The 144,179-nt window shown below is 38.0% G+C and overlaps 10 protein-coding genes across 13 annotated transcripts; 4 read left to right on the forward strand and 6 right to left on the reverse strand.

The window, feature by feature from the left end:
• Positions 1 to 8,051: 8,051 nt before the first annotated feature.
• Positions 8,052 to 10,326, forward strand: LOC103704398 (36.4 kDa proline-rich protein-like). Of its 2 annotated transcripts, XR_005513902.1 has the most exons (3): positions 8,052 to 9,351; positions 9,780 to 9,978; positions 10,110 to 10,326. XR_005513902.1 is itself a non-coding variant. In XM_039131638.1 (2 exons), the coding sequence occupies exon 1, from the start codon at positions 8,098 to 8,100 to the stop codon at positions 9,331 to 9,333; it is 1,236 nt and encodes a 411-aa protein (XP_038987566.1). In that variant the 5' UTR covers positions 8,053 to 8,097; the 3' UTR covers positions 9,334 to 9,351; positions 10,110 to 10,326. The 2 variants fall into 2 exon arrangements, 1 of the variants encoding a protein (XP_038987566.1); XM_039131638.1 differs by lacking the exon at positions 9,780 to 9,978 and having other exon boundaries at positions 8,053 to 9,351.
• Positions 10,327 to 19,916: 9,590 nt separating this feature from the next.
• On the forward strand, positions 19,917 to 47,623 carry LOC103704322 (TBC1 domain family member 15). Of its 2 annotated transcripts, XR_005513903.1 has the most exons (16): positions 19,917 to 20,110; positions 20,264 to 20,431; positions 20,882 to 20,960; positions 21,063 to 21,170; positions 21,932 to 22,016; positions 23,081 to 23,135; positions 25,047 to 25,451; positions 29,736 to 29,795; positions 31,270 to 31,368; positions 31,462 to 31,572; positions 32,357 to 32,428; positions 32,560 to 32,676; positions 37,940 to 38,089; positions 43,143 to 43,243; positions 46,528 to 46,633; positions 46,797 to 47,081. XR_005513903.1 is itself a non-coding variant. In XM_008787558.4 (15 exons), the coding sequence occupies exons 1-15, from the start codon at positions 20,048 to 20,050 to the stop codon at positions 47,122 to 47,124; spliced, it is 2,001 nt and encodes a 666-aa protein (XP_008785780.1). In that variant the 5' UTR covers positions 19,920 to 20,047; the 3' UTR covers positions 47,125 to 47,623. The 2 variants fall into 2 exon arrangements, 1 of the variants encoding a protein (XP_008785780.1); XM_008787558.4 differs by lacking the exon at positions 46,528 to 46,633 and having other exon boundaries at positions 19,920 to 20,110; positions 46,797 to 47,623.
• A 9,810-nt stretch (positions 47,624 to 57,433) lies between these two features.
• LOC103704323 (cytosolic sulfotransferase 7-like) lies at positions 57,434 to 58,806 on the reverse strand. The gene has a single exon (XM_008787559.4). It carries the CDS (start codon positions 58,729 to 58,731, stop codon positions 57,709 to 57,711), a length of 1,023 nt encoding a protein of 340 aa, XP_008785781.2. The 5' UTR covers positions 58,732 to 58,806; the 3' UTR covers positions 57,434 to 57,708.
• Positions 58,807 to 62,425: 3,619 nt separating this feature from the next.
• LOC103699830 (flavonol 3-sulfotransferase-like) lies at positions 62,426 to 62,872 on the reverse strand. The gene has a single exon (XM_008781831.2). It carries the CDS (start codon positions 62,870 to 62,872, stop codon positions 62,426 to 62,428), a length of 447 nt encoding a protein of 148 aa, XP_008780053.2.
• A 1,731-nt stretch (positions 62,873 to 64,603) lies between these two features.
• Positions 64,604 to 74,013, reverse strand: LOC103704324 (UDP-N-acetylglucosamine transporter UGNT1-like). Of its 2 annotated transcripts, none has more exons than XR_603595.4 (10): positions 73,721 to 74,013; positions 70,166 to 70,242; positions 67,838 to 67,996; positions 67,592 to 67,725; positions 66,997 to 67,127; positions 66,854 to 66,911; positions 66,651 to 66,748; positions 65,178 to 65,285; positions 65,024 to 65,080; positions 64,604 to 64,930 (listed from the first exon to the last, which is right to left on the reverse strand). XR_603595.4 is itself a non-coding variant. In XM_008787560.4 (10 exons), the coding sequence occupies exons 1-10, from the start codon at positions 73,866 to 73,868 to the stop codon at positions 64,850 to 64,852; spliced, it is 1,038 nt and encodes a 345-aa protein (XP_008785782.1). In that variant the 5' UTR covers positions 73,869 to 74,007; the 3' UTR covers positions 64,604 to 64,849. The 2 variants fall into 2 exon arrangements, 1 of the variants encoding a protein (XP_008785782.1); XM_008787560.4 differs by having other exon boundaries at positions 66,867 to 66,911; positions 73,721 to 74,007.
• A 2,552-nt stretch (positions 74,014 to 76,565) lies between these two features.
• LOC103704325 (PTI1-like tyrosine-protein kinase At3g15890) lies at positions 76,566 to 80,557 on the reverse strand. Its single transcript, XM_039131657.1, has 4 exons — positions 80,009 to 80,557; positions 79,629 to 79,779; positions 77,599 to 77,861; positions 76,566 to 77,518 (listed from the first exon to the last, which is right to left on the reverse strand). Exons 1-4 carry the CDS (start codon positions 80,050 to 80,052, stop codon positions 76,849 to 76,851), a joined length of 1,128 nt encoding a protein of 375 aa, XP_038987585.1. The 5' UTR covers positions 80,053 to 80,557; the 3' UTR covers positions 76,566 to 76,848.
• A 15,700-nt stretch (positions 80,558 to 96,257) lies between these two features.
• LOC103704399 lies at positions 96,258 to 100,430 on the reverse strand. The gene is made up of 3 exons (XM_039131666.1): positions 100,269 to 100,430; positions 100,063 to 100,136; positions 96,258 to 97,175 (listed from the first exon to the last, which is right to left on the reverse strand). Exons 1-3 carry the CDS (start codon positions 100,286 to 100,288, stop codon positions 96,487 to 96,489), a joined length of 783 nt encoding a protein of 260 aa, XP_038987594.1. The 5' UTR covers positions 100,289 to 100,430; the 3' UTR covers positions 96,258 to 96,486.
• Positions 100,431 to 116,301: 15,871 nt separating this feature from the next.
• LOC103704400 (aluminum-activated malate transporter 1-like) lies at positions 116,302 to 120,630 on the forward strand. The gene is made up of 6 exons (XM_008787669.2): positions 116,302 to 116,584; positions 116,718 to 116,858; positions 117,152 to 117,433; positions 119,193 to 119,305; positions 119,736 to 119,885; positions 120,191 to 120,630. Exons 1-6 carry the CDS (start codon positions 116,302 to 116,304, stop codon positions 120,578 to 120,580), a joined length of 1,359 nt encoding a protein of 452 aa, XP_008785891.2. The 3' UTR covers positions 120,581 to 120,630.
• A 1,833-nt stretch (positions 120,631 to 122,463) lies between these two features.
• On the forward strand, positions 122,464 to 126,701 carry LOC103704326 (histone deacetylase 8). The gene is made up of 4 exons (XM_008787563.4): positions 122,464 to 122,844; positions 123,704 to 124,284; positions 124,755 to 125,061; positions 126,054 to 126,701. Exons 1-4 carry the CDS (start codon positions 122,580 to 122,582, stop codon positions 126,056 to 126,058), a joined length of 1,158 nt encoding a protein of 385 aa, XP_008785785.2. The 5' UTR covers positions 122,464 to 122,579; the 3' UTR covers positions 126,059 to 126,701.
• An 8,983-nt stretch (positions 126,702 to 135,684) lies between these two features.
• LOC103704327 (E3 ubiquitin-protein ligase PUB23-like) lies at positions 135,685 to 137,339 on the reverse strand. The gene has a single exon (XM_039131669.1). It carries the CDS (start codon positions 137,086 to 137,088, stop codon positions 135,841 to 135,843), a length of 1,248 nt encoding a protein of 415 aa, XP_038987597.1. The 5' UTR covers positions 137,089 to 137,339; the 3' UTR covers positions 135,685 to 135,840.
• Between the last annotated feature and the right edge of the window lie 6,840 nt (positions 137,340 to 144,179).

Below are 144,179 nucleotides of genomic sequence, written 5' to 3' on the forward strand. Positions count from 1 at the left end.
TGCATCATGCCAGTCACCACATCTCCTTCACATAGGCTCCAAATGCTTGTCTCGATGACTGGTCCATAGGAGAGAGATGAGGTGATTGGCGTGGTGCATGTAACGAAGGATATAACTTCTTCTCCTCGACATGTAACCATTGTTGTCCATGCCTATGGACCCAGTGCCAAAATACTATTGTTAGAGGTGGATCTGCACAACATTTTCTTTCCTTCCCTATAAATTAAGTAGTCTTGATCAAAGCAGGCTTTTTCTAAGGTGAAGTTAGCACCCATCATAGCAAATCCTTTGTAGAGGGTATTCTGCTAAGTGAATTCAAATTATAAATTGAGTTCCACCGACATCCACCTTTCAAAGTTCAGCGATAGAAACTCACCTCATATATTTTATCTTTTGAGTCGTAATCAAAATCTTGAAATTGTGGACTTGAGGAGTGGAGGATTGCCTAATATCTTTATCACGTAACACTTTTCGATAAATTTAAGTGTGACAGCCTAACAAGCCCACTACAAGCACAAAGTGGCATTACATGATTGATCTGCAGCATTAAAAACCAACCTGCTACTCCTAAATCTGGCCCACCCGTTAATTATGGTTTGTCTCTTTAATTAGCTGCTTCTGCATGACCAATTGGTCAATCAGTTCATACGGGACCACAACATATGTTGGCTAAAGAATCTAAATGCAAGTTTTTTTTCTTTACTTTTGAATAGAAACCTAGCGGCAATCATTTTCCTAATCCCATAACATATCTTTGTGGGGTTCAATATTGGACAGTAGCATATCAATATTTAACTTGTAAGTTAATTTAGACAAATAAGTGAAAAGCAAAGAATTGAATATCTAATATTATTCAGCTGCTCTAAGTTTTTAAAATTTTGATGGCTATCGATAGGTATGTGGCGGGGATAACAGCAGGATGATGAATGGAATGTGGTACAAATGATGCAATTATGCATGCAGTAAGCCACCGAATAGTTGGAATATTGTCAAAGGCTAGAGAAGATTTTAGGGCTCGTGCTAGTGGACTGTGGAGTCTACTTCCTAAAGCACATAAGGGCTCTTTTAGTCGACTCGATATTGACTCATCGTTTCTTGCTGTAATTTTAGATCATGTTAAATGTCATGGTATCATGGTGATCTTGCCTTACTTATTTGGATTCCACCCCTCCAAGATGCTTGAATCTTGGGTTTGAGGCAGAGCCAGTTGCATGGATGTTTTTGAGCCAAAGTGAGAATCAAAATTAAGCAAATCAAGGAGTGTTAAGCACAACTTGAAATGCTCACCCAAGATTAGTTTCTCTTTCCCTTTTCTCTTTTGTTTCTTTCGAGAAAGGAAAAGGGAGGAAGACTGCAACACATTATAATCATTCAGGTTCAAAGATTTTAGAATGACTATGCAATGGCTTCTTTCACGTGCATTGATGCTCCTTTCGCATCTCATCATAGCTTGTTAGGTTTGTCAGCAAACCTAACACACATCTTTGCAGCAAAGATTTATTATATAGCAGGGATAATGAGAGCTACGTAAGAGAACCTTGCCTCAAAAGTGCAGACAAATGCTAGAACCCTTGCAATGGGCCTACGTACGTACTTACGTAAATCTAGTGCACTATATAGCTAGAAATTTTATTCTTATATATATAGAGTGCTTTACAAGCAATGGTTATCATAATGCAGAAACAGACATCATATTAATAATGATATTAATTATCTCTGTTCTTATAGTGGGAACAGTCCAATTAGTCCATATATTGACATCGGAACATTTGTCTCTACTCGTACCATGAGCAGAAGAAAAGTTCATAAGCATGCTCCCATGCATCTTTATGAGGGCGTTTAGATGTCTTGGTCTCTGGACGTGACGAAACGGATGACTGCAACAAAATCTCTGTGAGTCAGCAATAATCTTGTTTGATATTGGCTGTTCATATAAATATTACACCAAAAGGTCTTCCAACGTTGCATGGCCCATGCACGTACGGTTCTCTATAATGCACCTTTTGCTTTCGATTTAGAAAATATCAAGTAATTATGAAGGAATCATAGAAAGGAAACATCACGTCGGTAGTGTTCGTTTCGTGAGATGTGCTTTCAGTTTAGAAAACATCAAAGTCATTACAATGGAATCATAGAAAGGAAACATCACTTGGGTAGTGTTGTTTTGGTGAGATGGTGGAATCAAACCTCTTTTAATCCCTTTGCAAATCCTATCAATTTCTATGCATGGCACCAGTCTTCTCTAGCCACGTGGTAAGAGAAACACTTTGTATGAGTGCACTCACTTTACTCAATAAAAATAATTAATTAGTACAAGTCATGACTACGTTTTTAAGAAAATAGTTTCGGTTGAAACTAATTGCGATTGTGAAAAATTAATTACAAGATGATAAATAAGGGATGATGCATGGATGAATTTGATGTACTCAAGTAAATTACACGTACGATTTGCATGTGATCGACATGGTGCGATTCTATACCAGACATCAACCATGTGCATTGCATGGCTAGTACACAGCATGCTTATTCTAACCAAGCAGCTTCATATTGCTGCCAAAACAAAAAAAAACCCTAATACACAGTTTCTTATGTCCTATAGTATTGATAACATGATTGTCAAACAACCTTATAATGGAACATCAGGTAAAATCTCGTAGCCATTTTGATTATATATTTTAATATATTATTTTGTAAATCTAATTTGAATTTTAATGATTTATATAAATTACTGCCATACAACAGAGGTAATTAGGTAAGAATACAAAAGCAGATACTGGCTGATTCATAGTCCAATTTTAGGTTGATCGTGAAATATTGATGCTTCTTCTACGTGACAGATGTATTAGTTATCTCCATGCCATAATATAGTTTTGCTCCTTTCACGTCTCATAGCTTGTTCCACATGGTGTGGAATTTTGCAATAAAAATAAATAGTGGTGTGCAAAAAAATCAGCTGAATCGTTTTTCTTTTCGGTTCAGTTTATATTATTTTTTTTAAAAAAAATTGGTTTGGTGTTAGTTTAAAAAAGTTTTAAATACCCAAAAAATTTGATTTAATTTTAGTTTGAGTTTTTAGAAAATCCGGCTAGACTCTGATATATATATATTCAAATCAATCTGGTCCGATTCGATCCGTCCGATAGTATGTGTATATATATACATATTAATTTTTTATTTTTTATATATTCAGACTTAGTTTAACCTATGCAGTCCAATTCATTGAACGCCAACCAGATAAATTGAACTAAATGGAACCGTATTTTTCTGATTAATTTTAACCAATTTTTTTTAATAAATCGGTTCAATATCAACTTTCATTTTAAAAAATCCGCATAAATCGGTTTGGTTCTACAAATAATCTTAAGGTGAATGGGTCCCAACCGTACGTGATCAGCAAACCTAACACATATCCTTTCAGCAAAGATTTATTACATTGCAGGAATGACAAGAGGTAGGAGAATCGTACCTCATAGCACGTACGGATCCCGTATGCTAGAATATTTACAATGGGCTTCCGTAAACCTAGTGCCATAGCTAGGTCCGCTATTCTTTTATACATTGCAGTGCTTCACAAACAATGGGTATCATTGTGCATAAACAGACATCATATCAATACTACTAATTTGCCTACATCTATTCTTATAGTGGGAACAGTCCAATTGTGTCCATTGATGTCGGTGCAATAGTGTCCACAGCTCATACTATGAACAGTAGAATAAAAGAAGTCGATAAACACGCTCCCATCTTTACGAGATGTTTAGATATCTTGCTTTCTGGACTTGTTGATGTTGAGAAAAATGTGTCTCGAAACTCGAAACGACTGCAAATTGAATTCGGCTCAAGTTTGCTTGAAAAAGTCTGTGCCAACTGAATGGAGTCGACTCCTGCAGAGCTGGAGTCGACTCCTATGAAGCTTGAGTCGACCCCAGGGATGAGAGGGTCGACTCGCATCTGCCACAGTGAAGAAACAGAGAGCAGTTTTCTGGGTTGCTTGCAGGAGTCGACTCCAGTCCTGCAGGAGTCGACTCCAGTCCTGCAGGAGTCGACTCCAGCTTTGCAGGAGTCGACTCCAGTCATGCAGGAGTCGACTCCAGCTTTGCAGGAGTCGACTCCAGTCCTGCAGGAGTCGACTCCAGCTCTGCAGGAGTCGACTCTCTCAGAAAGACAGAACGTGCCAGTTTCGGTGCTGATACTTGGAGTCGACCCGAGGATGTCCGAGTCGACTCGAACTTATCAGGAGTCGACCCCTGAAAGTGAGGAGTCGACTCCTGATCATGGGATTGATTGAAACGGTGGCAAGATCAATTTTTTTTGACTTAGGGTTTTGTAGGGAAGTTTCCTTATGTGTTGAAAACCTATAAATAGGTTTTTTTGTGAACCCTAGGAAGGATGAGAGCGGCTGTAGTGAGTTTTCTTTTGGAGTTCTATCTCTCTTGTAAGCCCTAGGTGTGCAATCTCCAACAGGAAGAGAGATCATTGTAACCCTTGCTGAATATATTGAAATCTGTGTGTGTGGCCTCCGTGGACGTAACCCGTATTGGGTGAACCACGTAAAATTATTGTCTTTGCAAAAGATTTGATTTTATTCTCTACTACTTCTTCTTCTCGATTCGTCTTTCCGCAGTTTGGACGCAGGAAAGGGAACAGTACGATCGAGGGTGAGTCCTTTCATCGCGCAACAGTTGAAGACCAAAGGTAGGCAAGACACAACAGATGCACTAGAGGAATAAGTAGGAAAGGTGATCGAATATTACCAGCACTAGAAAGATGCATCGACAATATTCCGATGCTAGAAGTGTTACGCTGAATTTAGCTACCGATGGGTTCAATCCATTTCGAATGATGAGTTCTACATATAATATTTGGTCGGTTGTTTTGACTCCATATAATTTGCCGTCATGGATGTATATGAAACAATTTTTACTTATTCTGTCAATAGTTATTTCGGATGATCAGAGTTCAGATAATGATATTGATATTTTTTTACGGCCTAGAAGAATTGAAATAGTTATGGAAAGTTATCGATGCATTTGATGCTTTTACTTATCAAACATTCAAATTGTAGACAATTCTTATCCGGACCAAGATATGATTTTGTAATATAATCTCTGCCCGCCGACAATAATGTATGTTGGCTTTTCATATAAAGCACATGCTCTATCCTAATCTGTCCTAAATATTGCACGAAAAGCCCTTCCAATGTATGGCCCACAGTTGTTTATAATGCACTTTGGACGCTTTATTCAGAAAATATCAAATAATTACAAGGGGAACATCATATGGGCAGTGTTCTTTTGTTGAGATGGTAGAGTAAAACCTCTTTTAATAAAAAGAAGCTGCCAATCTCACATGAATCCCTCCCTTTGCAAATCCTATCAATTCCTATGCATTGCACCAATCTTCTCAAGCCAACATATACCCTCTCGCATTACTCAATAAAAAAAATTAACTAGTGCAAGTCATGACTACAATTTGAAGAAAATAGTTTAGGTCAAAACTAATTACGGTCATGAAAATTACAAGACGATACATATGGAAAGAAGCATGGATGGCATTTGATATACTAACAGTGTGATTCTACTAGACAACAGCCATGTACATTGCATGCTAATATTAATACACATGCTCGTTTTAACCATACAACTTCACATTGCAAAAAAAATACTATAACAAAAATTATAATTGCTGACGTTGGATAGAATCATCGGTAATTTTTTTCTACATTAAAAAAATATCGGTGCTTTTTAAATAAAAAAGTAAATCTAATCCACAGTAAATCTAATCACTCCTCATCACTAACAAGGAAATAGAAGTTCAGTGGCGCGTCAGACATGGGCCAACCCAAGTGACTCCCATCCCATCCTGTCATCTTTCTTAATGCTGCGGTGACTCGACCGCGACCCGAGACTCTCACCGGTGGCCCCCATCCTTTTGAGTTTGTTTTATTTCATGGTCCAGGGGAGTTAGGTTTGCCGACACCCAAGTTTTCCTCCCTTCTATTGGCCTCATACTACGGTAATCTTTGCCCATTTCCCGCCACCCAGGCTACGTGAAGACAGCAGGATCGCCTTCACCCTTGGTGTCGTTATCCTCCCTCTTCCTCGTGCTGCAATAGCGTGGTCTCCACTCAATTATTAGTTTATCGGCTAAAGGATGGAGGTGATCCCATGCATAGCTTCGGCCGGAATTAATGGTGTTTTGGATGGGTCGAGAAAGAGAGAAGCTCCAGTCCGAAAAGATGATAGGGTCAAAGCCAGCTCTTCTTTTCTTGGAGTCACGGGTGGCACATAACTCTGTACTCTATGGGTTGTGAAGACAGTGCTCTTGTCCTTGGAATGGCCCCCCTCACTTCCCTGCCTGAGCACCAAAACAATACCTTCGGACCCCACATCTCTGAGTTGTGGCCAGAGATTCACCGGGAATGGACTCAGAATCAGAGATATGCTGTCAATTCCATGCACAGTTCATTACGTGGCTCGTTCTCGAGTCTGAAGATGAGCACAAAAATGCGAGGTGGAAATGAGTTGGATGGCAAATGTAATTCTCAGGCCTTGATTGGGATTCCTTTACACAAGCCCACTAACTAGCCATGAATTGAGCAGTTGTTTGTGTATCTCAAAAGGTCGCTTGTATGATGTTTTGTCATTGCACCATTTGAATCGGCATTGTGAATCGTGACATACGATGGAGCAAAGTGAATGATTGAGGACAGGAACAATGACTTGTTTTAAGTAATTTATACGAGTTACCAGCAGACACTGTAGTTACTCTTACGTGCTCTACAGGGGCAGTATATTTTTTTATTTTTTTTCATAAACATCCTTCTAGAAATTCAAATTTAAGTGAATATCTTTCTAAAAATTTAAATTTACGTACATGTCCTTTTAAAATTTATATTTATTTTTCTACTCTTCTAAGATATTATTTTTCTACAAATGCCTTTAATATAACGGTTCTTCTAACACCATTAATAAAAACTATATTTATTTTAATTAAAAATAAAATAGAATTTTAAAATTATTTTGTTCTTCTATCGTCTTTTTTACATCTACTCATTAAGAGTATTTTAGTCATTTTAATTTGAAACCGTTATTTTTTTAACGACGTTAGATGACATGGATATATATGCAAAAATAAAGATAAAAAAGAATAGAATAGCAAAACAAGTTTTTTATGAGGTTGTATATATATATATATATATATATATGTATGTATATGCGCGCGTGCAAATATTAATTTTGGAAGGGTATTCATGAACAATTCAATATTTATGCAAAAATATCCATATTTTTTTATCACTTAAATTTTAAAAAATAATTGTTAGGTATATTAGATCGATAGTATACACCAATCTTAACGTGGGTTGCCTAGATTGAGCTGTAGCCTATCAATTCTACCTGACCCAATCCGACTGATTTTTCTTGATTTTGCATTTCTAGCTAACTTATTGCACCTTGGATTTGAGAAGTACGTAACAATAGTTCCATCAGGAAAAATATTAGTGACCATGTGTTATATCAACGCCTAAGTTACCAGTCCTACATGGGAGTTAATAATTAGTTAATTAAGTGGAATTCGAGCCCTAAGTGACACTATCTACAACCCGTCTATCTCAATAATCCTTGATTACCGCATCGAACTGGTGAATCGAGCAGAATGAATGATCACTTGCTCTACTTTTCTATCATTTTTAGAGCAACTTCATTTGATCCAAACTAATTCTATTAAATTCAACCTTATGATTTAAGTTAAATCAAAACTCCAACATGCACTTGATTTTTTTTATTTTTTTATTTTTATTTTGGTGAATATGCACTCGATTTGTTTAAACACCATTTGAAGAATTTGATACAAACTTTGACCCCAAAAAAGTTACTATCCATTCATACTGAATTCAAACAGGCTCGAGTCGGTGCAGGTCATCGGTTTGGGTCGGTTTTCCCCGCACACCTACTAACACTAAAAGACCAAGACAAATCCACAAGTTGAAAACGCATGCGAAATCATCACCAGCCCACTCCTGGGCTTCTATAAAAAGGACCATATACCTCCACCTCAACTGCACTCATCTCCCACTCCCACTGCCTCCTGTCCGCCATGGCGAGGCTCAAGCTCAGGCTCACTGTAGCCACCCTCTTCCTCCTTCTCATAGAGCTCTCCTCCCTCCTTCCCTCCTCCCTCGCCTGCCCCTACTGCAAGTTCCCACCCAAGCACCCCCCTAAGGTCAAGCCCTCCCCCCACCCCCACCCGCACCCCAAACCCAAACCCCATCTCAAACCCCCGCCGGTAGTCCAGCCTCCACTGCCACCCATCGTAGGACCCAAACCTCCACCCCATGTCATACCTCCAATGCCTCCAATCGTGAAGCCTCCTCCCTACATCAAACCCCCTCCAGTAGTCCGGCCTCCACTGCCACCCATCGTCAAACGCCCACCCCATGCCAAGCCGCCCCATGTCAAGCCACCCCATCTCAAGCCGCCCCATGTCAAGCCGCCGATGCCTCCTATCGTGAAGCCTCCACCCGTCGTCAAGCCGCCGCCAGTCGTCTTGCCGCCCGTCGTGAAGCCACCACCGGTGGTCAAGCCCCCGCCCGTCGTGAAGCCACCACCCATGGTCAAGCCGCCGCCCGTCGTGAAGCCACCACCCGTGGTCAAGCCCCCGCCCGTCGTCAAGCCGCCGCCAGTCGTCTTGCCGCCTGTCGTGAAGCCACCACCCATGGTCAAGCCACCACCCGTGGTCAAGCCGCCACCCGTCGTGAAGCCGCCACCCGTCGTGAAGCCACCACCCGTGGTCAAGCCCCCGCCCGTCGTGAAGCCACCACCCGTGGTCAAGCCCCCGCCCGTCGTGAAGCCACCACCCGTCGTCATGCCGCCTGTCGTGAAGCCACCACCCGTGGTCAAGCCCCCGCCCGTCGTCACGCCGCCGGTGCCACCTGTCGTGAAGCCGCCACCCGTCGTCACGCCGCCGGTGCCGCCCGTCGTGACGCCACCACCTGTGGTCAGCCGGCCACCGAAAGGCAAGGTGCCGTGCCCACCGCCACCGCCGTCGCCGACGCCGCCGGCGACGAAGACGTGCCCAGTGGACACGCTGAAGCTGGGGGCGTGCGTGGACTTGCTAGGGGGTTTGGTGCACGTTGGCATCGGGAAGAAGGCCAAGGCGACGTGCTGCCCGCTGCTTGAAGGGCTGGCGGATCTGGACGCAGCCCTCTGTCTGTGCACGACCATCAGAGCCAAGCTTCTCAACATCAACATCGTGCTGCCGATTGCGTTGGAGCTGATGATTGGGTGTGGGAAGCACCCGCCATCCGGTTATCAGTGTCCTGCACCTGCCTAAATATATATCTACTATCTGGTAACCCAAACCTTTTCTTGGTTTTTGGTTTTTGATTTCTCTGTATGTTCTTGCTTTTTGGTTTTCGGTCAAGACTTGATCAAATGTATTAGATTTTATTTTATAAATAAAAATTATCTGTGGCCTATCATTTCCTAAAAATTATAAGCATTGTAGAAAAAATTATTGCCTACGTGCATGGTACATATTTGATGAATGGGGTCTATAAAAACGAGTGCTCGGCCGTGATTGGCTGCATGTACGGCTATGTGGTGTATATAATGTAAATAATAATTTTTTAATTTGAAGCTATAAATTATTTTAAAATTATGTTTATTTTAGTGGTCTATCATCACTTTTTTTTTTAGAATATTTTTTTCTGAAAAATAGCGGTTATAAATTTACAACAGTTTTTTTTTTTTTTCGTGGGTGCACCGTCTGGCTCACAGGGGACCGGTTAGTGTGGTCTAGATTAAATCTGCACGAGGCCTGTCAAAGTGTTGAGAGATGGGCAGTGATGAGAGGTTTGACAGTAGACACAAACTTTGGGGTCTAGCTCGACCAGCTGACTGGTATTCATTTAGGCTTGGTTTCAACACCAGGCATGCATGTTTCCAGTCAAATTTGGCCTGACTAAAGCTACGATTTGTAAGTTAGGGGCCCCTGGCCGTGTTCGTGTCCAATTTCGTGCTTTAACCTTGATTTCTCACAAATTTTTGGATTTATTTCTATTTCTGATTTATTTGGACAAGAAAATTTGACTTCCTAATTTTTGGCAGGTTATTTGGATCTTGGAAGAGAATAAATCACGGGCTGCTTGGAAAGAAAGCAGGGAGTGGTCAGAGCGTGTTCAGTTTCTTGCTTTATCTACTTTTTGTGAGATTAAATAGTGGAATGTGCTGTAGACTTGGCTGTGGTGCGGTTGTTCAAAAAAGTGATGGAGTTCTTTATGCAAAAGTGACCAACAAGCTCTTCAGTCCTTTTCATGCATTAAAAGTTCTTTTGCATCTTGGTAAGATAAGAAAGGATAAAATCAGCCAATCACACAGCTCATTCCTGTAGGCCCAATCAAATGTTCATCTCGGTGCACCGCTATAGAAATATCTATATGCTCGGCCACATGATGCATGCAGTGTAGGGTATAATTTCTTCGAGGCTAGACCAGATTCTCATCAAAGAGTGAAAAGATACGGCAAATGATTGATAAATGCATCTTCGCTAAACAATACATATATCTTTTCTGAATACCAAATGACTAGCACCTTAAATCAACTAGATATTAAAATTTATTATCAATTTGATCTATGAAGACTGGGCAAGCTCTCAAGATATTGATTATTAAAAATAAAATGCCAACAGCATGGTTTTAGATGCAGCTGACATGATCTGCGCTGATGCAGCTAGTAGGAGTCGTCTCATTAGAGGACCTCAGACCATTCCATCCTAATTAACCATCCCCCTCTTTGTGTTAGTTAGCAAGCAAAGGCAGGAATTTTCTTTTTTTTTTTTTCTGTTTTACTTTTTATTGCTAAAATTAGCTTTCTTTCTAGGACTAAAATGATTGGAGGCAGGTGTTCATGATTGGCCTAGTTAGTGTAAAATTTGTATTTGTTTTATCAAAAAAATTGCATTTGTGTTTATTTGACAAATAGAATGGAAGAAAGCTTGGCCAAGGGCAGGATTTATCCAATTTCTAATGATTGCAGGACCTATCCAGTTTTTTTAATAATTTTATCAATTATATTTGTTAACACTTAACACTTATATGCATTTATATATTGTATTTTAAGTTGAGGGAACGAGTTGGCAGCTACTCCCTCGCGCTCCATAATCCATGGTTTTGCGGCCGCTCCCTTGTACCCTTAAGATTAGGGGCCGTTTGGTTCGCGAGAAAAATTTTCTCTCATAGAAATATGATTCATAAAAAGCAGATTTATAAAAAGAGGGCATCTGAAAAAGTACTTTGGGCATATTTGGTTGATCATGGAAAAGTGACAGATTTCTAGAGTGCTTATGTTTGGTTGACCATCCACTTTTTTGAAAAAGTTATGTGTAATTCCTATGATACCCTTAATAAAAATTAGGTTTTTAATGCTTTGGATCAAATAAGGATAGCTGAAGGGCCTTTTTAGAAAAAAATAAAAATGTTTCAATTTCCGGCTCACGGAAAAGTAACTTTTTCATGTTTCTCATGGAAAAGACTTTCTCATTAAATGTGGAAATTATATTTCTATGGAAATACAACTTTCTTATCTCTCTTCTTTAAAAACTCCAACCAAATAAGATGCATCTTTTTTACTTTCCTATTGACCACAATTTCTCCCCTTCTTTTTCCACTAACCAAACGAGCTCTAAGCGCGAGTACTTCATTACCTACAGTACCATGTTAGCGGGTTGTGATTATATCTTTGGCATGAAAAAAGGATTCACCTTTCTTCGTGCGAATCCATTTTTTTTCATGCGAATCCACTGTTGTATCATCGATCAATCATAGATCCATGCAAGCAGTTGAATTGCAGAGTTCATAGCACTTTGAGATATGTGTGATGGGCGATCAATGGTGTTGCATGCAAAGGAAGATGAATTCTTCTCTTATAGAAAAGATGCAACCCCTATCCTCGGTAAGCATAGCAAAACTGTCCGCATACAAAAAAGTTTTATTCGGAAATTTTGAGAAATTATACCTTACATCATGTGCACTATATAGCGGTGTACCACACCGGTCATAAATGCTTGCACTTGTAGGCTTCATTCATCAAGCGCTCGTTTTCGGTGATTGGATTATATGAACAAATGTCTATAATTGGTGTAGTCCCCATCATGTGATGCATGCAGTGTACAATATAGTTTCTGTCTCGAGCGCTCATTGATGGATCTGATCATTTGAGTACTATTTTTTTTTTGGGTAAAACGATTTTTTGGGGGGGGGGGGGGGGGGGGGGGGGGGGGGGGAGGAGAAGGTGAAACTCCGTCCGCGTAGCAGCCCCTACTGGGCCCCCCTTCCACTAGAAAATGTTCGATGCGGGTAGACGGGATGGCTATCCTTTACTCATACACTCCTCGACCCGTAGGTTGCCCCACATATGAGTACGTCACCCCAGCACCACTTCAGTATCGGCGGACCAGATGGCGGCTCCACCGGATAGATCAGGCGGGGGGCATCCGATCTCCACATTTAATCGATGTCCGCGCGTTTCGAACCTAAGCCACTCTGGTGAAATTTTAACCCCGTTCCAACCGTACCACCACCTTGGTGGCAAGGCGCTACCTCATAAAGGAAACTGGGAATCCATGCATGCACCGGGAAAGGTCATGTAAATGCGTGACTTTGATCTCCGTTAGCGTGTGTTAAGAGACTGGCTTACCGAGTTTAATTTTTATATAGAATATGTTTTCTTTCTTTTCTTGTGTGTGCTTTTCCTCAGTCCGTTTTCTTTTTTGCATTCGATATGACAAGTTGTTTTATAATCTCACAGGCCAATACAGTGAGTGGTACAATTTTCGGCATCCTAAACATAACATAAACTCAAAAAGAACATCCGCAATATTTATGAATATTCAAATTGACCACATGATGTAGATCACAATCAAAGACAATAAATCCAGAATTTTGAGTTTTCTGTTCTTGCTTCCTGCTTCTTGTTTTTTTTTGAGATAATGTTCTTGCCTTCTTTTTTTTTTAATGGGTAAGTATAGCCCTAAAGTATTCAACAGAGAAGTACACTATACATGGAGTTATGAGTTTGTGTTAAGTTTTCTTAGAGAATATGAGCCCAAATAAGTGAAAGCAAAAGAGTAATTTTTGAGGAAAAATAACATGAGTAATCTATATCTAATAAGAGCAATACTTATTTTGAGATAAGAATTAGGTAGCCTTAACTCGTTATATTATTAAACTTGAACCTTCTACTAAATGAGATAATCGCCGTATTACATCCTCAAGTAAATATAAGAATGATGAGCAACAAAAGTTTAACCAATTCCGTCATCATTTTTATTAATTGCCGATATAATCTATACTCTATGTAGAATAGTGAGAGAGAAATTTTCTTCCATTTGCCTACTACTTTTGGATAATAATTATTATAATAGGTTATTAGTGTTACATAGCCACAAATAACATGTGTTATTTGCTATTTGCAATGATTCTATAATAAAATATTTTCAAATTTTATTTTTAAATATTTTCCTTTTAACATTTATATGAAATGTGAACAATTATTTTTTATTAATAAGTAACTTCTGAAAATAGTTATTGCAGCTTTGGCCCCACAATTCCTTTAGTAAAGTAACATTTTCAAAATTTTGCTCAAAAAGTGTTTGTGTTGTTCAAAAAATATTTTTTATTAAGCAGTGATTTAGACAATAATATGATCTTTATTTATTATCAAAATATCCATTATAATACTTATTACTAATTTTAATTTAATAATTCCAAGTCACATCACATGGGGCAAATATTGGCCATTATAATTGATATAATGGCCAATAACAGTTTCACTAGGGGTCATTTTGTTATTTATTGGAATGTTTCATTTGAAGTTATCGAAGACTGTTACAATAATTGTTATACTATTATAATAAAAAATAAAAAAATTCTAGTGAGATTACTATATACTTATAACTTTTAGATGGTACAAATTATTTTGAAAGAACAATTGGTAAAAGAATTTTGATTTTAGGAACTAAATAATATCTCACAAAGGAAACAATACAAATATCAAATAATATTTTGATCTTGTTGTTGGGAATTGTGTCCCAAAGCCAATTTTTATTGTAAGAATAATGTATATGTTTTATTTAATGAATAATAAAATTTATTCTGGCATTCCTTTCATCACAAGTGTTGCATCTTCAAATAGGAACTCCTGTGTATTGTGATGAAGTCCTTAGGACTAATTTAGTGGATAAAGGAGGTTTTATCATTTAGTCCTTAAATTGGTTCGCGACCGATTGACAAGCTATTAATTGGACAATAGCTATGTCAAGTATAGGTCGTTGTATGCCATTTAGTTGGTTGTCCTCTTAACCAAGGAGTGTGGAGACACTGGTATGGCATATAGGTGAGATGTAGGAGTACATCGTCACTGAACAGTGACTCACCTGTTGAGCACTCCACTGTCAGGAGTTAGCTCACAAAGCATATGGGCATAAGTATCCCTTAGACCTGAGACTATCACGGTGACTTGCAAGCAACTCACTGTACTTTGGCACTGAACGATCTGAATTTCTAATTCAGATATTGAAAAGTTGCTAGGTGCAGTCAAGTACTCGCGAAGTCTGTGTATGAGTCAAGAAGGGATTGACCGCTCCAGATTATAGGAGTTGATGTTTCGCTGTGTTTCAATTTAGTAAAACCTTGGCCAGGGTAAACCAAGTGATTGGTCACTTGAATTTAATTAATTGAAATACAATATGGATGACCGGACCAAAGTGTGACAGTTCACTTTAGGTCATCTTGAGCATCGTTGGTCAAAAGGATGAATTATGCGGTAACCATATGAATGGGTTCTTGAATGTTGCTTTGCATATTCGACCTATCCGGACATCGGGTATCATTGCTAGATGGTCACCTCGATTAGTGCATGGAGTGGTTCATGTACTACCGGCTTAGTGTTCGAACCTATCGGAGTCACGCACATAAGTCAAGTTAAGTAGGAAGGACTTGATCCAATTTAATTGAGAATTAAATTGTGGGTCATTTGAGATTTGGTTTTGTCTATGTTCAGCTAGCACTGAACATGAGGTACATACTGAATTTCATGGATGTGTATTTAATTATGTCTGTATTTTGGCTTAATCAAGTTTCAATTAATGTAATTGAAATTGATTTGGACTCATTTGTTGAGTTTGTTTTTGAATTGGATTCAAATGAATGTAATTGGGCTTAATGATGATTTTATTAGAATTTATTCCATATTTATTCTAGTCCAAGTGTGACTCGGATTGATCTGAAAATTGAACTAATTGGAGTTCACATGAATCAGATTCATGTGGAATTTTTTCGGATCCAAAATCTTTCAAATTGGTCTTCAATTTGGTTTAGAATCAATAATGGACCCAAGCCCATTTGATTCAGCCCATTTGAATTAACCCATTTACTAGTTTGCCCCTCTATTTGAATGACACGTTCTGGTTTCTTCCTCGGTCCATGGACCAATTTTCTGCAAACTTTCTCCCGTGGACCGCATTCTTCTTCTTCTTCCGAACACATCGAAGGCCGCTTGATCTTCCCTCTTCCCTCTTTATTGAATTTTATTTATAGACACGTCTCTTCGGATTTGAAACCTCTTTAATATAGGACTGATTTAATTGAAATCAAACGGTTCAAAAAATTCAATAAAATCATGAAACGTTTGGCGTTCACTCTTCCCTTTTGGCGTTTTCTCTTCCCTGGTTCAGCCTTGTCTTTGCCTATAAATAGGCTAGCTTTTTCTTCATTCTTTGCTAGAGATTTTATCTGGGGAGAGGGGAGATTCATGATCTTTTGAGTAGCTTGAAAAGAGAGGAAAAGGAAACGAGAAGAAAGAGAAAAAGAAAGAAAAGAAAAAGGGAAGAAGGAATTTTTGAAATTCTTTTCTTCCAGGGGTTTATTTGCAAAAGGATTTTTGCACTATACAGACATCATCCTACCTTCCTGCATTTCTTGGCGTGCGTGTGAAGTAGAGGGTCCGTACATCCGGGCCTCGCATAGCACCAGATCCATCAGTACCAGATCCGACACCAGATCCAGTTCTAGATCCAGTTCCCGATCCAGTACCAGATCTAGCATCTGATCCAGTATCTGATCCAGCACTTGGCCCTGTACCAGATTCTGTTCCTGAGTACCTTGACCATCTTCCGCTGCAGGATCGAGGTATGGTAAACATAATATAGTTATGTTATTTATTTATACCTGTTATAAATAAATAGATAAAATTTTAAAACTGATTTTCTGACCTGGCATCCGATTTTATCGGATTTTGCGGGATAATTTCCCTTCACTTGTAGCACCAAATAATCCAATTAACAATTAGATTAAATTACAAAAAATCTCTAAGATTAGTGGTAAATTATACTTATACCTAATAGTTTGAAAATCCTATGGTTACCCACCTGAGTTTTATTTTAATCCAATACTTTATCTATAACTTAATAGAAACTTAGTCAACCCGTTAACCTTAAATGGGATCTAAATATCATATCAGAAAAAAATTCAAAAATAACCAAAATAATCTTAAGTGACACACTAGCCATGCAAGAATGTAAGAAAACGTGTGCATCTTCCTCCCTACCAAAGGATAATTTTAACTTTTTACATGAGGCAAACGGTTTCACTAAGACCATTAATTTAAATAGGTGTATGTGTAGATTTCGCAAACTATTGGGTATAAGTATAGAAAAGGTAAATCTAAAAAAAATTATGTAATTTACTTATTATATTATTATTATCTAAATATATTAATAATTTTCTTTCCAATGGAATTAGACTTTGTGTTTATTGAGCCTAAGACTCAACTAACATAAACCAACACTTCTATTAGCTTTAAAAAGTATCTAATTAATGCTTTAGGAGTTTGTGATGGCTTATCAACTCCATGCTAACAACACTGAGCTTGCCACACAAAGCTTTAAACTACGTGACTACCAATCTTTTGGAAAAAAAAAAAGGGCAAAGCTTTGTCCTTGTATGAAACATCGGATTTCTTACTAATCAATTAGCACTCTCATTATCACAATAAATAGAAACAATATAATCAATGTCTTGACCTAAATCACTAAACAATCTTGTGAGCCAAGTCTACACTTGAACTACGATCATGGTAGCATCATAGACAATACAATAATAAAATACCTCTTGTCATAGACAATACAATAGTAGAATACCTCTTGTTGCACCTAGAAACAATAAGATATAACAAGTTAAAGAATAAGCAGGTAAACCTTTATGTACACACATCACTAGCATAGTGTATATCTGCAAAGCTTGCTAACTTAACTAAAGAATTATTATTATATACAATACCATAAGCATTAGTCTTAGCAATATACCTTAGGGTTTATAAAATTGCATCAAGATGTGGCTGATTAGGACTTTATATATATTGGCTAACAATAACTGCATAACCAATATCTAATCTTATAATGGTCAAATGAATCAAACTGCTATAACCTATCTATACATGGTAGGATCATCAAGAATCTGGTTTTACTCTTTGCTCAACTTTAATATGCACATATGCTTGCAATTAGGTGATCCATAATTATTCAATAAATGAATAACATATTTTCTTGATAAACAATACCCATCTTTTAGTTTAGCTATTTTAATACCAATAAACTCAATTCACCAAGTTTTTTTATTAAAAAACTTAAAGATAGCTGTTTAGAAAACTAGGACCTCATCAATGTCATCACTGATAATTATCAAGCTATCAGTGTAAAAGCAAAATATCATCACACCCTTTCTAGCGTGCTTCACAAATAAACTTAAAATATACAGATGATAAAGAATAACGACAAAATTATAAATATTCTACAACTTCTCTCTACCATGTTCGGGTGCATGCTTGAGACCATACAAATTTTTTCTAAGATTGCAAACAAACTTAGGATGAGAGAAATTAACAAATCTTGGTGATTTCTATATATAAATTTTCTTGTCAAGTTAACCATATAAGAAACCATTCTTTCCATCTATCTACCACCATAAAGGCCAACCCTTACTACCTAGTTGTAAAAGAAACAGGCATTTTGACTATAGTTAACTTTGCAACTAGGCTACAGGCCTCATCAAAATTAACTATAGACTGTTGTGAGGATCCCATTGCTACAAGCCCATTTTTGTAGTGTTGAGTAGAGCCATTACTCTTTGTTTTCACCTTATGCACCTTTTTGTATAAGATCCTAAGTCTCATTCTTTTTAATATCTGAAATCTCATCTTTCTTGGCATCTTTTCAAACACCAATGTCATCGGCCTCATCTTATAAAGTGAGTTCTACCAATCAATAACAGTGAAGTATATAAATAAATAATTAAATAGTAATCCTAAAATCTACCACCTGCGCACCGACCCCATAAATTAATTGCCTTAATCTTTAATCGTCGACCATCGAGAGTCCTGATTCAATAGTCGAAAATTGATGATGATCTTCTAGGTATCACTGACAAGTCTATTATTCTATATACTTAAAGGAATATTAAATTATCAATACTAAAAATTAAATCTGGGACATGGACAAACTAGCAACTATTTCATCTAGAATGCATGGTTGACCGTTGACTTTTAAAATAATCACATTGTAATCTTCATTAAACTTTTTTTAAACTAGTATAGCACGCATGCTATGCACGTGAAGAATCCTTCAATCCATATCCTATTTTATAAAAAAATAAGTAGATTGAGACATATATCTATTAGGTATCCAAATCAATTTTTATGAGAACAATCTTCTATATTACGCACTATCTGGATGAGCATGGGTATTATGTTCCCCTTTGAAATGAATTCCTTTTGTTGATTTTACACTTCTAAAAACTAGTGAATAAAATTATTTATTTTGTTTTATTTTTAATTGCATGTTGAAATGTCTCATGCTAGAATTGTAGACCTGACTCTTTTTCTTGCATAGCTTCATTGGAGTATTAATGTTGTAGGGTGTATTATAGTATATCTCTTGGCTCTTGTTTTTTGGGAATCTGTATTTTATATCAGTGAAAGGTTTTTTGGCTCAAAGTTTCCCATGTAAACAAATCCTCTTTTGATGGAATGCGGCTCCATATTGTGATAGTTAACATGAATTATGTTTTTATTATGATACTACATGTTTTAGGAATGCTGATGCTATTCTAGGATATAATATTGCATTGTGTTACCTAAAATAGTACATACAATACTAATTAGCATAATTATAATTATAATCATCTGTCTTTTTGATTATTTGGAGTTGGCTGCATGAATCCTTGTTCGCCAAATATTACTATCTAGAACTCCCTCTGATATTACTTCTAGTGTCTCGATAATCTTATTTCCAACCATATTAGGCGGCTTTAGAGTAAAAGTTAATGTGACCATATGATTACACTTCTCCTTCTCTTTTCTCTTTATTGCTTGCACCCTAATTCTAATTATATATACATTTGTATATTTTAGCATCCTAGGCATGATAGTGTATACATTTGTCTTGAAGATTTTTTGATCTCAATAAATGAATTTATCGAGACTCTTGATTTATTGAGATACTTATTCATTTGTTTTTTCTCCATTTTTAGTTTTTTTGTTGACTATTTTTTTTCTTCCATCTTAATTACCTTATTCCTCCATCAAAAGCATTATTAGCGAGATATGTATAGTTTTTTATGCATCGCGCACTCTTTTGCACATAATCCTGGACACATTGCCGTTTCCTCGTGCGGCTGGGAGTTGCACCGCGGGCGTTGGCGCCACGCGTTGCTTAGGGCCGAAGGCGGTCCGCGGCATAGAGCGATCGGAAACATCGACTGGTTCAAGATACACGAATCATAATGCTCCACATGTAAGGCAGCCGATCCTTCATTTACGCTGGCCCACGGACCCAAAGAAACCGTACCCAAGAAACCAACGTCCCCATCCTGGCGGTGGCTCTCTCTGGATTCCCCTTTCCTCTCTACCGAAGCTCTCTCTTCGGTCCCCCCTTCCTCTATTCTCTCCCCCGTCTCTCGACTTGTCCTCGTCCCTCCCGTCGGCGTTCGTTCGCGATGCACGAGGCGGAGCTCCACGATCTCTCCGACGACTCCGACTACGCCGCGTCCCAGCAGCAGGTGATCGATTTGAATCTGATGCGGTAACCGACTCGATTTGGATAAGGATGCGGTCATTGATTGGTTTCTGATTGTTTTCTTGCCGCAAATCCCTCAACGAATTGTGTGAATTGGATCTGGTGATTGATACCGGTTTCTTGATCTTGTTTCAAGGCGTCCGGGAGCGTTATGCGATGTGATTCGGGAAAGAGTGCGGTCAGCGAGCCCAATGGGTCGGAGGTGGTCTACTCGAAGGACAACGTCACGATCCACCCTACGCAATACGCGTCGGAAAGGATCAGCGGCCGATTGCTCCTCGTCAAACAAGGTTCTTTGTTCATGGTAATTCCCCTCTTGGCAAGTGGAACGAGTTCAAGAATTTAAATTCTGCAACACATGTTCTCTAATTTCTGGTTATATTATGTTTCTGAATCCCATTTCTGGGAAACTTTTGATTTTCAGAGGTTTTCTTGCTTGTTATGTATTCGGATCCTTCGATAATGGTGATTGCTTTCAAAGATCCCGTACTATTCTTGAATAAATTTAGTGGATAGATCTTTTTACCCTTTTTCTGATAAATTAGGAGTTATTTTGTTTTACTTTTATTGATGATGATTAGGTCTTGATTCTTTCTTTCTTTCCCTTAATATCACTCATCTTACATGTCCTATGTCATGCTTTATTTAGTTAATTTCGTGCTTGTTCCGTTCATTTTTATAATAGTGGTTTGGTTTCTTAATGGATAAATCTCAATTTTCTTTATCTTTCTTATTTTTTGGATATGTCTTTCAGTCATGGATACCTTATAAAGCCAGTACCGATGGAGTAGGTTGTGTGGGTCGCAGTTCAAACTCAGGTCTGACGGAAAAAGGTCAGTCTAGATTTCGTTTTTGTGGGAAATGTCATGGATGCATGCAAGCTTTTATGGCTTTGACAACCAATCTTATGCTTATTGTTTTCTAATGCTATACAGATAGAAGCCTATACACCATCAAAAGTGTGCCTTTAAGTGATGTCCGTTCTATACGTAGGCATACCCCTACACTTGGCTGGCAATACATAATTGTTGTCCTATCATCAGGTAAATAGTTGAGCTATGTTTTGCAACTAGAAGGAGGTGTTTTACATCATTTCATGATCCTACATCACAAATGTTTTAGTGCTTTTCTTCTGATAGAATAAATATTTGTCTGAAATTTCTACTAATCTTGTCTGTAGTTTTTCATGTTCTTCTGCAAAATTATTGCATGTAAACAAGAGGTTTGTTAGATTTATGATTTACACTTTCTTGGGATCATTATTCTGGGTAATGTTGTGGACTCCTACCATTGTCACCTCTCATTATAGTGTTTTTTTGGGGTAAAAGTCATTATAGTTTTTTGACAAAATGTGAAATGAATATTTAAATTAGTCTTGTTTAGCTTGGATGAACTGGCCTATGCATTGAATTTGAAGATATTGTTTGCTACACACAGAAGGGTTTAAATCTCAGTACTGTGCGCTGTCCCGGTTTGCTTTTGGGATGGTATGCCATGAGGTCAGGACTAACTGAAACAGCCAACAATGACACACAAAAAAGGCTTTTTTTTTTTTACTGCATCTGGTCAGTCCTGACTATCCGAGTGTATCCTGGGTATTGGGATGCAACCAAGGTGGTTGGGATGTTCTAGTTCAAGATAACTGATGTCCCATGTCCCAATTTCTTGTTGGATCAGTATAGTACTGATGGTACAATCCAGTTCCGGCAGGATTTAAATCCTTGCATGCGGGCGCATGCACACACACACACACACTTATATGTATATTTCAGTTATCAACTGATTTCATGAGATACATATGCAGGTCTTGCATTTCCTCCTCTTTACTTCTATAGTGGTGGGGTTCGTGAATTTCTTGCTACTTTGAAGCAACACATTTTTATAATGAGGTAGTCCCTTACTGCCTTTTTTACTATTCTTCATTTTTACTACTATTGGTTGCCAAACATTAACATGATGACGACAACAACAACTGTAGTGATGCCTGCTCATCAACATGAGATCAACTATGGTACCCAACTTAAAATATGGAATGTTGAATTAGGATTTTATAACGTGTCTTGACCTAATGTGTTGCATCATGTAGATTCTGCCAACATTCCTGTTTTTACACTAGTTGGTGGGCAGGGCAGGAATGAACTGACAAACATAGAAATAAATAATTTATGAAAGAAAATTTCAAATGGTGAAGGCACTGTAAGCGTATAAATAGAAGTTACACCAATTAAACTCGCTGTCTGATTTAATATTTCCATTGCTGATATGATCTCATGTCTTTATACTACGCTTATAGCACATCTGCATTCGTAGTATCCAAAATTCCCAGCTACCTGGGTTTTGGCCTCAAGATTCTTTTCTTCCATTTATTCTTTTGATGTCTAAGTTAATCACTAGAACAAATCTCTTCCTTCTGTATACTTTTTATCCAAGTAATCTCTGGTATGTTCCTTCTCTTTTCTCCTTGCTCCTTCTACTGATTTTTGTGCTCCCCATTCTAATAGCAGCTTCCTTTGAACAAATTATCTTAGTTTCCTTGTCCAGATCTCCTCCTTTACTTGTGCAGTGTTTAGACTTACTACAAGCACTCCTTAACATCTAACTATATCCTTCCTAGTTTTGTTGCATTGACCAAGGCATCCTTATCTCTGCTACATTTTTCATTTGTATGTTCACTTTTTTTGATTTGTACAACACACTTGGCCTGATTATCGCCATGTATAATATTCCCTATAGGTATGTTTATCCATCCAGTCTTAATCTTATTGTAATGTTATGATCATGGCGAACTGGCTATCAATTCTAAGAAGCATCTATATATTTATAGCATACATGAATGCGCATGCATACAATCATTCACATTTAGCTTGTCACACATGATAGTGTTCTGCTAGTTATCATAGGGATGACCAAGCTTATAATTCAAGTTTCTTATTAAAGAGATTAATATTTTCAGGTCTGCAGATGATGCAAATGTCTTTCTTGTGAATGATTTCGAGGACCCTCTTCAGGTGTGCTTTTCTGCTTATCTCTGATGGTTTTCTAGTATAATCAAGAGTTTACAGTGATTTTATATGATAAAGAGCTTCATTTGTTTTGACACAAAATCATGGTCATCTTTAACAGTCAAGTCAGTAATGTCAAAAATTTCATAATCACATTATGAAGAAACTGGCATTCTTATTTTGGCCGAATGCTTGGTGGCATATGATTTGTTTACTCTTATTTTTTATATAGTGGTTCTGGATTTCATACACCAGCCTCTGTTGAGAGTCCTTCCATGTTCACTCCCTAAAAGAGTGTGGTGTCTTACCCCTGTGTTAGCTTGCCGTTTTGAGATTTTTTTTATGTTACGTTTTATGCTTTGTTTTGAAAGATCAATATCATTCTCATCAAAATTGATATTGTACTCATTCTCGATCACTTGGTTTTTTATTTGGATGTATCCTGTATGGTCTTTCTTTCCTCTATTTTTTATGTTTAGGAATACAAAGACATTACAAAGGTAATTAAATTAATCTTATTGTCTATAATAGTGCAATCTTATTTAGTTAATAAAAAAAAGGTTCCAGTTCAATCAGTATCATGCAGGCAGGATTGACAGGAAATTGCTCAAATTTATTCATTAATTGTGCTTTGAAATCCCCATTCAACTATGCTGTTTTAATTGCATAGGCTAAATTTGTAAGCACATTCTGTTAAAACGGTGAATGATGGGAATTATTAAAAAAAATTGCAAAATGATTTTCACTAGGTCTAGGTTCTTACAGTTACCATGCTTCTGGCAAGTTATACTTACTCAGTGCATGATGTTGTGTGACTAATGAAACTATTTTTTGGGAAGCGTTGAAGACAAATCATGCTGCAGGTTTGTTGGTAGATTATCTTGGTTTAAAACTGCAAGCAGTCAATACTCTGTTATAAAATAGAAGAGAATAACACATAGGCTAATTTGGGTAGTGCAAAAACTTGTTTAGGCCTATGATTTTGTACTTGTGGGAACTTTTGTGAAGAAAACTTTACAGATCACCTTCATAGATTTTCTAGGAATTATTAAAATAAGCAAAGATATGTTAGGAAAATCATCTATAATTTTTTTTTCTTTTCAATGTATGAGAAGGTCACATTATTTCACAGGTAGCGCTGTAGCATGTAGCTAAAAAATTTCAGCAACAGTACCATACGAAATATAATTGAATACTGAAATTCACATAGCATCAAAGTATAGTCATGCTTATATTAGTGTTTGATATAAAATTGCATTCTGTCATTTCTGCTCCTGCTGCAAGTCCTAAGATATATATGGTTGCTTCCTGACTTAGGTTTTTAGATTGTCCTGCATCTAGAATAACCTAATTCCATAGTTCTCTTGTTTGCAGTTTGTTGCTGGACAAATACAGCATTTTCTGCATTCTGTTTTTAACTGAATGTGCATCTTTGAGATTCTGTAGTTTGATTTTACACTGATGAAATTTTTTAAGAAGCAGCATATGTTCTGCGTTTTGAAATTTTAGGTAGAATCCCCTAATGCTTGTGTAGCATCAATAGAATGACCGCTTTTCTTAGACCAAAAGAAAAAAGAACTACTGCTTTGGATAAAGATATGCTCTTATGGCATTAAGTGACGTGGTCATGCAGCAAATTTTTTTTTCGCAATATGATCTTTTTGTCATACATAAAACTGCTTTTCCCATCGTCTCATAATGAAGCATACTTATGTTTTTAAACAGCCAGCTGCAAGACAATATGTGTAATATCTGAGTGATATAACCTGTTCATCTTAGTCTTAAATATTGGAAAGGCTTGTGGTCTATTAGGATTATCATTTGTCTTGCGGTATACTTTTGTTTCTTCAGTGAAACTCCTGCAACTCGGTTTTCCAATCTATGTTATTCATTCATTCGTTCATTCATTGGTTGCAGAAAAGCCTATCATCCCTAGAATTGCCAGGGGTTGTTTCTGTTGCAAACCGAGCATCTCTACGTGACTCACTGAGTTCAGTTTCTTCAGCTGATAATTCTGAGAGAGGGAATCAGGAAACATATGATGGGTCTGCTAGCACTTCTGAATATAGTGTGAGGCATAAGCACAAGGCTTATGACCCTGCTCGTGATCTCTCAATTCAAGTCTTGGAGAAATTTTCACTTGTTACAAAGTTTGCCCGCGAAACGACCTCACAACTATTTCGTGAGAGTCACAATAATGGCTTTAGCCCCTATGAGAAAAGGCAGCAAAATAATTATGACTCACCTAATTCGGTGGGTGGTAGGCCTACTGATGTGCCAAAAAATGCAGATGTAATTTCAGTGGCCTCAGATCCATTGGAGGTAATTATTTATGCTCCTGGACCTAGTTTTTAGATGTAATTATTTATGCTCCTGGACCTAGTTTTTAGATGTAATTATTTATGCTCCAGGACCTAGTTTATATTATATATATATGTAAAGCATTTTTGAAGAAGTCACTGTCTTTTATGCAATAACAGATTCTGTATTTCTGTGTTTTTGTTTTTCCACTATATTTTGGAAAACTTATATATCCTTCCTATTGACTTTTCAACATGTTTTTGAAAGCATGTAAGTTACTAGAGTCTGGAATAAACCCAAATTTTATGGTAATCTTTTTATTCTTTTGGATTTGGCTGATATGTTAACTGTAAGTAGCTTTTTCTGTCATTCTATCCACAAATGGCTTCTGATTTTTGCAGTTTGTAATATACAATTATATTCAGGCTTCTCCTGTATGATGTCTAGACAGTATCAACTTTCAGTCTGTGTATAGTATGTTATGCTAACCTGCTCTTAGAACTGGATATTTCTATTTTGCAAGATCAGGATTTTTGATATTCTTTCTGAATTGTTTCTCTTTGAATCTTATTACTATTGTTATTATTATTTATGGAAGGGGGGCTAACCTCATATTTTATTCCATGACAGTACCAGGATCACTTTTAAGTTGCTTTGTACTACACTACTTTTGCCATACTTCACATTCAGATACTTGATAATCTTTGATTTAATCATTAGCGATCTTAATACAATAAATCATGGGCATTTGCTCGTTTCCTCTTGCTTCTCTCTACACTTTATAAACAACTTCACATGTACACTAGTGAAACTGGGTGGGTACTGTTACTAATTGAAGTTAAGTTTCTTACTACATATAATATGTTTTGTAAGTTCTAATAGGATTTATCCGATTAGAAAACTAAACAATGTTTATGTGGCCTGTAGTTGCATAGGTTGGAGTAGACAATCACTCATTCTCTAGGATGTACACCTTGCTGTCATGGCTTAAATGGTTTTTTTTGATATGCTGGGGTCCTTGGCTGTTGTTACTAATAGGATCAACTGCTGTTTTGCATTAGTTGATGACTGTTCATAAGAGAAGATTTAAAGTATTGCAGATTGTTTCTGTGGATTAGTGTTCAACATAGTGTAACACACCATGCTATCTAGACACTTGGCAGTAGCAAAATAAAATGTCAGACAACCTTGTTGGTTAACACACAATGTGAACCAGTGGGCATGTGTTTTGGATCTTTTGAATATTTTTCGGATCTTATAAACACATTGGATATGATATGAGCACTGCTGCTACTGATAGATATCACTAGAAATACTTATCCTATGAAGAATTATGTTATGTAGGGAATTTGACCTTATGCAATTTTCATAATTTGGGTATACAATTCTCAAAACTATTTAGAACTATCATTACATTATCACATTTGAGGGTATTTTAGAATTGATTTATAACTATCAATACTAGAATGCTGCATACGAAGTGATAAACATGCTAGTGAGGGCTCATCATAATGTGTTGTACAATATATAGGATGAGCTGATGCTTGTGATCTTGCTTTGGAATAGGTTTTATTCAGCTAGAATACTAAAATGAAGAATAAATTGTTCTTATAGTGGACCGAGATGGAGTACCTAGCATGGATCCATAGTACTTTGGATTAAATGCTGTTTTCTATGATACAAATGATCCTGGACACATTATGGTATAATTTTGTTGCTAAATGAGGGAAAAAGAAATGAGATCTTGCAACCTCAAGAAATTTACTATTGCATTTTTGGCATCTTTGCACCCAATTAGACAGGCAACATGTGTATTCAGGGGAACAATGCCTGCACGGGAAGGGCCCTTCAACTCTCTTTGCTATTATGAATATGAGATGTTGTGCATCATATGGGACTTCTTGTAATCAAATTATGGGATTATGGTTTCTTAGAGATAATTACCAGATGACCAGCAAGCTCATCCCATGCTTTGGGTTAATGATACAATGGGACTTGTACTTTGTTGGCCATGAATGAGGGGTTTTACGTGCCTTATCACTTCTTGGGCTGTCCTTGCACTGGGACTGGATGAAGGGTTCTGACTGGCGTAGTTGTAGACGTGGGGGGTATCATTACATACCTATTCAGAAATGCAGGTGCAATTTGATTGTAAAGGTGCTTTTAATCAAATTAATTTTCCTACACGAATTATGGATGTTCCTATAGTATCATCACAGGGTATCAGAATAATGAACTTGTTCAACATAATGAACCAAAAAGTTCTAACATAGCTTGACTTGCAGGGCCAACCCACAAATGTATCTAAATAATCCTTATCTTTTGGGTGTCAACTTCTACTTTTTTCCTTACTAAAACTGTGACATGATCTACCAGTCAAAAGGTAACTCACTATCTGAAAAGTGGACCAGCAAGGGTTTGATTCTGAGTTTTTGATGCTTCAAACTATGGCACCACCTGAAATTACTCTACAGTAAGGCTCATAACGAGTTCCTTACCTTAATAAGATGAAAAATGGGTCAGCAGGAGGGTTTTTGGAATTGTGGATCTTTGGGCTGTCAGACTATGGGCTTGTTGATTTGGGATTGAGCCTGATCTTCAGCCTGTATTGTGAGCATCCTGTTGGACTTGATGTTAGATGGTGCAATAGTTTGCTTAAGTCGTAGGAGTCGGGGTATATGCAGCACATATGTTTACACATCTTCTAAATTGCATGTCATATTATTTGCAATTCTGTTGCAATGGACCTATTGCACTAGTCCCTATGAATGTGTTCATGTCCTAGGATAAGAATCTGTAGTATACAAAGGATGTCTAGTTCACATTCTAATCTGAATTAAGAACTCTGCATGATTAGTTGTTTTATATATTCTATAAATGAGTGCAAACAAATGAAGGTCATTGAGAGCATAAATTAGCTCCAGTCACAAGTTTGGTATTTGGGAGAAATGTAGCTAGAGGCAAAAATTTGGCATTTGAAAAAAGTGAAAAGAACACTTGTCAAGTTTGGAAAGAATCTGGATGACTAAAATATTGACATATTTTCTTATACTTGTTTTTATATTTATCCTTTTAAGTCAAGCATTGGAGCAGCAACAAGAATAAAATGATAGTGACGGCATGGCCAACAGCAAAATAGATTGCTTTACGTATTTCTAATCCATGAGCTCTCCTTGTATAAATCATACATAATGGCAGAACATGTGATTCATTAGAAATTCTAGATTAATTTGATTTTAAAGTATAGTTTAGACTTTAGAGACATTTGGTCAATGAGGAATATTATGAATGATTTTTGTGAAAATTGCTATTATGATTGGTACAGCCAAGCATGCTAAAGCTTTATTAGATATTTATCTAAAATTAGTAACTGCTTAGGGTTAAACCCGGCCCCTGTCTTTGTCCTTATGGTATCATCTCAGTTGCCCTATGTTCAAATGTTACTGGAGAATATTTTCTCTTATTTTCCCTTATTTTTTCTCCCACCTCCTCCCTGGAGAACTAACTTTGTTATTGATCAATCAATTAGGTGAATGAAATAGAAAGCTGATAGCTGGTACAATCATCAAAAACTCAATTTGTAATGCTGTACTTATGTGGATAATGGATAATATGATTGTTTAGCATTAATTGATTAAAGAAGATATGATAATGAAAAGAAAATATGTTGTACATAAGAAATACTTAAAAGGCACAGATATAATCAAATTACCAAACTTTTAATTTGTCAATCATGTTTGGAGCAAAAAGATGGTAGCAGAAATAGGCACATTTTATCCCAGGTTGTTGAGTTTTGGTTATGTAGTGTAGTCACTTGATTAGTTAATTGGAAAAGTAAAAATAAAAAATATATTCAAGTTCAGAACACTTTAATATCCCCAGCAAGCTTTGATGACCTTGTATGGTACTCCCAAAGTCTTCTGCAGCTGCTGTGTGCAATGCATGATTATGCGAGTGCTTTATCTTGTGCCTCAGTAACTCAAGTTAAAATTTTCTTGACTCTTAAGATCTTGAATAATGATTGACCTTTCTATTTCGAAAAGAATAAGCTTGGTGAACAATTGTCAATGTTTTTTTAAGTGGTGGATTAATTATATTTATTCACGTTCAGTAATGAATGATGAGAATACCAGTTCTTTGATATGGATAATTAAGTTATACCTCTATGTGCATTATTATTATTATTATTATTATTATTATAATTGTTATTATTATCTATTACATCATTAGTGATGATAGTTTGCTGTTGGATAAAAATTAGTTTTAGTTCAATGTGGTAATTCATTTTTTATTTTTTTTTGGCAGTTTGATAAGTTACCTCTGGTATGGGGAAAACAAAGAGAACCTCCATTATGCCTTGAAGAGGTATATCCTTTCAGTAGTTCTTTATAATTGCAAATGGCAAATTCTTAAAACATTGAATGCTAGATTAATTTTTGAGTAACTATTTTAGTTCAATGTGATGATGATTTTGTGTTTCTGACTCTATATTGTTCACATAATGTTGGGTGTTCCCTCGAACAGAATAATGCCCATGACACTTGTGGGATCAGGCTATGTATGAGTTGACGTAGCAGTGCAAAGGGGGGCTTCAAGGGTGAGGCAGTACATCAATGCTTGAACATGTGGTGGAGATGGATCATGGAATAATGTTGGGCCAGAAGTTGGAGGTGAGGAGTGGCTGAGAGGGGGAAGAGAAGGGGATGGAAAAGAGTACTGCTATAGGCCACTGCTCCATTCACCATTCTCATGTGGCAGTTGGTGATCAGTGCAGTACACAGGGATTTGGCAGTGTCACGTGGGGTGCCTGTGCTCAATTTGCTCAGTCACTATCATGTAGGATCAGTGAACTGAGTGTGACAAGAAGGTGGCCTTTAGCATCTTTGGATGGGAAATGGAGGAGGAGAGCTAAGAAAGGGGCATCCAACAAAAATGGGAGAGGATGGAAGATGAAAGGAAGAGAAGGTAGTAGAGGAGAGGAGAGGAGTTGAGTGAAGAAGAGGAAAATTGGGGCTAACTGGTTGCATGATGAGAGGAGACACTATATGGTTTGAGGTCAAGGTTCTTTTCATGGTTCGCCGTACCGACTCTAATCGGGCGGTACGGGGCATACTGTACCATACCGGTTCGGTACCAATATCCGGTACAGGAGGTGTACTGATATTCGGTACGTCAAAAGGATTCCATACCATATCGCATCGACATAGTGCCAGTGAGGCACCAGTATGGGGTCCGGTACTGAGATTGCGAATCTTGGTTCTTTTTATATCTAATGTGGAACATGACATATAAGATTATATATATGTTAAAATATTATGTTGAAACTATACATGTTAATAATGGTCATGACTAAACAGGTTAGAACCCTCCTACTTTCACCCAAGTATGGGTTGGCTTAGAGGGGCCAGGTCAGATTAGGTTAGGTCAACAGGTTTGGGTCTGAATTGCCACAGGTAGTTGGTGTTCTCATATTTTGGTAATTCTAGTGTGCCACACATGCCTTGTATGTGCTATCATCAAGACTAGGGGGAAATGTATCTAGGCTCCAAACAGGAAGGCCTTAAAGTCACCTTGGGACTTTCCCATTATTTTTAGAGCAAATTATGATTTCACACTCCTATCATACTAGATTTCCTTGCTGGAGATATTAATTGATTGGGACAAATCATGTTAATCATATTTTTGCTCACATTGCCATTGTTAGATATTTTCTTTAGTCATTTCCTTTGAATTGAAGAATGTGGATTTCTTGGCAATTCTATTCATTAGTGTTTCAGAAAAATGTTATACAAGGGCTTTGTATAATTTAGTGTTGCTTACTCCTAAATTCCTGTGATAGTGGGCTGCTTTCTTGGACTCTGAAGGACGAGTCATGGATTCAAAGGCATTTAGGAAAAGAATATTCTATGGAGGGGTTGAACACAATCTCCGAAAAGAGGTTAATAGCTTACAATAATAACTGGTTGCATGATGGATACCTGATATTAGTCACAAATTTCTGGACATTGCATTGGTCATTGTGATCCTGCAGGTTTGGAAATATCTGTTGGGATACCATGAGTATGATTCGACATATGCTGAGAGGGAGTATCTTGCAGCGGTCAAGAGATCAGAGTACGAAATCATAAAATCCCAGTGGCAGGTCTGTAATTGCTTGATGTAATTTCTTTTCCTTCAAATGATATAGCTATTATCAAACATGCTAGCTAATTTGCTTATTTACATGCCTACACAGTACCAGGCAAATGATTTAGTACACTTCCATGTTGTAAATAAATCAGGTACTATAGGCAGAGCGTTGAAATATCTGAAATTAACCCACGCAAGTTGTTTATTTTGGTTCATGTGATTTGCGGAGGTCTGTGATCTAGATATAAATCCACGATGCAACAAATGGTAGCAGAACTTACCAGCGAACTAATTTAGCACATCCGATCAGTATCATTTTGTTGATTGATGTTATTGTAGGCATGATTGTGAATGCCAACCATCATAGTACCATGCCAGGCCAGTACAGACACTTGGCACAGGTTGGCAGGCTACTTATTAAATCTGTCTTTTTAATATTTTTAATCAAAAGTTTTTCTTTAATAAATTTCTTGCTTCGGCACAGAATGACATATGCCAGCACAACATGGCAGATGCTATGTCGTCGGCTGAGTGCATGGGTACTGACACTGATACCCAAGTCCTGGATTGTGGGACAGGTTCTGTGATTTTTCTGTTAACAGAAACAAGTAAATTGCCTATTTCATGTGAAACTTAAGTACTAGTAAAAGTAATTCTTCTTCTATTACTTTTTTTTTTTTGTGAATTGACCATGTTCTGTATGTGGTTAAAATTCTTAAAGTAACTGAGTTGGTCATTCACTCTTCAATCTATATTTATGTGCTAGCTTTTTAGGAAATCTATTCATACGTGTGCAGAGTATATCAGCCACACAAGCTAAAAGATTTACGAAGTTCAGAGAACGGAAAGGCCTGATTGAAAAGGATGTGGTAAAAATTTTATTGCCTTGTTTGAACCTGCAAAGCTTCTATTAGACTATAGAAACATGGAAATAGAAGAGCATTGATGCTTCACTAGCTTATATTGTATTCTGTTAATTTTTCTGTTTAACATTGTTAAGGTGAGAACAGACAGATCTGTCTCTTACTATGAAGGAGAGGACAATCCGAATGTGGCAGTTCTACGTGATATACTGTTGACATATTCGTTTTACAATTTTGACCTTGGTTACTGTCAGGTAAGAGTACACTTGGAAATTTTGCAAATGCTAAGAGTTTCTTTTGCTTGTGTTACAAAACAGTATTCAGATCCTACGGTTTTTAATTCATACCCTATTTATTGCTTCTGGTCACTGAAGCAGTTTAAAGTTTAAACAATCATATATACATAAGCTATGTCATTTTGCTGTATCTAGTAATTCTGGACCTTATTTCAGATCATAACTACCATCTGCTATAGCTTATATAGTTGCATTTTCGTGCAAGTTCTAGTTGCATTTTCATGTAAGTTCTATCTTTTATCTTTGGTATGCCCATGTGTATTCTTTCTGGCACTGTTAGGTAAATTAGGCATGTTTATCCTACTTTACATGCCTGCATGTGTTGCTTCTGTATTTCATATATCATGTTGTTGTAAGTAATGAATGCTTTGTTAGTCAATGACCTTTGATAGCCCTTCTTACTTATGCTAGAAAATTGATATTTGGGATGAAATACCTTCATATAATGGGGACGTCGTGTTATATTATGCCATTACTTCTGTTTATGGTTGCAGTTATCAGTTTATTATTATTTTTCCACTGATTGCGCTTGCACATACTATGTCTCTCTTTATGGCTCAACTAGAGTAATGCTTGTTAAGGTACATTCACTTCAGTAAACATAACCTTAACCTGCGAGGCTTGTTTTAAGGTACATTCATTTGCGAAGGATTCCCATTTTGGGGTTACAGGGTGTTTTTAACTTTCAGGGATTCCTTGAAGTTTTTACTTTCATTTCTAAAAAGTTATTTTTGTTCTTATATCATCTTTTTTGTAGGTATTTTAATGAGGAAGAAAATGGGAAAGAATGGATGACTAAACTTGTCAAGTTGAAAAGGAATTTCAAAAAGAAAAGAGTTGGTTAAAAGGTTTGAAGCAACTAAGCATAGTTATAGATGATATATCAAACATAAGAAGGCAGAGTTTATCTTGGAAGCAGATTTTTGGTCTTATGGAAAATGTGGATTTATCTTAATCTGTTAACTATTCTAAGTTGGTGACATATGTTGGAGGTCATAAATTTTTACTTTGGCAACAGTAAATGGAAATGAATGACAAGTCTGTTAATGCTGCTGTAACATCTAGGAGAACTCTAAGTATGAGTGTCCCCAAATAAATGTCTATAGAGATGGAGAAGATATGAAGGCCTTTGTCTTATAGGGGTTGAAATTTGTCTAGTTTAAGGTGAGGAAATGAGAATTAAATTGTGATTGATAGTGTTCACAAATAAGAGTGGGAAAAACTTCAGTTCATAAGAGGGATTGTGAGAGATGTTTAACTTTATCAATATTGGTGCAACACCTTTGGTGCTTCGCATGTGAAATGAGCAAAGCTTACCCAACTTACATGGAGTTGTAAGAGCCCTATTTGTTTGAAGAGTGGAAGAAAAAAGGGGTATGATGGTCATGGGCATTATATACTACTATGACTCCTCCAGTGGTCAAGTTATGCTGGTAGTCAATTTTCATGATATAAGATGGGGAATTATATGAGTCCAGTATTAGATGATTTTGGTTGGTTCTGTCAAGAGAATTTTTTAAGTTCCTTGGATGCAGCCAACTTGCCCTGTGGGCAATCAAGTGACCCCTTGGCCCTGGGCAACCTAGGTAGGTCTAGTTTTGGACTACGTTTTAGGTGGCTTGGGTTGGTCAGGCGGGGTGGTTATTAGGCAGGCTTGGTGGAAGGTTATGACCCTCTTCCTGCCTCCATGGTCTCTCTTGTTTGTGCCCTAACAACATAGTTATAGCATACAAGTTTCATTGTTTCTTGACTGATTATTTTCTTTCCAACTTTATATTGATTACTTATTATTCGGTACAATCAAGGTTTTATGTACTGGTTTGTAAAGGGTGAACCGTACTGTACCACAAGGAAATTGGTACAGTACAAGGGCTCGATATGGCACTGCACCAATACATAGTGTGGATGTTTTTCTGACAGCCCTTTTCCATGTATCTATAGAAGGTCATACTATAACATGCCATACTGTACCAGTAAGGTACTGTTAGAGGACCTGGTACTGAGACATTAAAACTTGGGTACAGTTTATTAACATTATTAAGCAATTTATATAGATAGCCCTGTAATTTTATTGTACCATTTCTAAAGTGACATTGCCATTTCTAATTTTCTAATTACTTTGCAGTTCCCTGACAGCTTTTCTGGAATCTCCTTGCATATTTTTCTGGGTTTTATAGTTCTATGTCTTCTATCTGCCAGTTGTGGAACCTTGCGCTTTAGTCTTAACCAAGGATTCAAATTTCGCCGGAATGGGATGTTACGAATGGTACCATACGGTTCCTGCAGTTTTCTGGCACCAGTACATAGTGTGCTGGTATGGGAATGCAGTCCTGTACCTTGTCAGTACCTGGTACCTACCGTTCCTCCAAAATACTAGCATGAGATCCGGTATTGGTATTTGAAACCTTGGTCATAATATTCAAGTACTGATACCTCAGATTTTTTTTTCTCTGAGTCAAGGTTGTCTTAAGGTTTTATCATTTTTTTAAATTAATTTGATTTACAACCTTTCCTTGAATGACAATGTGGGAATTTCACTACTTAAATGACAAAACAACATATATTGAATCATTAATTAAAGCAAAGTCCGCCGAACCAGTACCGGGATCTGTATAGGTCGGCATCTGGTACAGTTCGGTACCGTACCGAATCAGTACGGATAAGGCATGCCGGTTCACGGACCAACACATCCATTTTTTTAGAATTTTTAAGAATATTTAATTAGTAATCACTCTTTTTGAACTTTTTCAATGATTTTAAGTCTAATTTGATATTTTTTGATGTTTTCTTGATATTTTTTTGATGTTTGTATGATCCTGGCTTAACCTAGATGATGCATCTTATTGCTTTAAAATGATACAAATCATAAAATAATTAGTGAGATATTGCATTCTACAATGAACGACATAAAATATCCTCAAATCAAGTAGTGACATGAATATTAAAAAATAATACAATCAATTACATACATTTAAAGTCCAACATACATATCGATATCTAAAATCGGATCGAGTGGCGCTGTCTCTCATAGATATCTGGATCATCATCATAGTCAGGAGGCATATCAGCCCACCCCTCTAATCAAGTGACATTGTACTCTTGTACGTTCATCTTATAAGCAACATGCGCCAGATTATAAGCACTCTCGGATCTCTCGCTGAAGCTTTGGCTTTGAGAGGTGTTCTCTGGCTGATAATACAACTGTGGAGGGGCCCATCCGAATATGTTGGTAGCAAAATTCGATCCGTAAGATGCTCCGGGCTGCATAGGGTAGTAGTCATCGGAAAGATGCTTCAGAAGAACTATATCCATATTTATATCCGTATGGGTCATAGGTTGTTTGTGGTTGCGGATAATAGGATCTAGTATATGACTCGAAACTTGATACATCTATGGATCTTACTCCACGTGCGAGGTCATCTGCAGCTGTAACGTATCCTGAATGACCTCGACGAGCCCGTCTTCTATATGCAATCATATCCTCGTGGGCTCTACCAGATCGTGCATCTTGGCGGTCCACCTCTATCTTCTTGAAAATCCTCTCCTTCGTTGCTCTGAAATTAGTGAAGTGTTTCTTCATCAGTCGCCGAACCTCCTGTGGGCTAAGTGCTGCTTCAACTTAGTTACCCTTCCTTGTACTTTGTGTTGCATCAGTTGCACCTCTAATGGTGCTGGCCCGAGAGCATTTGCCCATGATCTCATGCTTTGGCTCCTTTTTTCTTGATGCTCTGGCTCCATTTCTTCAGGTTATCAAGTACATCAGTTTATCAATTATTTAAAAATAGCAAAATTTCGTTACGATGAAGATATTTTTTTACCTCAAAAAATACATCTGATTTATCTAATACATAATGCTAATTTTTTATATTTTTTATTTATTTATATATTTTTAATAATTTTTAAATTTAAAAATATGTTTAAATATCATAAATTCAAAAAAATATGATTTCTACCTCCGAAATTACTCCGGAATTATGTAATATGTACTACTAATTTTTCATATTTTTTGATATTATTTACATATTTTTAATTTTTTTTGAATTTTAAATAATTTTTAAATTTGAATATTTAAAAAAAATATTTTAGCTCAGATCCATGTGAATACAACAATGAATGCTACATATATTTTTCTAGGCCCTCGGATATGCATCAAAACTTAAACGAATAAACACCAAATTTTTATAGAGAGCAACTTACATACCCCCAAATACATTTCTGATTTTATATATTTTTTTAATTTTTAATTTTTAATACAAAAATATATTTTTAATTTTTAAAAATTTTATATAATCCAAAAATTAAAAAGTTTTATATCAGCATGTAGATCATCCATATATCTACAAATATAAAAAAATCAAGTCCATATCGAAAATTTTGGCATGATCTCTTCTTATTTTGCAATTTTTGAGCTATTTTTTCAAGCCCCCCCCCCCCCCAAAAAAAAAAAGAAAAAATTAGATAGGGAGAGGAAGGACACCTGATTTAGGCTTGGATCTTCCTTCTGAGCTGCTGAATCGACAATTTTTTTGATTGTTTAGGAAGAAAAAGCTGCGGATAGAGCCGCCGCAAAATATCTGCTGTTAGGAAGTTCTTCTCGGGTCTTCCCAACAGCCACCTAATGCTTTAAAAGCATCAGGTGGCTCCACAGTAATAACCCAATTTGAAACCAGGTTGACTCGGTGCGAGTCGGCCGATTCGCATCGAGTCGGCACCGAATCGACCGGTTCCGGTCAGTTTGGAACTTACCGGTCGGTAAGGGACCGGTTCTGGCTTGCTCGATAGGGGTTCAGGCCAGTATGTGGCTGGAACCGATTTTCTCTGGAGAGCTGACCCGGTTTCACATTGGGTCGGCTCAGCACTGCCCGAACTGGGTGGTTTGGCTCGGTTCGGTAGATATTGAATTAAAGTTTTAATAACATAGTACTTTTGTCATATGATGTCTTTTTGTATTTCCTCTTAAATTGCAGTTTCGATGATATTTGTTTAGCTTTCTCAATTTGCTTAATTCTGTGTCAAGTTCCTATTGCTTTCATCTTTAGCAAATCTAATCTTTATGTATGTTTTACATATTCTTGTAAGACCTGATAATCCGAAGCACTAAAAATTTGTCAATTTAACATGTCCTTTTTTTTCCTTTAATGGAAGTTATGATATTGGTTATTGAGTTATAATGTATCTGGTTGATATAGTTGTATCACTAACCTGGTATTTCGGCTTTCAGGGCATGAGTGATCTTTTATCACCGATACTTTATGTCATGAAAGACGAATCTGAGTCCTTTTGGTGCTTTGTAGCATTAATGGAACGCCTGGGACCCAACTTTAACCGTGATCAAAATGGCATGCATTCCCAACTTCTTGCTTTGTCTAAGGTACCTTTTTTTTGCTTCAACATTGGCACACACACTGTCTTGCAGGTCTGTGCTCAAGTACGCTACTTCTTTTCAGTAAGCAGTTATTTCAGTGCTATATAAATCACATGTAAGACGTCAAGACAACTCTGTTACCATGATAATATGAATGTTTCTATAACTATTATTCTCATTTGTTTTGAATTCGGATGATCTCTAAACATTATGTGATATAAAGGGGAAGTACTTTCAAAAATAAAGTATTATATAAATCACATGTAATGTGTTAAGACAACTGTCACCATGATAATATGAATGGTTCTCTAAATCTTTTTCTCATTTGTTTCAAATTAATATGATCTCTAAAAATTATGTGATAGAAAGGGGCAGTACTTTTATAATTGCAAGAAAGCATAGTTTCCTTTTGTTCTGGGATTTGCACAGGCAATGGTATCAGTATTCTGTATATATGTATACACGTAATTATGAATATGTGGGCATGTATATATGTCTGTGGCACATGTATATGTCTGCTTGTTTACTGAAGAAAAGTATGATTCATGAATAGCAATACCCGAAATAGACGATATCAAATAAAAAGCATTGAAATAATTTTATTTAAATTGCCACTAATAAAATTGTTAATTTGGTTTTAAACTATCTAAAACTACAAAGCAAAAAAATTTTCAATATGATGTTAAAAAAATGGAAAACTCTCTCAATTCTGCTCCACCTTACCCTTTTTAAAGTTTGTGCTTCTTCATTGTTGACAGTATACTTTTGTATGGGATGTATGGACTCACCAAAAGGAATCACATAGTCGATGAAAGGAGTTGGTACGAAGGATGATGTATTTTTTCTTGATGGTGAAAAGTCTAAATCTGAAAGGAAATGACTTATGCATTAGAACACTTGATGCCTTCATGCTAGACCTAATTTTCCTGGGATACTGGGAACTAAAGTTGCAACTCACACATAATAGCTATGAGTTAGTAGTTTGGCTTGTGAGTAGCTGGTGGTGGAGTTTGTTTGGAGATGATGAGTGAGGAAGGGGTAGTGCAATTTTTTGTTTATAAATAGGAGTGATAGAATTTAAAGAATACACGTGCTTTGAAAATAAAGAGCAAGTTTTGATTGATACTTAAATTGTATACATGACATCCATGGAACGGGACATGCTGTGTCCTGAAACTTGGTATGATGGATGCCTTATCCTATCCTGGTCCTATCTTGACATTTGGGACCATAGTTATAAAAATTGGACCATTCTAGCCGGTGTAATAGGTAAACCGGCGAATTGGATCACTAGCCGGTCCAGTTTTCGTACAGGACAAGAAATGCAGCTGAACCACATGAAAATTGCTGACCCTATAGTTTTTGGAGAAAAATGATGAATTGGGTGGGTGTAAAGTGGGTGAATTGGTCTGCAAAATTTTTGAAAAAAATGCTTGGATAGAGATTCAAACCAATGACCATGGGTTTATGAAGGAACCTCTCAACCATCAGGACAATAATTGATTGTTGAAAACTTATCAAGTGAAATTATATCTATGTTATTCAAAAGATGTCATTTACTCACTGTTTTATTAATCAAATTTATCCAATAAAAAACTAAACAACTCCTATCATGGGTCACCATCTCGGTACTGGACCCTATACCGATACAATCTTCTTACAATGTCGGTATACGGAACGGTACGAGACAACGAGACTTACCAAATATCGGTACGCTACGGAATTGCATTACCAGTTTGGTATCGATATGGTACGGTATGCTCGAGACTGTACGGTACCGACCGGTATGGCAAATCTTGAGTCCTATTCTTTTAAAAATTTACTATTTAAAAATAAAATTCAATAAATTTTATACATTTTCCTACATTATATACAACTTATACTTTTTAAAAATCAAATAAATAATAAATTTTCTATTTATGTTGTAATTAGAGAGCAATATAGAATGTAGATAAATGTGTTTTAAAGAGTAATATTTAATCTAAAAAATATAAATAATTTTCATCAAAAATAGAAAAAGTTGTGAATACTTTACATATTTTGTATTATATTTATTTATATTTTAATACCTTAATATTTTAACTAGGTTCGACCTATTGACTTGGCAATTGGACCAATAATCTGATGACTTGGCCCCATGGCTGGGGTGGTCATCGGTTTAGTTTTCATAGCTATGGTCGGGAAAGTGGGACACCTTGACTGTCCCACCAGGACTTGAATCTTTTCTTGGACTCTTTTAAGAATTGAGGTATTCTTGATACTATGGTGTAAAAGTTTGAAATAGTTCCAGTTTTTTATAGTTGTTGGCAAGTTTTTATGTCTTACTACCAAGTCCCTACTAGTGCCTTACTGGTATGCTATAGCACAGTATGGTACGACATTGTACTCTCACATAGTGATGGTACTAGGCTGAAAATGCACCCATACCATATATTGGTGCAAGCCCTTGTACCGTATAGGTTACCAAAGGTATAGCTCCATGTGCCTAGTATGGATGCATACGTAAAATTTTGGTTGTTAGGATATTAATATATGTTTATCTATGTAAAATACATGTGCATATTTATGTAGATGTCTGTGTGTACATGCAAGTGTGTGTTTTGACTTCATATATAGCTGTCTTTTTCTTGTCCTATTTTGGGTAGATGTGTTTGATTTCCATTTGATGCACAATAATCAAGTAACACTTCAAAAAGTTATAACATATTAAATGCTCTTAAAGGCTTAACTCCTGACTACTGTGATTGCATGCATGTTTTGGCTAGAAAGTTCTATTGTATAAATCGGCTTAAAGGATTAACTCTTAGACCCTAACTAATAAGTCCTATCTTTTGGGACATATGATTGGTAAGAAAATTTTGCTAAAATTATTCAGATTAAAAGTCTCTCCTTCAGATGAGAAACTACTCTCTGCATAAAAAGTTAGCTTCACGGCCTGCTTTATCTGGTCTATTTAAGCAGGTTTTTTTTGGCTAAAAAATAGAAATTTAGTTGGCCTCTCCAAAAGCAGTTATTGGTTTCTTCTTTTTAAGAAAAACCTGCTGTGGGCAATTCAAATGTCTGGACAATAAATAAGCCTAGAAACGAAAAATCCAGTTGGTGTCACAATTTTCATTATATGAAAGTGATCTTAATAAGCTCGCTCGTATATGTCTAAACAGTTAACTGATAGTCTAATGTTGCATTGCTGGCATTTTTTAATGGTTAAAAGCTCTTTGGTTTCTTTGTATTTGGAAGGCTTACTACAATTGTTAGTTTAAGGGAAATGGAAATATTCATCTACTAATCTTGATGCCAATTTTTCTCTTTATCATAAATTTTGCCCTAATTTGTTTCTGAAGACATCTTATGGTCATTATTCCATTTTTAATTGATATTGCTATAATTTGTAGTTCCATTTTAAGTAAATTGTAAAAATGGTTCTTGATTTTCTTGTATTAACTTCTTTCTTGAGCTTCATCCCAAGCTCATGTATTACTATATCATCATTGGTAGTCGCATCATTGCGCACTCGACTATGCCATTCTTTTATCTATATAAAGCATGTAGCCTTCATGTCTCGGATCTTAAACCTTTTATCTCAAATATTTTCCAGTTTCTTGGATGCTTGGAAATTGTTGCTTTAGGTCCCCAGGCTGTCTTTCCTATTTAAACTTGAACATTTTTTATGTGATGTGACATGTGAAATAAAGATTGTTATAGACCCTCATTTTATGTCTGCAAACTCGGTTACTTAAGCAAGAAAATATCCATTTCATTGTCACTGAAAATGATTTTATTTTTGAAAAATAGATGACACATTGGCGATTGTGTTTTATCTCCTACATTGGATCTTTTGCCCATTTTTTGGTGCCTCTAATGTAAATTTAGTTATCTTTAACCTTGCCTTTCCCCTTTTATCTAGCCGTTTATTAAATATAGAGAAATATGGGGTGTTCGCTGTTAATTCCATGAAATTGTCTGGCCTTTCTGGCCTCATGGCAAGCTCTTTGCTTCTCAAAAGTTCTATGTGAGGAATTCAATGGCAATCAATCATAATAAGCTGACATTGGTTGAGAAATGTTCAAAGAACATTTTCAAACATCAGTAAATTATGGATTAGCTATATTGCCAAACTGTAACTTGATAAGGCTTGATGCTTGAGGGCCAACATGCATGACATTTGTACCATTCTAGAGTATGCAACCTTGTAGGAATCAGCTGAGAGATCCAATATAATGATTGTCCACTCTTGGGATGTATCTGCAGTGTTTGAATCGAGGTCCGCCGAACCGGTACCGTGACCTGTACCAGTCAGTGCCTGGTACGGTTTGGTACCGGTTCGGGCCAAACCGAACTGACCGAACTAGTAGGGCGTGCCGATTCACGGACTGACATGCACTAACTTTTTTTTGGACTTCTCACTCGTTTCGAACTTTTTTATGAATTTAAGTCTAATTTGATGTTTTTTTTGATTTTTTTTGGATATTTTTTGATGTTTCTATTTTTCCGATTTAACCTAAATGATGCAACTTATTGCTTGAACATGATACAAATCATAAAGTGAACAATATAAAATATCCTCAAATCAAGATACAATCAGTTATATATATTTAAAGCACCGAGTCGGCATCGAATCGGTCAGAACTGATTGGTTCCGGCCCGGTTCTGGCCTGAAAAGGACCGGTTTCTGCCGGTCCCATTGCGGTGGGCCGAAACCATTTCCTATTAGCGAACCGACCCGGTTTTTGGTACTGCCTGAACAGGGTGGTTCATCTCGGTTCGGCGAACCTTGGTTTGAATTAATTGTAAGCCTGGGTGCTGATAATCTGAAAGGAAAAAGTGTGGATAAGATAGTTTATAGTGTGCCTTGATATTACCTTTTAGCTATACAACTTATCAAATCAGACATCTTTCTTATTTTTCTTTTCCTTTTTTGGGGGAAAGAATGTGATTAGCGCATCATGCAATTTGATGAATAATTGCAGCTGCACCTTTAACTTCTTGACATTATGATTTTTAAGCTTTAAAACACGACAAATTTCAGCTAGTGACGAGCTACGTTTTTTACATTTTCCAGCTGGTGGAACTTCTGGACAGCCCGTTGCATAATTACTTGAAGCAGGCTGATTGCTTGAACTACTTTTTCTGTTTCCGCTGGATTCTTATACAATTCAAGAGGTAACTACATTTATGTTTGACATGGGTCTTTATATAGATTTCTGCTGGATTCCTTGCATATTTCTTTGAATTAAGTTCATTAAGATGACCAACACTTCTCTTGCCAAATATTCAATAATATGATATGAAAATATTCATTAAATGTCTTGGTTATAGGTTTAAGTTGGCTCCTTTTGCTTTTTCTCTGAATTCTATAAAAAGGAAGAATCACCATATTTTTCCAAAGTGAAAGAAATGTTTAAGTGGTCTTCCATAAGATGGGAGATCAGAATTAAGGATTGTTCCCAAAGACCAGACTTTGGAGAAATGAATGAAAGATTTAAGTGGAACTGTTGTGCTTTAATGTCAAAAAGTAGGCACTAGCAATAAGCTCTCGCAAAAATAGGGGTGGCATGATTCAAGTTGGGTCAGATATGAATCGGGTTGAATACCTATCAACCTAAACCTAGTTTGTTTATTAAACAGGCCAAAGTTCCAAAACTGGAACCGACCTCTTTACTAAATAGGTAACTTGAGCCGTCCCCCATTACCCATATAATAAATAGGTTGGATCAAGTTAAATAGGTTAAATGGGTCTTAAACGGTTTAAACAGATTAAGCAAGTCTTAAATGAGTGCGTCGATACTCTGTTGACCTCACCTAATTAATAAATGGGTTGAAACTGGTTTGATGGGTCAAGACTCTAAGTTTGAACCCTGGCAGATTAGGTTGGGTTGACCCGTTTATGACCTGAACCCGTTTGTGCAAAGTGCAAACTGTGCCCATTTATCTTGGGTTGGTTGCAGGTTGGGTCATAAATTCCACCCTGCTCCAAAACAAGCTACATGTAGCTTGATTCTACTATGAGTTGTATGCATAACCAGAGCTAGATGTAATGGCCATAATTTCTCTTACTCTATTATCAAGCTTCACTATGGACATGCTTTGTGCAACAAAGTCTAGTGAGGCCACAAGGTTGGCCTTCGTAACTGAGGGTGCTGCGAAGGCTTGCACACCAAGCAGGTGGAGGTCAATCGAGCCTTGCAAATGTTATCGAGTGGATAATATTGAACTCTATATTCTGTGGCAAGTTTTTAAAAATATCTCTGTATTATCAGTTATTTGGGAGCTTCATTTTGATAAGTTATGCAGTTTATCATTTTGATTTTGATCACTTGATGCATGGAAAGTAGTTCTAATGTTGATAACTGGATTTACGGCTGAAAGCTGAGGACCAAGTGTTGGAGTGAGTGCAATTCATTAGGCATTAAATTAGAGACCATGATTACAAGGAATAAGTGATTTGGATTTGGAAATCACAAACTCAAGGAGCTAGAGCAGGTTAAATACAATAGGCTTTTTAGGAAAAAAACCCTAATTTTGGAGATGAAATGTCCTTTGAGTTAGCACCTGTCAGAGAATCTTGTCAAGCACTATTTATTATGTAAAGGCCCTAACCAATTTAGAAAAACAAAGAAAGCAAACTGATTTAGTGGGTAGGCAAAGTCCTATATTGACTATTAATTCCCAAATTGTGGAGTAATACAAATTCCCTTTAGTTGTTTAGCTTTGCTCTTAAAACACCACATCTATTCTGATGTTCATCATTAATATCACAAGCATTCACTTTCTTAAGACAACCTAATAATTGATGTGGACATCAATAAACCAGACACTTCTAAATTTCTTTTAATTTTCTGTTTTCATTTATTCTCTTCAGCCTTCCCTCCAAGTCAGATGTTAGATATTGCAACTGAGGAGGTAGGGTAGCTTGTTTTAAGTAAAGGTAATCAATATCACCCTATCCCACTTACTTGCAACTAGAATTAATCAATTCCCAGAGTCTAGGGCTTCTCTCTCTCTCTCTCTCTCTCTCTCTCTCTCTCTCTCTTCCTAATTTTTGTTCTCCTTATAATGTTGTTAACCCCTTCCTCTTCTGACTTTCTGTTGGTCACTGTTAACAGAAATGGCCCTGCTTCCAGTCTCTTAGTAGTTTAGGTTTTCCAGCTTCACTCATTTGTTGCCTATCTTCCCTCTTTCTGTTTGTTGTCTTAGTCATCACATCCTGGCAGCAACTAGTCGTGAAGGACTCCTGCTGAACCTTAATCATACCATGCTCTCGAGCCTATCAAAAGGATACTTGAATATGACTTTTATAATTACTTCATGCCTTGTCATGTATACATGAAACGATTTGCTCCTAATGACATTATCAGCTCTGATATGGGTGGATGAGATTAAAGAAAATGTTAGTGACAATGTCTTCTAGAAACCAAGCTTCAAAATCTTCAAATAGCAGATTTAGTTGTATTAGCATTCTTGTAAAAGGAATTGGAGAAAAAAAATTCTGACTTGTATAACAAGAGGCTAAGGGTGCATCTGACAGTGTACTGCAAAAGCATGACAGTTTTGTAATTTCACATGATTATCAAATCATGAATTGTGTCTCATATAAACTAGTGGAGATCCATAAAAATGTGAAATCATGGATTTGAAAAAGTTATACTTTAGTAGTATTTTCCAAATTCATGTTTTACTTGCCTTGTGGTTGTTGACATCTCCACATTCTCTTTTAAACATGATTACTTTCTAACGAAATCTATAACTCTCCTTATCACTATATGTTTCTCTACATCTATGCCTTCTCTTTTTGACGAACAATTAACTTCTAAAAGACCTCACTTTCAAATTATTTTTTTTTTAAATTTTGAAAATGGTAGAGTGGCCAACAGCTGGTAGCTTAGCTGGTTGATATCCAATCTCTCCAAGTGGGAGATCTCAGGTTCAAACATGAGTGGTGGTGAATAACCACCATATTCTCAAAAAGATCAAAGAAAAGAATATGGTAGAGTCATAATTTCAACTTAAATAACACATATATAAGTGGTTCTAATCAATATGTCTCACATTCAGACCAAAAAAATCTCTTTATGTCCAAGTTCTAAGGATGTAGGAGGGTAACATGCAGAACATACTCGTGCAAATGGTGATTTACATATGTATCCAACAAACAGGAGGAATACTGTCATATCTGACAGTGCCATATGTAAATATCCTGAGAAACTGGTGATAGAATAAGGTCATCTTTTTCAAATCGTTGTCAAATCTTCAAAGAATATTTGATATATTCAGAGATGCATGCTACAATATCATTTCCCTTCTCCATTATCTTACAAAAAGGCAGTTTGTCATTTGCAAGGAAGCTTATCATTTTCAGTATGATCCACGTATGACCCCAGAAGAATGACCCTTTAATAATAGACAGGAGAAGTCTGCAAACTAATGTCAAAACTTTATTCTGTTAGGAAATAAAGGTGCATGATCGGTGAGCTAGATTTGGCCCTATGGTCTCACAATTGCATAGTTCCAAAGTCAGTCACAAACCCAGCAATTATCTACCTGCAAATGCTGGTATCCTTTTCCAATACCACTTGGTCTCATTGTTCTAGTCCACTCTCTGAAAATTATAGCCAACTTCAATTATGTGCTTATTCTTATTGAAGATTTTGCTGAAGACAAGCGTATCTATATACAGTGCCTAACTTTGTTTGCTCTCTGCTTGCAACAACTCTAGGGAATTTGAGTACACAAAGGTCATGCATTTGTGGGAGGTCTTATGGACACATTATTTGTCAGAACACTTCCACTTGTACATGTGTGTAGCAGTTCTGAAAAGGTACCGCAAGAAAATCATGGGTGAGCAGATGGATTTTGATACCCTCCTAAAGTTCATCAATGAACTTAGTGGCCACATCGATCTTGATGGGATGATAAGAGATGCAGAAGCTTTGTGTGTTTGCGCAGGAGAGAGTGGAGCTGCTTGCATTCCACCTGGAACACCACCATCCCTGCCTGTTGAGACGGACATGGGGCTCTATCCTCAGGAAGATGATATATTATGAATCATTCTACCTGTCTGTAAACGTGCATGCCTATACGGAAATTTCTTGAGATTGCTAAGGTGATGATTTAGAAGATTCAATTGCTTTTAGCATTTTGTTTGAATACTGGTCTTCTGTAATTGAATAACCTGTTGATAGACTTCCTAGCATTCTGGTGTGTTCATACCTTTGTTTTCATGCGAAGTGAATCAAAGGGGATGCCCTTTGTTTTCATGGAGAATGAATCTGGGGGGATGCCTGAAATTGTACAGCAGCAATTTCTAAAATTGGTCAGTGGATGCTACACTTCATCTTCGGTGAGAATGCAGCCAAAATGATGAAAGTTTTCAGGCATTCATTCTAATTCAGATGTTTTCATGAGCAGTTTGCTTTTGTAAATCTTGTCAATTTATGATCATGTTATTTGTTGTTGAACTGTATAGGCATAGATGGCATTGTCGTGGATGTAGCTTTCTTTATAAAACGATTGTGATACAAATGAACAGAAAGTTGCTGGTAAGATATATTGCTGTACGTACATATATTACAGGATTATTATCAGTTGTCCCATTGTCGGCCTGAAATGGGATATTATCAATTGCTCTATCACGGGCAAAAAAATGTAATACTATTGATTGCCTCATCAAGACTAGAAAGTATATGGAGTAGCTTAAAGTTGAAAAGATAACCATCCTTGGAGCTGTATCGTTTTGATCTGGCAAATAAATTATTTAAAGTCACCATTGAATGAAATAGTTTATGTATATATGGTATATTTTTTTTCAATGAAATCGTTATTTTGATGATATATGATATATATACATATATATATTGGCTTATTGGATAGCCGGTATGTGATTTCATAGTATTTATGTTATTTTGGTATTTGATTATTTACTGTTTTCCATCTTTAAATTGTTCATGTTGGTGTGTGCAGGAGGGGAGAAGGATGGATTCTTACTTGGCTCATATTATCACTTTTAAGCTTATATATGTTAGTATACATACTCAACATATATTCTCATTTACTTTAATTAAATCTGGGCATACCACCTTAAAAGTAAGCATAAGCTGGTGAGTATTGGACCCAAGCATCTTTTTTTTTTTTTTATTTGTTACAACAGATGACTCATACACTTTTAGTGCGAAAACATTCAACAAAATAAAAAAAATAAAAAGTCTTGGAATGCTTTGGGCAGCTTTATCTCTTCAACCTAAGGACCTTTTTTAGAATGGTTGGTTACATATGAGGCCACCTAATTTGCAACTCTATTGGCCTTTCTGGAGATATATTTGATATGGAAGGCAACGTCTCTACTTACCATGGTCTGAATATTTCGGAGCAATGGGTGGCAGTTATCCATACTGCTAGTGCCTTCTGGATCTAGCCGATCACTATAGTTGAGTCACCATCAAGCAGTCACCATCAAGCAGGACTGTGCTGGGACTCAAGCATCCATTCCCATTGCAAATACTCTTTATAGTTGTTCCCATGCCCATCTCGTGCTTTGCTTATTATTGCACTAGATAAACTTGGGCTCCTAGAAATAGAGAGCAATGACTAGTATTTGAGTGAACCTCTTCGAGAAACCGCAACCCATGAACGGTTAGCTGCACCCGACAGGCCTCCATGGGTTGATTCCATCGCCGAGGACCCCAAGTTTACTTGTCGTCTTCTTATGATTCGCCACATCCTCACTGCCTTTCAGTCTGTTCGTTCTCTTACTTACCATTTCCCCACCTTGTGAATTTGAACACATGGCGCTTGTTTTTTTTGTTTTTGTTTTTCCTCTTTCTTTTTTTCTATCAAGCATAGGAAGATCGATTCAAAAGAAAATATACAACTTTTCATATTTTCATATAATTCGCCTTAGAACCAAGCATAGCCGACATGACAAGCCGATCAATGAGAGCTCGCCACAAAGCTTCAGACCAAGTCAAAGTTCGCCATGTAGTCAGCCCTAGTAGCGCTCAAAAAGTTCTTCAAATTTCAAACCCTCTTCCCAGTTGGCGACAGTTTGCTACTGTCACGACCCCCGCCCCGTTCCCGGCGGGCCGCCGCGACGGTCCTAGGGTGCGGGTAGGCATAAGGCCACCAGCCACCACGTAGAACCCTACTACCTATCAATCATCAATAAATCTTGAAAAATTTGGCATGATACATGCACAAAATGATCACTTTTTCTATAGTGACCTGTCAGGATTATCTCAATACATACAACACACTACCTGTCAGAGCAGCAATCACATAATCCGTCACATAATGAACCTGGACAATATATATCAATACATTATCTCAGGCATATAACTCATATGTAAAAAAATCTGGTTCCCATTCCATCCATGGTCAAACCCATATCCACAACAGGATCTATGACTGTAACTATGCACTATATACAATAGAAGGTTTATAATACACCAAAAGGTATAAACCTCTATCTACATTATATTATACTATACTATGGAGCGGCACAGCTAGTAGGTAACCACTAATCCTGCTCCTCTCTATACAATACCTTTCCTGCAATCAAAAACATCAAACTGGGGAGTGAGTATATAAATACTCAGTGAGTGGAGTAGAGAGTACTATGCACATGAGACAAGATATAATCATGGCTCGTGGTAAAATCTCAAGATCAATAACAAGATGAACATGAACTCAACATAGAGAATATGGAGTAAGTCATCAATATCACCACAATCAATCTCAACTCATCTGAAGCATATATGGAATAATCAAGTAAATATATATGCTACTCATGAATATGCTCAACAGGTCATAGTACTGAATCATATAAATCAGGTGTCAATAGGCTGAATCATCAATAAGACAGCTATCGGGAGGTGGGTTTTACGCCCCAGGCGAACCAGCAACAACTCCCTACTGTCATATGCATACATCGAATATGACACCACACCAATATGTAAATCATCACTAGACAGCTGTCGGGAGGTGGGTTTTACGCCCCAGGCGAACCAGCAACAACTCCCCACTGTCACATGCATATGCAGGATAAGACACCATATCGATAATGTAAATGCTAGACAGCTATCGGGAGGTGGGTTTTACGCCCCAGGCGAACCAGCAACAACTCCCTACTGTCACATGCATATGCAGGATAAGACACCACACTGATCATATAAATGCTGGCCAGTATCCAGAACAGAAATCCATCTTACATCTACATACTAAACGGCACCTCGCGGAAATTCTACATCCGCGGAAAGCCATACTGCACCTCGCGGGGTCTTACTATGCCCGGCGGCAAGCAGAATATAAGTCGTAGGACCGGCCGATCCTACGCCTAGGGCCGTGTCCCCCCCTAGGAAGGGACTGGGCTCCGCCCACCCAGAAGGCTACTATGTGCACAAAGGCCGATGTTCAACCCCATCGACTATAGGTGTCCTGCAGATACTGCCAAGCCATGCATAAATGCCATAATGCACCCTCCCAATACTCTACTAAAAAGGAGCATAGTCAAGACTACCACTCACTCGGCCACGACCCAATTATAACTAACATCAGGGTTGGGAGTGAGGAATCACGGGAGTACAATGCAACTCAATATACCATGAGAAGGGCTCTACAAGTCTTTGAAATAGAGAAAATGAAATCAATTTACAAAAGAAGTTATTTCACAATTCGGAATTAATTTGATTACTCATCAACCCCTCGTAATTCCTCTCAATGTTCCCTCAAATGCATGTACAGAATAATCAAGCATAGAGAATCAAAATTATAGAGGAATCTACTACAACAATTAATCAATAAGCTCAGGTGGAATCAAGTCACACTTGGCAACATTCATGAAAATGAATAAGGAATGTGCTCATGGTGCAAAGTACAAACTCCCACTCACCTGTCAATCCGGCACGGCCTCGATACGCCTCTACAATTTTACAGTAGGCAGCAGGGGACTTCTTCCTCTTGTTCCCTAGCTTCTTGCCCAACTGTGACATGCATTTACAATACATTTAGTCTTGTATCAAGGGCCATAATCTACGTGCCAATTATAATATAGGGAACTTTAATTGATTCAACTCCCCCGTTCCCTAAATCTTTTCTTTTCTTTCTCTTTTTCTTTTTCTATTAATTAACTCATCATTTATGTGTATTAGGGACTCCCTTGCACGAGTACAAGGTCCCTTTTAGCTTGATCTAGGCTTAATACTCTATTATAGCATGAAATCCCCTATTTTCCACCCGGATGAACAGTAACCCGAACTGACAGTGGGTTACTTCATCCCAGTTTTGATCCACTTTCAGGACTCCAAATTTGATGAAATTTTTACCTAACATTCTACACTCATAGAGGATTCCAAAGAGATAACATGCATCATCATCGGAGGCCGTTTGACCCCCTAAATAATTCACCGAAGTTGGGACTTCGACACAGTTTTTCCGTAGTGCCGGAAAAATTTGTTAAAATCCGATTCTTCCTCTTTTAACCACCTCTACAACCCTTATCCGACCCCTCTAGACTATATCCACCCTTTGTATAGCCTAATGTCATCAAAAGACTAGATAGGGACGGATATTTACCTTTTTCTTTTTGGAAATCGAGGTCTTTGCGTAGAGAGGAAGGAGATCTACACTTTTCCCTTCAGCTGGAAGTGCAACCGAGATTTCTTTCCCTTTCTTTTTCTTCTTCTTCTTCCTCTTCCTTTCTTCCTTTTCTTTCCTCTTCTTCTTTTTTCTTCCTCTCTGTCGCCTGAGAACTCCCTCTCCTCTCTGTTTCACGTCTGAGCCACCAAACCCTCCTAATTAAGTCACATCACACACCAAAAATTTCCATTTTGCCCCTAACACTTCAACATATCTACTGTTATGCCATTAACTTTTGATTCCTTCCAATTTTACCCTTACCACTTCAATACATCTACAACTATGCCATTATCTTTTGATTCCTTCCAATTTTACCCCTCATATCAATTTTAAAGGACTATTCTATCCTTTTTTATATAAAAAAAATATTTTGGGGTTATTACATCCTCCCCCCCTTATATAAAATTCGTCCTCGAATTTAAAAGAGTAAATTACCTGATTACTCAAAGAGGTGAGTATATCTACTCTTCATATTCTGCTCGGTGTGGTATTGGGAATCAAATAAATTGGAAGTGTTTTACCTTCTATTTCTACCACACAGGTAGGATACACATACTTCGCTTTTATACTATCCCCTACAGGTGTGCTAATAACTAAGGGAATATGCATCAATATCTTATCCTTAGCTAACTTTTTAGCAAAATAAGGGGACACAAATGAATGGGTAGCTCCAGAATCAAATAACACTCTAGCTTTAATCTTATCAATGAGGAGCATACCTGTCACAGCTGCATTTGATGCCTGTGCCTCCTGTGGATTTACCGTGAACACCCTTCCTTGCCCTCTACCTACTGGAGCTGATGGCTGAGATGGTCCAACACTCTGCTGTGATGCTGGTGTCTGACCTCTGCCTCTGCCTACAGGCCCCCTACTACTAGGCCTGTCCATCTGCACAGAAGGGTAGGATGCCAAAGGCACAAACTGCTGGGTGGCACCCTGCAGGCATTCTCTGGCAAAATGACCCGGCTGTCCACATCTGTAGCACACTCCCTGACCCATTCTACATCTGCCAGGGTGCTGCTTCCCACATATGCCACATACTGGCCATGATTGGAACCTAGATTCAGTTCTGGCCATAGTGACTGGAGGACGAGGTACTGATGGTAGAAAAGTATCTTGTGATTGACCTCTTTTCCTCCATTTCCTCTTTGTTTCTGGTCTCCCACTGTTTTGCTTTATCAATCAGCCTAGATAAGGTGGGGACCTCTACTGCCAGTACTGCATTATAAAGCGGGGAAATCAGACCTCGTCTGAATCTTTCTATCCTGGCAGCTTCAGTGGGGATGATGTAAGGAGCATACTTCCCCAATCTAGTGAACTCACGAGCGTACTCAGATACGCTCATTCCGGGCATCTGCTTCAGCCTCTCAAACTGAAGAGCCCGATTCTGCCTCTCAACCGGAGACAAAAACTCATCCATCACTGCTTGCCTGAACTCTTCCCAGGTTGGAGGATTCCTACTGTACAATTTGTCCTCCACTTGTCTCTGGTACCAGTCCCAGGCATCTTCCTTCATTGTAAGCCCTACAAGTTCTATAGCTCTTGCATCAGAACAGGGCAGTCTCCGTATCATCTTTTCAGTCTCCTCCAGGAATCTTTGAGGATCTTCACCTTGATCTTCACCTTCTTCCCCCTTAAACTCCGGGGTTCTGAGCCTCAGAAATTTCTGTACAGTAATTCCCTCATCATCTAGAGCTCGCCTGGCCAAACTTCTTGGCACAGGTACAGGAGGTGGAATGGATACTACTGACGGGGCAGGAGATTTCCCCCGAGCAATCTGCTCCCTCAGAGCCTGATTCTCCGCCAGTAACTGTTCCATCAATGCATCTCTACTTCCTACATCTCCTTGATCATCAACCCTCCGTCTATCAGCAGGAGGAGGTTTTTCTCTTTGGGGCTCGACATGTGCGGAACCCGCATCCAATGCTATATCTGGCTCCATCCTCTTTCCAGGACGAGCAGGTCCTCTCCTTGGAGGTATTCTTTATATGTCTCTAAAAGAGTTAAAAAGAAAGGACGGTCGTTACACACTGAGTCATAATATATTTTACTGAATTGTAAATGACTCATAAATTAATATATAGAAAAATCCTATGCTCCATAGTATAATCCTATACTTAATCCTGACTCATCCTATTACTCTGACAGGACTCTTCTTAACCTTTGCTCTGATACCAAGCTTTGTCACGACCCCCGCCCCGTTCCCGGCGGGCCGCCGCGACGGTCCTAGGGTGCGGGTAGGCATAAGGCCACCAGCCACCACGTAGAACCCTACTACCTATCAATCATCAATAAATCTTGAAAAATTTGGCATGATACATGCACAAAATGATCACTTTTTCTATAGTGACCTGTCAGGATTATCTCAATACATACAACACACTACCTGTCAGAGCAGCAATCACATAATCCGTCACATAATGAACCTGGACAATATATATCAATACATTATCTCAGGCATATAACTCATATGTAAAAAAATCTGGTTCCCATTCCATCCATGGTCAAACCCATATCCACAACAGGATCTATGACTGTAACTATGCACTATATACAATAGAAGGTTTATAATACACCAAAAGGTATAAACCTCTATCTACATTATATTATACTATACTATGGAGCGGCACAGCTAGTAGGTAACCACTAATCCTGCTCCTCTCTATACAATACCTTTCCTGCAATCAAAAACATCAAACTGGGGAGTGAGTATATAAATACTCAGTGAGTGGAGTAGAGAGTACTATGCACATGAGACAAGATATAATCATGGCTCGTGGTAAAATCTCAAGATCAATAACAAGATGAACATGAACTCAACATAGAGAATATGGAGTAAGTCATCAATATCACCACAATCAATCTCAACTCATCTGAAGCATATATGGAATAATCAAGTAAATATATATGCTACTCATGAATATGCTCAACAGGTCATAGTACTGAATCATATAAATCAGGTGTCAATAGGCTGAATCATCAATAAGACAGCTATCGGGAGGTGGGTTTTACGCCCCAGGCGAACCAGCAACAACTCCCTACTGTCATATGCATACATCGAATATGACACCACACCAATATGTAAATCATCACTAGACAGCTGTCGGGAGGTGGGTTTTACGCCCCAGGCGAACCAGCAACAACTCCCCACTGTCACATGCATATGCAGGATAAGACACCATATCGATAATGTAAATGCTAGACAGCTATCGGGAGGTGGGTTTTACGCCCCAGGCGAACCAGCAACAACTCCCTACTGTCACATGCATATGCAGGATAAGACACCACACTGATCATATAAATGCTGGCCAGTATCCAGAACAGAAATCCATCTTACATCTACATACTAAACGGCACCTCGCGGAAATTCTACATCCGCGGAAAGCCATACTGCACCTCGCGGGGTCTTACTATGCCCGGCGGCAAGCAGAATATAAGTCGTAGGACCGGCCGATCCTACGCCTAGGGCCGTGTCCCCCCCTAGGAAGGGACTGGGCTCCGCCCACCCAGAAGGCTACTATGTGCACAAAGGCCGATGTTCAACCCCATCGACTATAGGTGTCCTGCAGATACTGCCAAGCCATGCATAAATGCCATAATGCACCCTCCCAATACTCTACTAAAAAGGAGCATAGTCAAGACTACCACTCACTCGGCCACGACCCAATTATAACTAACATCAGGGTTGGGAGTGAGGAATCACGGGAGTACAATGCAACTCAATATACCATGAGAAGGGCTCTACAAGTCTTTGAAATAGAGAAAATGAAATCAATTTACAAAAGAAGTTATTTCACAATTCGGAATTAATTTGATTACTCATCAACCCCTCGTAATTCCTCTCAATGTTCCCTCAAATGCATGTACAGAATAATCAAGCATAGAGAATCAAAATTATAGAGGAATCTACTACAACAATTAATCAATAAGCTCAGGTGGAATCAAGTCACACTTGGCAACATTCATGAAAATGAATAAGGAATGTGCTCATGGTGCAAAGTACAAACTCCCACTCACCTGTCAATCCGGCACGGCCTCGATACGCCTCTACAATTTTACAGTAGGCAGCAGGGGACTTCTTCCTCTTGTTCCCTAGCTTCTTGCCCAACTGTGACATGCATTTACAATACATTTAGTCTTGTATCAAGGGCCATAATCTACGTGCCAATTATAATATAGGGAACTTTAATTGATTCAACTCCCCCGTTCCCTAAATCTTTTCTTTTCTTTCTCTTTTTCTTTTTCTATTAATTAACTCATCATTTATGTGTATTAGGGACTCCCTTGCACGAGTACAAGGTCCCTTTTAGCTTGATCTAGGCTTAATACTCTATTATAGCATGAAATCCCCTATTTTCCACCCGGATGAACAGTAACCCGAACTGACAGTGGGTTACTTCATCCCAGTTTTGATCCACTTTCAGGACTCCAAATTTGATGAAATTTTTACCTAACATTCTACACTCATAGAGGATTCCAAAGAGATAACATGCATCATCATCGGAGGCCGTTTGACCCCCTAAATAATTCACCGAAGTTGGGACTTCGACACAGTTTTTCCGTAGTGCCGGAAAAATTTGTTAAAATCCGATTCTTCCTCTTTTAACCACCTCTACAACCCTTATCCGACCCCTCTAGACTATATCCACCCTTTGTATAGCCTAATGTCATCAAAAGACTAGATAGGGACGGATATTTACCTTTTTCTTTTTGGAAATCGAGGTCTTTGCGTAGAGAGGAAGGAGATCTACACTTTTCCCTTCAGCTGGAAGTGCAACCGAGATTTCTTTCCCTTTCTTTTTCTTCTTCTTCTTCCTCTTCCTTTCTTCCTTTTCTTTCCTCTTCTTCTTTTTTTCTTCCTCTCTGTCGCCTGAGAACTCCCTCTCCTCTCTGTTTCACGTCTGAGCCACCAAACCCTCCTAATTAAGTCACATCACACACCAAAAATTTCCATTTTGCCCCTAACACTTCAACATATCTACTGTTATGCCATTAACTTTTGATTCCTTCCAATTTTACCCTTACCACTTCAATACATCTACAACTATGCCATTATCTTTTGATTCCTTCCAATTTTACCCCTCATATCAATTTTAAAGGACTATTCTATCCTTTTTTATATAAAAAAAATATTTTGGGGTTATTACAGCTACGATCGCGAACAATTTTTATAACCATATGATGAACGAGCTAGATGCAAGGGTAAAACGCCAGCACATGATTTTCGGGACGTGTGATTGGTTATAAAAAATGGTTGATCTGCATGTCCAAATTCCTCGACAATGGGCATCGACCCTTGCATATATAAACCATTTCTGGAAGATCCTTGAGGTAAGTGTTCTCGGGCCTTTTTTACGTTCATGTGCGATCACTTTGCCGCTTTCACAACATCTTCACTATTCTCTGAGAGTCAGTCTAACTAAGGCATCAAAGGGTCTATTGCTGCACAATCTTCTCCATCCAACATCCGTCTATCTTTACTATTTCAGATCGGGTAGCAAAAGTCGGAGTACAATCTTCTCCATCCAACATCACTTCAGAAGCGACTGGCATCGAAATCATCATCCATCCGAGCACAGTGGCCACATCGCTATTATGGAGATACATTGCGATCTTTTGCCGTCCTTCATAGTTTGAGGAGCAAACTATCTGAGCACTCCAATAGCTCAACTAAGTCGGCGTCTTGGTTGATTTCCGGTGGCAACACCAACCATTATGCATATATGAGAGAAAAGGCTTGGGGAAAAACCCAAATCAAATTTATTCAAAACCAGAACCAAACTTGGTTAGCGAAGGCTAACCAGAGATTACAAGCTGCATGACTTAGATTTAATATCGAAAGGAAGTACAAATTTATAAAAAACTGGCTACTTTGCAGTGCAGTTCAACAGAAACAGCTCTCTCTAGAACTGCAGTTGGCTTATTAACTAAACTCCTTGCGAAGGATTATTGCAAATTTCAGCCAAAAAAAAAAGGATTATTGCAAACCCACAGCACTGTCAGACGGTGAAACCGGAATCCTTGAAGTTTTGCTGGGTGATCTCGTCCAGCTTGCGAGCCATCTCCGGGCTCATGTGGTTCCTCCAATCCCCCACCTTTCCTTTCCTGAAGAGCGAGTCAAACTTCGCGAGGTGCACGGCGTCGCGTTTATGCGTCTTGTTGACCTCCAAGTTTCTCAGCTTCTCAAAGCTGCAGAGCTTCAAGATCTCCTCTACCACCCCTTCTCTCTCTTCCTCCAGGGAGAACGGGCACCCCATGAACTCGGCCAATCTTTTGGCATGCGACATGGGCTCCTCCATCATCTCCTCATACTTCAAGAACAGCACCTTCTCCGGCCTTCTCAAGCTCTCCTCCCAGTACTCGAGAACATGACTCCATATCGGGCCGGAGGGGCAAATACCCTCGCAGAACATCTCCAAGGCCTTCGCAAATGGAACTCGGTCCATCTCCGGAGGCCTCATCTTGTCATTGAAGTGCCACCAGGAGACCAACACGTCCTTGACATCCCGGCAGACATATATGATCCGGCAGCCGGAGCCCTCGATCGAGTCCCGCAGCAGAGAGAAAGGCATGTGGGTGCTGAGGATGCGAGGAGAAGGCATAGCTTCTATCGTGGAAGCCTGACCAAGGGCGAAGATTCTGTCCATGGTGACCACGCACTGATGAGGGTTGAGACTATGGAGAGGGTGGTGAGCCAAGGGATGTTGGGTCCGAGTCGTGATGGCGAATGTCAGTGCTTTTAGCCAGGTGGTTCCGGCCTTGGGGAAGCTCAGCACGAAGAGGTCGGTGGGTCGAGCCTTGAAGTGTTGCTGGATAGCGATAACACCCGGCAGGTTGAGTTCGGGGAACCAAGAGCCTTGGTATTTCCGAAGCCGCACGGGAAGCCATCCTTCATCCAGTGGGAGGGTGGAGATGAGGTCGTCATACTCCTGCAAGGGTGTTGGGTTTTGTTCCTCCCCTTTCTTCTCCTTTTGGGTTTCTTCTGGGAGGGAGCCAGTGGGAGGAGGAGGAAGAGTTGCCATGGGAAGAGACGAAGGATGCAGCTGTGCAAGGGGCTTTCTCTGGTCTTTTTTACCTGCCACAAGTTCCAAGTAGATCCGTGAGGATCGGCAAATAATATATTTAAAATTCCGAAAGGCATCTTTGCCGCACCAACCCCCGCCTTAATTACTCAACAACAAAAGGGTGGACCATGTATCAATCAATGAATCAAATTCTTGTGGTCCGGCATAGATTATCGATTGATTGAGCGTGTTTAGTCTCACGCCCGTTATTCATGAAAAAGATCTTTGATATTTATGCCAAATAAAAAAAATTTAAAATTATTTTTAATTTTTTTAGATGAGATTCAAAATTGTTAGAGATAATATCAAAATAGATCACATCCATAACCTATCACCACAAAAGAAAAGATATCTCCAGACGTTTCGTTTGGTCTTTACCGACGCTTAAAAGCGTCGGTAGATTTCCTGCCCACACCCCCCAAAGCGTGGGTAAGTCATCGGGCAAGTGGGCGTGGGCTCGGTTTAGGCCGACGCGTCAAGAAAGCGTCGTTGATCTATACCGACGCTTATAAGCGTCGTTCATCATCGACGTTATTCATGGAAAAGATCTTAGATATTTATGCCAAATAAAAAAAAGTTTAAAATTATTTTTTATTTTTTTAGACGAGATTCTTAATTGTTAGAGATAATACCAAAATAGATCACATCCATAATCTATGTAGAATTGAAGATACTGCAACATGGATTTATTGAGACTGATTATGCGCCGGTCGTGGTATTTGTAATTAGATTTGAATAAATTTGAATCTTTAGCCTTTATGAGAATATAAGAACTTAAATTAAAAAAAACATGCACAGATGCATTTAGATGTATATTTAATCTCACATTGGTTATTCACTGAAAAGAATTTGGATGCTCATACAGACCAACTGGCCCCGTGTCTCCTCCATTGATCACCAAATCGTACGGTTCGATTCCATGGCCCATCCCCTTCGATGATGCAACTGGTTTGGTTGAATGTATGGTAGCAAATCACTTCCTCTACATCAGCCGCGTAGAAGGGAATAAAACATATTAGAAACTAAACCCTCAGTATTTTTTTCCGGTCTGAGCAGGTGATTCAAACAGCATATATTATAAACACAACTTAATTAATAAAATAAAAAAACATGGAAAAAACAAAATACTCATACTAATATATCCGGATTATTCAATTGAGCCCATATTAAATCAAAATTTATTTTAGTTGTTTTGATTTGATTGAAGATTTTTTCGAATATAATGATAAAATATATTTTGTAGTAATTGCGATGAAGTTAACCTCTATATAACTTTATTAATTTATTAATAAAATGTTTAATTCAAAATTTTGAAATTTTGAAATTTTATATTAGATATTTATTAAAATATAAATCTATTTAAATATAAAATTATTTTAGACTCTTAAATAACTTAGTTTTCTAAATAGATAAGATTTAATTTTTTATTCTTATCTCTATCTTCCCTTGAAAAGATGTTTTTAAGACGTTCATTCTGAAGTGATGCTTTGCAAATGGACTTTTGGAAAGACTTCCCTACATAAGGCTGCGAATGTATTGGGTTGACCCGTGACTCGATCCGATCTGACCTGCTTAGATCCGATTCGATCTATTTTGAAAGATCCATGGGGACGGATCGGATCCTAAAGTTGGATCCATTTCATTTTTTAAGTTGGATCTTAGTCTACTGAATTCAGACCCGATCCGACCTAATCTATTTAAAATTTAGATAATTTTGAGTTTCAATCCTACGACCAGCTTTGATGTAATCCGTTCTAACTTTGTAAAATTATTTGGGCTCAGGGACCGCAGCATGTAGAGGTGTAAATAAGTTCTGTTGAAGTTCGGCTCGTAATCATTGTCTTAACAAATTAATGGATAAACTTGAGTAGGCGTCCTTGCGCAGCAAGCTACAGCTGTAGCCCTCGAATAAAAGCATGGGCGGACCCATTTAGAATAGGTAGTGTTAAATTTGTACCGATATGTAGGTGAAAACTATCAAAATACTACACGAACCACACCTAACCCTCTCAAATCACAGAGAAATAGGTGCGTTGGCTGTGGGCCACACAACAAAAAAGGCTTACTATGGATCATACAGCCATTAATTACTTGAACTGGATGACAAACTGGCTAGTTCGGGTAGCATTATGTTGCTTCAGAATGTCAGGTTGTGCTCGAGGTTGGTTGGGAGTAGGATTCAAAATATCTTGCTTGGGGATTGCTATGCATCAGTCTAATGCAAAAAAGGACCGTTTTCGATCACTCATGAGGTTAAAGCTTACTTAAACCAAGACACATTTGAGATGTAAATACATTGGATTGATTCGGAATAGCAATACAGGGAATTACTCCAACACGTGTGGGCGGACGATGGCAGGCGTGTGGGCAGACAACGGGGGCCAAGAGGATGAGGAGGAGAGCGGCGAAGAGGATGACAGGAAGAAAGAGTAAGAAGAGGGAGGCCATAAATGGGCTGATCTGACCGAATCCGAACTGGATATGAATTTTTTGGATTGAGTCCGGATTATACATGGACCTGACCCGACCCGACTTGATCTACTATTGGGCTGGGTCTGGGTCTAAAATTAGAATCCGAACGAGGAACCGGATGGGTCAGGGTCACTCATGACCCGACCCGATCCATTTGCACCCCTATTCGTACATGAAAGATGTATTCTCACGAAATGATGCATCCGATCTGATAGTGATCCTATGGGACACAACCTTTGATGAATGGATGGATTATGTGAAGAGATGCATTCAACGAAATGATGCTTAAGCATCTAATCATACTCATCCTTTCGCATCTATAAATAGAAAAGGAATCATACTTTCCATCAATCAGAATATCCCCTTTCCATCTCAATAACTCCAAATTATAGAAGAGCATTAAGAGCACTAAGTGAGTGAACTCAAGTGCACTCAATAAGTATTTGAGAAGAGCATTGTGTCCACATATAAGAGGATTGAGAAAGCTTGCTTCAATCAAATTTGCTGATTTTTAATGCTTTTAAATTTAGCTAATTCGGGTTCGACCCTGATTCTCTTGTGTTAGAGTGCACTTCAAGGAGAATATAAAATGGTTCGTTGTATCTTGGGAGTAGACCGCCATCAACTATTTGCACTTAGATATGGCGAATTCTATTCTATAAGGGTAACATCCGAACTTAATTTATTTGTTTAGTATGTGCATAAAGCCATTAATTAAATATCAAAGATAAAATAATAAAATTACATAAAAGAGATTTATAAGATTTCAACAGGTTGATTATTTTCCAATAGGGATAACTGAATCTTAGTCTTCGTAATTAAAAGATACCCCCGGCCTTGATTCCAATAGCACCAATAGCTCAGCTAGGTCGATTCCCAGTGGCAACGCCAACCATTATACATATATGAGAGAAAAGGATTGGGGGAAAACACAAGTCAAATTTATTCAAAACCAGAACCAAACTCGGTTAGCGAAGGCTAACCAGAAATCACAAGCTGCATGACTTAGATTTAATATCGAAAGGAAGTACAAATTTATAAAAAACTGGCTACTTTGCAGTGCAGTTCAACAGAAACAGCTCTCTCTAGAACTGCAGTTGGCTTATTAATTAAACTCCTTGCGAAGGGTTATTGCAAATTTCAGCAAAAAAAAAAGGATTATTGTAAACCCACAGCACTGTCAGACGGTCAAACCGGAATCCTTGAAGTTTTGCTGGGTGATCTCGTCCAGGTTGCGAGCCATCTCGGGGCTCATGTGGTTCCTCCAATCCCCCACCTTTCCTTTCCTGAAGAGCGAGTCAAACTTCGCGAGGTGCACGGCGTCGCGTTTATGCATCTTGTTGACCTCCAAGTTTCTCAGCTTCTCAAAGCTGCAGAGCTTCAAGATCTCCTCTACCACCCCTTCTCTCTCTTCCTCCAGGGAGAACGGGCACCCCACGAACTCGGCCAACCTTTTGGCATGCGACATGGGCTCCTCCATCATCTCCTCATACTTCAAGAACAGCACCTTCTCCGGCCTTCTCAAGCTCTCCTCCCAGTACTCGAGAACATGACTCCATATCGGGCCGGAGGGGCAAATACCCTCGCAGAACATCTCCAAGGCTTTCGCAAATGGAACTCGGTCCATCTCCGGAGACCTCATCTTGTCAGATTGAGTTCGGGGAACCAAGAGCCTTGGTATTTCCGAAGCCGCACGGGAAGCCATCCTTCATCCAGTGGGAGGGTGGAGATGAGGTTGTCATACTCCTGCAAGGGTGTTGGGTTTTGTTCCTCCACTTTCTTCTCCTTCTGGGACTCTTCTGGGAGGGAGCCAGTGGGAGGAGGAGGAAGAGTTGCCATGCGATGACACGAAGGATGCAACTCCGCAGCAGTCTTGGGAGGAGACGAAGGTGCAAGTGGTAGCCATATAAATTGCCGTTTTCACAAAAAAAAAAAAGAAAAGAAAAAGAAAAAGAAAAAGAAAAAAAAAAAGTGCTAGTGGCTTTTTCTCGTCTTTTACCTGCAACAAGCTCCAAAGTAGATCCGTGAGGATCGGCAAATAATATATTTAAAACTCCCAAAGGCATCTTTACGCGGGCGCCCTAATTATTCAACAACAAACGTGTCGTGTCAATATAATGCTTGGGGCCCGCATAGATTCCCGATTGATTGAGCGTGCTTACTCTCGCACAAAAATCTTAAATATTTATATTAAATTTAAAAAATTTAAAAATATTTTTCACTAAATATTTTTAAAATAAAATTTTGAATTGTTACGGCCAGACTAGATTTGGCTCAAAATCTATGTGGATTTGAAGACTCCAGCACAGACTCATTGAGATTGACCATCGACAGTCGTGGTGCTTGTAATTAGATTTGAATGAATTTGAATCCTGCACATCCGAACTTAAATAAAAAGAGTATGCGAAGATCCAACCAGATTGATCTTAGATACTTATACAGAGCAAAAAAACTCAAAAAATAACTTTCGATTACCCTATTTGGATGAGTTTTTGGGTTGTTGTATGGTTACTTAGAAATCCAACTCAAATCTTTGCCCATATAAGCTCTAATCAAACCAAGCATAGCTTTTTATAAAAAAAATAAAATTGCAAGTTAATATATATTTTTCCTTTGTGGCTAGTTTGGAGGAAGGAAGTCATGCCCCTCTCGTGCACAGAAAATGGGATTGCTTCCTCATTGCTCTATGTTATCTGAGCTTTTCTTTATATTTTTAAAACATGATATTGTTTATCACCCTCCATGTTTGAGCCTGAAATCTCTTGGGTGGAGATGGTATCAACCAGCTGACCTACTAGCTACTTGTGTGTTTTAATAGAATAAAAGCAGCCCTCCAATCCCTCCAGCAGCTAATTTTTTGGTCTGTTGTTGTTAAGATCCCCATATTCGTTGGTGGTGCATATATTACACCATGACGAGAAATTATTAGTAAAAAAAAAAATTAAATTCATCCTAACAAATATTGTTTTAAAAAAATAATTATTATTATATATTGCTTTCGTGTTGGACTGATTCACTATAAATCTAATCCAACTAATAATTATTTCAGTAGATGGTGAAGGCGTCCCTGATGAATGATATCAATTGTTGGGATGTACATGAATAGTTCAAATTATTTGAAATAATAAAACTATAGCAATGATAAAGAAAAAAATATTATTCTTGAAATTATAGTGTAAAATATTGCGGGCGAATGGCCATATCCTCTCCACCCACTGGTCAGTATTCCGGTGTGAAGAGGTGATTCAAACAGCATATATTATAAACATAACTTAATTAATAAAATCACATAAAACATGAAAAAAAAACAAAGTACTCATACTGATGTATCCCGATTATTCAATTGAGCTAGCCCATGTCAACGCACATTGAAAATTATTTTAACAAGTATTAATGTCTCCTACCCAATTCATGATGTCCTACTTTCTTGTACATAGATAAATAGATTTGATCAAAAGAAATAAAAAAAACATGCACAAAAAATATCACCATTGATGGCATGACCAAAAATTTGGCCTCAACAATTACTTCATGAAGCTGCTTCAGTAAATCTTGTTAAAACTCCATTTAGGGAGAACTGCTGCAATAAATAGGTTTTAGCCGATCAATGACTGCTTCCCTTCAGTTTGCAGTAGGCATATAAGCCAGAGCCAACAAAACCAAGACCTTGGCCAATAACGTTGAGCTGGAGAATAGATAGCATGAATTTTTTAAAATCAATAGAGAAAAGAAAAGAACGAATCTGCATCAACAAAATGAAAGAGGAATTTGAACTCACCAAATCGAAAGGAAGTCCACCAAACACTAACCAGCCAAATCCAACAGTAAAGAAATCCTATCGTACCGGGAAGATCAGATGATGTATTAGCAAAACTCTCACAAAATGCAGGAAAACCAAAATATATATGGGCGATTTAGTAGGGAATTCAAACCTTTAGATTACCACATATGGTCTGGGTGACTGCAGAATTCAGGGTTGTGTTTAAAAAGATGCTGTAATTCAAGAAAAACGCCATTATACAGGAAAGGAGCATCACAGCCTGCAAAAATTGAATAGACAAATGAACATAGTTTGTAGGGTCACAATTTAAATATTTTTGCAAAACATGTTTGTCTACATGCTACAGTAGAATGGCTAAAGATGCACTGACATCACTAGTAAGCAACTAGCTTTTGTAAATATCAAGATCTACTTCATCTAATTAGATGCATACAAATGATTCACCAGGATTTTTAGCCACAAACAAGCACCCGAAAAGTGTAGGGAGCTTCCTTTGAGATAAACAAAGGACACCACAGTGTGCACGGGATGAGAACTCGTAATAATTCATCAGATGTATATACAAAGAAATCACTCAAGGCAAGATCAGATAGGTCAACAGAATGGTGAAGCTGAACGAGTCCATAATCAATCTTTGAAAGGCAACAGAGTTATTTGTGATCTCCATATATGGATATGGAAAGGTCATAGACTAACCATCTTCCACTTTGAATTGAAATTGCCGATAGCAATTAGCAAATGCCTTTCAAAACTGACAGCTTATCCTATCATTCTAATCATCTAGTTTAGGACTACCAAGAGACATCGCAGGATCCAAGAGAAAGGAGGAATGAGCAAGATAAATTGACAGAAAGAAAAGGGGATCCTAAAATGACTGTCCCTTGAGCTAAATAAGATAATCATTGAAACTGTACAAGAAATCTAAGAAATTAGCAGAAGGTGGGAAACATGGAACATATATATGTTCAGTGTGAAGTACTGGATAGAAACCAGCACTCCACCAAATACTGGAGAAGGGCCCTTGCCATATAATACACAAATCCTCAAGTCTTATGTTACCAACAATGATACCAACTGTTGCAAACATGCATGCATGAAGCAGAACTGAGGGCTACACCTCTCTCCTTTGGCTTAGCATTTTAAATGGAGATACAAGCTTGAGCATGTGGATCAAATTTCAACATGAGAAACTTCATATGGTATGTTCCCATATGAACAAGTGGGCCACAGTTATCAAGATTGCAAAGCTGTTATTTCCATTCTACTGGTTAAGCGATAGGGAAAGAGGATACAAAAGCTATGATCGATAAGGAACAGTTGAAGTGGACCATCAATACCACTCCTCAGGAGATGATACTTGGAGAAGATTGAGGACACCTTCAGAACTGGATTGAGGACCAATCCCCCAGCCATCGAAGATGTGCTAATGGTGGTGCTGAGGGCAGCGGACATGGAGGCAGTGTAGTGGCCATGGGCAGCGGTCATGGATCAATCCATACTTACTAGAAACAAACTAATGAAAAGATTCCTTATAAATGTACAAAAGAAACATACAAATTTACATGCACAGTTTCATTAATGCACACATACATTGTCTAGGTTTATAAAGGAAACTTGAATCCACCTGAAATCCAGGAGAATAAAGGTGAGGAAAATTCATTGTGAGCTTCAAATCCCCCCAAATAAATGTCCAGAAGAAAAAAATCGGTCCACAGACTAATCCTGAAACTCAGTAACAGCAAAGGGTAAGTTAGAATACAGTTAATTTGCAAGTTGACAAATAATGATGGAACAGACAAGCAAGCTTCAAAAAATTGGGGGCAAGGCCATGAATTATCACCATTACACCACATGAGACCAAAGCTATTGAGACCGCTAGACTTTCCTGGAAAACAGAAGGTATTAAAAACACTGTGAACATAAAGCCAAATTATTGGGAAATATAGAGAATATAAGGATATAGATACTACCAACACGGGCTATAGTTGCAAGATAAATTGCAGTAGCGATGTTCGCTATAAAGACAATGGAATAGCCATAGGCATCGAAGGACAAGTCCCAAGCTCCAGCAACAAATGCACCGAAAACAATCAATGCCACACTGATAAAACCCTTGGTTATGCCATTAAGAAACAAATCAGAAAGTGAAAAACATCTGTTGAAAAGTAAAACTGTTTTGTCATGAAACAGAGCACTCAGAAGTGACCACCTCAAAGAAGATTGTCCTAACTAGGTCTTCTATCTGGAGGAATAAATAATCAAAGAATGGCGAACTACTGAAAAATAACTCCATGTGTTCCACATAATCATGTATGAAATAATGTTATTTCACAAGAAGCCATTTAGAGTGCAGTCTCTGACAGGCTTGTAGCCTTGAAGAGTTGAAGCATGCAAAACATTTATGAAGGAACATATAGTAAGTTAAACAGAAAATTTCATGCTGAGTAGCCTTGTGAGGCAATCACATTGACCCAGCGTCAAGCATGAGATGGTTCTAGAGCTACAGAAGCATTATACTTTCAAAGCGCATGAAATCCAAGACAAATGTATAGAAAGGTCACTTACCTGCCAACCACAGAAGATGAATACTTTTGCCCAGTTAACAGACACTCCACAATCATTGTAAACACCACAGTCGTACGTCTAAGGGTGGTGTACATTGGAACATTTACCCCACGCACAGACTCCATTGAAGCCAACTTTACCAAAACAGGAATTTCAGACCTTATTTACAGTTCAAGGAATGTTTGCTTAAAACATCAGAGGAAATAGACATGCACTCATTTTCACATTGCAGTACAAAGTACATACCATGTAAAAAAAATACGCTGATGAAAGTGGAAGGGTATGCAATAAAGTCTTAAGTGGTACAAGGCTTGCCGTATCAGATGCAGTCCATGGCTCCACAACTGTAAATGAAATAATCTTCCAGCGTTTCATTGCATAAAGAATGCATGTTGAAATTATCATCTGCAAAAGTACAAGTAAAAAAGATTAAAAAAAGGAAGAGGAAAAATAAATGATTTCTATGATAGTCACAGGCAACATCAAGTATTTAATTGATTTATAAACTTCAAGGATCCACAATTTTTAGTGAAAAATGATGATTGACCATACTTATTTGTATCTGTCTCTTAAACATTACTAGATCATCAAAAAAAGGCATAATCCATTCACATCAAGTCAGTATTATTAAATGAATGACATATGTTCTCATCAATGGCCATATCAGTGAAACAAAGCATATTTAGGCCTTTCTTTATAATTTTCCATCAACATTAAGGTTTTTTTTTTGGTTGAAATATCTATATATAGTATACCAGCATATACGTCGGGTAGAGACCACATCATAGGCTATGCAGCACGCATCTTAGCAACTGTCAATAATCAACTACTTCAAAGACTTCTTGTGTGAGACTTGTCTATTGCCGGATTCACCATCTAGAACCTGAGCCATTGTTGTCACACTAATAACCATGTAAAAGTCCAAATGCCTGAAATAGAACTCCTAAAAAAGAGCAATTAAATTTCCCCTAAAATTTGTATCTTAAACTCAAGCTATAGGAAAGCTTTTTTCCAATGATTAAATTTGGACCTCAAAAGATATTGATTCTCTGATTTGTTCCTTGGGCACTCCAGATAGATGATCATGGATTTGGAACTGTATGTAATTTCATGTATTGCATGATTCAGGTCATTGAGGATAAAAAACATTAGGGGTGGCCCTAGATTTGGAACTATATAGATGGAGATGGAGATTGTGAGGAAGGATATGAAGAAACTTGGAATAACATTAGAGGTAGCCCCAGACAGGAATACTTGGCGAATGAGGATCTATAAAACCGATCCCAAATAGTTGGGAAAAGGCTAGATGATTATGATGTATATATGTTCACAGCAAAAAGATATAACCATATATGTTCACTTGTATGTAATACTAATATCAGCCTAATATCGCCCCATCGAAACTGCACAAATAAAGAGCCTATAAAATACAAGATACTAAAATATGACATCTGATAACTTTTCTTGGCTTCTTTTATTTTTCTTCTATTTATAATTTTTTTATATTTCTCTTTTTTTTTGGATCAAAACTCCAAAACTTAGAATTAAACTTCTAAAACACTGACACTAACGGATCGAAACTCCACAAACCTGGCTGAAATTGAATCTGAGTTTTCAAACCTTGCTTGAAACTAGCTATGACGGTTTGCACATCAAGAGCATAAGCCAATATTGATTTTAATTGAGAAAGGGTCTTAAATTTAAGCAACAAGTATAAGAGGGGAAAGCATGGAAGTTAAGCATCTTCCCATTTCAAAGGGCTTTGCTATCCATTAGTACCTGTTAAGACAAAATGACAACTTATGTATTTAAATATATGGGATTGCTTAGATTATTTTTCTATCACCAGTTCTATGCATGACTCTATGTCTATATGTAGAACTATAGATGTCGCAACTAGCATATTGTAGATATGAAATCACGGACTATATATACACACACACATATATATACATACATACACAGACAGAGAGAGAAGAGTTTGCTCCTCTTATATATATATATATATATATCGGATGGATTTTGCTCCTCTTGAGAGGAAAGGGCCTCTTGACTTCAAATCCAGTAATAGGGCACCCAAATCAAAGATTCACATTATTGATCATGATATAACAACTAAAATGCCTGGAAACCAAAAATCACATGTTTCAATGGTCTCTAATCGATGCATTATGCAAACACAAAAATAGAGGTTTTCACCATGCTAGTATGCTACAATACATGATAAAATATTTAAATTGAGAATCCACCTTATCAATCATGATCAATATATGCTAAAACATATATAGATTGAAATATAATAATTTTAACAGTTAGTCCATAGTAAAACATGGTTACCACAAAAGCATGTAATTTCTTGTTTCTAAACATTTTTGGTAGTATAGATCGCGATCAATGATATGGATCTTCGATTCAAGTGCCGTTTTATTGATTTTTGAGTTGAGACAAGTACATACACTCTGTCCTTGAGAGGAGAATAGTCCAACATACATATCATATAATATGAATATTCAATAGAAATTTTTGACATGCATCACTCAATGAAAATAGTCATAGAAGAAAAAAAAAAGATACCTGAAAGAGAGTTATAACATTAGCACTAGGAAAATTATATGAAGATAGGGCTGCTTTGTTGAACATCACAAGAAATACTGCAGATAAAGATCCACAGGGCAAAGTCAAATTTCTGTTATGGTAATATGATACAAAAGGAAAAAAAAAGAAAAAAAATTACAACATAGTTTAGTTACCATTTCTATGTCCATGATCTGAGAATGGTGCAACGTCCATAAATGTGCAGTATATGAATTTACATAAAAAGAAGAGGCATGCTGATGGATTATTCATCATAACATCTCCTTCATTTTCCCATCATAACATCTCCTTCATTTTCCTATCTTTTAGCTCACGTATTCTTTCCCTTCCTTTCTCCATCTCTTTGTTTCTAGTTTCTACCTATCTTTTCACTTCTTTTCTCAACCTACTATGTTTTCTATCTTCAAGAGATCATATTCAGTTATTTTGCATTTGAAGGCTATTTATACTCAGAAGTGAAAATTGCTCCTATAAGGCAAAAAATTATGGTATTTTAATCATTCTCCATCTGTGAAACATTAAAAAAAAAATAATACGAGGCCTGTGTCCTTGCTAAAATCCTCATTCTGTTTAATTAATGTGCTGTGAACCAACCAATTATGTTCATGCCTCCCATTGACCGTCTCTCTTATTGATAACTACAGATGAAAAGGCCTGGATCAGCACAGAATAGAGTGCTGGGAAGCACAGTTAGCAAGTACCTGCCAGAGCCTTATCAGCAAAAAGAACTGGTATGGCACCAGTTATGTGCTATCACCAGGCATGTCATAGTGCCGATGCGCGCCAAGAAGCAAGGCATAGTGTACATGCCAATTATATACCAGCATGATGTCAGCAAACAATATTTTAATCTTTGGGTCTTATGAATACATAGCACATATAACCAAGGCTTTTAGCCAATTTGTGACCTTCGTGTTGCTAGAAAATAGGGAGGCAATCAAATTTTCATGACATATGCTGTTGAAAGTAATCTACCCGAATCTCAAGCTATCCAGATGCTGGTAAAAAATCTTAGAGATCCACTTCGATCTATTATCCGCCCAGTCACAATACCTATCCTGATCTTTTTGAAAGAGCCTCTCAATTCAAGAGGAATCTAAAGAAAGGATTATTTGGTTCTATGTTTCCTAAGAGTTATGGTTCTTCCCCCTCCTCCCAAAGTGGAGGTGCTCAAAAGAAGCAGACGGCTGACATCAAGTCTAGTGGTGTCAACCAAATCAACACTATTTTTCAGGAAAATGGAAGGAGAGGGAATTACCAGCGTTCCCCAAACCAGAACTAGGTACCCTTGCAAATCTCAGTTCCTCTCCAACAACCTCTTCCACTTCTTCCTAATCCTATAACAAACCTTCCTAGTCAACCAGCTCTACCTCCACCCGTCCAACCTGCCCAAGTGCTACCAGTTCAGCCTCCCAACCTGTTTCCTCAATACACCCTGCCTCAAGGTAACCAAGCTTTCCAAAACCAGGGGCAAGGGCAAAGAAGAAACTTCGATGCTAAAATTCATCTAACTATTTTGCAATTCTATTACTAAATTACAAAACAAGAGGAATAAGTGCAAGGGACTGATATTGTGGTGGCAAAAACTGAATTATGTTTATGTCTCAAGGGAGAAAAGCATGCTAAATTCCTTTTCTTGGCTCTTGTCATCTATGCTCTAACTAGTTTTCTTAAAACTCATCTTTCCATGAAATATATGGATGTTTTCCACTGGTTCAAAGGTACAAAATAATTGGTAATGTCTACCTGGTAAATATTAGTTGGTCACCTTCTGTTACAATCATACAAATGATGCAAAAGATTCCTAAAGTACAATCTTCAAACTTCCAGGAACTTTTGCACTAGTTTGCAGTTACTATTTACACCAAAACCCATGTTCTTTCCTGAGAGTACAAGTAAAGTTTGGTTTATTTTTTTACTTCCTTTTGGGGGGGAGCATTGGCATTTCCTAGAATAGCATTTGCTATTTTTTTGTACCAAGGATGAAAGAGGTCACCCTAGCTATTTAAATTGCTCCAATCTTCCAAATACTCAATACGCAAAAACTAGAAAGTATGACAGTTACATTTGGGTGTATACATTGCATAAATAGTAGTCATGCAAAAATGGTCCAGACTAGCATACAAAAGTCAGCATCATAAGTCAACAACAAAACACAAGAGGAGGATAGTGCACCTAGTTTCTTCACTTTCATGTGTAATCTCACATTCTCAAGTCCAACCAAACTTCCATCACTACTTTTTTTGTTTGAAGAATCATTATTCAGTAGGACATTTTAGTCATGTTTCCTATGGAAATTTTAACATTTCCACACTACATATCATATGAACAACCAACTCAATTGGCTAAACAAACTTCTTGTCATGAATCCAACAGTATGTAAATCTTAATCAAAACCTCAAGCATTTGTATAACTCTTCAGTTAGCATAGATAGTGGTTCTATAAACATGGCACTGGCAGTACAAGTAGTTGGAATAAGGGATGTTAAAAATTCTACACTTAATCAACTCAAATTAGCAGAAGAGGACAGCACAAAAAATACCCTCATCTTGGACATACATCTATGTGGTTTTCATGTCATCGATTAGCAGATTCACATTACGTTTGGCTTCAAATCAGCTATTTATCTGTGAAGGTTATTACTTAAACAGACCTCTAGAAGGTAGTCTAACAGCAAGTGTTTAACTCTCCCATGGTCAGTATCCAACACTTCACATGCACTAGCATTGACACAAACGCAATTTCCTTAGCTCATGGACAGCATAGAGATAAAACGCTCCCTTGAATTCTCTGACTCATCTAAATATGAGGTAAGAGAGACCAAAAGAAAGCAACAACATTCTACACTCGGTTGCTATAGTAGATCACAAACTAAAGATCACATCCCAGAGAACAGATGTTATCAGCTACTGAGACTTCAAATAGAAAAACACACGACCATACAGAAAAAAAGATAATCCCTTTTTTAAGTTAAATCAAGACAAGAATTCTGCTGAAATCATGCCCCACAAGTACGTGAATGGCAGAAATTTACACGATATTCCTGTGAAAACTATTATCCTTTAGAAAATAATGGCTAGGGCAATCCAAGTATTTTATCCCAAACCAACTCATAAAAAAGGAATTACTAGGAACTTCCGTAGCAGCTTGCAAGCTAAAGATCACATCACAAGGAAGCTAAATTTACCAGCTGTTGAGAATTTAAATGATATTTTAAAAAAAGGGAATCTTTAAAGCTATTTCAAGTTAAAGTTAATTGATTCAGTCTCCTCTTTCTTTCTATTTCCGCATTTCAGAAGTTGATACTGTAGGCCCATTATAGAATCAAGAAAACACAACCTTTTAGGATGTAAAAATATCAATACCATTGCTTAGGCAACTTTCCTCGTTTTTCCGATCTAAGACATTCATATCATACGTCGATCGATTAAAAGTTCAAACTTTTAAGAGATCAAAAGATAAATTAACAAGAAATTCAAAGAAAACATCAAAATACAGAGGATTTGACTTGAGAGAGGGGTGAAGAGGGAGACCGGCGCAGGTCATGTAGGAGAGGGCGGCGTAGGCGCCTCGCTTGGACATGGCAGAGCCCTTGAATTCAAGGCCGTCTCCGCCGCTGCCACGGCGCGGGGGATCGGACACCGGCAGCAGCACACTCTTCGGCGCCATCCGATCGCCCATCTCCTTTGAATCGAACGCCGAATATTATGGAAGGCCGGCCGAGTCCTGTGTTTTCTTATTGACTTAAAAATTTCGACGGCCCTTTTCTTACTTTTCCGAGAGAGCGGGGAGAGCCAAGTAGAATCCTTTCGGCGACGGCGCCCTTTCCATGTCAAAACCAAACGGGGACGGTCTTTGGGTCTGGTCGCTCGCGAGAGAACTTTAGGAGATTTGAGAGCATGCTACCTGGCTCGATGTGATTGGTACGTCGGTAGCAGCAGCAGCGGATATTTGTTTATTCGGGGCGACGCCACATCGTTTGGTTTTAATTTTGTAATTTTTTATTTATTAGTATTATTATTATTTTTTGAAAAACTGATTTTTTTTGAAATATGATACATGAAAAAATTATTTTGGCATATCTAGTTTACAACGGAAAAGTGAACGCTATAAACTAATTCATATTTAGTTGAGTATTTATTTTTTAAGAAATATATGAAATATTTCTTATATTCTAATAAAAAAATTTATCTATAAATTTTAATAGTTTAAAAATTGTTTTAAAAGAAAATTTTAATTTTTAACTGATAAAAAAATTTTCTTAAATTTTTGTTTTCCACTAAACATGAACTATATATATATATATATTAAAAAAATTAAATGGTCCAACGGAGAAAATGTAATGAAATACAAAAGACCATCGTAAATAAATAAAGAGAACTACAGTTGGAACTGCATCCACATGGCATCGGCTATCAAAATGCTCTGAAATTGCGGTGGAAAGGGCACAGGTTTGGTGATTACAATATTATTATGCAATGCTTGGAAGGCAATCCAATTTGCCGCCGGATAGCTTTCTCTATAAATATGAGATACGATGAAAAGCTCCATAGATTGCTTCCATCCCGCTAGACCCTATGTAATCTATGCCTTTGACCGCGACAATAGGAAAGGAAATTAAAGAGCTTTGGTGTAATCTTGCGTATGGGATCAAATCAGGTCGGATCTTCTAACATTCTGTATTTTAATAAACTCGCAAGCTCCCATTTGGTCAATGGCCAGTGAGCAAGTTCCACACAGGTCACGTAGCATGTTGCTAGCCGTTTTCAGAACGGTTTGATAGCCGGAAAGACAGAGCTTGTTCCATTAGAAAACGAGCCAAGTTGGAACTTAAATTGGAGCTTGAGTCGCCTGTGCTTGATGATTTCATAAAAATAAATGGAAGTTTACTTTTTGCTTAAAAGTTTTTGCTTGGTTTTGATTGATGACAGGCTTGAGATGTTGCAAATAGTTGAGGGTCGGCCCGGTGGTAGGCTCGGCCGAGCTTGTTTGGCTAGAAAATAAGCTAAGTTTGAACTTAAATGGAAGCTTGAGTCGTAAATGAACCAAGCGTGGTCAAGCTAAATTTTGCTTGTCAAGCGAGCTGTACTTCCATATCCATTGTCAAGCTCACTTTGAGCTTGAATATGCCCTTTTTATAACAAACCAAGCTTGAGAACCATAATCACCAGTTCCACTTATCACTTTTGCAACATGTTGGTAAGAATAATAACATGACTTGAAGATCAATTTGCTTGTCAATGACTGATGAGGGGCCCCCAAATCCGTGCCTTGTCCACTATATTTTCATTTCCTCTGCCATTTCCAGGGTTCTCTGCACCCACAGTCAGAGATGCCCGACTCAAGCTTGCTGCCCCCCATGGGATGGCGACCAAACTGCATCCCTTTCTAGAATCCCCCCTCATCTCAGTCTTCCTAAGTAAAGAGTGACCTCCCCAGGAGTTAAATATGCAGGTTGTTAAAATATTTGCCGAAGAAAAAAAAAAAACAAAAAAAAAAGAAGGAAAGAAAAGTAATTTTATTTTTCATTTAATTATATTCAGTACATCTCAGAATTAATATATACTCGTGTACAAATGCCATTTAAGAAAAATAACATAGCCTGATGTAGGATCATATTAACATTGAAAAATATTATGAGTTGATATAGATTATTATACGATCCTTAAAATTACGCCAATACAAATTACTCAAAGCATCTAGACCTAGGATTTTAATAATCAAATCTGCCCTTGCCATTTGCTAGTATAATCTCTGTGTCTTGGGCAACTAGTGGCTTCATTTGAGAAGCTAGATAAAAAGGATTCCGAAATCCCACCAACCTCAGAGTGCTTTATCCATTTACGATTAATATGATCTTCCAGGATGTACAAATTTCTCATGAAGAATCACATCAAAAGTTTCATTCTTAATGTCAAAGGGAAATCAAATTTTTGGATCTTCACAAAGATATGTTTTAATCGTCCCACGCATGTTTCCATACGAGACTCCACCAGCGGACCCCATGACACGTTCAGGCGAGACGATCAACACTAGTTGTTTTATATGATCATTTCAGCTACGATTTGTAAAACTTAATGTCTTAAGCTTAGCAAAAGCTAGGTCTTGTTGGACATCATTGTATGAAAGGAAAGGAAAGGAAAGAAAAGAAAAGTCTCTCTCCTGTCAATTAACCAGCACTAAATAAATCCAGTCTATTGTTTAGACCTTGAAAGCTCAAACCGCGTGCCTTCCATCCCTCTAGCAGCATGGCAGCGGTCCATTTAACAGCCAATCCCAGCTTGGTGCACCTGGCCGGCTGCACCATTGATCCTCTCTTACCTGGAGTAAGTTGTCATCGAATTAATGTTACAGCAGAAACAATTATAACCAAGGATCTGGTGCAGTCTAAACCATGCATATAGTCTACCTTGAGGACACTAACAATGCAAATCACTACAGGACACATCCCTTGTAGAACATTATAACATCATGCATTTCTTCCAGTCCTCTCAGCATCCCTCAATATGAAGGTTACAACAGCAAGCCACATAAGATACAAGCCCTACTTTCCAAAACCCTTTGAATATATTTGGAACCAAGGAAGAACCATCAAAAAATCTGCTATCTACAATCACAAAAAAGAACTTTTGTACTCAGGAAGGAATTTGCTGCTAAAAGACTAGCTAATATGTGCTGCTGCTTCAGGTAATGAATAAGTCCCTTGTTTCACATCAACTCTTGAATCCGTCTCCTCTGTAATACAGTCTGAGTTATCATCTGGACCTGACACTCCTTGGCAACTCATTGTTGGTTCTGGCCTGAACATCTCATCATTTTCGAGATTTGATAACTTCTCCTTGGACTCCCCTTTGAGCAAGTCCACCACCTCAAGCATTGTGGGTCTCTTCTCGGGTTTGCTTTGTGCACAAATGAGAGCAACAAGCACAACCCTCTTCAGTTCTGCCTCCTCATAGTTCCCATTCAGTCTTGGGTCAGCAATTGCCCCGAACCTCCTCTCCCTAGCCAAAGGAAGAGCCCAGTCTGTGATTGCTTGCTTCACTGCTGGGCTTCGCATCTCTATGGGTTTCTTTCCACTACCAAGCTCTAGGAGGAGTATTCCAAAACTATAGACATCACAACTCTCTGAGGCCTTCCCCAACATAGCATACTCGGGAGCAAGATAACCAAGCGTGCCTTTCACCTTTGTGGTAACGTGACTTGCACCATCCGGAATGAGCTTTGCGAATCCAAAATCTGCAACCCGTGCCTGAAAATCTGAATCTAGCAAAACATTGCTTGCTTTGATGTCTCTGTGGATGATATGAGGTGTGGCATGGTGGTGAAGGTAGCTGTGTCACAAGAAAACAGTAAGTCAGAAGCCATGCGATAGACAATACCTAAAGCTGTGCACTGGACTTTGCAAACTTACGCAATCCCCTCAGCTGACCCTATTGCAATAGACATTCGCCTACCCCAGTCAAGAACACATTCTGCTAAGTGCCGACCATGAAGATGTGAAAGCAGACTCAAGTTAGGCATGTACTCGTATACTATGAGGCGTTCCTGCCCTTCAGCACAGTATCCACGTAAAGTCAGAAGATTTTTGTGCCTTACTCTACCCAAAATCTCAACCTCAACAGCAAATTCCGTCTCGGCTTTGTTGCTCCAAACTCTCAACCTTTTAACAGCTATCTGCACTCAAAAGGTCAATGGCACTAAATTCTTTCTTTGATGACACAAAATGAAGTACTGTTGCAAAAGAACTAAGAAGCGAGATAAAAATTACAGAAACAAAAAAAATGAATGTAAGATAACTAATTCGCAGCTAAACGAACAGCAGGTATTTCCTTAAGTGCTGTTAATTTGAAAGATACACCCACTATGTGTATAATTACCCCAAGGAACAACAATTTTGAAAATGCAGTTACCTGAATATCTTTAAAATAGACGAGGGCTTACTGCTGACAAATTTACTGATAGAGCTCAGTAGATATTCTGCTTCAGATGCAATGCTGAAGTTCCTTAAATTAGGCAAGGACATAGCACCAACAAATTTAAAGAATGATGATTTTGATGGGTATCTTGAATGCATTCCTGATTTATTCTGCATTGCATATGGATCTTCAGGAGGAGCTGTAATTCATGGCATGCCAAACTGCAGAATCCTATACCATAAAATACCTCTCATCTTTAAGCTCTAAAAGAAAAAGTCAGTCTAGCCTACAACAGTGAGTTTTATGCACACTTGTTTGTGAAAGCATCATGATCTTAAGAAATCCAAGTATGGTTAATTAACAGGGTAACTTGCTTACTCATTGGGACTGCAAATATGATAATATGATCAAGTAATGATAATATCGAGGCACTCCAAAAATTATACAAGCTAGGAAAAGAATAATCATAACTTGTATCTTGAAAGCTATGGCTGTTACGGAGAAGAGAATTATATTCTACAGGTAAAAACTCATCTAGTTCTAAGCTCTTCAGTAACTTTAATTTGCACAATATGCTTGTGCTGTGCAGATCTCGTCGTCCAAATCTACTGTGTTCAAAATCCTTGCTCAAGCTTTGGATTTTCATGACTTAATGGTTCAGATTAATACCAATATTTAGAATCAAATTGTTGGATAAAGGCTCTGGTTCATCTTGATTAGTTATCATTTGGGGCTTCCATTTTATATGTTAGGTGACAGCAACAAAAAAAATCCAAACAATAGGCAAGAAAAACCATCATCACTGGATATCACCAAGACTAATCATGCAGATAGAAGCTTTATCGAATAAAACGAGTGCAATATGCAACTTCCTCCAAAAATTTACATATTTTGGATCTGACTTCACCACATAAGTGAAAAAGAAAAAGCACGACAACTCAAGGGTGCTCGGATTGCAAGAATATTAATCCAACATGAGATGGATGTGAATCTAACTCATAAGATGCAATCTGATTGTGCAAAAGTGGATCCTGAAAAATGAATATCAATTAGGGAGCTAAAACCAGTTCTATGTAAGATCCTGGCTTGTTCACTCAAACTACTTCAAAAACTACTAGTTCTTGTGATGTGCATTATAACCATAAGGAAATGTCTCATAGGGATGAAAAGTGAGAGTAGCAAGAAACCTCACCTCCAATCGAATTGAGCCACTGAAAAATAAAGGCACTAACAATCTAAATACATACAAGATCTGGAAGACAACAGGTGCATATAGTTAGCTCCATGGTTGCTACTTGATGTTGAATATGATAGGAAGAAAGGTTTGAAAACTTGGTTTCAATTTCAGTTTTAAACTTTGGTAAGACAAGTTCCCTAATGTTCAGAAATTAATTTCTGGGATAGAGTTGAAATCATTCGACAACTTGCATAAGAAATCGGTACAAAAGATCCAAAATCCAAGTCCAAACCCACAAAACAGATATGAATCAAGAAAGAGAGAGGACGAAGAGAAACGATCCAAAACCTGAGACCCGTCCCAGAGCTGGCCCCAGTAAACGCTGCCGAACCCCCCTTCCCCGAGCTTGTTGTCATAATTGAAGCTATTCGTCGCCGAATGCAGCTCCTTGAGAGAGAAAACCCTCCACGTCGTCGAACTCTTCTTCCTATGCTCCCTCCTGCACACCAAAGTCACCATCTTTTCCCTCATAATCCAATCAAAAATCCCGCCAGCTTCCATCTTTTCACTCAGACTCCAATCAAAACCTCCCAAGATCCCATCTTTCCTACTTGTGCCCAATCAAATTCACTAAAAATTCTTCTCCCACCTCTTCCAGTGCTCCCTTTTCTTTATGACAGAAAAAAGTAAAAACACACAGAGAAAAAGAGAGAGGAAGAACAACATACCTATTGGAAGTCATTCCACAGCAGAGCAAGGAGCAGAAAGCCATCTGGAAATTCTTCGGGTCTTCCGATCAGTCGAGAGATGCGTGGAAGGAAAAAAAACAAAAAACAAAAAAAACGGCACAGCGGAAACGCGGAGATTTGGAGTAAATAAAAGAAAGAAACAAGAAACAGGGCTGGATATGGAGAGGGAGAGGGGGAGAGAGAGAGAGAGAGAGAGAGAGAGAGCGGAGGTGGCAAAGGCAAGAAAGACACGCAAAATGGTAACTGGAATTACGACGATGGAATGAGGCGTGAGGAAGCGCGAAGAAGAAGCCACCAGCAACAGCAAGAAAGCGTCAAACACTGCCACCTTTCGGTGGCGTCTTTCTTTTTCTTTCTCTCTCTTTTTCCCGTTTCCGTCAGGGATTCTGGGGCCTGCTCACTCGCGGAGGCACTCCGAGGTAATGGACGGGGCTGGACTCGCGCCGGAAGAAGACAAACAAGAAAGACGCATTTCTCTACAGAAAGCTGAGGGTGCCTTCCCTCGGTTGGATTCCAGGAGGACGGAGACAACAGTCTCACACCAGTCTTGGCCAATATTGGGAGTGCTTGGGAGAGTGCGCTTTTTTTTTTTCTATTATTATTTATTTATTTACCTGTATTGTGCGACAAATAGTGCGGTAGACTGAGTCATTCTGTATAGGATGAAATTTTCTAAAAAAAAAATTTATAGATTACTTCGTAGATTCTTCCAATTACATTTTATAATATTTTATTTTTTATTTTTTCTGAATGTATTTATATTAAGTTTGTACGGTCAATCGTCCTATAAAATGAGAGATTTCAGAAATTTATATCATAATAACCTGCTAATTGTAGAGCTAACATCATTTTATGTAACATATAGTGTCCAAATCACGCCGATTGGCATGCAGACATGACAGACTAGCCGAGGGAGCAGCCTGGCGGCTGCCTTGCAAGGACCAAGAGACAATGTTAAAATTTTTGGAGCAAGGACAAGATAAAAATTCAGGAGGATATTACTCATAGACTTAACTAATTAGTAAGAATAATTAAAAAAAAAGCTCAAGATAAAGGTTAGCCAACAGCTCTGGAAAAACATAATAACTCATAAAGCTGGAATTAACCACCATGGAAAAGGATATCTATTCTTCGATTATGATCATTTGCACCTCGCAAACATCAAGTTCTTGGTCATAATTTTTTTTTTCTTTACAGTCGACAAAGTGTGGGCCAATTGCCCAACTATCTCCACTGGTACAGCAAAGAACATTTATTATCGACGTTGCCGGCATCGTTAACGTTAGTAAGCGTTTGAGATAGGTAAGAGTATTATGCACTGTTAGAATTATTTGATGGACACGTAGAGGAAACAACGAGGATCGACATTATCATTGGTCATATACTTAGATAGCATGGGCAGTCATTTGAGACTTAGTATAGGTCTATAGGCCTAGCATTAATACGTGCAGCTATCATGGACTCCTAGAGGAGACAATGAACATTGCCAGCGTCATAACATTAATTATGAAATTCTAAATAGTGTTAAGTGAAAATTGTTCTATCAGCAATCTTACATCTTTCTTGCAGCAAGAACATTAGTAGATGAAGCCGCTTCCTACAATGCTTTAATCCATGGCCGAATTGGATCATGTTATTGGTTTCTTGGATGTAAACATGGATGTTTTGGAAGGAATTGCAGCGTTTGTTAATTTGAGCATCCATTTTCAGAAAAAAAATTTATCAGAAAATAGATATATCAATTAATGAAATTTAAGTAATTCCTAACAACCAGGACTTCTAGGTTCGAATCTTGGATGATGTATCTCCAGATATTTCGACTTAGGTAATTGAATTACAGATTGGTGTCCCTCCAGCCTTCTATTTTTTCAAAAATAATTAGTGAAATTTAGAAAGATATGGTGCAGTTTGCAATATCATTAATATGAAAACCAAAGCAGCGGCAACTTTACCAATCGGAGGAAGAGCTGGATTAGGAGGGCGTCATCACTTTTTATTTTATTCTATTAATTTTTAGTGATGGACGCGGAGAGTTATATTGGCTGGGCCAGGTGAGCAATAATACAAACATGAACTGCGGATCACCAGAAACGCCTACAACTCGCTTCCCGAAGGAATGCCCACGGGGGGATATTGGAAGTAGTGAATAGTTATCTAGTTGCTTTGTTTCTGGTTGTTTAAGTTTTCTCTAGCCTTTTTATTAATTGATCAATTCTTGGTCTGGTTTGATAATTCTTGGTCTGATTTGATGGTACGTTTTATATTATATTTCTTGGAAGCCAGTACGTTTGTGGGATAAAATTGGACGGCATCCGCAACCCGTGAGTATGACGACAAGTTTGACGCCAAGCGCAATGGGAGGAGACCTTTCCCACAATGTTACACACTCTTGGGGGTGTTTATCGCCTCTACGCTTTATAATATAGGGCTCGTTTGATTCGGAAAAAAAAAGAAAGTAAGAAAGTATAGCCAACAAAAAAAAAAAAGTAATGAGATGTCTTTTATAAAAATAAGAAAGTTGTATTCTCATAGAAATATAATTTTCATATTTCATGAAAAAGTTTTTTTCACGAGAAACATGGAAAAGTTATTTTTCCATGAGAAACATGAAAAAATTATTTTTCCATAAGGCGAAAATCATTCCATCTTTATTTTTTTTCAAAAAGGCCTTTCAGCGTTAAAGAGGCATTAAACACCTAATTTTTATTAAGAGTATAATAGAAATTACACATACTTTCCTAGGAAAGTGAATGGTCAACCAAACATAAGTTCTCTGAAAATCTGTCACTTTCCCATTTTTAACTAAACATGCCAAAAGTACATTCCCAGACATTCTCTTTCTAAAAATCTTCTTCTCAAGAATCATATTTTTAGGAAGAAAATGCTTCCCACGAATAGTGATCAAGATGTGTTTTAGATGATGGCTGTCGGTAAGGGGGAGAGCAATATGACAGTTTATATAGAATATGAAACCAATAAGATAGAGTTGGATATAGTAGAGGCACCCTCTGCACTTCCATCTACCCAATAAGAGATTGATGAGGAAGCTGGCATCTAAGGGCATGAACAAGGGCAGGAGCAAGGCGAGAGATTAATGGATGTTAACATCCAAGGATTTGAGAAAATTCCTGAATAGGGCAGAAGGTTTAGTAAGAGGCCTATGAAAAAAGAAGAGTACCATATAGTCAGTTCCAACAGTGATGGTTGTCTACCATTGAGTGACTTCCTGGATTTTGATGAGGAGGATGATGAGCTGTCTGAGGAGTATATTGATGACTTAGTGGATGATACAGATGTTCAGTGTCCTCAGAGAGGAGCTGTAGAAGAAGAGAAGATGGTTAGGAAAGAGCCTGGGCTTGGTGATAGTGATGAGCTTAGAAGCATTGGTAGCTCATCTGTAGGAGAAGGTGATAGCTCCATTTTTCCAGAATTCAATGAGGACACAAATTTCTCAAAGCCTATAGAATTGAAGGTGGGAATGTTTTTTTGCTTCAATTAATGTATTTAGAAAGGCTTTGAGGTAGTATGCTATATAGCAAGGCTTTGACTATGTGTACAAACACAATGAAAAATCTACAGTCACGGTTGTGTACAAGAAGAATTGTGGTTAAAGGATTCATGGCTCCCATCTATAGAAGGCATCTACGTTTCAGATTAGGAAGTTTAAACCCACACATAAATGTGGAAGATATTTTAAGAATCACCATCTGAACTACAAATGGTTGTCTAAGGTCTACATGGAGGATATCAGGTTTGATACCAAATAAAGTGTTAAAGAATTTGTTGTAAGGGTCAAAAGGAAGGTTACAGTGCAGATCTCCAAAGCTCAAGCCTACAGGGCAAGGAGATCTCCAAAGCTCAAGCCTATAGGGCAAGGAGAAAGGTGCTCCTAGCTATTCATGGGTAGCATAGAGAGTAATATGGAAAGCTGTGGAAGTACTATGATATTATTAAGAGGACTAACCCCGGCAAGATCTTCAAGAATACCCTATATGCAGCAGGAAGGGCTTCTACTGAATATATAATCCGGTTAAAGATGAAGGCGCTAGCTGACTTAGATAAAAAAGAAGCAGATTGGCTGCTTAGGTTATCCCTATGGTGTAGGCATACATTCAGTCTTAGGCTAAGGTGTGACATGATACTCAACATTATAATGAATCATTTAACAGTTACATCATGGAAGCCAGGGATGAGCCAATTGTCACATATTTGAAGACCATTGAAAGGCTTCTGATGCAAAGGTTCCAGGCCAAGAGGCAGGCTGCTTTAAAGTACAGTGGTCCCATATATCCTAAGATTCAAGAGGTGGAGTTAGCAAAGCTACAGGCCATGCAGTGAGGCAGCAGTTTTGAGGTGGATCACTATGATTTTACCCATATGGTTGATCGAAAGAGAACTTGTGGATGCAGAAAGTTTTAGCTTACTAGTATATCATGCTGCCATGCAGCGGCAGCAATTATGTTCTCTAGGAAAGAAGTTGAGCATTATGTGGATCATTGCTATTCCAAGAACATGTTCATGAGAGCATATGAGGAATCTATCAAGCCTGTACTAGGAATGCAGTCATGGGATCCGTCTTAGTTTCAGCCAGTAGCTGCATCCGCACTTAAGAGAGCTTCTAGTAGGCCCAAGAAGTCGAGAAGAAGGGAGGAGGATGAAGTGCAGGACTCTCACAAGGTCAAAAAACTGGAGGCAGTCTTAGGTGTAGCAACTGCATGCAGTAGGGGCACAATGCCAGGACCTGCAAAGGTCCTAAGAAGGACAAACCCTGTAGATAAGAAGCTTCCAACAAAGGCTAAGCCTAAGCTGCACCCAGAGATAAATATGCTTGGTTTGCATTTTTTTAGGTAGTGAACAAGAAGCTGGCACATTCAGAAGAAATGAACTTGAGGTGCATTGATCATCCTTTATTTAAATACAATCTCAAACTAGTTTATATGTACTATTTTGTCACCACCAATTTCAAATGCATGAAAGCACCCCTAGGAGCAGCTAGCTATCTGAAGCAGAAGCCTCAATAGCAGCCTCAACAGCAGCCTCAGCAGCAGCTTCAGCATCATTTTCAGCAACAACAACCTCCAAGAGTCAACTAGCAGCCTCAAGCTCTACCTCTAACCATTCATCCCAAAGAACTCCTTGAAGACCTTGATGTCATGTTTTGTCATACATTTTTTTTATATACAATGTCTTTTTTGTGATGCTTAAATGGTGATACATTGACTGATTCAATGGTACATTGACTGATAGATTGTATGTGGTGATACATGACTGATACATTGTATATGGTGATACAGTATCTTTTGGTGTATAAATTTAGAGATGCCTCGTCACTTACTAGACTTGTAACTTGAATTTTTAACGAATTCTTTGATTTGTTAGGTAGACTTCGGTTAACATCTGACCTGACTTCTCTACTGATCTTGATTTTTCCTAACCTCTTTGAGTTTTACAAAGATTATCATATTCGGGTGCATTTGTGATGTTTTCTTTAAAAATTAAATAGTTGAATACAAAGCATATATCAAGGCTGTATTGATATCATAACATCACAAGTTACATCAACGATGACTAAACTTAATTACCTTTGTTACCTTGTTCATTTGATTATCATGATGAAGATTTTTTGTTAGTCAATAACTTATCTATTCGTTTTGGCAGCTAAGCTAGGTGTCATTATAATTCCAAACATTTCAGGTTACAAACAAAGCAAATCTAGCAGGGTTTGGCAAGAAAAATGTTTGAAAAACATGTCAAATTAATCATGCCACATCTTTGATAGACCTATGCCAAACATAGCTTTGTTTCATACGCCCATCAATAAAATCTTAAACTTATTTGCATTTGTTAAAACTTTCACCTATTCATTAACACGCTAATGTAAACATCACAAGTTGAATCTATTTTGTAAGTCTTGCCTACCTATTGAGATATTTCATAACGTGTGTAGAAACTGAAGAGCATAGATAAATATAAATGCCCTTGCAACACTCCTTGGCATCCAAAATGACATTTTTCTTTAAGAAAAAAAACATATTTCTGGTAACATCTGTGAGATGGTAAATCATCATCTCAGCAAATACCCTTGTCAAGAACTTTATGCTCTCACTGAATTAACATTTCTTAATAACCTTTAAAAACTTCAATGAAAGGCATTACAAAAGTCAGCACTAAAAAATATTTTCCTTTTTTAATCCTACAAAAAAAGAGAAAACCATGCCAGGCCAGACATGACAGGGAAGTTTTGTTGTCCATTTTATCAGTTCAAAAGCCCTATTTTCCCAACCAATTACATGACTTTCCCATCAAAGTTAATTTACTGAAAGTATACATGTGCATTGTAGACTCTAAGCATACATAAATCCTTCATCATCTTATTTGGCATTTATTTCCATGAGTTTCTACATTAACTTATTATTGCATAAATGACTTCTTTAGCATGAAATAAGTTTGAGAACTACAGCAGGATAACTGTCAGCTAAAAACTTTAACTTGAGTAAGAGATCTCGAAACACTTCCCAGATACAAACCTAGACCTTTCTACATAACATATGGCAAATTGAAACAGGCTGAATTTCCACCTTAAAAGCATCATTCGCTAAACGTACATAGTCGACGCTTCTTCGATGCTTTGTTTTATGTGTTGGTGAGAAGATTTTCGACGCTTATTAGCATCGGCAATTATATTAAAAAATGCACAAGTTTTCCAGTAGCGAGAGGAGCTAGGGGTGGGAAATCTTCTATGGTTGCTGGACAACAATAATTCTAGTTTCTTTTTAAACTTTGTAGTGCATTGCACCTGCCTAGCACTGGTCTGGATGTCTATCAGCAATCCAGCTCCAACGTACATATATGCATGTGATGGTAGCACCCATCGTTCTTATTTAAATAGTCTTGGATACTGTCCTATTCTGTCACAGTTTGGAACGCGTACAAATCAGTGCCATACTTTCTGTTGTAGTAGAAGACAAGGCATGCATGCTTCCAGAAAACGAATATCAGAAGACAAACTAATAGGTACTGCTGGGGTCGCACTTCGTAGCCTCCCTTGTCATTTGCTGGGGTGAAGTCTGCTATTGTTTGTCAGATAACAAAGGGCTCTGAATGCCCTGAAAATGACATGGTTGGAGAGGTTTCTAACCATTGAGTCCTTAGAAATGTTCCCCCTCCCTCTGGCTTTTGTTTGCAAACTTTGGATACAGCATCTGAAATTGCTAACCAGTAGTCTGATCTGAAAAGTTATCTGTTGGAGTGGGGCCACTCCATTTATGTAAAAGATTGTGAGGACTTGTGCGGGTGTGTGTTTAGTCCCACATCGCTTATTCGTTGGATAGATCTTGGATATTTATACAGGATCAAGAAACCTAAATAATACCTTCCGGGTAGTCATTTTGGATGAAGTTTTGGATTTTACAAATGGTATCAGAGCGGGCCCGGCCCATAACCTATGTGGACTAGGGAACGCTGTAGCACGAATCCACTGGGGCTGACCACGGATCGATTGTGGTGTTTGTCATTAGATTTGAATGGATTGAACCCTTAGCCTGATGTGGGACTAAACACACGCCCGCATGGGTCCTCATATACGGAGGGATCAAGATACCCAAATAATACCTTCCGGCTAGCCATTTTGAGTAAGGTCCTGTATTGTTACAAAGATAGTGGGTAATTTATGCTCTTCATGTTCCAATGTTGAATGTAGTCAGACACTTTGCACTTTAGATTGGTCAGGTTCAGCAGATGATGCAAGTAAAGCTATAGGTTGATTCATGCAGAGCGAACATGGATTGAAGGAATGGGGATCTCAAAGTTCACCATGCATCCAATGTGTTAATGAGCCCAACCAGCATGAATGCCTAATCTAGCGCAATAAGAATCCAACCATAGTCTAAACTTAGGGCGCGTTTGGTTTGCAACTAGAATCAGAATCAGAATGAATTAAAATGAGAATTGGAATAGCCATATTTTCCGATATATTTGGTTTGTGACCTAAATCGAAATCGAATTTGAATACTAAGGAAAAGTAGGAATTGGGTTTTGGGGCATTTTATGCTCCCCATTGGATCAGAATAGGGATAGGACTTACCCCAACCAAATAGCTGGAATGTGAGTCACTCATTTTCATTCTAATTCTAGAATCTAACTCTTTCCAACCAAACTTACCCTTAGCTCTAGCATTTGTAGGCCATCCTTAGTACAACTGGACTTGGCCTGATGTTTTAATCTATAGCAGAATTGTGCTCAGACCTGGCTCAGCCAATTACAGCAATTGAGGCACACTGGTGACATTTTGGTGATTACCCACGATGGGCATTTTAATTTGATCATGAATGCATCATTCAGAGAGCAGACACCACTAGACCATTGGTCGATTTTTTTTTTTTTGATCACAATGATTACAATATACAGGGGAACATAGGTTTATCATTTAATTCTAGGGAAGCAAAACAAAAATCAGTATCAATAATCTTTTCCGAAGGTCAAGAAATAAGAAAGGCTGTTCTCCTTCTTCTTTGATCTTATTTTCTTTTTGTTTCCCTTCAAATTTTCCAGGCTGCAATTTGGTTGCTTCTTTACTACTTAACCTTCTACAGTACTGACTCTTTACAAAGGGTTATGTGAAAGAAGTCATTTATGTCTAGCCTCTTGTATTACTTAGGTTACTAAATATCCGTTCTGTAAATGATCTAGTCTTTACACACAAGCACCTGGAATAGTAAAATTGACATGATGAATCTTTCTAAGTAATACTGATTCAACATTAGATTTTACTTTTTGTATTAAAAAGCAGTATGTGAATTCTGAACTAGTCTCAGCCCTTAGAATGCAGGGACTAGTTGAAAATTCGCACAATGATTGCATGTGGCCCTTGTAAGGAGTCAATATTGCAACTCTCTTTGTAATGATAAAATTATGGACTCTTGGACCAGTTCAAACCTATCATTAACTTTTTTACATGGATTGTAGATGCCCTATGATTGATGCATTAACATCGAACAACATTAAAGAACCACAGATCTTGAAGATTCAAGGTACCATCACCATTCTCGACCTTCTACTTAAAATGGCGCAACATGTTACATTGCACACAATGACTTAGCACAAGCACATGGAAGGTTAAAAATCTAATCAAAATTTTCAAATTTGTGCATTACTCTAACCGACAGCAACTTAACTATGGTTGAGCAGCCAGCCAATGAGAGAGATTACCATGCAAGGACATCATCTGAAACTGCACACTTGTATACCTGATCTAACTTAATCAAAGCCTTTACAACCATTAAATAACCACAATTACAACAATGATTTAATTTGCTAGTATAGAATTGTTTTGGTTTAGGTTTAATTTGATGGTCCAAGGAGCTCCACAGAACCAATTAATCTCTCTACAGAAGGCTGTCCAGTAACCAAGACTACATCACTTATCTGATTTATGAACTCTCTAATCAAATATTTCTTGCATCATCTACACATTCCATAGCAGTACCATTCAAGATATAACTGAAGCTTAGCTCCCCTCATTCCAAGATACTGATCTGGAGCCTCTGCATATTTACGTTGAGCTAAGAGACAGGGCACAGCTTGAAGGTTCCATACCCTTCAACATATTGGCAGCAAAGATGTGGAAAGCATCAGCAAGAGTTTTATGCATTGAATAGAGAGTTTTACTTTAGTTTTTGAGCAAAGTTAGTCTTTTGATGATCATCTTCCACAGGACCTTGCAGAATTGAACTCCACAGAATTACCTATGTATCGTCTCGCAAAGAACATGCAAGACTTCTCTCAGTTATCTGCAAGACTTTCCAAGTTTCTGTTATACATATTCACCATGTTCTCTACCTTCCAAAATACCGTATCTTCTCTACCTTCTCATTTGCTTAAGGCCCTACTACTTAGGCCATAATGAAGTAGCAGAACTTGACTCCTTTCTCTCAAAAAATACATATTGACCTCTAACTTTCTTCCACCACAAGTAGTAGGTAGTACTCCACTTTGTCACCATCCCTAATGGAGAGATTGTCCTTTAACATTGAGGAAATTTACTATGGAACCAGATACCAATGACCATCAATATACCAATAAGGAGCTCTTAAGTGCTCCAAATGCATAGCTCATATCTCTTCTGATCATCGCCTGCTTGATTTCATGAAGTTCAACTGCAAGATCACTATCTGGGATCTTGACAAAGAGTAATATCGACAGCCTCGACTGCAACATATAGCGTTCCATTCATTTCTGAGATGCATCATATCCAACTTATGACCAAACTGCTTCATTTCTTCCCTTGCCTGCTCCACAGCTTTTGAAACATAGGGACATGTTTGCAAGACACATGACCAAGCTTCTTGCAACTTGGTGAATGGCTGGAGATCCCTGAGGCTTATGATGGTAGCTTTTCAGAAATCCTAGATGGGCTATGATGTGTCATCATGTCACAGCCCTTGGAAGGGAAGGATTCCCTAGGTTAGATTGATGTGATCCTTATATGGTGATGGCAGGCTGTTCAGCGTGTTTCTGTCATACTAGAGATGGACTTTGTCTTAAAGTTGGCAATTGCACGCAGATAAAGTTTTATCAGCAGTCCTTGGTTACATAATGTACCTCCTTAGTTTAAGTGGCCATGCTTTCCCAATAATCTTCAGCCAAACAGTGTGGATTTGAGTTGCTGAATGCTATGCTATTGGTCAGAACAGGACCAAAATTAGCTCTCTCTTATGCTTACATTGTGACTAACATTCTCAATTCTTTAAAATTCACAATATTCCTCTCTTGTATGAGTTTTGAGTGCTATTGACAGAAGGGAATGAGCTTTGGCTTGTGACGAAATAAGGCCGCCACAGAAGATATATTCTCATGTGGCTTCACATGCTTTAGTGTTGGATATGACCGTGACAGATCATCCGGCTAGCTATATTATTGAACAAGTTGTTCCTAGAGTGCCAACCAGTCTAATGAAAGCTGTTATGAGACCAGCTATATATATACATGGCTGTGACAGATCCCACTTGCTGCATTTTTGTCATCTCTTACCAGAATCTATCAATCACCCTAAGTAGTTTTGCATGCCATGTAATAAACTTAGATAGTCTGATTGACTAGAATTAAGCCAGGCATGGGACTGGTTCGAAGCCTCATTTTTGCAGGGCTCCAAGAGACTAGAATGGGTTAGATGTCCCTTTGCTACTATGCCATGGATCTTATGCAAAGTCAGAGATAAAATTTCAATTGAAGAAGCTTAGATAGCCGATGCCGGCACTGCTAGAAGGTTTTCGTGTTACGACTATTCTTATGTTGATCTTTCCAGGGTGGCAAGGGCTAGAATAATAGAATGAAACCATATGGGACAACCTCTATCATCAAGGTCAAAACTCAAAAGCATATGCAGCTGCACGCAGCCAAATTATTCTGAAGCTTGGGCAATCAAAGAGGCCTTGATGTTGGGTAAGCAAATGGGTAAGGCATATTACGTTTCTTTTCTTTCTTTTTTTGTTCCAATTGCAATCCGTGTTATGTTATTACTATAGAATATGACTGCTTGCTATTATATGGATACTTCAACAGGAAACAAGGACCATGATATCAAGCTATCTTAATGGACACTAAGGTCGCAAGAATGCTGCAGTAGGTTAGACATCGACATGTGGTAAGGGAGCCGAATAAAGTGGCAGACAAGCAGCTTATTGTGATCAACAAGTCGAGTAACTTTTTTGTTTCTGAAGTTGTTAGTTTGATGCATTTGATACTAGCATAGAGCCATTACCCAACGATTGTAATTCTTTTGCTTATGGATTAAAAAGAAAAAAAAGTGCAGTTTTAACTTGTTTTTCAAGGGTCAATCCTCCTGCAAATACAAATCATAGAATGATGAGATCGAAGGTTCTTTAGTTTAGCAAATTGAAGATGTGTACCAAAAAAAAAAAGAGAAAAAAGATGCACATGACAAGAACAAGCAGCTTGGGTTCTAAATGAGCTGCTTGCAAAACACTCAACTCATGCTCAGCATGAAATTCTACTTGATCTCTGCTTGCTCAATTAGCAAATGAGCCGAGCTGGAATATGGCTTAGCTTGCTTAATGTTGGTGTAATTAATTATTTTGATTGCATCATAGTCTTAATTTGAAATAAATTTACTATGATACATTATTTTGATTTATAATTAATAAATATATAAATTTGTTTATATATTCTTACTTTCAGTTTAAATGAGCTGACAATGAATAGCTCGAGTCAGCAGGCTCAAGCTCATTTAAACCCCTAGAACAACACATTTGTATCTTCCACAACACTCAGCTCTCCTTCCAGTTTGTCCACATTTTGCAGCCTTACCACAAGAGACAGGCAGCCCTCACACTGTCATGCCCCTATGTATCATAGCCCCGCATTGAGTAATGAAAAAGGTGCCACATGGGCATATTAGTTTGGGCTGGTCCTCCTCTCAACAGCTTAAGATTTTGGACTATGATACCAAGGTCGAGGACCTGATAGGATCAAGTAGGATATGGGCCTCCTCTCTCGAGTAGGAGCCAACCGTAAGGAGGGCATCACAAGATTGGGTAGGAAAATTGTTATACTCCTACATCGATTTATAAAAATAATGCCACATGGGTTTATTAGCCTGGATCGATCGTCCTAGTAGCAGCTTATGTTTTTAGACTGTGGGTCCATAGCACATGGCAAGCCTTAGGCCACCATATACCATTCCTTGACCTCTCCAAACACAGCTCAGAAAGGCCATTAGGTCTCCTTCCTTTCCACCCCTACAAATATTCAGACTTTCTAAAATCTCCCCATGTCTATGTTGTTCCATCAATCTAGTAGAACTTCCCCTGCCAAGCCTCAAGAACCCGCCGGCGACTATGGAAGGAAGGCCACTATTGGCCTCCCATTCAATGAACTAAGACCAAACCTAAGGAAGGCATATGACATGTTCGACCAACAGCGATGGAACTTCCGATGGCATGCGCAGCCCGAGTGGATAGTCTTCGACTATGCAATCCACTAGATTCAACGACTTCGATATGCCATGCATGTAATTCAGCCTCAATGGTGCAGCCGTGATGCACCCATCGTCAACTCTGATGGGTCGTGAAGCTGCACGGGCAACACCAAAGCAATTGACAATGTCACGCTTCAGATTCGAAGTATGACACGACCGTACTACCGAAGAGTACAACCCACGATAACACGAAGCTAAACATTACATCTTAAATTTCAAATCCATCTTAACTTCCAAATTCACCTAAAAGAAAATAGAATAAATAGAAATCTAATTTCATTATCCATTAAATGCCACCAATATTGGTTCAGAGCATCTAAATCCAAATATAAATACCAAACCTATAATCCTCAATATTCAGAAAATCATTGACTACAAATTCAAAGTCAATTTAAAATATTAAAATTTTTCTACAAAATTGCCAAGTTTGCTAGCGCGAACTTTAAGCCTGGACCATCCTTTGTTCCTATCGATACCAACTTTAACTCGTCGGCAGATAGTCGTTTTCGTTGGATGCTAGTTTCAGGATATCGATTTTTCTAATATTAAGGACCATACATAGCTATCTGAGAGTCTTTAGAAAACTTATATTTTTATCTTAAAACATACACATAAATAGATGAAAAAATACTAAATAGCACAATCAGATTCATATTTCATAATAAAGTTATTTTTATGAAATTATTTTTCATAATAAAGCATAATTTTTATAGCACATATGTTGATTCAAAATTTTAAGAAAAAATATGATATTTTGAAAAACAATAAGAAGTGCAAGATCTACTTTTCTCTTTTGTCTTAAATTGTCAGACTTCGCCAGACGACTCTGCTAGACCTATTTAAAATATTAACAGCGAAACTAATTTCTAATTGATAACTATAATCGAATTAAAGTAATAAGAAACATGGATGATTAACCGAATGATAGCGTTCGACGATTCTGGATGGATCAGGCCTGAGCAATTCGATTAATGAATCATAGGACATGGACTCGATCAGAGCCAAGATCATTTAACATAGTTCATCATCAGTGGGTTCTATGAACACTAGACAAGGCCAGGCGATCGGTCCATTAGGCATCTCGAGCACCAAGGGAGTTTAGAGCCTCCTTTCAGGGATCGACTCGGATTTATAGATCAGGTCGACATGACCCAATTCTAGATTCCTTAGATCTTCTAAAGAGAGAATAAAGGGAGAAACAAAGAGAAGAGAAAGAAAATAAGAGAGAGAAAGAGAGGGATGGTTCTCTCTCTCCTCTTCTTTTTCTTTTTTTCTTATTTCTTCTTTCTTGGCAAAAGAGAGGAAAAGGAGGCGATTGGTGGCTGTGGTCATGGTGGTCCGGCGAGCACAATAACGTGCAGCTGCAAACTCAATAGGAAAAAGAAAAAAGAAGGGGAGAGAGAGAGAGAGAAGGATTGCTTAGGATAGAGAGTTCTGGAGGGAGATAGCTCTTTCTTTATAGAGGATCCCTAAGGTTCCGGCGACCCTAAGACTCTGAATCCTAGTCGGAGTCGCCGAAGGAGAAAAAGACTCCCTTTGGGAGTTTTCTACCCTTGGCCCAGTCTGGGCCTTCATAGACAAAGTTGTCTACTAGCCTCATGAGGCCTAGGAGCTCCTCGCAGCTTTTTTAATGCTTGCCACATGCCTCTGGCATGTCTGAAGTCCATCAACTTGGGAAGGCCTTTGAAGAATGCCAATGAGTCACAAAGCAAAGCTGCATGAAGTTCGAACAGGATTGGCTACGACAAGTCAAGGAGCTCTACCTAGAGCCAATCCTAGTAGACTTGTTGAACATTCCGTGGCATGCATCCAGCAATAATTCAACCTATAAATTTGCGAGTCATGAGTTGGGCACTTTAATCATTCAGCAAGAGTTCATCCACTCATCCCTTCCTCAGCCCACAAGACCAACGTTTCTACACTGCTGACCTCCCAGAGTTCAATCAGAAGTGGGTTTTCAGCTCTGCCCATGGCTGGCTAGTGACACTCAGACTGGGATTCGACTGCAATCTCCCTCCATCTTAGCTAAGACCCATCGCCTCATTCTGCCAGTTCCTTCATCTCCAAGACCATCTCAAGCTCCCATCTAACTTTAGCTCTTGCATTCACATCAACCATGATAGTGATCCTTGAGCGTGATAGATGGCACAGTGGACAATAGAGGCTATCCCCCTCCCCTCCTTTTCCACTTTAAAGCCTAGTATTTTCAGGCCAGATAAGGCTGAGAAACATTCTTGACCTAATTATTCCTTCATTCTTCAAGCCAAGGAGGTTTGTTAGATGAGGACTTCATACAAAATCATATGATCCCATTGATCGGAAAAGCAAAAATGCTAACAGAAATATGGGTCCTTATGAGGGAGGGGGCGATGAAGATTGCATATTATGACCAAGAACGGAAAAATATGAAAGTTTTTGCCTCACATCGCCTAGATTTATAGAACCTATGTTGTCGTTAGTTCATATCCAAGCAACCTGCAGTTAAGTATCTCATTCAAAGTCTCATTCAATCACAAAACAGTATTCCTTTCTCTCAATAAAACTATATTAGCAAGTAAACATATATTGTTATAGAACTCGCTGCTTTTAGGTTTCGTCTAAAGCCATTTAATGAAACTTAACAAGCAAACAACTCCAACTTGTAATGGAAATAAGATCTTACAGTAATAATCTATAATCAGATAACACTCCCTTCAACTACAGAATCATGATAGACAAAAATCCAAAAAATCTTGTCTTTAATTAAATCCTACATTTTATTGCAACAGACTCTTTCCTAGTTCAGATAAATTTCTGACTTTAATGCACTAGAACTTTCTACCATGTTCCCTTGTTGCAGCAGCCAAAGTGAACAACACCACCATATGACCTCGAAAACATCATTAACTAATCCATCAAGTTCAAAACGTTACAGGCTCCATTCTCTTCCTTTAGAGGATTCATAGTATAGCAAGTTATGTGTGTGTGCACGCATGCGCCAGCGTGTGTTCGAGGATAGGGTAAGCATCAAGTGGGCAACGCTGACTGAAATAGCCCAAATATTAACTGTAAATAGTCCTATCCAATCAAGCTTAGCTTTATACCAACAAATCGCAGTTTATCTATATATCCCAAGACATTTTCAAATATCAAGTGAGTCCACTCAGCAAAGCATTTTAAACCATGAATGACTAAATTAGCATATTTTCACTGCCACATAATATCCCTTAAATTAAAAATAAACATCCAAAGACATGAAACCAGAATATAAATAACATTGACTGATTCATCTTTTCCATGATTTAACAGCAAGATTTTTACAAAGAACATAGAATAACACATATGAAATCAGTCCAATCAAGCAACTTATAGAAGGCCATTTGTGCAAGCAAGCCTCAATTTAATGTATGCTTGAAACAGATATATATTTAGAATACAAGCAAAGTTATAAATGATATACCTTCATGAGGCATAATCAGAAGCACTAACCATTAGCAGGCAGAGCCATCTGACTTCCACTCTCGACCACCTGAACTCTACCTGTTGCTAGTCCTGCTGTCAGATCCTCCACAGCCACTTTTATGACATCCCTCCGGTTTCCAATGTCAGCAACATATCGGCTGGCACAGTAAACTCCAACAGCTGTTGCTGCCATTCCATACACATTTGTTGTAATAAGTCGGAATGGTGTTGATAGAACTGCAGCAAGTGGCCCACCTATGATTGATATCGCCTGTCCACTTTGTCCAACCACTCCTTGTTCCGCCACAAGAAGTCCTGTCTTACAGTAAATGGCAAAATCCTCACAGTTGTTCTTGAATACATTGTAGCATCTGAAGCCATTGTTGAGCAAATGCTTAGCCCGATGGACCACTATTTCATCCAGATCAGAGACAGCAAGAGTGCATGTACCACCCCGAGCCTTGGCAAGGAAGAGGGCAGGGCTAACACTGTACTCAAAGCGGTAAAGGACTCCACCAGCCAGGAAGCAATCTAGGCATGAGGACGCTACACCATGGGACTCAGCTAGATGGGCGCTGCAGGTTGGACAGGGGGTTCGTCTTCGGTTGGGGCCAGAACTTGTAAGGACGAGATCTAAAACAGTTCCAGTCCCCACTTCTTGGCCTTGTCCTCTAGTGAAATGGATGACCTTATCATCCCCGACGTAAATTCCTGTTATGCATATAAGAAATAAATCAAAAGAAAAGTAATAATAGGAAGATTCAAAAAAATAAAGTCAGTTATACTAGAGATCTAAATGTGGAAGTAATATTGTTGTTTGATAGATGAACATCAAACACATCTTGGAAGGATAAAACATGAAAACAACAGGAGATCAATCTTAATGGAAATGGAAATGGAAATTTGAAGAGAAAAATGGTACTTCAGAATGATTCTTGAGATAAACTTGTCGACTCAAGGCCATCAAACACTTCTTAAAATGTAAGTTCCCATTAATTAGCATTATAAAGATCTTTTCAATTCATAAGCAAAAATAGATTAAGAAGCAAGATTAATTTTATGCAGTTGCACTCCATATCTTGATGGATCTACCAAAATCCTCTGTACATTACTTTTTCCTTCTGGAAATGAGGGGGAAAAAACCCTAACTTCACCCTGGACCTCCATGTAGGAAATGGAAAGAGTAGTCATGACTCATAAGAAATATATTTACTTTTCTAGTTGCCAAAACATTACACTGTATCATGATAATATATCTTAAACATGCACATAAATAGAGAACAAGCAAGGTATAAGTCTAAGCTATGGAGGGAAGAAGTCAGTAACATCACATTGCTACAATACATGATCATCTAAGCTGGTCCAAATATTAGTTCTTAAAGCAACAGATTTTAATCTTCGAAAGGTACAAGAATCTTGATGTAAACAATAGGAATGCCATTTAACAAGGAGGTGTTCTGCGAATATTATTTGATGATAAGAAAATAAGAGACATAAACTTATATGTGGAAAGGAGAAAAAAGAAAAAAAAGCAAAACATCAATGAAAGATAAACATGTGAAGCCACCAGAAGCATAAATTGACAATACGTGATAAAGAATGATGTAGGAAAGAGCTCTCCTTGTCATTTGTTAGGTTGCCTGTACTTGCAGTCACACATAATAAAGAACTCAATCAACAATATAAGCAAAAAAGTTACGATATCTGAAAATCCGGAATAAACACACAACAGCAAAGATACATGACAAAAGCTGAAGCCTATGTAAATGCCATTAGTAAAATATAAAGGCAAATTTGCAAGAGTAAGAATTATCCCACTCTAAGATTGTACTTAAGCCACTAAAATTGCCTCCTTTGTCAAACAGACACCTCGCCAAAATAGATATCCCATAATAAGTGGGTTTAAGGAATACTACCATCCTCACTCATATGAAAAAAATATAATAAAAGTTGTTCTTTTTGAAGATCATAATTGGACTTTTGATAAAAAAGAATGCCAATTGTTTGTTAATTTTTGTATATGAGTCTTTGGTCCCACGATGATGCTAATTTGTCGAATATTTCTGACTCTCCTATGCTTACGACCTATCAAAACTTTCTAGGGAGACAAAGCCATGGATGCTTCATTGTCAATATTGCACCATGCCGGTTCAACATGGTTTAGCACCAACTGGTACCAGTCAAAACATCTTTGGACCCCCACCCATTTTCTCTTTCATTTTTGGCAAAGCTTCTTTATCTTAGTTATCCGTAGGGGAGCTGAAAGAAAGGGACACTTAGCAACGTGTTTACCAGGGTAAAATGAAAGAAACCATACTAACAATGTACAGCCTACTCCACATCCTTACTTTTTAACTTTTCATAACCGAAAACATAAAATATGGCGAGCTTCTCAATCTAAACGAAACTAATAACTTCTTGACCAGTTATTGCTAAGAATTGCCACATTGATGCATTTAAATGTGAATTCTACAAAACCAATAGAAGTGATTTTTAAAAGGAAAGAGTTCCACCAGAAAAGCATTCACTAAAATCACCGATTCTGAAAAAATCAGATGAAATCATGTAAGTCAGATCAAATTTCAGACATATAGTTGAGTAGGACCCAATCTCATGATTGGCTGGCTACAGGACTGGCAGAAACCAAAAAGCTCCAGAGTTAAGTAGGCCACCTCATCCTCTTAGGCGTCATCTTTTTCGCTACTTCTGGCTTAGGAATCTTAAGTTCAGTATGTCGATCAGAATAGCATAATGGTTCCTTCTTTTGATGAAAATAAAGGATCCATCTTAAAGAAAATGCCTCGCATATTTATTATCTCAATATCATGACAAATTTAGTTGCATGCAATCAACGAGCAACCCAGATAGTATAAGGTAACATTCAGTATTCATCATTGAATTTAGACTGAAACATAGAGAGACATCCATATTTCTCCTTACTTGCGGTTCCCTTTCCCTTCATCTGATGCTCAATCCAAGCTGGTAAGGTCCGATTTAACGAGCAGAGAACTGAGCAGCGAGAGCTCAATCTTAGACATGAAGGTTTTTAACAACCAGGCTGTATGATGATCAAATGGACAGGAGACAATGACTTCATCATGCCCCACTACAAGCGCCTCTTGTTTCAATCAATGCCTTAAAACTAAACTAATTAACACGAAGAGTTAGTCAACATGAAGAGTTCTCCTCCATCCAACAACTGAAACATTTGGGTTCAACCAATAGCCTGCTTACTAGTTCCTACCTATTGACAAGGCGGTTTATTTCCAGGTGAATCATGATACAATTAACTACCAATCAAGCCCACGTCACAACGTCCTCTTATATTTTTACTGGAAGAATTCACACCAATATATTTGTGATGTTATAACAAGAAAAAAAGGACCTTTGTCCCTTTGTTTACAATTTTGGAATAATTCCTCCTATGGATCTCTATAACCAACACCAAAGAAACAAAAAATCCATCTATCAATGCCAATAAGAACATAAAAGAAGATAGAAACCCCCAATATTAAAAAGTTTTCATCACTAGCCCTAATAGTAATAATACCATCAAGGGAAATCACGGGAAAAAAGAAGGGATGAGAAAGAAATCGACCGTGATGGGCATAGACGTAAGCAGTCCTCCACGAGTAGATGTGATCCCCTGGCTTCAAGCTCTCCTTCCCGATCCTATTCCATTCATCATCAAATTCACCAACCCACCACCATCCAAAAAAATAAAAAAAATTTTAAAAAAAAACCAAAATTGGTATCTGATTCAAAGAAAACACAAATAAATCCAGAAAAAAAAGGAATTAAAACCTGTTGGAAAGAAGCCCCATTCTCTCAGGAGTGCTACCTCGATCCCGATGCCGAAGAGAGAAAGGGACGACGGCAAGAAGAGAGAGAGAGATTCGGAGGCTACCGGTTTCTACTTTCCCTTCTTCGCCTTCTACGGGAGCGAGGACGTAGATGGGAGACAAGTGTCGTATCTAACGGTTCCGAACGTTTTGCTTCTGTATCTCGCAAGACGCCGTCTGATCGCCTGCGGGTGGATTGATATTGTGCAGTTTCTAGGAGCCACACGAAGATCAACACGTGTCCTGCAGGTTTGAAACCGCCACCGCCGGGTTTCTTACATGCCTCGGAAAGCGATGGGAGTTCGAAACTTGGATTCGGCACTCGATTGTGACGGATAGGAGCGGCTCCATCGGGGAATCCATCCATACGTATACCACGTGCGTCCATTATTGTTCTCTCTGAAGGATTATATCAAATATCTGCAGGGAAACCTTCCATTATTAACACGACAAGGAAACCATTTTGGTGACTTATGCTAGTGTAATTTTTCACATGCAATATCGGGTTAAATATGCCCTGCATTACCTAGACCTTCAATTTAGGATTGAAAATGTCTCGCCCCCGTCTCCGCAGGGCATGTGAGGCACCCAGTGCCCACGTTGGGGCCATATGAGGGGAAGAAATATGGGACTCCTCTGTTAGATATTGTCCGATTTCGGAGCTTCACGCAAGCGTCCTTCACCCCTTCCCGATTTTATTTTCCTTCCAAAATACGTATGCAGGATTTGAAGACACCCGCCTCATATGTCTAGGCTCTGTAACGAATCTTTCCGATATAGGACTATTGGGTCTCACGCCCTTCCCACCATCGAATAAGAGTCGTCCTCGGCTCTGATACCAAATATCACGCCCCCACCTCCGCGGGGCACGTGAGGCACCTAGTGCCCACGTGGGGGCCACATGAGGAGGAGAAATACGAGGCTCCCCTGCCAGATATTATCCGGTTCCGGGGCTTCACGTAAGCATCCTTCATCCCTTCCCGATTTTATTTTCCTCCCAAAATGCGTCTGCAGGATTTGGAGACACCCGCCTCATATTCCCTGGCCTAGAATGAGTCTTTCCGATGTGGAATTATTGGGCCTCACAGGAAAGGCATTTACAAATTTCAATAAACTAAATAGAATATTTATTAAAAATAAATTATTGGTTAAAAAGGAGTCTAAAAATTGAACAAGCAATCATGATGATCCATATCTTGCAGACTATTATATGTGGTGTTCAATATTTTGTCATCACAAACATCACGGTATCTAGTCAAAATGGCTTGCAACTCCTTACTAGTCCAACATATACGAAATAAGATTATGCAAAGAACGAAGCATTCAAGTATAAAAAGCTTTTGCTCATTAAAATTATCTTGTTGGGATATAATATCACATATCATCTCCATCAAGAACTAACTATTGATAGACAATGCTGATAAAGTTCAAGAGTTATGAGTTACATCACATATGGGCCAATGCTCAACGATAGGTTCAAGTTAGCGTGGACTGAACAAATACTACTCCACTCCACGTCAAATCTTAACCTGAGTAATATTATTGCTGTATAGATAAATATTTTCCATTCCCCTTGTTAGATCAAAGTACATATTTGAAGTCATATAATAATTAAAAATTTTGTGATGATAGAGGGACCCCGCACCCTCCATCATCCATCCACTACTATCCCTATGGCTCCGAATACTATTTCTCTGCCTCAAGATCACTGTCAATTGATGAAAAAATTTGGTGCTCCGGTCGCCCTCCAAAATCCACTGCACTCTGGACTTCTGCTAATAGAAGGTCTCCTGCTGGCGTAAAAGAGAGTTATGCATAGACAGCTTCAATCTCAGCTCTGACAAAGCCTTCGAAGATACACTTTCATGCTCCTCCTCCTTGAATTGGAGAGAAGCAATTGTGCCTTTTATCTCTTCCAATCTCCTAAAGATGTCGCCTGTCTCTTCTCTGTTCCACCTCCAGAGATGGTGCTTGAGTAATTCAAGCTTGTGGGTCACTCGATACATCATGTCATCCCTTACCGCCATATGCCACACCTCTTTGACAGACCTCAAATACAAGAGCCAGATCTTCTTGAAGCATAAGGGGCAGCAATAGGGAATGGAGGACTGCATGCAAATGAGGATCGGGCAGTGGTCTGATCCAATGTGGGGTAGGTGACGCATGTGGTAGTTCGAGAAGATTCACCCTGCCATGGTAAAAGCCTTATCAATCCTCTTCCAAATTCTCACCGACCTTGGGGGTTGTTGCATCAAGTGAACCTCAACTCGGTGAACCCAAGGTCCACTAAACCATCAGCAACGATAAAATCTTGAAACTCTTTGACCTCGGCCTTGCCAGAGAATGCCTTGCCCCTTGCTTCTCCTAGAGCCCATCAATACGGTTGAAGTTACTCGCCACCACGGTGATCAACTCTACTCTTGCCATTGGCTATCACCGAGGTCCACTTCGGCATCATCATTCAAATACTACATTGTGAGAGAGAGAAGGGCAAACGAAGAATTGTGCATCTCAAACAACTAAGCCTTCTACATCTCAAATTAACGTTGGATTGGCTCAAATGAAATTGACTCCTTGGAGTGAAAATCCCAACAATAAGGGATGGCACGACTCAAAAAGTTTTGAGGAATAGAGCGAGTTTGGCCAACCATGGCTCTCCAGCGATGAAGATATCAGCGACACGACATGAGGAAGTTGGAGTAGGTTGAATTTGGATCGAATACCATTACATCTGCATTCATATTTATTTTGTTAGATGAATACAAATATAGATATGGATGTTAGTCAGATGTAGACATTTATATCTATATTTGTTTTAAGCAGATATGGGTATAAATCAGATGCTGGAAGTATGGATATAAATACGGATATATATCGAAGAATTAAAATTTATGATCAAAGAATCAAAGATATTTCTAAGTTGAAGGTAAATCAAGTTAATAGCATGTTAATGTGGTTATTTATTTTCTTTAAATGTTCATGAGTGTTCAATAAAATTAAATAGGATTACAAATAGAATCGGATATTCGGATATGCATTGAATAGTTTTCTATCCATATCCATATCTATTTTTTTTTAATGGATACACATATAAATATGAATATTAGTCGGATGCTCAAATTTCTATCCATATTCTTATAGATTCCAAGATAATAATGGGCATACATAAACATTATCTGATCCACTTTCACATCCACTCCTAACTAGTAGTGCGCATGTGCCATGATAGTGATCAATATTTAATTTATAAAACAAATAATTAGATTGTTATATATATATATTAATAATCAAATAAATATCTAATAATTTATTGTATTTATTGAAAATAATGATGTAGATTTATCTTCTTTTTTCTCAATAATAGCTTGCACAACAAAGTAGACTTTTCCTCTCCTACAACATAATAACAATTTAAAACAATACATATATATATATATATATATTGCATCTTCCATGATTGAACTCGAGATAGTAGTTAAAAAATATTAAAAAATTATTAGCTATATATGTTATCATCTCTAACTATCAACAATATATTAGTAGAAGGAAGTATTTCATTTCAAAATATAATAGCATGTATAGTTCATATGTTTATTTAATCAAATTTAGGACATGAAATGTGATGTCATTTTGGGTTAACTATTTATCACTTACTAAAATTTTTAAAAATACTTCCATGCTATAGTTATCAATATTTAATTTAACATCTCTACCAAGCCAAGTATATTTAAACTTGATCTTTATATTTAAATAATTTCTCATGTAGATTCATATATTATAAGTTTATTCAGTCATAGTATCAAGACTCTCTCTTCAATTGCCATGCCTATATTTATACTAATAATAGCTATATATACAGATTTATGTAAAGTAAATGTTACAAGCAGAATCATATTTGAACCTTCTGGTCTTTTTTCTAAAGAAGGGACTTGGCTTAAATTCATCTACTTGGGTATACAATCAAAAGGAAACAATTAGTAATTTTGATACTTTATTTCAGCTAATAGCTTTCAAGAAGTTATCCTGAGAATCTTTTCTTACCTGGGCCATCCCACAATGCCTCCAGTGATATAGTGGAGTTGTGGTAGTAGAGCCAATTTTGGAACCCCTATATAACCTATTAACTAGCCCGGGTCGGGGGTGCATGTTTCGCATGTAAGAAGGATTCACTTTGAGAAGGATTCACCTTCTTTTGCACGAATCTACCATTGGATCATCCACGGATCATTTTGAGATCTATGCACGCAGATGAATGACGGAGTTCATAGTGCTTTGAGTGCCCAAGATAAAGGAGAATCTCTAATCATAGTGAAACTATATTAGTAGATGAGGCATGTTCTAAGAACATCCTAGTACTCTTTCCAGCATTAATCTCCATGCAGTATTTCACTTAGGTAGGGGGAAAGCAAAGCACAAAAGCGACAATAACAACCAAGGCCAGCAAACAGGCAAGATAGCAATAATATATATGAGTTTCCAACAAATCCTACATGATCCCTCAACTAGATTTATTTGACAATTCCAGATGTCTTATGTGCAGGCATTCATGACATGTGGAGGCCAAAAGTCATGAGGCCTTCATATTCATGCTGATTGTGGTCAACAACTTTTTATAGTCAATAAAATTTTGGGACAGGTAACTTTCACTATTTGAGTGATAAAACTACTTAGTTGGCTATCAGAAATATGTCAAACTTTGATTGGATTTCAGAAAGCTTAGGATCTTAATGGATGCACCTGGCGTGAGCTTGCGATCCTCTCTGGTTGGATAAAAGTTCTTACCCAACATTTGATACATTATCCATCTCATCTTAATTGAACTCCAAAAAGGATAAGCTGTGCCAAACTAAGCACTAAAAGGTTGAATCCAAGGACTCCATTATACTGTCCCTTACGCGTTTACGTAAGCCAAACATGGCTATCTGAGTAGCATGTGTCATCAAATTATCTTTTTAAAACAAGTTTAACCTAACATAATCATGCTAGTGCTTTATCATTTAGTTCAAGAATGCGCTTACGTGACCGTGACATAATTAGACCAAGTAAGTGTTATCATCACAACATAATCAACTTTGTTTCCCTATGTGACACTTCTAAAGCACCACCATACTTTTCAGAAGCAACATGAGATAAATTAAGGGGCTGACTGAGCTAACACTATACTTGAAGCAACCTATTATTATTAATAATGGTTGCCTAAGAAGTACAAGAAAACATGCAATTCTTGGTACGGAAAGGTTTTAATAGAAGAGAGGGGCTAATAGCTCTTAGATTTTTGCTACTGTCTATAGAAAATAACTAAAGAGAGAGGAGAATGAACGAGCTAATCCGTGTCTTAGTCACGACAAATAGGCAGTTTAGGTAATGAGAAGGAAATCTTAATGGCATAGCCACTAGGGTATTCCACTAAAGAAGCCCATGCTCATCTCATGGGGCTGTCCATTAAGAAGTCTACGTCTGGAACCAGGGAGGTCATAGGCACTATGACTAGCATTCGCTTAGAAAATGAAACATCATTGCATGAACGCCACCTCATTTATAGAAGAAAGCTATAGAAAGTACCATAGATGGGCACTAACCAGATCCTCAACTAACTGTATTGGATGAACACCCCAAAAAAACCCCAAAACACAAGGAAAGAAAAGTAAAGTGCCGCCCATAAGATCATTAAGCTCCTCATCAAAGAGCAAGCAGAAAAACTTTAGTATTATGCAGCACCGACAAATCTTTAAACAACTTCAAAACAAATATGAGGACTGACATCACTGAACTCTTGTTGCCCAAGAATTAATATTCTTTCATTTCATTCTTTCATTTTCCTATGCTACTTATAAGCAGGTAGAAAACAATTAACGAATTATCAAAGGAAAAGAAAAAACAAAATTTGTGCCATTTTGGGTGAGATCTTGGGTTGTTACAAAATTCATGGACATTTTGGTAAGAAAAAGGGGTACATATTATATTAATGAATCAAAGTGAATTGTGTGAATGGAGCATATCACTCATTAATTGTTTTTTATCCGCCAATTACTGAATCAAATCAACAGTTGGCTGGACAAAATATCCCCAGGCAAAAATTCACTATATATGCTTGCATGGGATGTAACATCATCCTCATAATTTGTGGAGGTCTTATGCTAAATATATATGTTTTCACAATTGGTAATAGTACCCCTTCAATAAAAAAAAAAAAGAAAGAAAAAAGATAATGGCAGATTCACTAGCTATATATGATACTATTAATTAATTGATAGCTTACCTAAGGTCACAAGTGAGATAAACATATGTATGCAATATTCACTAAGAATATACTACTCAAAGGTATGCATGCGGACAAATTTAGTATTAATTCCCTAAGATTCTGTCCATGATGTTTCTTCTTTTTTTTAATAAATTATCAAGGCATGTAATAGTAAAGCACATGGCTTCTGGTTGATGGAGAACTAGATAGTGGTAGCTGGGTTTTGTGTACCATGCAGAATAAGTAACTGAGCCAGCATGGAGAATCATATCTGATGGGCATCAGATCATCAAAAGATTGTTTCAAAGCACAGAGGTTTCTTTTACTGAATCAAACACACTTGGACATGAGAAAAATATATTCCAGAGTAAACATCCTGATGGGGACATCAGAGCCCTTCATCCAGATGATCCTGAGCCCCCGGATTGAGCCAGACTCGTTTATTTGCATATTTATTTTATTATTTTATTTTTGGGCTTATTTGCATTCTAGGGTTTATTTGTGGTTTATTTTATTTCTGGGCTTATTTGCATTTTAGGGCTTATTTGTGTTATTTGTGGGTTCATTAGGATTTATTTCTGTGTAAGGGGGGTTTATGCAAGTTGTGTATTTGGGCCCTATATATAGGGAACTATTTTCATGATTAGGGTTTAATGAATGATTAAGAATTTCTTTTCCTCCCAGATCTTATTCTTCCTCCTCCTCCTCCCCTTCTCTTCTTCCTGTGTCTCTAGAACCTCTTCTTCCTTCTTCCTCTCTTGTTCTTCCTTCTTCTCCTCTTTTTCCGCATTTGTGCGGCATCAACTTGGTATCAGAGCAAGGCTGGTTTTGCCCCTGCTGCCAAAGCCCCGATCCATCTCCCGGCTACTTCTTCCAAACCGAGAGGAAAAAAAAAAAAAAAAGGAATCTCTCTCTTTCTCTCTCGGTTCAAACCAGAGGAGAAAGGAAAACCCCTTTCCACCGTCAAGCCGCACCGCCTCCATCCTCCGCCTGCGCCACCGCCAGACCTCACCCGAGCTCCAGACGTCACCCGAGCTCTTGTGCAACCTGCTCGTGCCGCCGCTCTCTTCCACGACCGCCTTCGCCGACGTCCCAGTCGACGCCGCCGCCCGCCGCGCTCCGCCTCATCTTCTGCACCACCGCCGCCATCTGTCGCCAAAAGTCCGCCACCGCCACCAGCCGGAGCTCGTGACCGGTTGCCGTCCGCGCCTGTGACCGCCTACCCGAGGTCGGCCGCCCCCGTCGCCGCAGAGCCGCGGCCGAGATCTCCGCTCCGCCCGCAAGCGCCGCCGCGAAGCGCGGCACGCCCTCCCGAATCCGTCGGGAGGTTGAAGAAGACCGGCGTTCACGGGTAAGAGCCAAACCCATTAGCCCATTACCCGCTAGCCCGAGTCCGGCTCCAACAAATCAAAAAAAAAAAAAAAAAAAAAGTTTCACGTGACCCACACGTGACGGGTCCGTAAAGGGTATCGGATCGGGTCAAACCCGTTAACCCGAATCCTAACGGGTCTGAGTTTAAAAAAAAGTAAAAAAAAAAAGAAAAAAAAGGAAAAAAAAAGAAAAAAAAGAAAAAAAAAAGGGTACCTGTTCATCTTCCTCACCGTGAGCACCCTCGCCACCGCCTTCGTCCGCCGTCGCCGCCCGCCTCACCGCCTTGCCACCGCCTTCGTCCGCCTTCGTCACCGCGGCCGTCCGCAGCTCCGCCCGTCCTTGCCGCGACCGCCGTCGCCGTTCCACCGCTTTAGCGCCGCCTCCGCCGGGCCCTCCGCCGAGCTTTCCCTCCGAACGCCGCCTTCCCCAAGCAGACCGCCCGCAGCACTTCTTCGTGCCCTCCGAGCACGCCGCCATCGAACCACCGAGCCGCCCCACCTCTGTGCCTCTTTCTCGGCGCCAAGATCCATCTCCCTGCCTCTGCTCCGCTGCCTCGCCGCTTCTCGCTGCTTCCGCTCTCGCCCCAACCCGCGTCCGGCTCCCTTTGTCCCTCTCCTCCCCCACTTCCGCCGCCCCCGCCCCGCTCCCCTTTCCCCTCCCTTCTTCTCCGATCAAAACCCCTCTTCCCTTCAAACTCCCACGGGCCGACTCCACAGGGGTTTCATCAGGCCCCACACCCTCACACTCGCCCGCCCCTTCCTCAACCTTCGGGCCAACAAGTCTCAGGTCCGCGCCACCACCATAAGCATAATCCACCCCACCCCCTTCATCAGGCCATCACAAAACAGTATTCGGCCCATTCCTCCCCATCAGACCCAGCCTGGAAACCACCCTTTTCTTCGCAATCGGGCCACTGTCGCCAAGCACGCCACTCCTTTTCAGAGCCGCTGAGTATAGGCCTACTAATTATAATTATTCAAGTCTGCAAATTGCTGAAGTCAAATTCGGTTCGCCAATTGAAGAGCCTACCAGCTGCATTCGTGCCCCTGATCATCGCCCCAGTCCACAAGCACACGATTTTGGTCGACTACTTCACGACAGGTGATAGGTTTCTACTTTTTCTAGCTTGTTCATTTAATTATGTTCTAGTTCTCTTGCATGATAGCCATATTCTTGAAAATTTATATTGTTGTCAAAATTCAGAACATTAAACCTTTCACTTCCGAACCCATCCCATTACCCTTTAAATCTTAACATTAAATTAGCACACCCTAGTAACAGGACGTTTCTCAACATTATCCGATCAGATTACTTTAGGATCAGAACAACTGTACTACTTGATTGCAATCTAATTTCTTAAATTGAATAATCTTAATCCTTAATTCTGAATAACCGAAGTAAAAATCAGCAACATTTAAATTTTAAGTTATTTTGTGAAAACTTGCTGATTTCTGAAATCATAATAGATTGCATTAGTAGGTTGTCCTGCATCAAATCTGGTCCTGCATCATACTTATAAGGGTTTCATTAGTGACACTACATTTCACATCATCACCCAGTGTCATCAGTGCAAGCCAACCTGTAGTGATATGGAGCACTATCTCAATCAACCTAAAACTCCTGTAGCTACCATGAATTCCGACATTTTGAGGTCTCTCTTAGAACAGATTATTGCCATGCGGGCTGGATACAAGGAATTCCAACAAGAGATCCGTGAGCTCGTGCAAAATTCTAGGACCCCTAAATCGCCAACCCCTGTTACAGCCCAAACTAAAATCGGTTTGGTCGCACCACCTGTAGTCCTTCCCCACTCTCCTAGGCACCAAACTCAATACTCTAGGTGTCAACAATTCGGCCATATAGCGCCCCAATGTTCCACTAAGACCTACCCGATTACTGAACCAGAAGTTAGGAACCAAGAGGCCGAATATGTCGAAGAAGTCTATGAACCAAATATAAAAGACTATGAAGAAGACTTTGAAGACGAACCTATAGAATTAGACTTTGTCCAAAATGATTCCCAAAGGGAGACTAGTGATCTAAGTACAACCAAGCCACTTCACATCACAACTGTGGAAGAGGTAGTGACAGATATTGAGAGCCAATCATCTGAATTGGCACTTGTAGCTAAAGTTACCCATGCGGAGTCCAACCTTGAACATTCCCCGGTAGTAGTTTCCCTTCTAGAGGAGTTTCATGATGCACTCCCTGATGATCTTCCGGATGCACTTTCTCCAATGCATGATATCCAACGCGCAATCGATCTAGTTCCCGGAGCATCTCTGCCCAACCTTCTACATCATAGGCTCAGACCGAATGCATATGCTAGGACCTGGAATTTAATGTTACCGACAGTTGAGTTTACATATCATAGTTCGATTCATAAGTCCATAGGTATAAATCCATTCGAAGTGGTGCATGATTACAAACCTAGGCAACCCATAGACTTGTTTTTCATGTCTCATCAGTATAGAGTCTTTGAGTCTGCACAATCAATTGCATCACATCCACATTCATTGCATCAAGAAATCAGCAATTGCAGTCACTTTAATAACTTAAAATATAAATCCCTTGCTGATTTAACCAGACGTTATAATGAGTTAAGTGAAAGAGATTACGTCATGATAAGAATTAGGTTTGAACGACTTTCTTCGGAAACGTTTAAGAAATTGCAAATTTGTAGTGCAGAACAGTTCAAAATCTTAAAAAAAACCAGTTCGAATGCATATGTTGTGGATCTTCCTGATGACTATGGGATTAGTGCGACATTTAATATTGAAGATTTAGTCCCATACAAAAAGATAATATTCCTGCCTTCTGACCCCTTTATTGATATACCTGCCCATGTTGGACACCCTGCCCTATTACCTGCTGTTGAGCCACCACCTCCCAAATTTCATGCACGCAGAGAACAAATAGAACATATATTGGATGAGCAGGTTATTTCAAGCAGGAACGGTGGTTACCAACGTTACCTTGTTCGGTGGAAAGGTCGACCAAAGTCTGATGTGACGTGGATTTCCAAAGCACAGTTGCAGCGCATTGACCCCGATCTTCTGGAGCAGTACGACAGCCGGCCAGACCTGTACTCGACGGGGTCGAGTTTTTCTCACCCGGGAGGAGTTGATGGGGACATCAGAGCCCTTCATCCAGATGATCCTGAGCCCCCGGATTGAGCCAGACTCGTTTATTTGCATATTTATTTTATTATTTTATTTTTGGGCTTATTTGCATTCTAGGGTTTATTTGTGGTTTATTTTATTTCTGGGCTTATTTGCATTTTAGGGCTTATTTGTGTTATTTGTGGGTTCATTAGGATTTATTTCTGTGTAAGGGGGGTTTATGCAAGTTGTGTATTTGGGCCCTATATATAGGGAACTATTTTCATGATTAGGGTTTAATGAATGATTAAGAATTTCTTTTCCTCCCAGATCTTATTCTTCCTCCTCCTCCTCCCATTCTCTTCTTCCTGTGTCTCTAGAACCTCTTCTTCCTTCTTCCTCTCTTGTTCTTCCTTCTTCTCCTCTTTTTCCGCATTTGTGCGGCATCACATCCTAAACAAGAGCCCAGAAGGCTAAGAACCCCTGATAATGTTTAGGAATAACTTGGCAATAGCTGGATAAACTAAGTGTCTGCATGCAAATGCTTGTGTGAATGTATATATTCTCATATATTCCCCATGTCTGGCTAATAAACTCTCTTTTCATCTTTCTGAGGGGACTGAACCATTTCATAGCAGGTATGCATGCATGGCTAGAGGTGTGTAAAGGGATTAAGCATCCAGAAGATCAATTAGGGTACGACGGAGAGGCAAGGGAGTGGGAGTATGGTAAAGGTATAGTGGGCTGTAGAAGCACCACCAGTTTCCTCGTGAGAAGGTACACGCTCCAACTTGTGTAGCGAGAGCTGAAAGTATCAGTTAGATAAGAGCAAGAATTAAAGTGGGACTGTCGTCTAATCACGGGCTTCAGGCTTTGTTATCCTAAATATAGTTGTTAAGAATCTGAGAACAAGAGATTGCGGTAGATATCAATGTTTGCATTTTAGTAATTCATCATAGGCAATACATCGTGAGAACAATGATGGATTAATCGAAATATTTGTTCTTGAGATATCTAAAGGAGCCTCTTTGTCCCATAAACATAAAGCTTTATGAAGGATTTTAGATTGGCTTTAGATGCATGTGATCTCCATTTAATAATTATTTCTATTGAGAACTAAGAGTATCACAAGACTCATTATAGACAAATTTGGCTTGTTCAAATAGATCTGGATAGGGTCTAGAAGCAAAGACGTAACTTTCGGAAACTTTAGCTTTCTTATGCAATATTAATTTTTAGCGAGACAAATACAACCGAGTACTAGGGGACTGCTACCATCCCTGTAGAGATTTATCGGACCTCATCGACATAGATTTTATTGATGTCCGGGGCATGAAATGAGCGGTTCAAAATGAAATTTCTTGTTGAGTAAGCTTTTGACTTAACATATATATTGCAATCTACAAATAATTAGGAGATATAAGGCAAAGTTGATATAGAAAATTAGATTTTTCACATAACCTTCTATTGTTTTAAAAACTTTCATCTTTTCTTAATTAGAAGAGGAATTTGACAAGAATTGGAAAAGATAGAATTCACTACTTAAATGCTAAAACCATACTTTCAAAATTATTTTATTTTCATATTATTTTTGTGAAGGTTTTATTTTGAGCAGATGAAAGTAAAACACTTCTTTCACTCTTCGATTATATAAGAAGAAATGCCTTGTAATGATGACTATTATTTATTTTATAATTTATTTTCTACTCTAATATTAAAATGCCACCTTTTCCAATTCATAAATGGGATTTACCAGCATTTCTCTTTGATGATTTTGATTGAAATCAAAATAATTTAGAGGCCTAATGTAGATTTATATATGACATATAAAAGTGAAAGAGCTTTTAATTTATTATTTTTTTCTTTTAACTAGAAGTTTAGTGGGAGTGGCACTCTTTGTTCAAACCAAAAATGTCTTCCCAGTATTCCATTATTAATTCTTCTTTAATTTTTACTATTAGAATCACTAATAATTTCACTAATAAGAACAATATCCACATGCATTGTTGGAAAGCTTATTTTAGGTCCTATTTTGATATTTATTTCGATAAGAAAGATGCCTTGCATCATTGAAAAAAAGTAAGGAGAGAAAACAAAAAAAAAATGAGTTGGAAATCTACATGAAAAGACAGCCTTACATTGAATAGTAAAAGAAGGGTGAAGGGGTTGGTATACTAGTTAGGTTCAAAGCTCAATGCCATAAGTTTTTGGATCAAGTTGGATTTTGATTTTTATGCTAAGTCACTTGGTTCCAACTCCTCGTCTACTTAATAAGTGATAGCAAATCCAATGGTAATGATTTTGGGCATGAATCTTGAAGCATTAAGGCACATAAATATTGATGGCTTTTAGAAAGATAATTATGGATGATGGAGTTGAGCTATGATAATAATGACATGCTAAGTTGATAAAGGAGACTGGATGGAGAGGGAAGTTAGGTTGAAGCTTGAGCTTGATGTGGCAAGGAAGGTCGATAGTTCAAGATATCATATCAATGCACAAACTTGAGCATGATTCTTAGAAGAGCAGGTCTCATGATGTAGCAACTAAACCCTAGCATGGTAAAAGCATGAAGAAACACATCATGTACATTCAGAATAGCATATGATAAGTAAATTTGAGTGCATATGATGGAAGCATGTGGGAGCACATGATGATACATTTGAAAGAGATCATATTGAGAGTTGTGGATCTAATGAAAAGAGAAGTTGATAAGGATATGGACGAAATTCATACATGAGCCAGAGATTGTTGGAAATTTATATGAGAAAAGATAGTTCCATATAGTAAAAAGAAAAAGTGAGAGAGTTGAGCTACTAATTCACCCAAAATTCAATGGCATAAGCTTTTAGATTAAGTTAGGGTTCCATTAATATGCATGTTTGTTCATTACAAGTTGTGAGTTCCACTCTTCCTAGATTTTCTAGATTAAAAAAATGAGAACTTATAACAGCGTGTGCCTAGCTCCACTTCAATTAGATTATTATAAAAAATGTTTCATGGTGTTTGCTAACGAATAAGAAAAGTTTTTATTTTTTGGGCCTACATAATATTTTCATGAAGTGGGTGCTATAAAGTTTATTGGGCCCACATAATGTTGGAATGAAATGAGTGCTACATATTTTCTGGTTAGTAAGTATATGGATGTTTCTATTAGGATAAGCTTCGATTCATCATGGCATTACTCTTTTAAGATATTTTCCTATTTCAATTCAACAAAAGATGATTTGTTTGGAGAAGATTTGGATCACTATATATGGTGATCTCAATAAACAAAGAGATGGCTGCTTGAACATTATCCAATAACACCCTTTCTCTTGCAGTCACTCTTGTACTTTGAATGGGGACAACTCAATGCATGGGAAGCATTGGATCTATCTTCGCTTCTTTCATTGACCATTCCTTTCTGTCTTGCAGCCACTAGGTATAAACCTCAACCTTCTCCAATTTATATATCTATATACTAGTGGAGGACAAGAAATTACAATTTTAAATACTAAAATCCAATGAAAAGGGATTTATATATTCCCACAATTTAGAGTTTTCTCAAAAACAAATCTAGCAAGAGTGGTAAGTGGAGGTCAAGAAAAGAAAAAACCTATCGAACTTGACCTAGAATGAAAATATAGAGAATTCATATAACGACTAATCAGGATCTCAACCAAAAAGGATGGTTGATAGGTGTTATTTTGGTTCTTTTTCGCTATATAAGTGTGGGGCCTTACATACTTTTCTTTTTGAGCCATGATATCCTTACTAGTCTAAGTGTCCATATCTAATCAAAACTAATCACAAGCACAACAATTAACCTGTGTTAGTCCTAAAAGAGCTTGTGCTGCAATATTCTCTAGTTCACATAGGTTGTATACCCAGTCTTTTTGATGCTATATATAATAACTAAGAATCTTACACAAAAAAACTAGACAAAAGATATTGAGTTCCTTATTTCTGTGCAACCAAGATATCTCTAGTATAAACTAATGTAGGACTAAACCCATGCATGTAGGGGTCTCATGTTTTAAGTCTAACAATATTTTCTGGGCATCCTTTGCTCACTTATAATCGGCCATGCATTTACCATCACATAAGTAAGAAAAATGTGTGATCAAAATAGGGCCTTAATCTTTTTCTCCATTATCAAGATCATCTCTTTATAGTTTGTTCTCTATTTCTCTTCGAAAGTGAGATATATTTGATCTTAGGAACACTAATGCACCAAAGCGAAGTTGGTATTTAGTTTTTCAATCTCAGGAGCCTTTATGAAAACTTGTCTAGAGAGGTTACTCGGTAATTTGTGGGGTTAGCCAAGATAATAGAAACATTTGCTAATATTCCCAATAAAGTTTCTAATATGTGAGAATTTTGACCCTTCTTGACCAAATAACACACTTAAAAATAAACTTAAACCTCCTCGAAAGGCCTACTTGGATTTTCCTATTGGATTGGGATGAAAATCCTATATGATTTATGGATTAGGCCAGTCCAACTGACAATAACACAGACTACATACCGGATTAGGCATGTATTCATAAAATACCCAAAAATAGCTTTGGAGTGGACCGACCTGAATCTTATAGGGTGAAAAAAGATCTCAGCAGGTCTTTTTTTGCTTTCTATGGGATTTGGGCCAGTCAACTCTAAAGTTATTTTTGGATATTGTGCTTAGCCTTTGATCATGGTGGTTGTGCTGGCCCAATCTACAAATCCTATAGGATTTTCAGTCCAATTCTATGGAAAAATATAAATAGATCCTAAAAAGTTTTATCTTGCTAGTTCCCACCTGCAGGAGGCTGGCATCTATCTAAAAGAGAATAAATATCAAGTGCTATCCTTTTGGGATCTAGTCTATAAACTGGGTCGGTCTAACCAAGACCACTGCCCTTTTGATTAGCTTTTCCCTATAGTATTAAAAGCTTATTTCGTGCTACCCTTGCCACTCTAGCTAGTTTTTAAAACCACCACTGATCTGGTTCAAAGATTTTACATTGCTGGTGTATACCTGGGTCAACATATTAAGGATTTCCTTTTGGAAGGACCATATCCACTATATCTTTGCTGCTGCCCCATTGCACCTTGCCAGCGCACAAGATCATTTATATTTACTGAGACTTAATTACTAGTCTCCTTCCCGTATAAAAGCTCCACCACTGGGGACTCCTCTCCTCCGTCCCACTTGCCTTTTCTCTCAAGAAAGCTTTTCCCAGACGAGCAAAAGAAGGCCCAACGAGACCATTTTCTCCTTGGTTCATTCAAACCCCCCATATCCATTAAATTCTCTCACCATGGAAGTGGGTCAAGGATGCACCGATGAGATCAGTTACTTACCATGGTGGTCAAGTCTTAGCTTGGCACTGAACAAGTTCAAGGCCAAGGTGGTTGGATTGGCAAAGAAGGTGAAGAAGGTAGGAAAAGACGATCCCCGACGAGTGGTTCATTCTTTCAAAGTAGGCTTCGCACTCTCCTTAGTTTCCCTCTTCTACTACATCTCAGCTCTATTCGCCGGCTTCAGAACATCGGCCATTTGGGCGGTGCTAACCGTTGTGGTGGTCATGGAATATACTGTCGGTAGGTAATTCATATATATCAAGATATCTCATAGAACCAGCTGAAAGGCACACAAAAAAAAATACTGCTCATCATCTTACTTGAATAAAAAGAGCTCTGATTCAATTTATTATTTTGATGTGCTGTTCTCTAGGTGGAACCCTGAGTAAAGGCTTAAACAGAACTTTTGCAACATTGTTGGCCGCTGCACTTGGAGTTGGTGCTCACCAGATAGCCATTCTCGCAGGGGAGAAAGGAGAGCCTTTCCTCCTTGGGCTTTTTGTGTTTCTTTTAGGTACATCATTCTATGCTTGTCTAGTACATACATACATACAGTTGCACCCAACATGCAGTATTCTATACGCAAACTGGGTATATAAGCACACATGGGTCATCAACATGCATATAGATGCATGCATATTCTTCATGTTTAAACATATGGGGGAGCCTTGTCATGTTGCATCGCTATTAAGGTGATATGAAGATATCAACATCCGCATGGTGATGCATAACCAGTTCGCCAATGTGGTCATTCTTAGATGCATGTGGTGATTAACGTACATGATAATTGGGCCACTGGTCATGCAGCTGCAGCGGCAACGTTCTCGCGATTCATACCAGAGATCAAAGCAAGATATGACTACGGGGTGACCATATTTATACTGACATTTAGCCTGGTGGCGGTGTCGAGTAATCGAACAGTAGATGCATTTGAGCTTCTGCAGTTAGCTCATCAGAGGATCTCCACCATTGTCATTGGGGTAGCCATCTGCCTCTTGACCTCCGTCTTCATTTGCCCTGTGTGGGCCGGGGAAGATCTCCACAAGCTTGTGGCTGCCAACTTGGAAAAGCTAGCCAGCTTCTTGGAAGGTAATACTCAAAAGTCCAGTATCTAAAACAGAGTGGACTTACATTATGGGACATGGGTTGTATCTTTTGCACCAAAGAAGGATCCATCTTCCTTCATGCGAAGCCGCCTGCACCATTAGATCATGCAATAGTTGCTTTGCGATCTATGCAAGCAGATAAATGGAGGAGTTAGAAATGCTTTGAGATCTATGCAGGGTGTGATCCAATGGTTAACATCGCGAAAGAAGATCGATCATTCTTTCGTGTGAATGATACAACCCTAACTCTATATTAATTATCAGGCCTAAGCCCATTTTGAAACCCATAAATGTGATTGAAGATTCCTACTTGCTCACAATAAAAAAAAAAGGGGAGATGAAACTTCAAAACAAAAGGTAAAAATAATGACGAAAAGGGGGATAATATTGTCAGAACAAGTTTTGTTATTTTCAGAGTTATAAACTATAAGCAAATTATTATAATGTCATAAACCACTATTATTATTATTATTATTGTTGTTATTATTATTATTATTATTATTGTCATTATTATTATTATATACAGAAGGGGGCAAAGACCCGATACCACAACTATGATTTTGAAGTGTACTAAAAAGTAGAATAAATTACAAAAATCTTCCAAATATTAGAGATAATTACGTTTATACCTAATAGTCTGAAAAAACTATACTTATATCCTTAAGATTTATTTTTGTCCAATACTTTAAATCATAACTTAGCAGAATGTCAGTCAAATTGTTAACCTTAAATAGAAAGCAAATACTATGTTAGAATTTTTTTTAAAAAATAACCAAAATAACTTTAAATGACATAACAACCATTCAAGGATATAAGAAAATGCGTACATCTTTCTGTTCATCTAAGGATAATTTTGACTTTTTATATGAGGTAAATGGTTTTATTAATGTCGTTAATTTAACTGAGTGTGGTATATATTTTTATAGACTATTAGATGTAAGTATAGTAAATATAAATATCAAGGAGGTTTTTTATAACTTACTCTAAAGAGTATTATAGCCACTTTGTAGGGCATTGATTCGAAAATAACGAAAGCAATATCATTTCACATCACAAAACAAACTTTGTAACTATGGATTTTATTGACCAAATTGGGCCCCTTTGAAGGGGACATGCTTGGGCATAAAGCTTATATGAATTAAGATATCCCATGACCAAACCATGACTAGAATCATATCTAATGCATAATATGGGTCCATATATATTAGCTAATCAAAATGACCCTCTTGATTTACCGAGTGAATCATATCTCGGAGCAAATCCTCAACCAAATCTACTAAGGTTTAATCTTGTAATTTGGCTAACAGAAACTAAAGTAATAGGCTTGCACATATCCTCATATATTTTCTCCATTTAAGCTCCAGCATTCTCGTCAGACTAAGGATCTAAATTTGTTCAAATTTAATCACAAGCGCCACGATCAGCTCGTGATCAACTCAAATGGACCTGTACTGCAGTGTCTCTTAGTCCACATAGGGCATGAGCTCTTATACTATTTGTTACAACCTATAATCTCATAAAAAAATGCTAGTCAGAAGGTATTATTTGAATTCTTTAGTTCTGCATAAGTACCTAAGATATTCCTGGTGAATAATCGATATAGGACTAAATACACTCCTACACGGATCCTCACAATATGGAATAAAAGAAGACGATGATAATGATGTAGTCGCACTTAAAGCAAAACGAAAACCTTTGTTTTCATTTTTTGCGTTATTGTTGATAACGAGGTATTTTTGCAGGATTGGGAGAAGTGTACTTTGGAGACAAGGTTGGAGGAGAGAGAATGGAGAGCAAATGCTTCCCCCAAGCTTACAAGAGTGTGCTCAATTCCAAGTCCAATGAGGAATCTCTGGTGAGTTTGCTCATCATCCGCCCCCTGCCTTCAGTGTTTGACAATAGCATGTTCGGCTTAAAGTAGCAAGGTTGGAAGAACTGTCTTGCAAAGCAAGGGAAACAAAACTTTATCCTGACTTTATCCTAGACACATCCAAATTTTGAGCTTATGTTTATATCAAAAGATTTTTTTTTTTTTTTTTTGATGAGGCACGAGCAAGCTGGCGGTCGTAATCAAAAAAAAAAAAAAGAAGACTCCTATACATTAGTTTCCATGTGTACAGATAACAAAAGTTAATTACAAATTATTCTTAGATTGAGCTATTTCTCAATGGGAATAGGTCAGGTCCGATGCCATTAGTCAGATTATTAAATTTGGGGCTGCCCTAACACACTTGCTTTATTTCTCAAAGGGATCCCTTTACTTATTCTGCAAGTAGCTAATGCAGGCAAATTTGGCGAGATGGGAGCCAGGACACGGCCATTTTGGGTTCCGGCATCCTTGGAAACAGTATCTGAAGGTTGGGGCTCTCAGTCGCCAGTGCGCCTATTCCATGGAGGCTCTCATGTCCTACATCACCACTAATGAAAGGACCCAGGTATGTGCAAAAATGAAAATTCTTTCTTTTAGTGCCATTTCATTTGAACCCCTTAATTTTACAATGGAATCCAGAACCTAGACAAGTTCCTAGCTCCTTTTATCTGGCCTCTGAAGTTTGAACCAGATCATTTGTCAGCATCATAACATCTGACAAATAGTTTGGAAATGAGATAGGATATTCGGGGATAAGCTATCATAATCTCCAATAGATATACCCGACAACGCAGATGACTTACAGAACACTTAGTCTATGATTTGAGCTTTATTTATTCTTTGCTAAACAATTAGGCTATGCCTTTACAGACTCCTGCAGATTTAGAGCTCAGAAAAATGATCTCATCCACATGCAAGGAGATGAGTATTGAGTGTGGCAAAGCATTGAAAGAACTGGCAGCTTCCATTGGAACAATGACAACACCTGGTGTCTGCCGCCATAATATTGCCATCGCCGCAGCCACCACCACACTGAAAGCTTCGCTCTCCGAGGAGGGCATCCCCTCAATGATATTAGAAACAGCTATCACAGCATCCTTGCTCTCACAAGTAGTCCAATGTGTGCCCCAAATTGTTGCCTCTGTGGAGGAACTTGCTCGGCTTGCCCAGTTCAGGGATTGCGAGACCCTTCATAAAGCAACAGTGAAGCCTTTAACTGAAGGAGGAAGCCCTGGCGTTGTCATTACTGTAATGGAATAGCAGGATTATTCCGTGGATTATATATGTATGGCAGTATGGGTGTTGAGGAATCATAGTCTCACTAGGGATGATAGCGCACAGATTTTTATCATACCTTGTATGACAAATTGGGTTCCATATGATGAGTTTGTAAACTATCTCACCTTTCTAACCCAAAACAAAAACATGTTACATTTACAATGAGAAAAATATGGCACCCATACAGTGATTCATTTTGGATTTCTAGGCTAAGTAATGGTTGTGGTCTTGATAGCTTCTTGCTGGAGAGTTTGGAAACTTGCTGAGTTTGAGTTGATATCCATTCATCAGGGTAAAGACCCCTATATACACACACCTTGTCAGCTACACAAGGTATATGCAATCAGTTGTACATGGAATGTATTTCTAGCTACATATAATTTGTAGTATCGAATATGATCTTAGCCATAATCACCAAATATCGAAATATCCTTCCTATTCACAGAAACTTTATATATTATTCGACTAATCCAAGAGGGCTCAGCAGTACCAGTAGAGGAGCTTGTGAGAAAGTAGTCCAGATAGCACCTGTAGCGGCTTGGCAGTTTGAAGTTTCAAACCATGTATATCAAGTGAGTAGGGAACTAAACAGATTCTGGCTTGGTTAACAACAGAAGTAAATCCATCTTCATTAGTTGATCCCAAGATCTAAATACTTAAATAAATAATGAGTTTGTATGACTTGGTTATGTTTAAATGGTTAAGATCCACAAAGGAAGATCACATAGCTTTATGTATCTCAACATATAAACTTATTCCTATTTTATATATATTATAGATATGGATTTATATCAAGCTGGGTCTTTGCTATGGTGCTAAAAAAAAAGTCCGTACCATAAAAAAAAGCAAATAATGCTTTATATACCTCTAAGTGCCGCAATACTAATTAGTTCAATTCATTTAATTGGGTTCAATCTGTTCTAGGTCGAGTTAGGCTATCAGGTTCAGATCTGAATTTTTGATTTGTTTAATTAGCAGATCGATTTTTTATTTATCTTGCATCCAATGTGTCCGATATTTGATTCGATCTAACCCGAATACTATCCCTACCCATTGGTGTAAGACTTCGTGCACCTTGATCTGGATTTTTGCGAACCATCAAGTGTAAAATAAGCAATCAAATCTTCTAAGATAAATACACAGGAATAAATTAAATTGAAAGCCTCTTAAAGTACGATGCCTTAGATTGTAGTTTAGTTATTCCATTGCTTGCAGGTTACCTGTTACCATGCTCTTTTGACAACCGATCAACCATTTCCACTGCCTTTGCCATTTGATTTATTTTTTCTTGTGATTTAAGTTTGAGTGTCAGCATTTGTAGTTTCCTGAGGTATTGTTCTATTGTTTGCAAATTCCTTCAAAACTGATATTGTGGGGGAATACACTTTTTTTCTTTTTTTTGGTGAAAATGAGAACTCCTTCAAAACAAAACTAGATTAAATTAATGCCTGAGAAACAAACGACAAGCTTGCTCTAATATATTAGAATATGATTAGAAATATTGTATTTTTGAAAGAGGATTAAGGCCTTTCTTTTATAAATTTGCTAATATGTGTCATAAATCCAGCTTCTTTTTCTTCTTTTTTTTTAAAAAAATATTAGGGTGGGTTGTCAATTTTTTTTTTTATAATAGAGGGCGAGAGATTCTATTCTATATATGCTAGACTTATTTATAATTAATAATTATAAAAATTATTAAAATACATAGTAATTATCAAAGAATATTTAAAATATATTAGTTATTTATATTTTTATATTCCGAGCTAATTTGATCCAAATTTGAGCAAGCCAAGCCTAGCACAACCTAAACTCATTTCCTTCCCAAGAGAGCCAACTTTGTACGAACGGTTCAGATTTTATCAAAGACGAGTCCGCTGCTCAGACCCTGACGCCATTGGAGCCCCCCATTTAGCTCTCGAACCCTCCTCCCCAAAACCCTAATCTCCGATTCCATAACCCCCGGCTCCCCCGATCCATCGCCATGACTCCGCGATCCTCTTCTCCTCCTCCCGATCTCATCCACGTCTTCTGGCACGAGGGCATGCTCGCCCACGACGCCGGCACCGGCGTCTTCGACACCGGCATCGACCCTGGTTTCCTCGAGGTCTTGGAGAAGCATCCGGAGAACGCGGACCGGGTAAGGAACATGGTCTCTATCCTCCGCAAAGGCCCCATCGCCCCCTTCATCTCGTGGCACTCTGGTCGGCCCGCCCACGTCTCCGAGCTCCTCTCTTTTCACTCCCCAGGTGATCCATTTGTTTTGGATTGAAAGAAGGATAGTTTGCCATTTTTGTCCTTTTGGTTTAAAATTAGTTTTTTGTGATTTTTTATGCTCAAAGATTTGATTTTTTTTTTTTATAGTTGCGAGGGTCGAAGCTCCAAAGTGTTCCACTTGCTAGATTGTTACTGAAGTTAGTCCAATAAAAGCGAGAGGAAATGGAAAGTTACCATCTTTTTAGGTAACAATTTGTGGAAGCAAGTTTGTGTCGTCAGGATAGTGGAAGCTTGGGCATTATAGTTACCTTAGACAAAGTCTTGAGGCACTGAAACATAGATTGTGCACTCCCCTCCCTCTCATGCAATGTATATATCTTCATCACTAGGATGGTAGTATATATATGGGAAAGAAAGAAAGAGATTTTGAGTGTTTGGTTATTTATTTATGCACATATCTATGCTTTATATATTTATTTAACCAAAAAAAAAAAGATATCAACCAGGGTTTTTGAAGGTTCAAATGCCGCAGTTTGAAGTACAACTGAATATGACATCCACTGTCTAATTCAATTTTCCCTTCTGATAAGAACAAAGAGAGCAAAAACGTTTCTTGCCTTAACAGAATTCAAAGGTTATCTGATGTATCAAAACTAAAATCATGCCATTTACCAATTATATTGACGTGGAGGTGTCTCCAGTTCTAACATCTTCTCCCTTAAACGTTAGCTGGTTGAGTTTCATATTTTATATGTCAGAATGCACAGAGGGTGTACAAAGCATTTGCCTGAAATTGTGCAACTTTTGTGATATGTTGATGTAGTAATGGCCCAAGCCTAGTACTTGCTTCCATAAAATCACTTTTTTTTTGTTTTCAAATTCATATGTCAGAATACATAGAGGAACTTGCACAAGCCAATGGAGCTGGAAGCAAAGAGCTCTGTGCTGGAACTTTTCTGAACCCTGGGTCCTGGGGTGCTGCCCTTCTGGCTGCTGGAACCACATTATCAGCAATGAAGTATATATTAGATGGACACGGGAAGCTTGCTTATGCTTTAGTACGTCCGCCTGGTCATCATGCACAGCCTTGTCAAGCTGATGGTTACTGCTTTCTAAATAATGCTGGGCTTGCAGTACAACTTGCTCTAGATTCTGGCTTCAGAAAGGTTGCCGTAATTGACATTGATGTCCATTATGGCAATGGCACAGCTGAAGGATTTTATCGCTCAGATAATGTTCTTACTATCTCCCTTCACATGAATCATGGTTCCTGGGGTCCATCACATCCTCAGAGTGGCTCCATTAATGAAGTTGGTGAAAGCAATGGATTTGGGTACAATCTGAATATTCCTTTACCTAATGGAACAGGGGATGAAGGGTATGCATATGCAATGAAAGAATTGGTTTCTCCAGCTGTTCAAGTATTCGAACCCATGCTAATTGTTTTGGTTGTTGGTCAGGATTCTAGTGCGGTAAGTTGATTTCATGCCTGTGTCATTTTGGTATTCTTGTGCACATTTTTAAAGTGTGGACATTCACTTCTGCAGCCATGACAAATTCAGAATATGTGCTAAAAGCTACAGTCATGATCCTGAATTACCTTTACAAAGATAAGAATAGAATTGTATAACATAGCCATTTTTAACGCTAATGTATCCAATTACCTTTTTTAGTATATCTAGTATGCTTTAGGAGGGACTGTTGTTTCTTGTCTTCTTCAGGCCATCAAGTTATTTAAGCTTTCGCTGTTGTAAGCATAGACCTTTTTTCATTTCAATAGGAAGACTTGTCTGTCCTTTCATAAATTGTTTGCTCTGTTATTGTATTTAAGTATCAATTATCTATTTATCTGTGCCAATATGGATATCTGAATATGTTTTTTTTAATGAGTTCATCTTTGGTAAAATAAAGATTTCCTTTGTTGACTTCTCTCTTGCTTCAGTTTGATCCAAATGGAAGGCAATGCCTGACAATGGAAGGTTACAGGAAGATTGGGCAAATTGTTCGCAGATTGGCTGATACCTCTACCGATGGATGCATCCTGATTGTTCAGGAAGGAGGGTATCATGTAACATACTCAGCTTACTGTCTCCATGCAACACTAGAAGGTGTTCTTAAACTTCCAGCTCCGCTACTATCAGACCCTATTGCTTATTACCCTGAGGACAAGGCATACACTGTCAAAGTTGTTGATGCCATCAAGAAATATTGGAAAGAATCCATTCCATTCTTGAAGGATCTTTACAGAGGTATGCATGTTTTGTATATTCTCATTCCTTAGCAGACTAGTTTGCACTGTCATATTTTACCTGCACGAAATTCTAGACTGTTATGACAGATTTATGCAGGGTAAAGAAAGGCAGTTCATATCTTCTCAATACTGTAGGTTCATGTGCACTCAAAGTTGCTCAAATTGGTTTCAATTTTCAAGTATTATATCCTATTCTAGAGAGTTATAGTGCTGTAGCTTTTCTTCTTGCAATTGAAGGCCCATGTATATAGTAATATGCTTCTGACTCATTTCCCTAGAACTAATTTGATCTCAGCACAAGAAGTAGTCTGCCTTTGCATATCTGATTGAGGATTTGCATCTCGACTTTTAATATGGTTCAAATTAGAGTTACAATGCAAAATGTTTGGAAACATTAGAAAAGAGGTACTGGGGGCCTTAATCCCTTAGAAATTTTGGATAGCATGCATGAAAAGGATTTGTAATGTTTGTATTAGTTCTGAATTCATCACATAATCTTTACTATGTACAAGGCAAATGTGAAATGGCCAGCATGGCTGGATATATGCATCCAGTGCACCTTTAAAAAGGATAGGTCAATATGATTCAGGCACCTTTTTTTGTGTGTGTGGGTGTGCTCTAACATGTGTGTCTGCAGTAAAGTAGATCAAGTGTGGAGTGCTACTTGCTTTGACTTCCCAATGATACTATGAACAATATACCTGTTTCCTGTCCATTATGTATTATTTGAATTATTTCTTAGGGTTTTTATTTGCCATTAGATGAATTGTTCCCTTAAGGTGGACCACTAGTAATTCATCTAAGGCTGGGTGTTTTATCAGAGCATCATGGACTAATGGAAGTTAAATTGCATCTATACCATTAGAGGTGTCCATTCATATTTCATAAGAATTACTATTTTCTCTTGTAACATATTTGATTAGATGTTGTATGCATTTGGTTGTACATATTGGTAGGCTCTTTTCCACTGAACAATTTTTCTTTTGACAGATTAAGTGGTGCTGCTGTGTTGATGGTTTTGTAAAAGAATTTTTTGGAAGGAAATACTAAAGAGGGTAAGCCTTGGTAACCTGTGAGATTGCTTAATCGTGACTTGGAGGTCACGGTTTCAGAACACAGAAACAGCCTACACATTGGGCTGTTCTTTTACTATTTCCTCCAGGTCCGACGAGCTGATTTTATTCTGAACTTCTCTTGTGACATGCGATATTTTGTGGATACGTCCCCTTTTCATATGCCGGCTTCCTCTTTTATATCAGGCAGCTCTGTAAATGGTGTGGTAGTTTGAGTGGAGTCAGGGAACTGAATTTGACACAGGATTTAAGTAAATCAACCCATTGTCTCGACTGGGAGGCTAAACTGAACAACTTTCTTTAATTCAGTACCGTTTTTGGATGTAATAATATCTTCATTAGTAAGCCTAGACAGAAGGGGATGGAGGAATGCGGAGCACTACCACAATATATAATTCTAGGAACTTGCTCTTTCTTTTGTTTAGGCATGTACTGTTTCATCTGCAATATAGTGAGGTGAAAATATATTATGTCGTACTTTTCTTAAGTAGATCATTTTGATGTACATATGTTGATCTTGTGCAATTTGTAAGTAAAATATATACTTTTCTTTTGGCACTAGTTAAAGCGAGCATGTAAGTGCATGCGAATTCATAACAAAGCATGAGGAGAATACAATATATCATGGATATGAGCAGGTGATAATGCAGTGGGTTGAGTAGGATGTGAATTTACAATGTCTAGCAACCAAATTCATTGTCAAGGATTTAGGCCTATGGATGAACCATTCACTCAGGGAGGTGTAGGTTGATCAGGTGTACTTTTGTGGGTGCATGCTAAACTTATGGGCTTCACACATGTCATCTATAACTAGATCATTTACCTGTTATTTATACGCACCAGACGGTTTAAATGTTTGCAATTTTAGATGCGACTTATTTAATATATCAAGCCTAAATGTATGCATTGGGTATTCTAAATACGGGTCCTTTTAATATGTGGATCACATCATATGACGCTAGGGGCAATTCAGAGAAGACTTGAACAGTAATCAATCTTGTAGGAAGGCAAGAATGGCCATTTCTGCATGTATGCTATTGTGAGAGTCTATTTATGTAAAATACCCATCAGCAAACAGTATCACTAAAGAGTAGATGTATGGTACATTTTTGGGGAGAAAAAAAAGGTGTAATTAGAAACAAAATATGTGATTACAACTATTCTGCTTAAGAGACATTTGTAAGTTCTCTACTGTAATCACATTTGAAAATAGGAGTGGGAATGCTTGAGTTGTTTAACTCGTTTAACTTGATCCAATATGTTGTATATCTAGTTGAAATACTTGATTAATAAAATGGCTAGGTTCAGATTTGGATTTTGATCTATTTAATAAATATGTCGGGTTTGAATCAATAGGTTTTTAGCCTAATCTGTGTCGAACCTGATTTGTATTTGGTCCGACTTGACCTCGCTGCCACCTCTACTTGAAAATTGCAGGCTGATTGTGAATATGAGAAATTTTAAATCCTATGCAATTGATTTATAAAACTTAGGCATTTAGGTCAGATGATCAATAAATTAAAAGTGCTGGATGGGAATGATTTTTTTTTTTAACCAATTGCACTCAAAAAAGATAATGGATTGCAAGTTTTCTGTCTTTAACATATTGGACAAAATAAAACATTAAAAGGGATTAGATCTCAAGAATCTAATATTGTTCAGATCACAATAATCTAATATTGTTTTCAAACATTTTCAATTTCCAATCAATTTCTTACCGGCCATAACTAGGTTGAAGAAAAAGAACTAGAAATAGCTAATGCCGAGATATATCCATCAAATTAATTTATCTCTCTACATTTCTCTGTTTTTAAGAGAGATTATTGTAACATCACATCAAATATTTTGTTTATTTTTAAGTAGGAAGCAAAGAAATCTAAACGTGTATTGAATTCTGCAATAAAGGGTTCTAGGGTTAGCATATAATTTTCTCTTGCTATTTTTTACCTTGCTCCAATACTTGTACTTCTTCTATCCTTTAAATTTGTAGATAAAAAATTCTTATACTTCATAATTTCTTGAACAATGTTTAAGAATTTGCAAAGTGCCAGCACCAGTAATCAACACAAACTTTTTTATTTATAACATCAGCTGCCAACAATATTTAAATTTTGTTTACTAATATTGATTTGTAAATAATATGAATATATATAAAAAGAGTGGTATTGATATATAAATAATTTGCAAAATTATATAAGATCTTGAATGGTACAAGTTATTCTTGTGATTCCAGCACATCAATTAAAGGGTGAACACAGTATAGTTCTTCTTGCAAATCATAATTCTTATTACTTTTTAAAAAGATACTTCGGGCAAATCATACTTTTTTGAAGCAAACACCGTTCTTCTTGCAAATCCTACTTTTTATTACTTCTTTGGAATATGTTCTTAAACAACCAGTGTGAGAGAAGAAACAACTCACAGCAACACAACTAGCAAACATGAACCAATTGGAATCACAATAGTAAACAAAAATACAAAAGATATAAAGAATCCTTATTCCTCATGATTTTCTAAATTTTATTTTTATCATTATTTGAGATGTCAATTTATTTTAGAATTTCAATTTCCACCAATATCTAAATTTTATTTTTCCAACTTGATATGAAAATATTTTGAAAAAATATCTTTAATTTAAAATAAATAAATATTTTTTTTTTCAAATGCATGTTACAAATCATTAGAGGATAAAATCCATATAAGAAGAACTAATAAATATTATGGACATGAAGTAATGATGTTTGTTTTCACACATTGTTGATTGATATCTAAAGATTCACACTTATTTTGTTTTGTATTTTATTTGTTTCAGTACTATGATTTAGCTTAAATTGGCCTAATTCAATGATTTTAGCAATCTAACTTAACTTTAAATCAAATTATTATATAAATGTTGTTTTTCAAGTTCTTCTCATGTTTTCTTTTGGACTCAATCTCCTAGGTAATTTTAAAATCCTCTTTAACAGAAGTTTACTAGAAAAATCTAATTATGCTTAGTTTAGGATTAGAAAAGTTAGGAGGTATAGCACAACACCCTACCACAGATGTGTCTTAACTCCTGAATGCCCCACAATCTCATGGTTAACCTACTTTGGCTATGCAAGGATTTTTTTTTATTATTATTATTTTATTTTAATGAATGCTATGCACGGTTGTTATATAGATTAAGTATTCCAATATTAAAACAAGTCATTTAACTTTGTTATTTACCATCGCTTCCTTGGACAATATATTCCCTTGCCACTTGGGCACCGGGGCGAGAGTTCCGTTGAAGTCAGCCCTCAAGATACTGGGTATAGCATTGGGTATTGGGTAGAAAAAAAAAGCCGTAGGGATCTTATTTAAAAGAAAATTATAGAAACTATTTATCTAAACTATAGCACTCCTAAAAGCAAATAGTAGGAGACATTAGACATGTCCATATGATTGACTAAAATACCCTCAAATATCCTATACTTAGCTTTCTTTTTTATAAAGTCATTTTATTTTGTATTATAATTATAATAGTAGTTCAATTTGCATAGCGAAGAAAGATTTGGAGGTTAATTGAGTTAATTCTACTCATAGTGATATTGGCTCTTCTAACCTATTGAGTTTGGAGTAAATTATTTTAGAAGAAAGATCAATTTAAATTGTCTAATCAAATTGCTAAGAAAATCTAGGGTTAATCCACTTTAAATTAAACCTAGATATTTTGGGTTCTAAAAAGGTTGTGGAGATCATGCATTGACCTTAAAACTTGACTAATAGCTTGAGGGTTAGTTATGGTAAGTACACTCTACATAAATTAAAGACAAATAGAACTTAATATTCTGCTCTAGTTCTACTTGAAAATTTGAAGTTTGAATTCTCTTAGTCTAATGCAAAGTGATATTTTGGTCAGAAATCATTTAGTGGCCTTAGAGTATTTGATGGGTTAGATCAGACTGCATAGCAAAAGTGTGGTGGTTTGAGTTATTTTAAAATTGGTTAGAAACAACAATAATTTGATCTAAAAGATATTATGATAGAAGACCTAAGTTAGGGAATGAGAATTTCGTGATTCTTTGGCTACTGAAAGTAGCTATACAATTTTCACCAATGGGTTCTTCTATTGTTGACAACTCTTAAGAGAATTTTTGGGCATTTCTAATTTAGAGTTAATAGATTGATGGTTCTTTGGTTAGACTCAGACATAAAATGTTTTGGCATATATCTCCTTTTTCTAGCTCTGATATTTCCAGTTCATCAATTTGAAGAGGTTTGAGGTTTTCCTAGAATAAAGGTTAATCATTAAATCATGGGTGAAGTTAAGAGAAGAAAGAGGATTATAGATTATGAAGAGCATTTGATGCTAAAATTTTCTCCTATTTTTGTTAAGCCAATTATGATTTTTGTGTGGAATTAATCAAGAGCAATTGATTTCATGAGCAAAGGATTATGGTATTTTAAATTCAGGGTCCGAAGGTTGGTGCTTTTAAAGGAGATCAAAAAGACATGCTATATATTATAGATGGAAAGGATCAAGTTTTAAGATGCCATACTTTTGTTTGTCATAATTCTTTATGCTAAAATCTTGTAAGTGGTGCTCTCCTAGAGAGACTATTTAGGAGCTCAAGGATGATATAATAGTTGATATAATAGTTGCATGTTTTCAAAGTTTGAAGCTTCATGTTAATTTTGAGGACGAAATTATTTTTTTGGGGGAGCATGTGATACCTAGCCTTAAGTGAATTGGGCCTGGTCCATTTGACCGGCCCAGTTGAATTTGGCCCAAAACAAGAGGAAAAAAAATCGACACATGTCACGCATGTGCCTGGAGAGAAGAGGACTCCCAATGGGAGTCTTCTTCCTCCCGATCTCACCATATGAGAGTCGGATTCCAGTCGCCTCAGGCCTATTTAGAGGCCCTCCCTTAGTCTACTCTTACCCCCACCGGAGTTGCAGCCTTAATCAGAGCTCACTACCGGCGTTCTCTTCATTTTCCTCTCTGAATGCCGGTCGCCGTCTGTACCGTCGCTGTAGCCTAATGCCATCGGAAAACATGGTAAGGACCCGATCCCCTTGAGCTACCCTTCCTATCTTTCTTCCGGGGTCGTAAGGAGCTCCAATGCATGCCGGTGATCACCAAATTTTGGACGAGAAAGGGAAAAGCTTTGTTTCCCCTATTTTAATTGGTTGAACCTTGTTTTTTATTGATTTCGACTGTTTTCGCTACTGGTGCTTGTCGCCTCGGGCTCTCTCCGGTGCCCCGCATCAGCTGATGGCCATGGCTGGAACTCCAGTCACTTAGGTGTCGTGGATTTTATGGTTTAAGGGGTAGGAACCCTTATATTTTTGATTGGTTTGGTGCTGGCAGCCACCGGTCGCCGGCCATCCGTTGGTCGGTCATGGGTCCGTTGACCCTAGACACCACCACAACAACCATTCTCACCTTGAATTCGATCGGTGAGTCACCGAAATGCTTGTGAACAAGGTCTTCCCTATTTCACGTTCTTTACTTTTGTTTTGCCGGTTATCGCCGGGCATGGCACACTACTAGTAGTGCCGTGTGTCATCGGCCGTTGGGGTTGCTGACCACGAGTGTCATCGAGAGCCTTCCTCTGGTTTGGAAAGGAGAGAGAGGAAAGGAGAGAGGGCCTCACAGCTCTCTTCTTCTTTCCTTATGTTCTCTCTCCTCTCTGTACTTCTCTCTCTTACTCTCTCCGTTTCTCTCTTTATCACTCTTTTTGTCTTTACATGTTTTAGTGGACTAGTGGCTAGTCTAGGTACTTTATAAAGTCAGACTGACCTTTAGAGGGGTCTCGACCATATTTTTTATAATAGTTTCTGTATTAAACCACATTTTGATCATGCATGCTTGTGACTGATAGTATGATGGATGGATATATAAGTATAACTTACACTTGCATAATTAGACTAATGGATATGATGCTCTGGACTAACCATATTATATTGATTATCTCATCACGGGCGGAAAACGTGACACTTATCGATTTTTATGTTATAGGCTAGATATGTAATACTTATTGATTACCCCGTCACAGGCAGAAAACGTAATTGTGGTTAGTTTAAAATTGGAAATAAAAAAAATTGATATGTAGATTTGAACTTGAATGAATGAGCAAAAATTCTGGGCTGACCTCGTTATCATTAATCGCCCAGGTTAGAAATTTGGAAGCATGTGTCTTGAAACTCGACAATTCTCGTGGGTCTAATTACCCTCAAAAAAACCAAAAAAAACTTACGATTTCCGAGAAAGGGTGTGTGGCGGACACCCATGGGTATTTTGAGGAACAAAAAGCTATGTAGAGTAGCATGTGTTTTTGGAGGGTAACGACCCCACCGTGTGTTATAATATGGCCGCACGGTGGCCTCTAAGTTAATTCATCGAATCCAAGTTGATGCCATCTAGCTGTTGAAAGAAGGGCAGTTAATTGCATAACAAAAATGTCCTATAGTTGAGAGTGATCACTCCTATATAACACAACTTCCCCTGCTTTTCAAGAAAAGGTAAAAATCCGTCATAGATATATAACACGGATGCATAAAAAGAAAGGAGAGTACAACATAAGGGTATAATCGAGTCGACGTAAATGGCTAGAGACTCGAGCTCGACTCAATCCAAAATACTTGGGCTTAAAACTCAACTCGAAATAGATTAAAACTTAATATCTAAGCTTCAACTGAACTGATCAAAAAAAAATATAATACTTGAGATTGACTCAACTTGACTCAAATATCAATCGAGCCACACTCGATCTCGAGTTTGAGCTTAAAACATAATTAAAAAATACAGTTCAAACACAATTTGACATAATCTTATATTTTAAAATATTAAATTAATAATATATATTATAAATAACTATAATATTATTAAAAATATATTTATTCAACTAGGCTTGCAAGCTTTTACTATTTGAGCTTGGAAATAGCCTAGTTGAGTCGAGCTCAAGCAGCTCGCAAGCTGCTCGGCTCGTTTATACCCCTAGTTTGGATCAGATTGGAGTAATTTTGTTCATTAGAAGGCTATGACCTTGAGGGTACAAGGCAATTTCTACAAGCACCTAGTCAAATGAGTCGAGATCCCTCCATAACTCGAAAGACATGGCTACGTGAAGCCATGAAGTCCACCTGCTCGTTCGACCTACATTTCTTGACATTTCTACTGAAGTTGAGCTCGAAAGGGTGGTCCTTCGTGGGAGTTGAAGGTCTTCAAAGGGTAGAGCGACCACTAGGGAGGGTTCCTGGGTCGGATCACGTATTCCCATTTGACTGCATGGAGGCCACAAAACAACCTTTATATCATGTGGTTGTGAAGAGCTGTGGGGACATTTTAGTCTCGAATCATTGCCATGGCCTTCACAAGTCAAAGCATATGCTGCTCAGAAAGATTGAAACCAATAAAGGGGTTGTAAAGTAAGTGGTTTTAAGACATTACTACACTCTTTTGAAGAAAATTATGATTTCACTTTGATTGCCAGGTAGAGAGTGCACTAGGGCAACCCTAAGCGAAAATTATGATTTTTATGAAATTTAAAAGATTTATATGCTGCCTTTTATAATATTTTTTTCTTGACCTAGTGATGGAGGCCCTTCCTATAAGGAATGTAGGTGAAAATATAGAAATTTAAAAAATTTATTTTTATATGAACTCTATGATTATAATTTTATGAGGACTCTAGTATTTTATTTTTATCAGGCTCTCATTATAATTTTAGGTTATCTATATAACTCATTGCTATGTTATTGTCACAACCCAAGATCTTACCTAAAAAGGCTAGTCAGAAGGTATTTTTTGGATTCCTTAGTCCTATATAAGTATCCAATATCTTCTCGATTATATGAGGACCCATGTGGGCGTATGTTTTATCCTAGATCGGTTATTTGACTAGGAGATCTTGGGTACTTATAAAGGACTGTGAAAGCCAAAAAATACCAACTGACTAGCTTTTTTGGGTGAGGTCCTGGATTGTGACAAATAGTATCAAAGCAGACTCGGCCCATGGCTCATGTGGACTAGGGGGTACTGTGGCACGGGCTCATTGAGGCTAACTACAAACCGATGTGGTGCTTGTGATTAGATTTGAATGGATTTGGAGCTTTAGGTTAACGAGGATATCAGGGTTTAAATGGAGGGAGTATGTGAGGACCCGTGCGGCCGTATGTTTCGTCCCACATCAATTATTCACTAGGTAGATCTTAAGTACTTATATAAGATCAAAGAATCCAAATAATATATTCTGATTAACTATTTTGGATCAGGTCCTAGGTTGTTACAAATTTTTTGGCACGCGTCTGCCGATGCCGCAAAAATACCTTTCGTCTAATCTTTTTGGCTGAGGTTCTAGGTTGTGACAAATGGTATCAGAGCCGACCTACCCATGACCCACGACTCATGTGGGCTAGAATACACTACAGTACGAGCTTATTAAGACTAAGCACGAGCCAATTATGGTGCTTGGGATTAGATTTGAATGGATTTAAACCCTTAGCCTGGCAATGAATGGGGGGAGTATGTGAGGACCCATGCGGGTGTGTATTTTGTCTCATATTGATTATTCGCTAGGTAGATCTTGGATATATATACGGAACCAAAAAACCCAAATAATATCTTTTGGCTAGCCATTTTGGGTAAGGTTCTAGGTTATTAAGGATTGTCTTGGGTCACGTATAGAGAGGCCAGGTATCATGTTCATAGAAGAATTCCTAAATGAAATTTGAGACTTTTAGCAAAAAAAAAAAAAAAAAAATTTGAGATAGGCTGCCTACTAAAGAAATTTGAGATAGGCTGCCTACTATTTTATCGAGTAGCAAATAGAAAAAGAAAAAAAAAATCTGGAGGAGGCACCACCGTTTGGAAAGTAAGAGATGTTCATTTCCCTTGGGGTGGTAAGACTTACTCCCTTGATTCATTCTTTATTCAAACTTTGAACTAATAAATCAGTTTTCTTCCCCTCTCATGTCCTCGTCTGGCTCCTCGCACAGGCATTTTCTGATTCAGTCAATATTTGCGATGATCCATTCCGGTAAGCAGAACATGGACATGATATAACAGACACGAAGGAATGAGTTGCTTAACTCTGCTTTCAAGAGAAATAGGTTGCTTACGAAGCTTTCTTAACTTCACAAAATAATAAAATTACATCATTCGAGGCCATTTTTTGAGCATCCAGTTGAGGCAATGAAAAAAGACAAATATATAAGAAGGGCTAAAGAAGGTCCTGCTGATTGAGGCCTCCTTCGTTTGATTATTTCCTCCAATATAAAGCCATGTCAACAAAACATTTCAAGCACTCCATGCAAGTTTTGATCCAGCCTTTTCAGCGACCCCAAATAGTTTACTTAAATTTTATATCATACATTCACATGCAGGTAGGATAACTGTTCATGAATTCCAATGGTACAGGTACCAAGCTTATTATAGAAGTACAATACTTCTGTATCTTTATAAACATTAATTGAAGAACATGAGTTGAAGCAAAAAAGAAATAATAAAAATAATAAAGAGAAGAAATTTTATCTCACCATCTTTTCTTTTCCCGTCTCAATAATAACTCATTGTCAAATTACAAAGTATATATACCATTAATTAAAGGATGGAAAACATTTCTCGGAGTGTTGTTTCCGCCTTTAGGGGCATGAATTTAGGCCCACTGAATCAATGATCATGTACATAAATTTGGACTAGCCTCCCTCTATAGCCTAATCTTTTCATCTATCTATCATGAAGAAGGATACGAAATAAGGAACCGAGGAGACAAACAAGGTGACTTCTGGAAGACCCTTGAGTGCAACCTAAGGATCTCCTTAGCCTTCTCCTTGGTCTTCATCCCACAATCCATTTGGAGCACCAAGCACAGCTTGGACACCACTCCAATCTGCTGCATCTCCTGAAGAACAGCTGGGGTCGCCGAGAACTTCGCCACCGAGTTCAATATCCTCACCCCCCTCTCGCTCGCCAGCTCTGAAATCCTTAGTATCTTCTTCGACACAATTGCGATGCCTGCCGCATGGCCGACCAGCTCCGATCTCCCTTCGGCGCACCCGCAAACCCAGTCCAGAACCACAAGCACCAATTCACATACTCTCTTCTCCGGCTCATCAAGCAGCAGCTCGATTAGGACTGGCACAGCACCAGCCTTAGCTGCCTTGATTCGATTCCTTCCCCATCGACCAAGCCCAGCAAGGACTTGCAGTGCTGCTTTGTCAGCCTGGGGCGAAATCCGATCATGAAGCACATCGACGATCTCTTGGAAGAGTTCTTCTCTAACACCGGCCAACTTGGCCGGTGCAATCACTCCAAGCATGGACTTGAGGAGTAATGTTGCGTAGGCACGCGATTGGTAGTTTGATTGCCGCAAAACGGATGTTAACGACTCGATGAGGTCCTCGTTGTTGACGGCGAAGTCGAGAAGGCGCTGCTCGGAGATTTGAAGCAAGCAAAGAATGCTAAGAGCTTCATCACAAGCAGTAGTAGACTCCACACCATGGCGGATCAACATTCCCTCTTCACCTGGAGTGGAGCAGTTCTTCTTAACGATGGAAGCCAAGAAGTCGAGCACGCCGGGAGTAGCCTCGACGCACCGCTTGCTCCTCTCGCTCTCGGATGCAGCCTCTTTGAGCTTTCGAAGGGAAGCGAGCTGCAAATGAGGCAGCTTGGCATCGTCGATGAACTTGGCGATCTGGGCCTTGTCGATCGGCGGCTTTGGTGTCGGGAACCGTTCGATGCCGTTCGACGAGTTGAGAGCGCACCATGCTTGGATTAGTCGCCGGAGAGTGTGGTTCGGGGTGAGCTCGCACTCCGGTAGGGACTGTTTGGTCACCGGACATGTGTTGTGCTTGCCGGAGAATATCCACCGCTCGATGCTGTCGCGCTCGTAGGTGATGCCGGTGGGGAGGGTGACTGGATCTCTCATAAGTTCGAGAGATATAGGGCAAAGGAAGTAACATGGGATCTCCACCTCTGCCATTAAAACCAGATAAAAGAATTGGAGTTTTTGCCGGGGAAAGGTTAGAAGGGGTATTCTAATACCAACACAGAGATCGGCTAGCTTTAAGAGGAGATGGAATTTCTTAATGGGAAGATGACAACTTTGAAAGCTGAAATGGATGGATTAAGAAGAGAAATGAGAAGATGATGGGAGAGAAGAAAACTTTGGGACAGCTTTTTTTTTGGATTGAAGGCACCTAAAAGGGAGAAGGTTGTCTCTGGGGAGATGGAAGCTGAGGGATGTTGTTGGGAGTTGAAAAAAGATTAGTTCTATTTATAGAGGGAGGAGTTGAAGATGGAAAGATTCAAACCCCCAGGGGAAAATAAAAGGTCAACGCGGAGGCCGCTCTGGGAAGGAAGTTTCAACCTTTTAGTAGGGCATTTTGGGGTGATCGTATGTAATTTAGAAGCGGGAATATGCCTAAGAGGGTTGACAAGTTAACGTGGAAGCCCATTGCGGCTGGATCCATACACTGAATTTTTCTTCTATTGACCTCCTCGTTAGCTCTTTTTTTTATCTTCTCTGCCTTGGTCTACTTATCTTCGCATATGGGCACCGTCATGGAGAATAGATGAACTTTGACCCACACCATTGTGTACCATATTGTGGTTGGATTCTAAAACAAAGAACTGAGTAGTGGAAGTTAATTTGGACCGAAAAATTTTGTCTTTTACTTATCAACAAAGAAATTGTAATTGCATATTTTGCTAATAAATTAGTTCATTAGTCAGTCAAGGAAAAATTTGAATGGACATGACCTCCATGTAATAATATTTTTTTTTCAAATAATTAGAATATTTTTCTTGTTGCTTGATTAAATAATTCTCTTTTGCGAAAATCAAAGTGGTCATTCACCAAAAAAAATGGGTTAACATAATCATGAGCAATTCAAGAATCACTTATAAGTTACGAGTTAGTGGTTATCGCTTCCATGTTCTTTGATCATGGATGGCTTTATGATAATAGATACTGCATCTCAATGACTTAAAATTTGATTAGCTAACCAACCTTGCATATTTTAAAAAATACTACTATTCTTATCAAATGTTTGAGAGAATAATTTCAACCGGAGATGCAATTATAAAATTTTGTTAAGTGAATGAATAGTTATAGCTGTGTGCTTATCACGCCAAGGAAAAATTCCACCAAGCTGGTTGATCTTTATCCGAATAGATTTTAAAATTTGATAAAGAAATAGAGTTTGATTTCTTCTCAAGGGCGGTGATGGAATCCCTCCAGCTGGATCTACGTTAGCCAGGAACGCCGACGCCGTTTACTTCATCATTGCCGACGTCTCGGTGCGGGGATAAGCTTATCCGTCTCTCACCGTTCTTTTGAGCTTTGACTTTCAACAAAAAGCAAATAAGGCATGTGAAAAAATAATATATCACGTGGCTTCCATGGTCCAACTTGGAGACTCGTATTTGCATTCGGTGGGCGCCAAATGCGATGACGTGCGTCCAACTATCTTCCAATTGGATTAGAATACCGTGTCAATCCCTATCATATTAGGTGGCATTTCACTCAAATTAATAGCGTAATAGTTGTTCTCCTTGGAACATAACATATGCACAATAGTACAAAGCATATATATATATATATATATATATATATATATATAAAATAAAGCAACAAACTGGATCCAAGGAGAACAACTATACAAATGCGACTTATATGGCAGATCATTCTGATAGTATTATTTGGATGGATTATTCATTTACTTTTTATTCCTTCTTGTGATATAATTGGATGTATTCGAACTAAATAGATTTAAAATAATCCTATTATAAGCCGCGCGCACACACACAAAAAAAATTGCTTCCTAACACCACCATATTCCTTCAATAGCTATGTTACAGAGATTGGTAGGAGATATGAAATCATATGGAGGATAGGCAGAAACAAATAGAGTGACAAGGTGGAGCATTTCTCATATATTTTTGGATTTTTTTTTTCTTTTTTGTCTTTTCATTTGTTCGAAGAGAAGGGGAATGACCCCCAAATAGAACCATAACATCTACTGAAAGTAATATGATTAGATTTGTTAGGAAGGCTGCTAGTGGTTCAGTCTTGGGGTTTAGGGTGAACCTAAACCAAATCTAGGGTGAACTGAAATGTTCGGCACCATGCACATCACAAAAACCATTAGGTAAGTCCTACTTTGAGTTGGACCGGGGTTTAAGTAGGTAGAGATTTATCTATGCCTGAAATTTATCTAAAGCCAGCTGAAATTTTTTAACTCAAGCTGGCAGAATGAACAACAATTCATAAACCTATCTATTAGCACACCTAACTGTTCTTAGGGTAAAAATATGAAATATGATTCGCATATACTTTATTTAATTCAATTTATCTAGTAACCATACTATATATATGAGTAAACTTTTTTTTAATTCAATTTATCTAAAATATATAGCTACGACTGATTAATTTGTTTCCTTGCAGGTCAAAAATAAAAATAACAAATCACACTAATTCAGTATTTGTTTTACTTTAACTAACATAAGTTAGAATCCACCTTGGCCTAGAAGTACATCAAGACTAATAAATCAGTATAGTCTAATGGCAAGAACAGTTTTGCATCTACAAAGTACAAAATGGCATACTACAAAAAATATATACTAATATGCAAATTTAAAGTCAAATAAAAACTATACTAGAAAACTCAGGATTTTCCTAATATGACATCTTGTGATAGGTTTATATAACATTTTTAACATCTATTTCAATATTTTTGGAGGAATTGAGTCAATTTGCCCGCCAATTCTGACCTTGTCCAAGTCGTAGATTAAATACCAACTTACAGGCCTATTGGTTTTCAGGAAAAAAATACTGATTCGAGCTGGAAGGTATTGATTTGATAGGCCTCATGCTTAATGGGTTGCCCATTCTATGAATCCAGCAGCAAATTCAGTTCAATCCTGCTATATTACCTAAATAGGTCCTGAGTGTAGCCTTTTCCATTTTGGACTTCTGAATTGCTTTCACAAGTGATTTTTGATCCTCACTTCAAGTAGAACAATTTTATTAGCAATATCTAGAAAACACTTATAGTTGATGAAATTTTATAATCTCAATCCTCCTTTTCTCGGCCGCCCCCCGCAAAAAAAAAAGAAAAGAAAAAAAAATCCCTCAATCTTGCATCCAATGAATGCAACATCAGGGGACAACAGTTGCGTCCACCCTTTGCTCCGAGATATCTAGGCAATGGTGAGGGATGGAGGGGCTTTTCAAGTCAAACATGTCTTCCGTGAAGCTAATGGAGCCACAAACTGGATGGTTGCTTATGTAACCAGTCACTCGGATAGTATCTTGTGGGCTGAAGATGAAGAGTTTCTTCTGGCACTTCGAAGTATTTTGTTTTTTTAATTTTATTGGATGCATCCATGCACGTATGATATGTTCCATCTGTCTTAACAAAAATAAAAACAAAAAAAATAAAAAGTAGGCCCATGTCCAGTTGACTTGGACTAAAAGTAGTCGTCTCGGATAAGATGTGTGGCCAGAAGGGCCATGGCCCATGCTTGTCATGTCCAATTATCATCACGAGAATTAAAGCAAGCCATTACAGCATTAGCGTTGGGCAATAATTATAGCGTGTCTATAACGCGTCATAAGTGGCCCATGCACAAGTCTGCTGTCGTCAGTTACACGGATTCTTGCGCATTTAACACGATCTAAAAATCAAAACACCACTAGTCCAAATTGTGTCTTCTTCTCTCTACAATTTGAAACCTTCTTTTCGTCCTAACCACATATGTTGCATAACTGATATATTACATTTAATGACATGTTCTTTACCAAGATTTCAAATAACAGTATTACTCTATTATAATCTCCTCCAATTGAATCTGATAACAATGATTATAATAACCATTATTTGTCCCATAATGATTAATTAAAATTTTTAGTACTAAAATAATAATGATTATAATGACTACTATAATGGTTGCATAATGAGAAGTACCGAACGATAATTCAGAATAATGACATTATTTTCTAAAACACTATATACTTAAGTAAAAAACTATTATTTTCATGTTGTACAAACTTTTTGGTGAGAAAATTGGTTAAAATTGAATTTAAAAATTACTTTTTCTATTAAAAAATGTACAAATTAATGCTTGTTTGGCATTATTTTTATTTTTAAAATAATATCATATAAGTCGAGACAAACAACATGTTTGGTGCTCTTATTTTTATTTTTAAAAATTATATTAATTATTTTTAGAAAATGAGGGTAAGAAATTCTAATTTTATTATTTTCAAAAATAAGAAACTCCTTTTTGACTATCATCATAAACATCTCCTCTATTGCCACTGCCGCCTCTAGCTACCATCACTACTATTTTATCAACCATATTACAATCGCTGCCATTACCACCCTCGTCACTCTACCACATCGTTACCGCTTCTACTGCCACACTATCATCACTATCGATCTCAACCATATTGCCAATACTTTTGCCACCATCGTCAACCACTAATATTGTCATCATTGTTGCCACCCCTGCCACACCATTGCCACCATCACCACTTCTTTCGCACCGCTATATCTTAGTCACCAGCACTACTGGCGCTGTCCCACTACCTCTACCGCCATCACATATTTATATTTTTAAAAATAACTCATCATACAAACATGTTCATATTTTTTAAATTTAAAAATAAAATAAAAATGTCTTTCTATTTTTTAAAATGTAAAAATAAATGTGATGCTAACCGAGACTTAAATAGCAATTATTGTTTTTGTTATAATATACCATCATAACACTAAATAATTCATTGGGGCAATTGCAAACTTTTCTCTATTATTGTAGATACAATATTGAGAGGAGACCAAAAAGATTTTAATGGTGGTTACAATACCATATTGGATGTTATTCCAAATCTTTTCGTGCACCTAGGAATCTAAGTTATATTGTCTAATGGACATAGTGAACACATTAAGAGACATATTGCTTTATCATAGTATCAAGCTGATTATAGCAGCAGACTTAGGAAATTAATACGGCTTTATCTACCTTCTGTCTTGTCCGATTTTATTAACCATAATGTCTCTACGTTTGCTGCGGTCGTAACATTATAAATTTCTTATGCTATGCTTCTCATAAGAACCTGCCTGATCTATTTATCTACGGGATATTTTCTACATATTCTCATGGGTTGCTTAGAATTATCTTGAAATCCTTCCAAGTTTTTTTTTCTTTTTTAGGACGGGTGGATCATACCTGACGAGTACGGATACATCCAATAAAATCAAAAAATAGGATACCTCGGAGTGCTAGGGGCAACTCTCCATCTCTAGCCCACAGGACACTACCGGAGTGGCAGCTACATAAACAGCCACCCAATCCACAGCCCTATTAGCTTTGCGGTATACATGTTTGGCCTGGAAGGCCCCTCCATCCCTCACCATAGCTCAAATGTCCTGGAGCAATGGGTGGTCACAACCATTACCCCTTGGACCCTCCCCGGATCCAACTGATAATGGTGGCTGAGTCACCCTCCAGGATAATGGACCTAGCCTATAACACGTATTAGGCATGGAGAAGACTCGCCCAAGCAGCCTTCAGCTCCGCACTCGGAGCCGGAGTGTCAAATAGCTGACTGCCCCCAGCAGCCATAATCCTGATAGACGAGTTTCGAATAACAAAATCCGCACCGCCACTCATGCTACTGTTCAAGACTGACCCATAAAAGTTAACCTTGAGGAAACTCGGGGATGGAGGCTCCTAGGTGTGAAAAACAGTGTATGAGATGCTGCCGAAGCAGAGTAGGAACCCCAGATATTCCGAGCTATCAAGATCCCTTCAATAGGGATGGTGTGATACAACTCTGCCGCCTGCACACAAGCACTCTCCACCACAAGTCTCGGCGACATACGCCATTCGCCAAAGATTCAAGCATTTTTGGCCAACCAGATCTGGTACGACGTACAAATCGCTAGAACCGCTTCCTAACGAAGCATCGGGGACTCTGAGCCCCAACATTTGGTCTATAAGAACTGGTCCTACGGCTCTACACTTTCTACAGAACCCCTGCCAGATGCCAAGTCACCCTAGCCCATGTACACTGAAATAAGGCATGGTCTACCGTTTCGTCCACACCACAAACCCCACACTCCAATGGGATCTTAGTCCTCGTCCTTCAAGAACAGCTCTCGTGGAAAGACGATTCCGGATCACTTTTCAGAGGGAGCCTTGCAAGTTCTTCAGGAAGTATCTTTAGCAACTGTGCAAGGCCCTATGATTCTTTGAGCTGTGCTTATATTATCTTGTTTTCAGGCTATCAGGAAATTTGCTACGACTTACAGCTATTTGAATTCTATGAGCCAGTTTTCTTCCCTATTGCTGTTAGCATGGTGTTTTTCTTACTGTTTGATATGCTGATCATAGTTATACATTCTTTAATGTGGATGTTTATCTATTATATCTTTTTATCCGCATGTATGGGTAATCTTAATATGTAACTCTCGGACTTCGTAATCTTCTTTGTTTTAGAATCAAGCTAAATGCTCATCTTTGTACAAAAAAATAATTAAAAAAAACACGCAAACACACACACACACACATAGAGAGAGAGAGAGAGACGAGCGAAGTTCAGCTGTGAGAGTGACGTTTTGGTGCCTCACGAGGCACCTTTTCAAGAATGAAAGCAAGAGCTGTGCATCAAGAGGTGAATAAAACCGCAGATTAGATCGTCTCATATATATAGCACGTCATTACAAGAACGTAATCATTTGGACAAGTTTAGCAGGTGTTCTCCATCCGTTGCATTGTTTACTTTCTTTTAATTTGGTAGAATGTACTCAAACTTGAGTTAATCTACATTATTTTTATTTATAACTTTATACTTTTATATTTTAATTTTAAAATAATTTTATTATTATAAATATTTGTTTAATTTATTTGTATTATAAATTAACTACGTTAAATACTCTTAGTGTGGTTAATTTGTTTCACTCGAGCCTTCATTCATGGGACTTAGAGTTTCCCATGCCGTAGCCTTGACGTCTCAACTTATGTGGTGCTTTATAAATATCATTGTTTTAATAAAAATATACTTCA

Source organism: Phoenix dactylifera, chromosome 1 (assembly GCF_009389715.1).
Source record: "Phoenix dactylifera cultivar Barhee BC4 chromosome 1, palm_55x_up_171113_PBpolish2nd_filt_p, whole genome shotgun sequence".
NCBI lineage: Eukaryota > Viridiplantae > Streptophyta > Magnoliopsida > Arecales > Arecaceae > Phoenix > Phoenix dactylifera.

What these genes read in the sequence shown, in the direction of transcription:
- LOC103704398 (XM_039131638.1), top strand. Translation starts at nt 8,098, where the DNA reads ATGGCGAGGCTCAAGCTCAGGCTCACTGTAGCCACCCTCTTCCTCCTT.
- LOC103704322 (XM_008787558.4), top strand. Translation starts at nt 20,048, where the DNA reads ATGCACGAGGCGGAGCTCCACGATCTCTCCGACGACTCCGACTACGCC. An exon ending in ATTTCGAGGACCCTCTTCAG is followed by an intron (nt 23,136 to 25,046) that starts GTGTGCTTTTCT and finishes CATTGGTTGCAG; the next exon opens with AAAAGCCTATCATCCCTAGA. An exon ending in TTGACCTTGGTTACTGTCAG is followed by an intron (nt 32,677 to 37,939) that starts GTAAGAGTACAC and finishes TTCGGCTTTCAG; the next exon opens with GGCATGAGTGATCTTTTATC.
- LOC103704323 (XM_008787559.4), bottom strand. Translation starts at nt 58,731, where the DNA reads ATGGCAACTCTTCCTCCTCCTCCCACTGGCTCCCTCCCAGAAGAAACC.
- LOC103699830 (XM_008781831.2), bottom strand. Translation starts at nt 62,872, where the DNA reads ATGGACCGAGTTCCATTTGCGAAAGCCTTGGAGATGTTCTGCGAGGGT.
- LOC103704324 (XM_008787560.4), bottom strand. Translation starts at nt 73,868, where the DNA reads ATGGGCGATCGGATGGCGCCGAAGAGTGTGCTGCTGCCGGTGTCCGAT. An exon ending in CAGCGTATTTTTTTTACATG is followed by an intron (nt 67,726 to 67,837) that starts GTATGTACTTTG and finishes GTTTTGGTAAAG; the next exon opens with TTGGCTTCAATGGAGTCTGT. An exon ending in CCATATGTGGTAATCTAAAG is followed by an intron (nt 65,081 to 65,177) that starts GTTTGAATTCCC and finishes CCGGTACGATAG; the next exon opens with GATTTCTTTACTGTTGGATT.
- LOC103704325 (XM_039131657.1), bottom strand. Translation starts at nt 80,052, where the DNA reads ATGGCTTTCTGCTCCTTGCTCTGCTGTGGAATGACTTCCAATAG. An exon ending in AGCTCTGGGACGGGTCTCAG is followed by an intron (nt 77,862 to 79,628) that starts GTTTTGGATCGT and finishes TTTTGAGTGCAG; the next exon opens with ATAGCTGTTAAAAGGTTGAG. An exon ending in GGGTCAGCTGAGGGGATTGC is followed by an intron (nt 77,519 to 77,598) that starts GTAAGTTTGCAA and finishes CTTGTGACACAG; the next exon opens with CTACCTTCACCACCATGCCA.
- LOC103704399 (XM_039131666.1), bottom strand. Translation starts at nt 100,288, where the DNA reads ATGGGGCTTCTTTCCAACAG. An exon ending in ATGGGGCTTCTTTCCAACAG is followed by an intron (nt 100,137 to 100,268) that starts GTTTTAATTCCT and finishes TGAATGGAATAG; the next exon opens with GATCGGGAAGGAGAGCTTGA. An exon ending in TTACGTCTATGCCCATCACG is followed by an intron (nt 97,176 to 100,062) that starts GTCGATTTCTTT and finishes TATGCATAACAG; the next exon opens with GAATTTACGTCGGGGATGAT.
- LOC103704400 (XM_008787669.2), top strand. Translation starts at nt 116,302, where the DNA reads ATGGAAGTGGGTCAAGGATGCACCGATGAGATCAGTTACTTACCATGG. An exon ending in GCTAGCCAGCTTCTTGGAAG is followed by an intron (nt 117,434 to 119,192) that starts GTAATACTCAAA and finishes GTATTTTTGCAG; the next exon opens with GATTGGGAGAAGTGTACTTT. An exon ending in CCACTAATGAAAGGACCCAG is followed by an intron (nt 119,886 to 120,190) that starts GTATGTGCAAAA and finishes ATGCCTTTACAG; the next exon opens with ACTCCTGCAGATTTAGAGCT.
- LOC103704326 (XM_008787563.4), top strand. Translation starts at nt 122,580, where the DNA reads ATGACTCCGCGATCCTCTTCTCCTCCTCCCGATCTCATCCACGTCTTC. An exon ending in CCTCTCTTTTCACTCCCCAG is followed by an intron (nt 122,845 to 123,703) that starts GTGATCCATTTG and finishes TTCATATGTCAG; the next exon opens with AATACATAGAGGAACTTGCA. An exon ending in TTGGTCAGGATTCTAGTGCG is followed by an intron (nt 124,285 to 124,754) that starts GTAAGTTGATTT and finishes CTCTTGCTTCAG; the next exon opens with TTTGATCCAAATGGAAGGCA.
- LOC103704327 (XM_039131669.1), bottom strand. Translation starts at nt 137,088, where the DNA reads ATGGCAGAGGTGGAGATCCCATGTTACTTCCTTTGCCCTATATCTCTC.